Raw genomic sequence first — 144,179 nt, forward strand, 5'->3', positions numbered from 1 at the left:
TTATTTACAGAAGAATTGAAAAACTGGTAGAGGACGACTATGGGGAAGATTGGCTTGAATTCCGGAGCAATATGGGAACACGTGAAGCAATGCTCACTGTACGAGTTATCTTAAAACAAAGGTTGAAGAAAGGAAAACCTACGATTGTAGCATTTGACAACGTGGACTTGAAAAATTTGAAGGTAGCAGGGTGGCAGCACATTCACACCTCGCCTGCACGTGCTCCTGGGATCTGCAGTGGTAGTGTGGGATAGTAGTGTTGCGTGTGCGTTGCAGCTGTTAGTTGTATTACTGTCTAGTTCTTATGTTAGCTGAGTGTAGAGAGAATGCTTGAATTTCAGAGAGAGTGTGGTTTTAGTGGAAGAGGATTCCCGTGCAGGAGGAAGCCTTACGGAGCACGTGAGGCGGCAATTTAGTTTGCGCTTTTTACTGCTACGAGACGTCTCATCGTGACGCTGCAAGTGACTTGCAACTTGTACTGAAACCAGACTACAGTAATAGGAGTCGAAGGACATGAAAAGCAGACGATAGTTGAGAAGGGAGTGAGACAGGATTGTAGCATATCCCATATGTTATTCAGTTTGTACACTAAGCATCCTGTGAGGGAAACCAAGGAGAAATTTCGAAAAGAATTAAAGCTCACGGAAAAGAAATAAAAACTCTACGGTTGGCCGACAACATTGTAATTCTCTCAGAAAAGGCCAAAGACTAATAAGAGCAGTTAAACGGAATGGATAGTATCTAAAAAAACACCAAGATGACCATGAATAAAAGTAAAACAAGGGTAATAGAACGTAGGCGAATTAAATAGGGCGCAGCCAAGGGAATTAGATTACCAAATGAGACATCAAAAGTGGTAGATGAGTTTTGATATTTGGGGAACAAATAAGTGAAGATGGCCGAAATAGCAAATAAAATACATAGAGGCTGTAGCAAGAAAAGGGTTTCTGAAAGGGAGTAATTTACTAATATCTAATAAATTTAAGTGTCTGGAAGTCTGTTGCGAAGGTATTCGGAGTGTAGGATAGTGCGGAAGTAAGCTTTTCTGAAATTTGATGCTATAGAAGAATGCTAAAGATGAGATAGGTAGATCGGGTGACAAATGAGAAGGTATTGAATCGAATTGGGGAAAACGAAATTTATGGTACAACTTGAATAAATGAGGAGATGGGTTGACAGGGCACTCTCTGAGGCATCAACTAATTGTAAATTTGATAATGAAAGCAAGTGTGTTGTAATAAATTAGTCTTGTCAGTGAATGAAGCACTATTATCGAGAAAATGTATATCTTTGACCTATGTATCCTAAAATCGACTGAAACATTTCGATCGTCATTCATTATAAAAGAAAGGAGGCGTACGTTGTGTCCTTCTCTGCACCCACTTTTTTCGTTGTCACCCTATGTTACTTTAGAATAATAATGATCATATTTAAGTCTGAAAATGTTGTTGTCTCAGTGTGAAAGTACCTTAATAATTACTAAACATTTGTAAAGATCTTTTTCATGTTTTAGAAGCTTAATTGCATTGGGAAGCAATTAGTCTGGTGGTGCGTAGATCACGCGCCATCATTGCGACATTTTATGCCTATCTGCGCATTCTGAAATAAAACCTGCTGTAAAAATGTCTTCAAATACAAAGTCCGATTATTCTTGCTGTCCATTGCATGTCATTCGTGGCATTGTCTCACGTATTATCACGGTCGGACGTCACCAAGCGTACCTGCTCTCCCGCGAAGACATCTGCACCTAACTGAGCCGTAAAACACATTATTAAGGTAAAAGAGCAGATACTGGTCCAGTGAAGAGTTTTACTTAAACGAAACCTAAATATCGTTTCTCACATGACAGGTTTCTACTCCCACTAAGGCCTTTGTGATGTACCCTACCTCAAGAAAAATTAGTTTTCGGAGGCACAACGTAAGAGCATTCTCTTTTCGAATACAGTTTGATATATATATATATATATATCAGATTTATAACCTCGAATTCCATCTTCTTTCCAGCTCTATAATACTCCTGTTATCATCCTGTGAAATACTATGTGGCGTCTTTGTTCTTGTTGTGATCTTCAGTCCGAATCTCCGACTCTAATGACATCGATATCGACAGTACATTAAAACGCATTCTTTCTACCTTCCGTCCCTCAGTTCAAAGACTGGTTCCATCCAGCTCACCATGCTAGTCTATCACTTGGAAGCCTCTTCGCCTGTGCATAACTACCGCAGTTACATCTGTTTCAACCTGCTTAACGTGTGTGTGTGTGTGTGTGTAGGGAGGGAGTGGGAGATTGGGTGATAAAAGTTGTAGAGGAGCCAGGATTAGCACGTTAAGCAGGTTGAAACAGATGTAACTGCGGTAGTTATGCACAGGCGAAGAGGCTTCCAAGTGATAGACTAGCATGGTGAGCTGGATGGAACCAGTCTTTGAACTGAGGGACGGAAGGTAGAAAGAATGCGTTTTAATGTACTGTCGATATCGATGTCATTAGAGTCGGAGATTCGGACTGAAGATCACAACAAGAACAAAGACGCCACATAGTATTTCACAGGATGATAACAGGAGTATTATAGAGCTGGAAAGAAGATGGAATTCGAGGTTATAAATCTGAGATGACCTAATGGTAAATCACTGTACTCGCATGCAGGATAACGCTGGTTGAAATCCCAGTCAGGCTCCAAGAGTTAAATGTCCCACGGTTTCATCAAACCCCGGTTTGTTTCCTACGTAAATGACACGACGGACTACGTTCCTCATCCTTCCACCATACAAGCTTCTGCTTCGTCTCTTATGACCTCATCGTCGACGGGGACTTAAAACCTACTCATTCAGTAGCAGAATAATATTATCAGTATTGGGCAAAGGCTATGTATCAGGTTGGTGTATAACTTAGGAGCGTTTTTGTTTTGCTTGTTAATATGTTGGTTGCTATGGGTTTATTTATTAATTGCCACTTTTTATTTGTATTTCACTGTTGCTATTTGAGTTTACATATTGTCAATTTGTCACTTTAAGGTAGTGAGTGGAGCTGTGGACCCTAGAAAGTGGAGTGCCAAGTGGAGAAATTGGAACGTTTCCGAAATATTCTTCTTTTGAGTTTAATAAAGGGTTTACAGCAGCAAAGGCAGACCGAAACAATTGCGCTTTATATGGGGATAATACCACTGGACAAAATGGTTTTCTCGTTTTTCGGAGGATCATTTTGACATTAGTGACTCTCCGCTTTAAGAGAGACATTCGGGGTTTGATGAAGGTCGTTTAAACGCATTAATCCATTATAATCAAAGTCAAAGTACTCGAGAAATAGCAGATGTGTGAACTGTGATCATTCCAGCATCGATCGACTTTTTCATGCAATGGGAAAGGTTAAAAAATCGGGGTACCGCATGCTGTAAGACAAAATCTCATAAACCAGCGGGTGGCCATATGTACATCTCTGATTGCTCGCCATCAATTGTTTCGTGAACAATACCGAGCATTCCTATCCAGTATCGTTACTGGTAACGAGAAACGGTGTCTTTATGCTACTATAAGGAAAAGGATGAACTGATTGAGTTTAAACAAACCAGTAAGTCCCTGTACAAAGACCTGTGCTCGCCCACAAAAGATAATGTTATGCGCCTGGTGGAACAGCGACGGTGTGGTGTAGTACGAACTGCTTCCTCGAGGTGTAACCATCATTACTGACATTTAGTGACAATAACTGAGGCGTCTTGCAACGCCGTCGAGGAACAAGACCAGGAAGACTGCGTGAAGTGATGCAACTGCTCGATAACACTTGCCCACATTCTTCTAGAAGGACAGACGAGTTGGATTGGGAAGTCACCGCACCCATTATATTTACCTCATATTGTGCTCTCAAATTTTCGCCTTTTCCGCTCCCTATCGAACAGCCCTGTAGGAACTTCTTTTCCGGATGGGCAATACACTCAGAACCTGGCTCGACGAATTCTTCGCCTCAAAACCACACGATTTCTACGGTCACTGGATAGTAAAGTTAGCCCATCGTTGGCAGAATGTTGTAAATAGTGAAGGGGAATATATTAATAATGCCTACAGCATCAGTTGTGTTTATTAAACTTACAGAAAAACTCTACGAACTTATGCACCAGCCCAGTATGTGAATGTACACTACTGGCCATTAAAATTGCTACACCACGAAGATTACGTGCTACGGACGAGAAATTTAACCGACAGGAAGAAGATACTGTGATATGCAAATGATTAGCTTTTCAGAGCATTCACACAAGGTTGGCGTCGATGGCGACACCTACAACGTGCTGACATGAGGAAAGTTTCCAACCGATTTCTCATACACAAACACCAGTTGACAGGAGTTGCCTGGTGAAACGTTGTTGTGATGCCCCGTGTAAAGAGGAGAAATGCGTACCATCACGTTTTCGACTTTCATAAAGGTCAGATTGTAGCCTATAGCAATTACGGTTTATCGTCTCGCGACATTGCCGCTCGCTTTGGTCGCTATCCAATGACTGTTAGCAGAATATGGTATGGGTGGGTTCAGGAGGGTAATACGGAACGCCGTTTCTGGATCCCAACGGCCTCGTATCACTAGCAGTCGAGATGACACTCATATTATCCGCATAGCTGTAACGGATCCTGCAGCCACGTCTCGATCCCTGAGTCACCAGATGGGGACTTTTGGAAGACGACAACCATCTACACGAACAGTTCGACGACGTTTGCAGCAGCATGGACTATCAGCTCGGAGACTATGGCTACGTTTACCCTTGACTCTGCATCGCAGACAGTACCGCCTACGATGGTGTACACAACGACTAACCTGGGTGCACGAATGGCATAGCCTCATTTTTTCGGATGAATCCAGGTTCTGTTTACAGCATCACGTTGGTCGCGTCCGTGTATGGCGACATTGCGGTGAACGCACATTGGAAGCGTGTATTCATCATCGCCATACTGGCGTATCTCCCGGCGTGATGGTATGGGGTGCCATTGGTTACACTTCTCGTTCACCGCACTGACCGCACTTTGAACAGTTGACGTTACATTTCAGATGTGTTACGACCCCTGGCTCTACCGTTCATTGGATCCCTGCAAAACCCTACATTTCAGCAGGATAATGCACGACCGCATGTTGCAGGTCCTGTACGGGCCTTTTTGGATACAGAATATGTTGGACTGCTGCCCTGGCCAGCACATTCACCAGATCTCTCACCAATTGAAAACGTCTCGTCAATGGTTGGCCGAGCAACTGGCTTGTCACAATACGCCAGTCACTACTCTTGATGAACTGTGGTATCGTGTTGAAGCTGCATGGGCAGCTGTACCTGTACACGCCATCCGAGCTATGTTTGACTCAATGCCCAGGCGTATCAAGGCCGTTATTACGGTCAGAGGTGTTTGTTCTGGGTACTGATTTCTCAGGATCTATGCACCCAAATTGCGTGAAATTGTAATCACATGTCAGGTCTAGTATAATATATCTGTCCAATGAATACCCGTTTATCATCTGCATATCTTCTTTGTGTAGCAATTTTAATGGCCAGTAGTGTATCAGTCAGTGAAGTGCTACTGGCGTGATGGCGTAATCTGAGATTAGCTGGTGGTGAAAAGGTCTGCGTAAAATCCACAAACATAACAACGTAAAAGTCCTCGAACCGGTTCACAACGCCGAGCGGGTGATTACCTTAATTTATTCCGCCGCGCCAACACGAAGCGCGCCTACAACCTGTGCGGACACTGTTTCCGCTAGCCGCTGTGAAGGTTAAGGTGGCAAGGTTTGCGCAAGGCTGCCGCGAGGCGCCTGACGTCGCACAGCGGCCAGGGGGTTTCCGGCGGACGGGATGGAGTCGCGTAGTGCGGGTCGCGGGACGGATGCAGGAGGAGCAGCCGCGCGCCTCCGCTCTTGTGTAACTGGCTCACCGAGCTGCACGGGCCGGCCGGCGTCACTCCATCTGATAGCTCGAGCGTGGCCGCCAGATTTGGAAGCGGGAGATAAGAGCCCGCGTTCTCGCGGCTATAACAATAGCCGACCGGCACCCGTGGACATCAGTGCTCGTCTGTCCAGCTGACGGATCTCACCTCTCCCGTACAGAGGTCGACATGAAGCTCCTCGCGACTGTCATCTTTATCATAATCAGCTTCTACACCTCTTCCCATGTGAGTAAAAACGTTGTTTCTACATAACACAAAAACATATGCTCACTGCATCTCTTTATTGTGCTACACAATTTCGATCAACTAGACCATCATCAGGTAACAAAATCTTAGCATCACGATTCCAACAATGACCATTCTTCCCTAAGTTTTGTACATGTATGGCCAAGTCCGCTTCTAAATTGTTGTACGTCAAACGTCAGATTAAACGCATTGCAAGAGTTTCAACTGTAATTATGTTGACATCTGAAATTCGAAAGACACTAATTGAAAACATCGGCTGTAAACAATGGCAAGGGACAAGTTAAGTTTCAGCAAAATATCATAAATAAGCTATTTCGATTACGTGCAATGTGATTTTCTTATTCGATTATCACATCGTTTTCAACACAATATTTACAGTAACACCGAATTTTAAAATGCTGAATTCCACACAAAAATTTATTATTAACTATTCGTCATTGGGTACATAACATTGTTTGCTTGCAAACTGGGTGTACTTGGCATGGGTTAGCGTCGAATTACTTGCTGGGCGAAGAGCGAAACATTGCTGCGAAACTTCCCAAAATTACACGTATAAAAGGTCCGGATTGTTTCAGTTTTCGATACAATCTGTGCTTTAATGAAGAATGTTGTTGCTGTTGTAATCTTCAATCCTGAGACTGGTTTTATGCAGCTCTCCATGCTGCTCTTTACTTCAAATGGTTCAAATGGCTCTGAGCACTATGGGACTCAACTGCTGTGGTTATCAGTCCCCTAGAACTTAGAACTACTTAAACCTAACTAACCTAAGGACATCACACACATCCATGCCCGAGGCAGGATTCGAACCTGCGACCGTAGCAGTCGCACGGTTCCGGACTGCGCGCCTAGAACCGCGAGACCACCGCGGCCGGCTGCTCTTTACTGTGCAAGCTTCTTCACCTCCGAGTAACTAATGGAACCTACATCCGTCTGAATCTGCTTGCTGTATTTATCTCTTAGTCTCCCTCTACGACTTCCCCTATGCTTCCCTCTAGTATTGAACTGGTAAACCCTTGATGTCTTAGGATGTGTCCTACCAACTTATCTCTCCTTCTCGTCAGGTTATGCCACAAATTTCTTTTCACCCCAATTCTATTCAGTGTCTCCTAGTTACGTGATCTACCCATCTAATCTTCAGCATTCTTCTGCAGCAGCACATTTCGAAAGCTTCTATTCTCTTCTCTAAAATTTTTATCGTCCATGTTTCACTTCCATGCATGGCTACACTCCATACAAACACTTTCAGGAAAAACTTCCTTACACTTAAGTCCATATTCGATGTCAACAAATTTCTCTTTTTCAGAAACGCTTTCCTTGCCCTTGCCAGTCTGCATCGACTATCGTGAGTCATGTTGCTGCCGAAATAGCAAAACTCATCTACTGCTTTAAGTGTCTCATTCCCTTATCTAATTCCCTCAACATAGTCTCATTTAATTCGATTGCTTTCGATTATCAGAGTTTTGCTTTTGTTGATGTTCAAGTTATGTCGTCCTTTCAGGACACTGTCCATTCCGTTCAACTGATCTTCGAAGTCCTTTGTTGTATGTGAGAGAATTAAAAATTCCATCGGCAAACCTCAAAGTTTTTATTACTTCTCCCTAGTTTTTAATTCCTACTCCTAATTTTTCTTTTGTTTCGTTTACTGCTTGTTCAATGCACTAACTGATTTACATCGGGACACTCTCTTCTCAACCACCGCTTTCCAATCAAACCTCTCGACTAGTATAACTATCGCCTGGTTTCTGTAGAAATTGTAAATAGCTTCTCGCTCCCTGTATTTTATCCCTGACACGTTTAGAATTTGAAAGAGAGTATTCCAGTCAACGTTATCAAAAGCTTTCTATGTGTCTGCAAAGGCTGTTAATGCAGGTTTGCCTTCCCTTAACCTATCTTCTACGAGGAACCCTAGGGTCAGTATTCCCTAACGTGTTCCTATATTTCTCCGCAATACAAACTGATCTTCCCCAAGAACAGCTTCTACCAGTTTTTCTATTCTTCTGTAATGAATTCGTTTTAGTATATTGCAACTGTGACTCATTAAGCTGATAGTTCGGTAATTTTCACACCTGTCAGCACCTGCTTTCTTTGGAATTGGAATTATTATATTCTTCTTAAAGTCTGAGGGTACTTTGCCACTCTCATACGTCTTCGTCACGACGGAAGAGTTTTCTCATAGCTGGCTCTCCCAAGGCTGTCAGTAGTTCAGACGGAATGTTGTCTACTCCAGAGCCCTTTTTCGGCAGAAATCTTTCAGTGCTCTGTCAATTTCTTCACGTAGTATCGTATCTTCCATTTGCTCTTCATCTACGTCCTCTCCCATGTCCATAGTATTGCCCGCTAGTACATCTCCCCTGTATAGGTCCTCTACACACTCCCTTCACCTTTCGTTTTCCCTTCTTTCCTTAGGACTGATTTCCCATCTGAGCTCTTGATATTCATATAGGTGGTTCCTTTTTCACCAAGGCCTCTTTAATTTTCCTGTAGGCGGCATCTATCTTTGACCTAGTGATGTATGCTTCTAAATCCTTAAACTGGATCTCTACCCATTCTTTATTAGCCATTTTGCACTTCTTGTCAATATCGTTCTTCAGACGTTTTTATTCCCTTTCGCCTGCTTCATTCACTGTCTTTTTATATTTTTTCCCCTTCATCAATTAAATTCAATATCTCTTGTCTTACACAAGGATTTCTACTAGCCTTCGTCTTTTCACCTACATGATCCTCTGCTGCCTTCACTATTTCATCTCTCAAAGCTACCCATTCTTCTTCCCCTCTATTACTTTCCCTTATTCTTGTCAATCGATCCCTAATACTCCCTCTCAAATTCTCTGCAACCTCTGGTTCTTTCAGTTTATCCAGGTCCCATCTCCTTAAATTTCTACCGTTTTGCAGTTTCTTCAGCTTTAATCTACAGGCCGGCCGTTTGTGGCCTAGCGATTCTACTACTACGGTCGCAGGTTCGAATCCTGCCTCGGGCATGGATGTGTGTGATGTCCTTAGGTTAATTAGATTTAAGTAGTTCTAAGTCTAAGGGACTGATGACCTCAGATGTTAAATCCCACAGTGCTTAGAGCCATTTTTTTAATCTACGGTTCATAACGGATAAACTGTGATCAGAGCCCACATCTGCCGCAGGAAACGTCTTATAATTTAAAATTTTGTTCCGAAATCTCTGTCTTACCACTATATAATCAATCTGAAACCTTCCTGTGCCTCCAGGTCTATCCCACGTATACAGCTTTCTTGCATGATTCTTAAACCAAGCGTTAGCTATGATTAAATTATGTTCTGTGTAAAATTGTACCAAACGGGTTCCTCCTTCATTCGTTCCCCCCAGTCCATATCCACCTATTATGAGGTATAACAATCACAAAAGTGAAAAAGCGAGCATGGTCCAGCACAACAGAAAATTAAGTTTAACAAAAAATTTACTACAGCGTATAAAAAAAAAATTCACGTAAGCTGTGGTAGGGACAAAAGTTAACCTTGTTTACTTTCTTAAATGAATATTCACATTGATCTGAATAGCCGACCGCGGTCGCCACGCGGTTCTAGACGCTGCAGGCCGGAACCGCGTGACTGCTACGGTCGCAGGTTCGAATCCTGCCTCGGGCATGGATGTGTGTGATGTCCTTAGGTTAGTTATGTTTAAGTAGTTCTAAGTTCTAGGGGACTGATGACCTCAGATGTTAAGTCCCATAGTACTCAGAGTCACTTGAACCATTTATCTGAAAAGCAGCAACTTTTCAAGAGCATTTTCAGTCAGATTTTTACCCGAGTCTTAGTTTTCCACAGCGTCCTCAGATTGGTACAAATCTTCCCTGGAAACCATTTTCTGGTACGAACATCGTCGATTACCGAGATACACGTTTTATTCAGTTACCTCTGTTTATGTGCAGACATCACGACGAAGTTGACGTTAGCGAGAAACTGAAATGAGAGAGAGAGAGAGAACCTCTGTCTTTCGATTTATCGGGGAACCATCAACTAATGTGAAAAGGCCCATCACTTACCACTTTTTACATGCAGTAACTCTGTTTCTCATCGACTATCCCTTACCACTTTTACAGCGAAGATCTTCAATATGAAACCATATCTAACTTTACTCATGGTAAATATTAGGCAGAACAGTCATTGTAGAAGTGATTATGCATTATACATATACCAGTAAACACCTATTCCTTAAATAATCGAGAGTACGAAATTGAACACGTTGGATTTTTTATTTGTCTTTCCCTATAGTTTTTAACCTGTACGGCCGCTTCTAGTACATGGGGGTTATTCCCTGACGTCTTAACACATGTCTTATCACAAAGTTCCTTCTTCTAGTGAGTGTTTTATGTTCCTTTCTCCGTCGATTCTACGGAGGGCGTCCTTATTCTTTAGTTTACCAGTCCACCTAACTTTCAATTTTCTTCTGTAGCACCACATTCTCTTCTGTTCCGGTTTTCCCCTTGCCCATGATTCACTACCGTACAGGGTAAAGATCAATAAAACGAACAAACTGCAGGGACGGGTTCCTGAAACGAAATGGAGGAGAAAAGCTGCTACGAACTTGCGTCTGGAAATGGACGGTGGGCGTGTAACGACAACAAATCGTCTCGGAGCACAGGTACAGAGCTGCATCGCATCCACGTCACAAAAGATTTTCAAAGTGGCCTTCATGGGATTTAGATGATAGGGATAGTATCGTTTGTCATGCAGGATACACATAATCGTACTTGTTGGTGGGCCACTTGCCTGGAGCTTGTACTAGGATTCGTCTCAGTATCCTGTAGAAACCGGTCCTTCAATACTGGTGTACGCACAGTTCGACTCCTCCCTGCACGATCGTCTGTGTGAAAGGATCCATGATCACACAAACGCCCAGAAACGGCTTGAAGTGTTGTGTGATGTGGGTGGTGTCTGTGAGGGTACTTGTTTTGGTGTAGCCGTTCTTCCTCTCGATCGTTTCCATGTGCTTGGACGTATACAAACACCATCTCGGCTTGTTCCAAGTATGAATACCGGACCATTCTGCTGCTTGTAGCACGCTGCGTCAATCAGACAGCCTGCAACATACATATGGCGCGAGGTCAGAGGAACTTTCATTCGTCATAGACATTTTCCGCGGCAACGATGCATTTCCGGATAGAAGGTCACAGTACATTTTTTTTGCTCCATTTCCAATCAGGAATCTGTTGTTGAAGTTTTTCGGTTTTATTAATGTTCGCCCTGTACAATACTGCGCACCAAACGTAAATTTTATGAAAATTCTTCCTCACATTAAGGCCTATGTTTGATACTAGTACACTTGTTCTGGCCAGAAATGCCCTCTTCGTTTGTGGTAGTCTGCTTTTAATACCTTTACTACTCTCATTTCTGCTATTGCTGGTTACTTTCCTCTTTCTTCCGTTTACTCTTAGTCCGTATTATGTGCTCATTATATTGTTAATTCCATTCAACAGATCCTGTAATTCTTCTTCACCCTCAGTGAGGAAAACAATGTCATCAGCGAATCTTAACATTGAATTGCTTTCACCCTGTATTTCTTTTATTTTCGTCATTGCTTCCTATGCATAGATTGAACAGTAAGGACGAAAGGCTGCAGCCCTGTCGTATACCATTTTTAATCCGTTCACTTCGTTCATTTTCTTCCATTCTTACTGTCTGCTCTTGTTTCTTGTACGTCCTGTACATTACCCGACTTTCCGTATAACTTACTCTTATTTTTCTCAGAATTCGAACATCTGGTACCGTTTTACGCTGTCCAACTTTTTTTCTAGGTCGATAAATCGTATGAGCACTTGTTGATTTTTCTTCACTTTGCTTCAATTACCAGGCACAACGTCAGGAATACCTCTCTAGTACCTTTACTCGATTGACATGGTTTATCTAACACTGCACGCTGTGGGAAGCAACAATAAATGCAGCTGATAAGAGCGTCACAAGTGCCTGTTGAGGCTGTGGCTGATACGTGGCGGATGTCCAAATGAGTATCGCTTACAGATAAGTCGTATGATGTTACATCATTCGTAAGGAATAGACAGGTCTATTGCATTGTACCATTGTTAAATCACTGAATGTGTCGTGGGGCGGCCGACAAGGGTGGCCGAGCGGTTCTAGGCGCTTCAGTCTGGAACCGCGCGACCACTACGGTCGCAGGTTCGAATCCTGCCTCGGGCATGGATGTGTGTGATGTCCTTAGGTTAGTTAGGTTTAAGTAGTTCTAAGTTCTGATGATGACCTCAGCAGTTGAGTCCCATAGTGCTCAGAGCCATTTGACCCATTTTTTGTCGTGGGGCAGAGGGACACTGCACTAATCAAGATTTACCAAACGAAAATCTGGAACTTTATAAAGCAGTCAGAACTAGAGTCGATTTTTGAAACAAGGAGATCGTAGTTTTAGGCTTGCCTACTTCCAGGTCAGCTGGACAAGGATGAACAAATGCATCGCCGGTGGCCTTCTTATGCGAACCATTCCGAGATTCACCGCATGTGAGCAACATACATCAGCACGGGCAGACAGAGAATAGAACCTTGATTCTTGCCTAAGAGCCATGCTTCCAAAAGTGAGAGCTTACATATCAGACCAAAACCAGTAATCACTGTGACATATATCATGTGGAAAGTAGCTTCCTGTTTTATCTGAGTGCCGAGGTGGGGCGAAACAAATCAGCGTAAACATACTTCAGTCACTGATAGAATGGGGAATACATTGCTGGCCGTGAATATAGCAACAACATGTAGGTGACATGTCACAAACGTCAAATGGGATTTGCTGGGATATGCAAATGATTAGTGTACCCCTATAGAGTAAGTATAGATAAATATCTAAAGAAGACTGTGCGACCATTATGCTGCTACTCACGTGTATGCTGCCTAAGGATAGTGAGAATGAAATAAGCGACATTACGGCCTTTATAGATGTACTGAGACAGTCAGTTTTCCACTGATTGATAGGCGAATAGAGTACTAAAGAAATGGATCACACCGGCACCATGTACTCTTAGCCGTGTAATTTACAGTGGCTTGCGGAGTACTCTTTTTGATCCAGGGTATCAAGACAACCCTACGTAATGCGGAATACCACTAGATTCACGATATGCGCACTCGCCAATGTAAAATAAAGGGAAGAGTACTGTGTTGTCAGTAGAGAAACAGCAGAATTGGTAGGTTAAAAGATCTGAGTACTTACTTCGAACGTGAGCTAGTCATTAAATCCAGGAGCGAAATTTCAGCCTTTCAAAAGTTACCCAAGTAGAGTGTTCGTTAACTGACCGTGAACTGGAAAAATGAATGAAAATCCACGAACTGAGATCAAGATGACGTCATGTACCAGTGGATAGGGACCGCCGACAATTTCGGACGGTGGCTACAAAAGAAGCATGAAATCAGCGTAAGAAATCACTACTGAGTTCCACAGGGCTTTGGAGTGATGAATCACGTTGTACCCTGTGGCAGTCTGCTGGAAGGGTTTGGGTCTGACGAATGGCTGGAGAACATTACCTGCCCCCATGTGGAGTGCGAACAGTGAAGTAGGTGATGTTACGTTTTGGGTGAGATTACAATGTGGTTATCCAACTGCACTTAAGAAAACACAGAATGTGAAATAATATGAAAGTGGATTGGCCTGCCCAGAGTCTCGGTGTGGACCCAATGGAGGGCATTTTGACTGAGTCAGAACGTCGACTCGGCTCCATACCCCAAAGTCCAACATCATTGCTTTGTCTGGTTTCGGCTCTTGAGGAAGAATGGGATGACACTCCTCCGCAGAGATTCAGACACCTCGTTGGAAGTGTCTCCAGCAGGTTTCAAGCCTTTATAATCGACGAGGCTGGTCACAGCCGACATTAATGCACACCAATAGGCGTTCGGTTACTTTTGATCAGGTAGTGCAAGCGTGTTACGGCCCGGCATTTGGGACGAGCACCTCGGAAACGGCGAATTTGGCCAGCTGTTTTTGTGCTTCTGTGTAATCATGTACAGAAAGTGGTTGAAGACGTTGAAACCACCAGTTGGTGAGAAGGTGTCGGACGTCCACGTGTCATCACAGAACGTGTAGGTTGAAAGCTTCCCTGTTCTGTAAAGCAGGGTAGGTGGCGAACGATGGCACCTCTGACGACAGAATACGGTGCTGGTGCAGACACAGTTGTCCTGGATCACGCCGTTCAGCGTCTATTGTTGAACACCGAGTTCCATAGCAGACGGCGGCTATGTTTTTCCACATTGAACGAACGACATTGCCCATAACGACTGCTGTGTGCAGTGGATCATTGAGATTGAACCGCTTATCGATGGAAACGTGTTACCTGATTGAATGAATCCGTTTCTTGTTACGCAAAGCATCGTGCTCTTATACTCCGTCATCCAAGTGAACGGTTGCTCGAAACATACACCGTGCATCGTACGGATGACGGGGGGGGGGGGGGGGGGGGGGGGGCACTATGAAGCTATATTTGACATTCACCTGGATGTTCACGGTTTTTGTTGTAGTAATCCAAGACACCATGATAGTTTGGGATTCCGTGAAGATTATTTCGAATCACCTGCAACCCTTCATGTCTGATGTTTACCTGGGACGGCAATGGCACCTTCCAACAAGATAAATGCCTCCACCACGGGGCGAGAAACATCCTACAGCGCTTTCAAGAGCATAATAGTTAACTCACATTGTCTGTTGGTCACTTGATTCGGATTTGCTGATCAGAACCCGATGTTACAGATCTAAGACAGTACTGGGTACCCGTTCCGCTCTCTGAAACCACTGATCTGTAAATTACGGGAACTGCGTTATATGTTCGTTGACATCTGGTGCTATGTACCACCGAAGGCCTATCAGCTACTTGTTGAACCCATGCCGGGGAACAACGCTTTCACATTGCTTTCCAAAGGCGGGCCAACACGCCCTTAAGCACGTGGTCATGATGTTTTGACCTACCAGTGTACGATGTAGTAGCGGTCCGAAGACTGCTTTGATGCAGCTCTCCACGCTAACCTATACGGTGCAAGTCTCATCTCAGAATAGCTACTGCAGCCCACATCCATTTGAACCTGCTTATTGAACTCGTCTTGGTCTGCCTCCTCAAGTCTCAACCTCCCCCCCCCCCCCCCCCCCTCCGACAAACACACAAAAACACACATCTCCCTCCATTACTAAACTGACGATTTGACGATTCCTTGACGCCTCACGACGTATCCCATCAGCAGAGACATTCTTTTGATCAACTTATGCCACAAATTTTTCTCCCCGATTCTGTTTAGTACCTCCTTATTAGTTGTACGATCCACCTATCTAATCTTCAGCACTCTTCTGCAACATCACATTTAAAAGCTTCTGTTCTCTTCTTGTCGGAACCGCTTATTATCCGTCTTTCACTTCCATCTAAGGCTACATTCCATACAAATGCCTACAGATAAAACTTCTAAGGCTTAAACATATATTTGAAGTTAACAGAGTTCTCTTCTTGAGAAACACTTTTCTTCTTGTAGCCAATCTACATTTTCTATCCTCTCTCCTTCGGCCATCATCAGTTATTTTACTGCCGGAGTACTAAAACTAATCTACTACTTCTAGTGTCTCATTTCCGAATCTAATTCCCTCAGTATCGCCTGATTTAATTCGACTACATTCAATTATCCTTGTTTTGCTTTTGTTAATATTCATTTTATATCTTTCGTTCAAGACATTTCCCATTCCGTTGAACTACACTTCCAAGTACTTTGCTGTCTCTGACAGAATTTCAATGTCACTGGCCAGCCACTAAAATTTTACTTCTTCTTTCTGAACTTCAATACCTTTCCAAATTTTTCTTTATCTTCCTTTACTGCTTGCTCAATGTACATGATGTATAGCTTCGGAGATAGTCTACATGCTTGTCTCATTCTCCTATCAACGGCTGCTTCCTTGTCAGGTCCTTCGACTCTTATATTAGCTGACTGGTTTCTGTACAAGTTGTATACAATCTTTCTCTCGCTGTGTTTTACCCCTTCTGTCTTCAAATTTTCAAAGAGTGTGTTCCGCTCAACTTTGACAAAACCTTTCACTAACTCTACAAAAGCGATGAAGTAGGTTTGCCTTTCTTTAAGCTACATTATCAACCGTAGGGTGTGTATTGCCTCGCGTGTTGCAACATTTCTCCGGAACCCAAACTGATCTTCCCTGTGTTCAGCTACTACGAGTTTTTGCATTCTTCTGTAAATAATGATGCCGTGAATTATTAAACTGATACTCCGATAATACTCATACCTACCAGAACCTACTTTCTTTGGAAATGGATTTATTCTATTCTTGTTAAAGTCTGAGGGTATTTCTCTTGTATGACATACCTTGCACACCAGGTGGATTAGTTTTGTCATGGCTGGCTCTCACAAAGATATCAACAAGTCTGAGGGAATCATGAGTTCTCCAGGGGTCTTGTTTCGTCTTAGGTCTTACAGTGTTACGTAAAATTGTTCTCGCAGTGTCATACCTACCTGTGATTTTCATCTATTTCCTCTCCCCTTTCTGTAATATTACTTTCTAGTTACTTCCCTTCTATGGGCCCCCTATATACAATATCTTCCACCTTTCAACTTTCCCTTCTCTGCTTAGTACAGGGTTTCCATCTGAGTTTTTGATATTCATTCAGCTGCCTCTCTTTTCTCCTGAGACCTGCTTAATTCTCCTGCAGGCGGGCAACTGTCTTCCCCCTGGTGTACATGCTTCTGCAATCTTAAATTTGTTCTCTGGTAATACCAGATTAGCCGTTTTGCACATACTCTGTCTCACTTTTTAGACGGTTGTATTTGTTTTCGGCTGCTGCATTTGCTGCTAATATTTTCTTTTAATAATTAAATTTATTATCTCCTGCGATACCCAAGAATTTCCACTAGGCCTTGTCTTTTTAACCGTTTGATCCTTTATTGCTACCCCTTCATCATCTACTACACTCATGCTCATAAATTAAGGATAATTGCAGAATGTGGTGCCACACAACGTGGTACTACACACAACTGGCTCTAATAGCATATAGGCACATAGGGAACACACACGACACAGATCTGTAAGTCCACGGTATTGGTGTTACGTTGAGAAAACCGTCTCGAAACACATGTGCTACAAAACGCTACTGCTTCCTGCGCATGTATCCCGAAATAAATATGGTATACGTTCACCATGCACACGTACACAGGACGCACAACGGGTCGGCATACTCTGTATCAGGTGGTCGAGCAGCTGTCGGGTATAGCTTCCCATTCTTGCACCAGTGCCTTTCGGAGCTCATGAAGTGTCCTTGGGGTTTGAAGACGTGCAGCGATACGTCGACCGAGAGCATCCCAGACGTGCTCGATGGGGTTTAGGTCTGGAGAACAGGCAGGCCACTTTATTCGCATGATATCTTCTGTTGTGCAAAATGACGTCCCGATACACCTGACCTGTTACACCTCCTCTGTCAAAGACATGCAAGGCTCTACGTGTATCAATCATAGTCCCACCCCATACCGTCAAACCACGACCTCCATACAGGTCCCTTTCAAGGACATTAAGGAGTTGGTATCTGGTTCCTGGTTAACGCCAGATGAAAACTCGCCGAGAATCACTGTTAAGAGTAAACAAGGACTCGTCCGTGAACGTAACCTGGGACCACTGTTCCAATGACCATGTACTGTGTTCTTGACACCAGGATTTACGGGCTCTCCTGTGACCAGGTGCCAGTGGAGCGCACCTTGCAGGTCTCTGGGCGAATAAACCATGTCTGTTCCGTCGTCTGTAGACTGTGTGTCTGGAGACAACTGTTCCAGTGGCTGCGGTAAGTCCCGAGCAAAGCTACCTGCAGTACTCCGTGGCCGTCTGCGGGCGCTGATGGTGAGAGCTCGGTCGTCTTGTGGTGTTGTACACTGTGGACGTGTCGTACTGTAACACCTAGATACGTTTCCTGTCTTCTGGAATCGTTGCCATAATCTTGAGATCACACTTCCTGGCATATGGAGTGCCTGTGCTACGACTTGCTGTGTTTGACTAGCCTTCAGTCGACATAGTATTCTACCCATATTAACGTCATCAATATGTGTTCTTTGAGCCATTTTTAACACACAGTTACCATTAGCACATCTGAAAACGTCTGCACACTTACTCGCTGCAACGTACTCTGGTATGCACCAACACACCTCTGCGCATGTGGGCTGCTGTCAGCGTCACCGTGCGACGACAGCAGGTCAAATGCACCAAATGGTCATATCCTGAGGTGATTTAAACCAGCAAACCGCCCACCAGAGCGTTGTTTCACCGTGTATCAGCATTATCTCTAATTTATGAGCATCAGTGTATGTTCCTTTCGCCTGTTGCAGTCAGTCGTTGCCTAATGCTCCCTCTAATGCTCTTAACAAGTTATGGTTCTTTCAACTTACCCATATCCCATCAACTTAATTTCCTACCTTTTTGGAATTTCTTCAGTTTTAATTTACATTTCACGATCAAGAAATTGTGTTCAGAGTCCATATCTGCTACTGAAGAAGTCTTGTAGTTTAAAATCTGGTTCTGAAATAACAGTCTCCCCATTATACAATCAGTCTGAAACCGTCAAGGGTCTCAATACCTCTTCGACCTATACTACGTTCTTTCACGACGTTAAACTATGTGTTAATTGTGCTCTGTACAAAATTTTACCAGATGGCACCGTCTTTCATTTTCTCCCCCTTTCCATATTCTCCCACTGTTTTTCCTTTTCTTCCTCTAATTAGTACCGAATTCCTATCATTCATCACAACTGAGTTTTCGTCTTCCTTAACTATCTGAAGAATTTCTCTTGCCTCATCACACATCCTTTCAATATCTTCATCATCTAAGGAGCTAGGGCGACACAAACTTGTACTACTCTGGTTAGTGTTGGGTTTGCCTCTATCTTGGCTTCGAAGATATGTTCACTGTCTTGCTCATAGCACCTTACGTGCATTCCTATTTTATTGTTCATTATTAGCATCTACTCTTGTATTGCCTCTGTTTGATTTTGTATTTATAATCATGTACATGTTGTTGTTGTCTTCAGTCCTGAGACTGGTTTGATGCAGCTCTCCATGCTACTCTATCCTGTGCAAGCTGCTTCATCTCCCAGTACCTACTGCAACCTACATCCTTCTGAATCTGCTTAGTGTACTCATCTCTCGGTCTCCCTCTACGATTTTTACCCTCCACGCTGCCCTCCAATGCTAAATTTGTGATCCCTTGATGCCTCAAAACATGTCCTACCAACCGATCCCTTCTTCTAGTCAAGTTGTGCCACAAACTTCTCTTCTCCCCAATCCTATTCAATACCTCCTCATTAGTTACGTGATCTATCCACCTTATCTTCAGTATTCTTCTGTAGCACCACATTTCGAAAGCTTCTATTCTCTTCTTGTCCAAACTAGTTATCGTCCATGTTTCACTTCCATACATGGCTACACTCCAAACAAATACTTTCAGAAACGACTTCCTGATACATAAATCTATATTCGATGTTAACAAATTTCTCTTCTTCAGAAACGCTTTCCTTGCCATTGCCAGTCTACATTTTATATCCTCTCTACTTCGACCATCATCAGTTATTTTACTTCCTAAATAGCAAAACTCCTTTACTACTTTAAGTGTCTCATTTCCTAATCTAATTCCCTCAGCATCACCCGATTTAATTTGACTACATTCCATTATCCTCGTTTTGCTTTTGTTAATGTTCATCTTATATCCTCCTTTCAAGACACTGTCCATTCCGTTCAACTGCTCTTCCAAGTCCTTTGCCGTCTCTGACAGAATTACAATGTCATCGGCGAACCTCAAAGTTTTTACTTCGTCTCCATGAATTTTAATACCTACTCCAAATTTTTCTTTTATTTCCTTTACTGCTTGCTCAATATACAGATTGAATAACATCGGGGAGTGGCTACAACCCTGTCTCACTCCTTTCCCAACCACTGCTTCCCTTTCATGCCCCTCGACTCTTATTACTGCCATCTGGTTTCTGTACAAATTATAAATAGCCTTTCGCTCCCTGTATTTTACCCCTGCCACCTTTAGAATTTGAAAAAGAGTATTCCAGTCAACATTGTCAAAAGCTTTCTCTAAGTCTACAAATGCTAGAAACGTAGGTTTGCCTTTTCTTAATCTTTCTTCTAAGATAAGTCGTAAGGTCAGTATTGCCTCACGTGTTCCAACATTTCGACGGAATCCAAACTGATCCTCCCCGAGGTCTGCATCTACCAGTTTTTCCATTCGTCTGTAAAGAATTCGCGTTAGTATTTTGCAGCCGTGGCTTATTAAACTGATAGTTCGAATCATGTACATGTACATACCTGACCAAAAGTCCTTTTCATCTTGCCACTGAGCATCGCTACTATATCTAACTTCAACCTATTCATTTCTATTTTTAGATTTTCTAACCTACTTACGAAATTAAGGGATCTAACGTTCCACTCTCTGACCCGTAGAATGCCTGTTTAATTTTCTTAATGGACATCATCATTCTGAGTAGTTCTCGCCTGTAGATTCGAATGGGGGGACTATTTTACCTCCGAATATTTTACCCAATAGGATGCCACAATCATTTAACCACACAGTAGAGATGCATGTCAAAAACGCTTCAAATGGCTCTAAACACTATGCGACTTAACATCTGAGGCCATCAGTCCCCTAGACTTAGAACTACTTCAACCTGACTAACCTAAGGACATCAGTCACATCCATGCCCGAGGCAGGATTCGCACTTGCAACCCTACCAGCCGCGTGGTGCTGGACTGAAGCGCCTAGAACCGCTCGACCACAGCGGCCGGCAGCTGCATGTCCTCGAGAAAAGTACTGGCTGTAGTTTCCCCTTGATTTCAGCCGTTCGCTGTACCAGCACAGCATGTTGGCTGGTGTTGCAAGGACAAACTGTCAAACTGATGCTCCTGCAACTACTGAAAAGGCTGTTGCCCCTCCACAGGAAACGCTCGTTTGTCTTGCTTCTCCAGAGATCCCCCTCGGTTGCAGCTGAGGCACTTAAGCCGCGTCCGTTAGCCATCTCAGTGACACACGAGGCAGCATCAGTGTATAAAGAACGAAATAATGTGGTCCTAATGAGAATAATCCCCTTAAATGGGTAGGACTTGTCATCATGCTGAATTCTCAAGTTTCCTCCCTTTGAAGGTATTCCTTTTCTTGATACATAGGCGTAGACCACACGGAAGGCAAGAAGAAAACGGAGTGACATTCGAGAAATCTGAGACATACATGAGAGCTGACTGATGCTAAAAAGCAGCTGACAGGAACCAATAAAGGAGCAATGTTCGGTATCTTTGGTCTGGTAGCAAAATGATGGTAATGATGGTAGTTCGCCAAGAAAATATTAATTTTTTTTTACCTCCAAAAGATAATGACAGAACTGTCATGCAATATTCTAAAACTGACTGTCCGAAGGAATGAAGATCGTCATTTAGCGTTATTATTATACGTTTAATGGTGTTCACAGTCCTGCAGTATTTTGAAAGTTGCAATACGTTTTACCTGGAGTTTTATTAAATCTATGTATTTACTATTAGGATTGTTGTGCTGTTTTCAAGTAGTAACTACTATGACGTCAATGCATACATGGAAGATGTAAACACTGTTGACACGAAGATGATATCCTCTTAACAGTAATGCAGTTGCACTGATGCACTTCGAAGTGTGCTATTACTTTAGTGCTATTACTTACAGAAATTGGGATTGTAAATAACGCTGACATTTTTAAAATTTTGCGGTATGACAACAATGGTCCAATTAAGCTGTACAAGTATGAGGCTCATTCAAGGGAATATGCGTTACATTCACCTGGAGTGGTTTAGCGGTAGATAAAGAATTGAACACCGCTTCTCCGAAGATAGATATAGTCTTTACTATTGCACCTCTTTAGTTGGTACCAATGTATTGTGACATATTTTCAGTGCTTTGAGCGAAACGTTTCGAAAAATACGGGGGCTATTCGGAAAGTAAGGTTCGATGGGGTGCGAAATGGAAATCACAGGAAAAACCCTGTGAAGCTTTGCACAGATGTGCTTGGAAGTGTCTCTAATATGCCTATCGATCATGTCATGTCGCTCTTTTCAGTTCTGAGCACACATTGAGCACGTAAATATACCTAGAACAGTAGTGTCTCCCGCCAAGTATGGAGGACTGGTTTGAGAATTCCTCTGATGTCATGCAGCCCACATAAAATAGCTGTCATGCGTTTCCTTCTTCATGACAATTCTCGGCCGCACTCTGAAGGGACAATGGAGATGCTCCTGCAGCGTTTTCGATGTTTGTAATTGACTCTCCCTGAGTTTCATAGCTGTCCACATGAACCGCGAACTATAAAGACAACGTTCTGGCATAGACAACGAGTTGTAGACCGGCGTAGAGAATTGGCAGGAACACAAGAGGCCTGCTTCTATAACGAGGGTATTGGGAAATTGGTACAATGCTACGACAAATGTCTAATTCGGAGCGGTGAGTATGTAGAGAGGTAATTGGGAGATGTAGCTAACTGTTGCAAATATACCATGCTGGTTTCCATTTTGCGACTGATCGGACATTACTTTCCGAATAGGCCTCGTGTAACTGGAAATATCCTGTACGTGTCGACAAAAGTTGTCATCGGGTGTAGCCGATCTTCTCCTAACTTGCTACGTGAGTATCACAAAATAGGGCTGAAAGTGAACGTTGCTCCAGATTTCAGACTCAACCGCATGTTAAACTTTGCAGGGATATCTATTTGTGCTTTCCTCTGCTAACATTAATCACAGTTGCATTTATTCTAGTCCTCATTTCAGGAATGAAAGTACCTTTAGTAAATACGTTTTTTCTCTTGCAAAAGGTACAAATGCTTTAGTGTTTTTGTGTATATTGCAAAATTCTCTGCCTTTTGTGTAGTTTGAGTCACGGAAAACATGGTTTCGGCATCTTGCAGAGTTTATGAAATATCAGAGATGCCCATTTTACCCGGAACACATTATCCTTCGCGGTAGAGAAGATAAGGGATATAAATCAAATGTTTTATCTCGTCGATTTTCATTAATAGTAAACGCGTGTTATCAGATTGCATTTGTGAAGCAATATATGCCCTGTAATCATTACCTAGTAGTTCCTTGTGTCACAGCACGTTTCATACAATTGTATCGTTGTAGTCCTCTTCTTTGTCTACTTTTTTATCATACCTATCTGCCTTCGTACGAGATGTATTGTAGCGTAACATGTCTAACGTGATTGATAAAGTTATTTCGAAAATGAAGAATATACAGGAGTCGAATATGGTTGAAACGGTTCAAATAGCTCTGAGCACTATGGGACTTAACATCTGAGGTCATCAGTCCCCTAGAATTTAGAACTACTTAAACCTAACTAACTTAAGAACATCACACACATCCATGCCCGAGGCAGGATTCGAATCTGCGACAGTAGCAGTCGCGCTGTTCCGGCCTGAAGCGCTTAGAACCGCTCGGAAACCGCGGCCGACTACGAAAAACTTTCATATAAGTAGGACGACATTAATCCTTGCCAACTGGAGCGACAAATTTTAATACAGATAATTTTAATTTTAATCAGTGCAAAAGTTATTGAAGGTTGTATACATCAAAATGAAATACCTATTTGCTTTTCGGGATGCGTTTAGTGTTCCTGAAAATATTTTCTTTTCAGTGCTTCTTTCTTGCAATCGGGGTACCGTCTACGATATTCTTGAACACTACGGAATACAAATTCCTTTTGCTCTTCGTCTACAGTCGACAATCGGTAAAATTTTTGCATTAATTTAACACACATTTCAGCAGGGTCATCAACAGTCTTTAACTCCTTAACTGTCCGTTTAGTGTGTAAATATAAAGTGTTGTGCGTTCAGCTCCCATGAGAGCATTCTTGAATAAAGCTAACGTCCATAATCTTCAAGGAGGAGAACAGAAGCCTACTCTTTCTTGATATGGAACATGCTTGAGTAAGGATATATAACTTTAAGAATGAAAACCAATAACAAATGGTAATCAGAATAATATTAAGCTGTAACATCTAGTCGTCCATCCAGTTCTCCACAGAAAGAAACATATCTATTTTCAAGTTGTGGATTCTCCCTGTCCAAATTTACTGCCTTTTTGATGTTGATGTGCACGTCTGGTTTTATCATTAAAGAGTAATAAGGAGAGAACAAATCTGATGAATATGACAAATGATAACTAAATTTCTTTACAGACGGCTTTGATATCATAGAACCAGTCCTTTCATACGATTTCAGCTCTTCTAATAAACAAAGATTCGGACGTGGAACTTTTACAGCTCAATTGCACTGCAGTCACGATTTGACATAAGCACTCACGATGAAATGTATTTTTATTTTTAGCGGATAGTTCAAGCTACGATATTAGCAGAAACGTATTAAGCAATAAATTGCTTTTAACATGCATCTTTCTTGACGTATTGCTCCAGCAGAGTATATTTTCAGTTTTTCTAAAGTCTGCTTCCAAAATTTTTACACGGAGATCTGAGAGTTCACGGTAATCACCTCTCACTTTTGGAGTCTCCAATTCACTTTCATAGAAGCCTAACATCTCCTTAATTTCTTACTCATTAAGAAACAAATCCACAATCTTCTTTCCAGAATCAAAATTACTGACACTGGTTTTTTCTCAACAGTTTGGTAATTGGTATGTCACGATTGCTTGTTTCTCGGTGTCCTTCACAAAATAAGTTCACGAAAGTGATGACGGTATAGTAGATACAACAACTCCCTGTCCATTTTGCGTTCGAGTACGATGTATGCCTCACTGGGGCGGCCATCGCTTAAGGCAATTGTGCCGCAGCAGAGACGGTTTGTACGTTGCCCTCAGCACCGGAAAGCCAAAGAGTTGTTCATTGTCCCCAAACTTAACAGTGGTGATGGCTACAGTTTACCTTCCCAATGAATGGTAAGAACTGTAGAAATATCCTTCTACAAACCTGGCTTTATTGTTTCAGACTGTTCCCATCTCTTCTCCTGCCCGTCCCTATAAAGAGGTGATTTATTAATACAGAACTCTAAATTATGGTGACCAAGTCCCTCTGCTGTTGCCGAATTTATTCAGATGACATCTATCGAAAGAAACCGCTAATTTTTCAGCAGTGTTCGGTTCCTTGACTTGCACCATTCTCCAACAAACTGTCAGTACGTTCTAATAACGCACCATCAGGAACGTTAATTTCACCTTAACTTGAAAATGTCATATTTGATTCTGTAGATGATGAAGAAGGAAGTAAAGCAGAAAATGTAGACGTAGATGGAGTACACTTTTGTTTTGTTTGCGTTTTGTTATTCCAATTTTCTTTGCACTCACCCCTACTTTTGAATCACTGTCTACTACTGAAAATCAAGCTTTACGACCTGGCACTCACTGTCGAAGTAAAAACATTATGTATTTTTTCCAGCTCGATTGTTTGTAGAGCATTGAAAAGTGCGATATCAAATAAATTGTCCAAATTGTTCATAAATTTGACGGAGTTTGAATACATCTTGACATCTTTTCGCGCTTTTTGCTAGTTTCTCCACTCCGAAAGCCGATTAATAGCTCTTGTCAGAATTCTTGCTTTGTCCAAAAATATAATGCGACGCGAATGGCAACAAATAAACAACTGACTGCACTGCACGTGCACGTACTGTTAAGCTGACAGTGACATCTATGAGCAATGTGGAAGATCATGTTCCTTATGCGAGTTCGCGCTGAAGTGGGCAAGGGGTTATAGTGCTTCGGCCACCACAGAATTTTGTACAGAGATGTTTCAGAGTCATCCAAACAATACTGAGGGGCGAGCGTTCAAAAACACTGAAGTCAGAAAATAAAGGACATCCTAGCGACGTGTACTGCGCGCGACCAAGGCGGCTGGAACGCCTCGATGGCCCAAGTGAAAACTGAGAAAGCAACGGCACTCAATGGGTGGCTACGACTCGACTCATTGTCTGAAGTCCAGAACCATCAGTGCCAGATGGCGGCTCAAAGACTAGCGACATCACATAGTTGGTGATGGTGATCTGTGAGACACATTCGGCCGATGACCGGCACGGAGACTGCGCCAATCGAATGCATGGTGCCGATGGAATCTGCTGCTACAAGATGAGCTGGGGGCCTACGTACTCACTCTGGCCGGATGTGACGTGAGGCAGCATCGTCACTTGGTGGCTTGCCGAAACGGAGCGTTGTGCTGTGGCATGTTGCAATCTAGGCCACTGCTGGTGGTATAAAGCCTCGTTACTGCACGCTACGCCAGGCATTAATGCACTGTCTAACTACAAAGTCATGTAGGTGACTGGCCTGCATACCTCTTCACTGGTTCAAAGGCTCGTCTAAGGCCGATACCACCCATGGGTCAATTAGGTCCTAGGAGTTGCAGACTGCTGCTGAACTTGTGAACTACTCAAGCATCATGATATTGCTGTTGCTACAAGTATTCCCTTGCATTCTCTCTCAGACTGCTATTCATACTGTACACATTATCTGTTGTTCTCTGCATCCTCCATCACACAGTGTTCGGCAAGCGGTGTACTCACAACGTTCTTTCACTGTAGCTAAATTTCGAGGCTGATCCATTGGTTTGGCAGATCAAGGACTGGGAGAGCAGATGAGGCGATAACTCTCCGATGATGATTTCTTTTGAATATGGAACATCCTGATAGTATACTTACTAAACGTTGGAATTTCCCCGAAATATCACGTATAAAATCCTTAACTAATTTGAGTAGATTTTTTAGTGTATGAATGACACGTGATTCCGGAAAACTGAGAGTCGGCAAGCAGATTGATGACAATGTTGTTAACAAATCTGATTCGATCTTGTATTAGGAGAAGTCAGAAAATGGAATGAAACGCATCCACACCGGAATTCTGACACCATCGTTCTACACTGAAGAGTCAAACACTCTGGTACACCTGCCTAATAGCGTGTAGAACCACTTCCCACCCCCCTGCCATCCCATCCTCACCCTCCCGAGCACACAGAACTGCCACATCACGACGGGGCACGTACTTTACTAATGTCTGGAGGGAAATGACACCATGATTTCTGCAGAGCTGTCCATAAATCCGTGAGAGTACTAAGGGGTTGAGATCTCTTCTGAAAAGAACGTTGCAAGGCATCGTAGATATGCTCAGTAATGTTCATATCTGCAGAGTTTGGTGGCCAATGGAAATGTTTAAACTGAGAAGGGTGTTCCTGGAGACACTCTCCAGCAGTTATGGATGTGTGGGCTATATCATTGTTCTGCTGGGATTGCCCAAGTTCGTCGGAATGCACAATGGACATGAATGGATCCAGTGATCAGACAGGATGCTTATGTACGTGTCATCTGCCAGAGTCGTATGTAGACTTATCAGGGGTCCCATATCACTCCAACTGCACATGCTCCACACAATTACAGAGCCTGCACTAGCTTGAACAGTCCCCTGATGACATGCAGGGTCCACAGATTCATGAGATTGTCTCCATGCCCGTGCACGTCCATCCGCTCGATAAAATTTGAAACGAGACTCGTTCGACCATAAAACATATTTCCAGTTATCGACAGTCCAAAGTCGATGTTGACGGGCCAGGCGAGTTTTAAGCTTTGTGTTGTGCAGTCATCAAGGGCACACGACTGGGGCTGCGGCTCCTAAAGCCCATATTGATGATGTTTCGTTGAATGGTTAGAACGTTGACATTTGTTGACGGCCCAGCACTGAAATCTTCAGCAATTTGCAGAAGGATTGCACTTCTGTCACGTTGTAAGATTCTCTTCCGTCGTCGTTGGTCTCGTTCTTGCAGGATCTTTTTCCGGCCGCAGCGATGTCGGAGATATGATGTTTTATCGGACTGCTGATATTCAAGGTACACTCTTGAAATGATCGTACGGGAAAATCCCCACTTCAAACTGACTTGTCCACTGGATCTCACGGGATACCAATTCGATTCTACACGAAGTACGCGAAAGAACCTGCCCCCCTTCTAAAAGCCGTGTACCGCAAGTCTCTAGAGGAACGGAAGGTTTCTTTGACACTTCAGTGTACAAGACGATAGCTGCGCTCCAAGCAGACAGTAAGCCACACTATTAATTGAGATATGCTATGAGTGCGAGTATTATCATGTATATTGATTTTTTACATAGCTTTTACGTCAGGGAGAGTGGATAAATAACAAAACGTTTATGTCATTGAATCAGTGAGATTCGCCTCTTTTTGCATTTATTTCATAACCAGCGGTTCCTGGCGCTTCAGTCCGGAACCGCGCTGCTGCTACGGTGGCAGGTTCGAATCCTGCCTCGGGCATGGGCATGGATGTGTGTGATGTCCTTAGGGGACTGATGACCTTAGATGTTAAGTCCCATAGTCCTTGGAGCCATTTGAACCATCTGATAATTTACTGTCGCTTGGACTGCACAACTATAGCAAATATTTTGTAAATTAAATATAAAAGTATTTAAAAACACTAACCTCACGACTGGCATTCTCGCCGTCTGTGGCGCTAGTTTCTTTCCAATTGCCAGAGGTTAGAAATTTTGACAGCAATAATGTCAAGACTGTATACTTATGCTACACTGTGACAGTGCTCTGAAGATATAGTTACGATAGTACTGTCTGCAGACGAGACGCCACTAGCAGTAGTTTTGTGTGTCTGCAGGGCCGGCACTTGCCTCAGGGGCCCCACACTGCCGACTCGCAGCCTGGAATCTCGGCAACGCCTCACCCCTGTGCTGAAGCGACACGACCCGGAGTCCAGGCGTCGCCGCTGGTGGTCGAGGTAAGTCTGCGCTTGCACCTCTGTCGCTTATTGTCCAAGTCATGCTCAAAATACTTAATTTTCAGTGGCACCCGTCGCAGACACCACTCATAGCGTGCATTTACAATAGATGACTGCTCCTTCATTTGTTACATCTCTGGGCACCTCCGTGACTTCCACTCAGATCCGTCCTGAATCAGCTGCTTTATCTCACATACACAGCCGGCCTTTTTAAATCATCCCCTCCCGCGTACCTACGCCAATATGGTGACAGACCGTTTTCTTTTCTGTCCATTCCACGCTACATTCGTCTCAATAACCGCTCCAACTTCACCTCAGTAACATCACATCCTGGTCTAGCCAGTTGTACTTCTCAATCAATCGTGCAAAAACCAAGGAAGTAACTATATATAAACCACCCAAGTTTTCGAGACCTCTACGTAACGGTCTTCCGTCAACCAAATAAGTACTAAAAACTTGAAATTCCTCGAACTAAAAGTTGACAGAAACGTAACTTGGAACCCCCACAGCCAAAAGAAACCACAGTTTAGTATAAGAACTATCAACCGGTATAATACAGGATCTAAACAATTCGATTGTTATACGTACCTACAAGACCCTCCTCGGTCCCATCTCCATCTATGAAATTCTTGCATAGATATCCGCCACTTCCAAGTTTTATCACTTCCTCCAAATACTTGAATTTCACGACTCTGCCTTGCTTTCCATATTCGTTTCCTCTCCCTAATCAGTAGTCTAAACAGTTGACTAACTTCCATCTCCCCAAACATCTGGAACACGTTCACCAGTGTTATGTCTCCCTCAGACTCGAATTCCAACTCCGCATTGTATATATTTATCCTTGAGAACAGTAGCTTTCCGGTGCGGCTCCATCCTCACACCTCATCTTCCTTACATCGCCATAAAATCCGTATCCGTTTCCCGGATGGTTTCGACTGCGTTCCTCTAAGAGACCATGAAATCTTCCTTCAGATCCTTTCATCCTATCAATTATCATTTACCCTAGCTCTTGTACTTCAAACGAAGGGTCCAGTACACATTACATAGCTGAAATCCTACCCATCTGCTTCCTACCACCTAATTTCCTTCTTTCTTTTACCAGTACTCTACCTGAATCCTTTCTCATACCACCTCCTATCCAATCCCATCTTCATCCACGTTCTTCACTTAGGAAATGTTGCTTCAAACTCACAGGGCCATCATCCTCTCCGGTATGGAGACTTCTAATATTATCACATAATCAAGAGTTAGGTCATTGTTTTTATTCCTGTTACGGTATTTTATGGCTTAAATCAAATTCTGAACAGCCACAACATGGCCGCTGACAACCCCCCTCCCCCACCCCCGCCACATGTGCTCATTTAATTACGAAATAAATAAAATCGGAACTCCAAATATCCCAAGAATTAAACAAATGATCCAAAATACAGGAACACCTCACTTGTGCTTTCGCTTAGCCTCTGACACAGGACTCTATTACCATTTCGTTCTAGGCTTACGCCTTTCCGATACTCTTCGTTGTACAGACTTACATATACCCTACAGGTTCTTCTTTATTTCTTCTTTATTCTCCGGTTCTGATTCTCTGTCGTGTGCAGAACAACACTGCTCTTCAGCAATTCACCTATACCTTCTTAGTATTTTCTGCCAAGGAAAATTCATCCAGTTGCTGCACCATGTCTTCTAACTTCTACTCATTTTATCCCCACGTCAGAGCTCCTTCCCAGTCGGCCGCTGTGGCCGAGCGGTTCTAGGCGCTTCAGTCCGGAACCGCGCTGCTGCGACGGTCGCAAGTTCGAATCCTGCCTCGGGCATGTATGTGTGTAATGTCCTTAGGTTAGTTAGGTTTAAGTAGTACAAAGTCTAGGAGACTGATGACCTCAGATGTTAAGTCCGATAGTGCTTAGAGCCATTTGGGCCATTTTTTGAGCTCCTTCCCATTTGAAAACTCTGTGTTTAGGAATCACTGTGCAAGCTGTCCTCCCTCTCTCCCCTCCCCCCTCCAGCCCCTAAAAAGTAGTGGAGCGTGCGCTGTGTTGTCACTTCCTGACAAATTAAATATGTGTAATGAACTGGGACTATAGCCTGCGAATTTTCATTTTGCAAGCAATGGCTTGAACAACTGAGCCGCGCGTAGTGACGCGGCGGTTAGAGATGCCCTTTCACTGACTGCGCGGACCCTCCCGCCGGAGGTTCGAGTCCTCCCTCGGACATGGCTGTGTATGTTGTTCTTAGCATAAGTAGTGTACGAGTCTAGGGATCGATGACCTATGCAGTTTGGTCCCTTAAGAACTCACAAATATTTGAACATTTTTGAACGATTGGGCTATCGAGGTTGTTGCTGTGTGGTCTTCAGTCCTGAGACTGGTCTGAAGCAGCTGTCCATGCTACTCTGTCCTGTGCAAGCTCCTTCATCTCACAGTACCTACTGCAAACTCCATCCTTCTGAATCTGCTTAGTGTGTTCATCTCCAGGTCTCCCTCTACGATTTTTACTCTCCACGCTGCCCTCCAATACTAAACTGGCGATCCCTTGATGCCTCAGAACATGTCCTACCAACCGATCCCTTCTTCTAGTCAAGTAGTTCCACAAACTCCTCTTCTCCCAAATTCTATTCAATACCTTCTCATTAGTTATGTGATCTACCCATCTAATCTTCATCATTCTTCTGTAGCACCACATTTCGAAAGCTTCTATTCTCTTCTTGTCCAAACTATTTATAATCCATGTTTTCACTTCCATACATGGCTACACTCCATACAAATACTTTCAGAAACGACTTCCTGACATTTAAATCTATACTCGATGTTAACAAGTTTCTCTTCTTCAGAAACGCTTTCCTTGCCATTGACAGTCTACATTTTATATTCTATCTACTTCAAGCATCATCAGATATTTTGCTCTCCAAAAAGCAAAACTCCTTTACTACTTTAAGTGTCTCATTTCCTAACCTAATTCCCTCAGCATCACCCAACTTAATTCGACTACATTCCATTATCCTCGTTTTGCTTTTGCTGATGTTCATCTTATATCTTCCTTTGAAGACACTGTCTATTCCGTTCAACCGCTCTTCCAAGTCTTTTTCTGTCTCTGACAGAATTACAATGTCTTCGGCGAACCTCAAAGTTTTTATTTCTTCTCCGTGGATTTTAATACCTACTCCGAATTTTTCCTTTGTTTCCTTTACTGCTAGCTCAGTATACAGATTGAATAACATCAAGGAGAGGCTAAAACCCTGTCTCACTCCCTTCCCAACCACTGCGTCCCTTTCATGTCCCTCGACTCTTATAACTGCCATCTGGTTTACATCTCGCCCTCAAAGCACTGCCAATCAACCTGTTGTGTACATAGTTCCACGTAGTCAGCACGTACACAACTTTCCCACTAGAGCGCGCCCCGCTAAGCACAACAGCGCAGGTGCAGCGCTCGTTCGTCTCCGCATTACGAGATGGTGCTGCCATAGAGACGGACCAACTACTGCTTCCGCCGATCCGCGTATTAATATGTAACGCAGCCAATGAGATTGCTGCTAATGTAGAACCTTTTCTGCTTGTGGTTAACACTCGCGCAGTGATACATGGATGCGCGAGGTCTTATAATGAGTGTACAGACCTCCGATTAGTCAGTCTGCATCTGTCTGCACCAGTCTGTACCAGTCTGCATTGGTCTGTACCAGTCTGTACGAGTTCTACATTTCTCTATACCAGTCTATAGTCAAGTTTCAGTCTGCACCTAATAAGATTATCATATTCCTGTGCATACCCATGAAGATACATGTATAGACACTTTTGTCAAATATCAGAGATATATGTGAGAATAAGATTAACGTACCAGTACCAAATGAACTTCAGATTGTCAATTGTAAATAGCACCCAGAACCAAGATAAGTAATTATTATGCTTGTTACTGTTTTAATAAACGTGTGTGAAAATTAATCAAGTTCTGTTTAAAGTTGGTCACTGTCAATCTGCTACTCTAAGCGTGCAAGTGGCCTTTCTATTGTCTGACCTAACGGCAGAAGACAAACACGCCACGATAAGACCACGAGACATTTTGCTGACACTCGCCTACTTCGTTAGAGCGACAAATCAAATAATCTGATGGTGTGTGTACTGAAGCTCTTACAGTACGCACACCACAGAACCATTGTTCCAGTACACTTTCGGTCTCACGTCGATTCCATGCAACGACGCCTCCCCACATTTGTCAAGGTGAAAAGTGCTGCTATGCGTTGCTACGTATGTGTTTCTAGCTCTTTGGACCATGATTGTGTAAGTTGACACAAGTTCCAGAGAAGTAACACTAAGCCTCTGGTGTCCTCACAGGGAGAAGACGTGTACGCGACGGTGGAGCAGGGCACCCTCAGAGGCGCCGTGGTCACCAGCGAGCTGGGCCAGCAGTACGCCAGCTTCAAAGGAGTGCCGTACGCGGAGCCACCTCTAGGGGAACTGCGTTTCCAGGTGAGCAAGAGCGCAGTGATGTCGGTGCTCGGCAACGCACGCGTGTGTCAAACGCTTGGGAGAACTAATTATAATTTCACGATAAGATACATTGCAAACAAGTACAGGGGGTAAGTCTAATTGTACGCTACTGGTCATTAAAATTGCTACACCAAGAACAAATGCATATATAAACGGGTATTCATTGGACAAATATATTATACTAGAACTGACATGTGATCACATTTTCAAGCAATTTGGTTGCATAGATCCTGAGAAATCATTAAGTAGAACAACCACCTCTGGCCGCAGTAACGGCCTTGATACGACTGGGCATTGAGTCAAACAGAGCTTGGATGGCGTCTACAGGTACAGCTGCCCGTGCAGCTTCAACACGATACCACACTTTATCAAGAGTAGTGACTGGCGTATTGTGACGAGCCAGTTGCTCGGCCACCATTGACCTGACGTTTTCAATTGGCGAGAGAGCTGGAGAATGTGCTGGCCAGGGCAGCAATCGAACATTTTCTGTACCCAGAAAGGCCCGTACAGGACCTGCAACATGTGGTCGTGCATTATCCTGCTGAAATGTAGGGTTTCGCAGGGATCGAATGAAGGGTAGAGCCACGCGTCGTAACACATCTGAAATGTAACGTCCACTGTTCAAAATGCTGTCAAGGCGAACAAGAGGTGACCGAGGCGTGTAACCAATGGCACCCCACACCATCATGCAGGGTGATACGCCAGTATGGCGATGACGAATACACGCTTCCAATGTGCGTTCAGCGCGATGTCGCCAAACACGGATGCGACCATCATGGTGCTTTAAACAGAACCCGGATTCATCCGAAAAAGAGACGTTTTGCCATGCGTGCACCCAGGTTCGTCGTTGCATACATCATCGCAGGCGCTCCTGTCTGTGATGCAGCGTCAAGGGTAACCACAGCCATGGTCTCCGAGCTGACAGTCCATGCTGCTGCAAACGTCGTCGAACAGTTTGACTCAATGCCCAGGAGTATCAAGGCCGTTATTACGGCCAGAGGTGGTTGTTCTGGGTACTGGTTTCTCAGGATCTATGCACCCAAATTGCGTGAAAATGTAATCACATGTAGGTTCTAGTACAATACATTTGTCCAATAAATACCCGTTTACCATCTGCATTTCTTCTTGGTGTAGCTATTTTAATGGCCAGTAGTGTAGAACTACTTAAACCTAACTAACCTAAGGACGTCACACAAATCCATGCCCGAGGCAAGATTAGAATATGCTGTTGTAGCGGTCGCGATTTCCAGACTGAAGCGCCTAGAACTGCCACACTGGCCGGCCTTGAAACTGTATTATTTCCAATGATTGTATTTGATTAGTGGATGTGTATAAATGTTATTGTTGTCATTATTATGTTATGAATGGTGATGAGAGTGATGTTTGCTGTGAGTCTGGGAGAGGCTGTGTCACCGGCGCCTCGCGTCCCCACAGGCGCCGCGGCCGGCCGCCTCCTGGAACGGCACGCGCGACGCGCTGCAGCAGGCGCCCGCCTGTCCGCAGACGTCGGGGCGGGCGTCGTCAGAGGACTGCCTCTACCTGAACGTGTTCGTGCCGCTGGGCGCCGCCGCCGCACCCGTGCTCGCCTGGATACCCGGAGGCGGCTTCAGGGTGGGCACCAGCGAGCATGAGGGACCCGACTTCCTGGTCGCCGAGGGCGTCATACTAGTCGCCTTCAACTACCGACTCGGGTCGCTGGGTGCGTGGTCACGACTTCTATTCCGGTCGAGTCGGCACTGGCTTCAGTCTGGTTCCTCCGAGGCTACATGCCGTCCACTCTTACTGAAATGATTATTTTGATTCGAATCCTGCTGTACCACTATCAGCAAGAGTAGATGATAAAATCCGAGTCGCTAGACCACGTCATTCTCATATCTACCGAGTGATCAAAAAGTCAGTATAAATTTGAAAACTGAATAAATCACGGAATAATATAGATAAAGAGGTACAAATTGACACTCAAGCTTGGAGTCCAATGGGGTTTTATTAGAACCAAAATAATACAAAAGTTCAAAAAATGTCCGACAGATGGAGCTTCATCTGATCAGAATAGCAATAATTAGCATAACAAAGTAAAACAAAGCAAAGATGAAGTTCTTTACAGGAAATGCTCAATATGTCCACCATCATTCCTCAACAATAGCTGTAGTCGAGGAATAACGTTGTGAACAGCACTGTAAAGCATGTCCGGAGCTATGGTGAGGCATTGGAGTCGGATGTTGTCTTTCAGCATCCCTAGAGATGTCGGTCGATTAGGATACACTTGCGACTTCAGGTAACCCCACAGCCAATAATCGCACGGACTGAGGTCTTGGGACCTGGGAGGCCAAGCATGACGAAAGTGGCGGCTGAGCACTTGATCATCACCAAACGACGTGCGCAAGAGATCTTTCACGCGTCTAGCAAATATGGGGTGGAGCGCCATCCTGCATAAAGATCGTACGTTCCAGCAGGTGTTCATCAGCCAGGCTGGGGATGATGCGATTCTGTAACATATCGGCGTACCTCTCACCAGTCACGATAGCAGTTACCTGCTGTCCAGCACCATCTGACGCACATTTTGTGAACTTTTTTTTGTTCTAATAAAACCCCATGTCATTCCAAGCATGTGTGTCAATTTTCACCTCTCTATCTACTTTATTCCGTGGTTTATTAAGTTTTCAAATTTATACTGAGTTTTTGATCACCCGCTACATCTGCATCAACAACTATACTCTTCAAGCCACCTTACGGTGTGTGTCGGAGGATACTTGGTGCATCTACATTTACATCTACATCTACATGAATACTCCGCAATCACATTCAAATGCCCGGAAGAGGGTTCATCGAACCACCTTCACAATTCCCTATTATTCCAATCTCGTATAGCGCGCGGAAAGAATGAACACCAATATCTTTCCGTACTAGCTCTGATTTCCCTTATTTTATCGTGGCGATCGTTCCTCCCTACGTAAATCGGTATCAATAACATATTTTAGCATTCGGAGGAGAAAGCTGATGATTGAAATTTCCTGAGAAGATTCCGTCGCAACGAAAAACGCCTTTCTTTTAATGATGTCCAGTCAAATCCTGTATCATTTCAGTGACACTCTCTCCCATATTTCCCGATAATATAAAACGTGCTGCCTTTCTTTGAACTTTTTCGATGTACTCCGTCAGTCCTATCTGCTAATGATCCCACACCGCACAGTAGTATTCTAAAAGACGACGGACAAGCTTAGCGTAGGCAGTCCTCTTAGCAGGTCTGTTACATTTTCTAAGTGTCCTGCCAATAAAACTCAGTCTTTGGTTAGCCTTCCCCACAACATTTGCAATGTGTTCCTTCCAATTAAGTCGTTCGTAATTGTAATAACTACGTATTTAGTTGAATTTACGGCTTTTAGGTTAGACTGATTTATCGTGTAATCGAAGTGTCACGAGTTCCTTTTAGCACTCATGTGGATGACCTCACACTTTTCGTTATTTAGGGTCAACTGCCATTTTTCGCACCATTCAGATATCTTTTGTAAGTCGTTTTGCACTTTGTTTCGATCTTCTGATGTTTTTACTAGTCGATAAACTACAGCGCCATCAGCAAACAACCGAAGACCGCTGCTGAGATTGTCTCCAAAATCGTTCATATAGGTAACGAACAGCAAAGGGCCTATAACAATACCTTGGAGAACGCCAGAAATCACTTCTGTTGCACTCGATGACTTTCCGTCAGTTACTACGAACTGTGACCCCTCTGACAGGAAATCACAAATCCAGTCAAATAACTGAGACGATATTTCATAAGCACGCAAGTTCTCTACGAGCCGCTTCTGAGGTACAGTGTCCAAAGCCTTCCGGAAATCCAGAATTACGGAACGATCTGAAATCCCTTGTCAATAGCACTCAACATGCATGTGAATAAAGAGCTAGCTGTGTTTCACAAGAACGATATTTCCTAAACCCATATTGACTGTGTGTCAACAGACCATTTTCTTCTAGGTACTTCATAATGTTCGAACACAATATATGTTTTAAAATCCTGCTGCATATCGACTTTAACGATACGGGCCTGTAATTTAGTGGATTAATCCTACTACATCAGTCTCACTTCCTCCTTTTACTCTTCCGCTCGCGTGTGGTTCACGAGAAGACCGATTGCTGGTAAGCCTCTGTGTGGTCTCGAATCTCTCTAGTTTTATCTTGATAGTCTTTTCGTGAGGTATACGAGTACGTAGGAGGAAGCAACATATTGGGTGACTCTTTTAGGAACGAACCCCAACGGAACTTTAATAGCAAACCACACATCTTACAGTGTGTGCCAATGGAGTTGATGGGATCTCCGTGACGCTTTCGCGCTTGCTCAATGAACCGGTAAGGAAGCGTGCTGCCCTTCTTTGGATCTTCTCTATTTCCTCTATAGGTCCTATCTGGTAAGAATCCCATACTGACGAACAATATTCAGGTATTGGTCAAACTGATCGTTGGGTAAGCTACTTCCTTAATTGAAGGATCACGTTTCCTGAGGATTCTTCCAGTGAATCTCAATCTGGGACTTGCCTAGCGACTAATTTTATGTGGTCGTTTCCCTTCACATCGATTCGTTCCTAGTTATTTTATGGAAGTAACTACTTCCAGTATCCACCTGGCTAGCTGAGTGGTAACATGTTTGCGTCCCATGCACTGGGCTCGGGTTCGATTCCCGACCGGGTCCGAGATTCTCTCCGCTCGGGGACTGGGTATTGTGTTGTCCACATCATCATTTCATCCTCTTTAGCGGCCGAAAGTCATCCAATGTGGCGCCGACAGAAATAATACTTGCGATTGGCGGCGGAACCCGAATGGGACAGCCGGCCCTGTGACCGAGCGGTTCTAGGTGCTTCAGTCCGGAACCGCGCTGCTGCTACGCTCGCAGGTCCGAATCCTGCATGGCGCATAGATGTGTGTGATGTTCTTAGGTTAGTTAGGTTTAATTTGTTCTAACTCTAGGGGACTGATGAAAAATGGTTCAAATGGCTCTGAGCACTATGGGACTTAGCTTCTGAGGTCATCAGTCCCCTCGAACTTAGAACTACTTAAACGCAACTAACCTAAGGACATCACACGCATCCATGCCGAGGCAGCAGCGCGGTTCCGGACTGAAGCGCCTCGAGCCTCTTGGTCACAACGGCCGGCGGGACTGATGACCTCAGATGTTTAGTCCCATAGTGCTGAGAGCCATTTGAACCATTTGAGTGAAAGAGAACACCGACAGTTGAAGAGGGTCATAATGTGTAATAGGCAGACATCTATTCAGACTATCACACAGGAATTCCAAACTGCACCAGGATCCACAGATAGTATCATGACAGGCGGGAGGTGAGAAAACTTGGATTACATATTCTAGCGGCTGCTCATAAGCCACACATCACGCGGTAAATGCCAAATGACGCCTCGCTTGTTGTAAGGAACGTAAACATTGGATGACTGAACAGTGGAAAAACGTTTTGTGGAGTGACAAATCACGGTACACAATGTGGCGATCCGATGGAAGGGTGTGGGTATGGCGAATGCCCGGTGAACGCCACTTGCCAGCGTGTGTAGTGGCACAGTAAAATTAAGAGGCGGTTGTGTTATAGTGTGGTCGTGTTTTTCATAGAGGGGGCTTAACCCCTTGTTGTTTTGCGTTGCACTATCACAGCACAGGCCTACATTGATGTTTTAAGCACCTTCTTGCTTCTAACTGTTGGCGAGCAATGCGGAAATCGCGATTGCATTATTCAACACGATCGAGCACCTGTTCATAATGTACGACCTGTGGTGGAGTGGTTACACAACGACAAAATCCTTGTAATGGAACTGCCTGCACAGTGTCCTGACCGGAATCCTATAGAATACCTTTGGGATGTTTTGGAACGACGACTTCCTGCCAGGCCTCACCGACCGACATCGATACCTCCTCTCAGTGCAGCAATCTGTGAAGAATGGGCTGCCTTCCCCAAGAAACCTTCCAACACCTGAATGAACTTATGCCTGCGAAAGTGCAAGGCTAAGGGTGAGCCAACACCATATTGAATTCCAGCATTACCGATGGAGCGCGCCACGAACTTGTAAGTTATTTTCAGCCAGGTGTCCGAATACTATAACACTCTCCTGGGGCACAACCGGAGCTACTTTTACCTCTGAATAGTGCATTCCATCCAGAATGATATTATGTGTTCTGTTTTCCAGAAACTCTTCAGTCCAATTACACAGTTGGTCTGATATTCCGTACGGTGGCGGTACGTAACTGTTCCGAATGCCTTCCAGACTTCAAAAGAACACGGCATCTACTGCTTCTTGGTTAGCAGCTGCAATCCTTGCATGTATTTCGTTTCTCATATCATTATTCGCAGCTACCAGTGACCCAAGATATTTAAAGCTCTCACAGCGTTCATAGTTTTTCCCTTCAAAGTCATGCCTCTTTCTCCTTCACTATATCTATTCCTAGATGTTAACATATACTTGGTCGTTGACTGATTAATGGTCAGCGCCACCTCCGCAACATATCTTTCTACTTCTTCGAGCTTTTCTTCCAGGTCCTGTTGCTTTCTGGATAAGAAATCAATGTCATCCATACATGCAAGCTCCTGAGTCACTCTATTAAACAGTGTTCCCGCAGGGTTGCTGCCTTGTGTCTTTCGCAATGCACTCTCCAAGGAGACATTGAACAGAATGGTTGAGAGCACAGCACCCTGCCGCAGTTCCTGGTTAACTTCAAATGCCTTTGATAAAGTGCCCTCGATCTTCACTTTGCACACTATTCTTCTCAAAGTCATTTGAACCAATCTTATCAGTTTCTTAGGGACTCCTGCCTCTTGTATTGCCTTCCAAAGTTGACCCCTTTTCATACTATCATAAGCTTGTTTGAAGTCAATATACAGCTGGTGGACATCGATGTTTTACTCATAACATTTTTCAAAGATATTTCTGATAGTGAAAATCTGGTCTGTAGTGGATCTATTAGTTCTGAAACCACACTCGTAGTCTCTTAGATACTCTTTTACATATGTTCTTAACCGCCCAGCCCTGATTTTTCCTAATTCTTTATATACTATACAGAGTAGTGCAATTCCTGTATAATTCCCGCAGTCAGCTTTGTTATGTTTCTTTTGTATAGGGCAGAGTATTGCTGTACTCCACTGTTTTGGCATATTTTCTTTCCGCCATATTTCCAATAATCTCATGCAAAACCCTTACTAGTTTTTCTCCACCATATTTTATCATTTCTGCTGTCTTTTCCAGGAGCTTTATTGTTTTTCAGAGTCTTGATATTAACTTTAACTTCTTCCAGTGTGGGTTCTGTTACTGATCCCTGGTGATCTTCATTTCTGTTTACTTCCTGCTCCACCTCTTCTGCACACCGACATCAGCCTCACCTTCGTTTACCGATTCTGCGTTCAGTAATTCACTAAAATGCTCCACCCACCTGTCTAAAATCTGTTCTTTTCCTCCAATCACATTTCCCTCCTTATCTTTAGATAAAACTGCTCTGCGTTGGAATCCTCTCCTTACATCTTTAACCATCATATAGAATTTCTTTGTTTCTAACTCATCAATCCACCGTTTTTCAAATTCTCTCTTTTTCCTCCTACATTCCTCATCTGCTTCCCTTCTCTTCTCCTGGTATTCTTCTACAGTACCTCTACTTCTCCTCTATAGCATTCTTTTCCTTGCCTCATTTCTTTCTTATTCCTACAGTCATCACCAACCCAGCTCTGGGTTCTCGATTGCCTCTTTCTGCCCAGTAGAGTTTCAACTGTATAATGTATTATTCCTTTAACCCCAGCTTTCTTCAATATCTACTCCTGCCCGCTTTTCGGCTTCATTAAGTCTATTTGTCAAGATAGTTTCATGCTGTTGTACTGTAATTTCTTCATTTTTAAACTTGGTATTATCAAACCTTGGCATGATAGCTTTCTTGGTCTGTCTGTAATTGGCTATCCTCTTTCTGAATTTGATTCTTAGCCCAAATAATGGTCACTATCTGCATCTGCACCACGACAGCTGCCAACCTCTAAAATATCTGAAGCATGTCGTCTATCTATGAGTACGTGATCAATCCGATATTTTGTGATCCCATCTGAGAAGCTCCATGTAAATTTCCTTATATCCTTCCTTTGCATCCATGTGCTTTTAATAATCATGTTATTGCTCATGGCAAGATCAATTAGTCTTATGCCATTATCATTACAAACTTCATGCAGACTCTCCTTACCAGCTGTTTTCCTGTAGGCGATTTCTTTTCCTGCTTGAGCATTGAAGTCCCCCATAATATCATGTTTTGCCACCCATCCTATTTCTTGCTCCAGTTGCCCATAGAATATATCTTTTTCCACCAACTCTGCTGGTGCATATGTTCATATGAAGGATATTTCGAAGAAAGGGGCTTTCATTCGTAATACACAGATTCTTCCGCTAACAGGCTTTAAGTTCAATGTGGCAGCCTTTTGAGCATTATCAGCCAGAAAACCTGTGCCTCCATATCCTCTGCTTCCACAGCTGTAAAACAGTGTGTGTGTCCCAGATGCTAATATTCCACTTTTTGTACTGCCGCCATCGTCACATTATATTTCTTCATTTCCTTTATCAGTTTCTGTAGTCCTCCAGCCTTGTTCAGTGTTCTCACATTCCATGTCGCTAAATACCAATTCTTGTGCCGTTTGCGTTGCCAAGGCCGTTTATCCGTTACATTTATCCGGTTTTCTTTGTCCATTGGTTCCGAAACAAGGTCTTTTTTTTGCAGGGTGATGTTCTTAGCCTCATGCCCAATCCCCACCTTAAAGGACCTGGATTTTTTTTAGGGTTCATTCCCCTAGGCTATAGAGCACCCTCCCACCCTCCCCCCCCCCGCCCCCGACCTGTGTTGCAGGAAACACTTCGCCTGTCTCCTCCGTTGAGACCAATCCGGCTTGGGTGACCCTGCCAGTAGCTACGCTACCGCCGGCACAGCTCTCGGCTTCATCGGAGCACGCAGACCCTCCCACCCGGCACTGAAGGTGCCTACGATAAGGCGGTGTCCCCTGGGAGGGAAATGAAGTAGTACGAAGAAGAATATAAAGCGTCCTAATGACTCAGGTTTTACCGTCAATGACAATGGCCAAGAAAGCCTGCACACTTAGATAATTTCATAGTTTTGTAAGATACATCGGAAGTATCACATAGTGTTACGGAAAATAGTTACCTTTAAGTACTGGGATAATGAAGCTTTAAATGTATACAATATCTACGCTGTACACAGGAAACACAAACGGAGTAGTAAAAATTACACACTACACAGAGTAAATAACCAGCAAACCACATTCCACCAACATATACCAGTTTATCAAGCACGAGAGGCGTCCAGAAAATAAGTTCCGATCGATCGTGAAATGAAAAGCACAGTAAAAATCCGATGAAGCTATTCATAGATATTACTAAGAAGGACGTCGATCGTGTCGCGTCGCTCTTTGCATTTCCGAGCGCACAATGAGTGCTAATGATGTCTAGGAAATGGTGTCTTCCGCCAAGTCTGGGTGCCTAACGAGAGATTTCACCTGATTTCATGTACCCCACATAACGTAACTGTCACTCATTTCTTTCTTCGTGACAGTTCTCGGCTGCACACTGGAGGCGCAATAAGGACGCTCCTGCAACGTTTTTGATGGGCAGTGTTCGATCACTCACCATACAGCCCGGAAGTGGCTCACTTGAACCATCGGTTATGAAGACAATATTCTGGCACAAAAACAGAGCAGCAGACCAGCGTAGAGAGTTGGCGGGAAAGAGGCAGACGGCTGTCTTCTATGACGAGGGAACTGGAAATTTGGCACAACGCGACGACAAACGTCTAAGTCGGAGTGGCGACCATATACAAAAGTTGATGGAGGCTTAGCTAACTGTCGGAGTTAAAACATTTATAATTTTCGGTGTGGTCTCCATTTCGCGACCGATCGGAAGCTACTTTCTGAATAACACTCGAACATACACACTACCTTGAAAATGTGTTTATTGTTATTATATGCGACATGGTTCGCCGCGCGTAATTAGCCGAGCGGTCTCAGGCGCTGCAGTCATGGACTGTGCGGCTGGTCCCGGCGAAGGTTCGAGTCCTCCCTCAGGCATGGGTGTGTGTGTGTTTGCCCTTTGGATAATTTAGGTTATGTAGTGTGTAATCTTAGGGACTGATGACCTTAGCAGTTAAGTCCCGTAAGATTTCACACACATTTGAACATTTTTCGATATGGTTCATGTCCTATCGTCCTATCTGTTCCTCTAGAGAGTGTATTCCAAATATTCCTTCCCTCGCCGGTTCTGTGGATAGTCTTCCTCATTTCCTATCAACCTACTTAATTTTCAGTATCCTTCTTTAACACCACATCTCATACATCTCGATCCCTTCCTTTTCAGCTTCTCGCATAGTCCATGATTCTCTTCATAGTGCAGATGTACATTCTCAGAAACTTCTTCCACAAATTAAGGCCGTTGTTTGATGTTAGTAGATTTATTTTCGTGATGAATGTTTCTTTTGTCTGTGCTAGACCCTTCCTTATGCCCTTCTTGCTTCATCATGGGTTATTTTGCTTCCAAGGTAGCAGAATTCCGACTACAACGTGTTCTTCTATTTTAATGTTCACTTTGCTGCTAGTCACGTTTCTGCTGATCCTCGTTACTCTCATCCTCCTTCGTTTACTCGCAATCCATAATTTGTGTTCAATTTCTGTATTCTTTTGACTGTTCAGTCTTATCAATAGGTCCTGTAAATTATTCATCACTTTCTTTGAGGACAGCTATGCCACCAGCTGAAAAATTCTCATGTGATGTTACTGCCAACACATTCACACAAATCGAATAGGAACTGTGCTAGAGCCTACTGTCACTTGTAATGGGTACGATATTAATGAGATCCCGGAAAGCAATCAAAGTCTAGAAACTTATTATCTGACAGCAATCTCTGTTGAGATAATTCTTGTCCCACACTTATTGAGTCTCATTTTCACCGAAGAAGATAGTGTAGCTCCATTTGTTCTGTACTAAAACCATCTTTATCTGATATAATCATACATATTCCACTCTAGATCATGTCATATTTCAAGTGTGAGAAGCTTTTGTGTCCCACTGCAGATAAAAGAAAATGAGAGTTGCGTAACCCTGTCTAGAAACTCATGTTTAATTCTTGTTGGATCACTGAAATGTAAATTTTTTTCATTGCAAACGTGATTTTACAAGAATTAGAAACAGTTGTCGGACTGAATGTTTCCCTAGTCTTCCCGCAGTTGAGAGCAACTGTGCGTTTACCCTCGGGTTCATGGGCTCGGTGAATATGACGTAATCACGTTACGAGGATGAGATTCTTGAGAGAAAGAAATATGTGAAAACATCATTCACAAGAGGACAGTACATCAGTACGTCACTGAACAATAAAAAGTCACAGATTTTGCCACAAATCAGAACACTTCTTGTGAGTTTTCCAGTTCACTTTAAATTTACAGTAGAAACAACACAAAGTTATTCATAACCATCTCTGGAGTTTTCGAAGACTACTGTGCGAAAACTACAGGCCATACAGAAAGTAGACACATATCAGTGGACAGAAAATCTCTGTAGCTTTTTATTCACGTTGCAGGTATTCAGTATAGCCACTCTTTGTCACGCGGCAGTCGTTGATATCGATGGACGAACTAGTGCATGCAATTCATCGCTGCCCTGGGAACTACAACGATATCAACTCGCTTTGTAAATTACACTACTGGCCATTAAAATTGGTACACGGCGAATATGACGTGCTACAGACGCGAAATTTAACCGACAGAAAGAAGATGCTGTGTTATGCAAATGATTAGGTTTTCAGATAATTCACACAAGGTTGGCGCCGGTGGCGACACCTACAACGTGCTGACATGAGGAATGTTTCCAACCGATTTCGCATACGCAGACAACAGTTGACCGGCGCTGTCTGGTGAAAAGTTATTGTGTTGCCTCGTGTAACGAGGAGAAATGCGTACCAAAACGTTTCCGAGACAACAACCATCTGCACGAACAGTTCGACTACGTTTGCAGCAGCATAGACTATCAGCTCGGTTACCCTAAACGCTGCATCACAGACAGGAGCTCCTGCGATGGTGTACTCAACGACGAACCTGGGTGCACGAATGGCAAAATGTCATTTTTTTTTCGGATGAATCCAGGTTCTGTTTACAACATTATGATGGGCGCATCCGTGTTTGGCGATATCGCGGTGAACACACATTGGAAGCGTGTATTCGTCATCGCTATACAGGCCTATCACCCGGCGTGATGGTACGGGGTGCCATTGGTTACACGTCTCGGTCACCTCTTGTTCGCACTGACGGCTCTTTGAACAGTGGACGTTATATTTCAGGTGTGTTACGACCTGTGGCTCTACCCTTCATACGATCCCTGCGAAACCCTACATTTCAGTAGGATAATGCACGACTACATGTTGCATGTCCTGTACGGACCTTCCTGGATACAGAAAATGTTCGACTGCTGCCCTGGCCAGCACATTCTCGAGATCTCTCACCAATTGAATACGTCTGGTCAATGGTGGCCGAGCAACTGAGTCGTCACAATACGTCAGTCGCTACTCTTGATGAACTGTGGTATCGTATGGAAGCTGCATGGGCAGCTGTACCTATACACGCCATCCAAGCTCTGTTTGCCTCAATGCCCAGGAGTATCAAGGTAAGATGTTCATTATATTACAGCCAGAGGTGGTTGTTCTGGGTACTGATTTCCCAGGGTCTATGCACCCAAACTGCGTGAAAATGTAATCACATGTCAGTTCTAGTATACTATATTTGTCCAATGAATATCCGTTTATCATCTGCATTTATTCTTGGTGTAGCAATTTCAATGGCAAGTAGTGTATATTCACTGGGTTTCCTATCTGCAGACACGAACTCATTATAGAGTGGATGGTATGTCTACATGTTCTGAAATACCTGCCCCCTAGTTGTGTACTCTGCAACTACGTCACAGCGCGTATTAGGAATCGAAAGTAGGCGAGAAGATATATCCGCTGATACAAGAGGTGTAGAAAGGGTGGAAACAGTACGCATTCCACACCTAAAACGGAGTAAGAAGACAGAAGGTATTTAACTAGGATTGGATAAATACAAGAACTGTATGGAGAATGAGATTTCCATCTACAGTGTTGTGTGCGCTGATATGAAACTTCCTGGCAAATTGAAACTGTATGCCAAACCGAGACTCGAACTCGGGACCTTTGCCTTTTGCGGGCAAGTGCTCTACCATCTGAGCTACCCAAGCACGACTCACGCCCCGTCCTCAAAACCTTAGTTCCACCAGTACCTCGTCTCCTACCTTCCAAACTTCACAGAAGCTCTTGTCCGCGAAACGCAAAGGTCCCGAAATGGCTCTGAGCACTATGGAACTCAACTGTTGTGGTCATCAGTCCCCTAGAACTTAGAACTACTTAAACCTAACTGATCTAAGGACATCACACACATCCATGCCCGAGGCAGGATTCGAACCTGCGACCATAGCGGTCGCGCGGTTCCAGAGTGTAGCGCCTAGAATCGCTCGGCCGCTCCGGCCGGCACAAAGGTCCCAAGTTCGAGTCTCGGTCCGGCACACAGTTTCAATCTGCCAGGTAGTTTCAAGAACTGTATGGTTTTCCAGGGAATCTTATACAATTCTTTCTGTACAATAGTGGCAAATTCAGGTAACGATGATGGGGGTGGATGGCGATCACGCATCCCTCTCTCCAACGTAGACGGCAAAGGCTCAGTAACACTGATACACTCCTGGAAATGGAAAAAAGAACACATTGACACCGGTGTGTCAGACCCACCATACTTGCTCCGGACACTGCGAGAGGGCTGTATAAGCCATGATCACACGCACGACACAGCGGACACACCAGGAACCGCGGTGTTGGCCGTCGAATGGCTCTAGCTGCGCAGCATTTGTGCACCGCCGCCGTCAGTGTCAGCCAGTTTGCCGTGGCATACGGAGCTCCATCGCAGTCTTTAACACTGGTAGCATGCCGCGACAGCGTGGACGAGAACCGTATGTACAGTTGACGGACTTTGAGCGAGGGCGTATAGTGGGCATGCGGGAGGCCGGGTGGACGTACCGCCGAATTGCTCAACACGTGGGGCGTAAGGTCTCCACAGTACGTCGATGTTGTCGCCAGTGGTCGGCGGAAGGTGCACGTGCCCGTCGATCTGGGACCGGACCGCAGCGACGCACGGATGCACGCCAAGACCGTAGGATCCTACGCAGTGCCGTAGGGGACCGCACCGCCACTTCCCAGCAAATTAGGGACACTGTTGCTCCTGGGGTATCGGCGAGGACCATTCGCAACCGTCTCCATGAAGCTGGGCTACGGTCCCGCACACCGTTAGGCCGTCTTCCGCTCACGCCCCAACATCGTGCAGCCCGCCTCCAGTGGTGTCGCGACAGGCGTGAATGGAGGGACGAATGGAGACGTGTCGTCTTCAGCGATGAGAGTCGCTTCTGCCTTGGTGCCAATGATGGTCGTATGCGTGTTTGGCGCCGTGCAGGTGAGCGCCACAATCAGGACTGCATACGACCGAGGCACACAGGGCCAACACCCGACATCATGGTGTGGGGAGCGATCTCCTACACTGGCCGTACACCTCTGGTGATCGTCGAGGGGACACTGAATAGTGCACGGTACATCCAAACCGTCATCGAACCCATCGTTCTACCATTCCTAGACCGGCAAGGGAACTTGCTGTTCCAACAGGACAATGCACGTCCGCATGTATCCCGTGCCACCCAACGTGCTCTAGAAGGTGTAAGTCAACTACCCTGGCCAGCAAGATCTCCGGATCTGTCCCCCATTGAGCATGTTTGGGACTGGATGAAGCGTCGTCTCACGCGGTCTGCACGTCCAGCACGAACGCTGGTCCAACTGAGGCGCCAGGTGGAAATGGCATGGCAAGCCGTTCCACAGGACTACATCCAGCATCTCTACGATCGTCTCCATGGGAGAATAGCAGTCTGCATTGCTGCGAAAGGTGGATATACACTGTACTAGTGCCGACATTGTGCATGCTCTGTTGCCTGTGTCTATGTGCCTGTGGTTCTGTCAGTGTGATCATGTGATGTATCTGACCCCAGGAATGTGTCAATAAAGTTTCCCCTTCCTGGGACAATGAATTCACGGTGTTCTTATTTCAATTTCCAGGAGTGTATTTGGTGACGGTGGTGGACAGGGGAAATGCGACACATCATCCTCGTGCACAGGAAACCATTCCTCGACGATACGAGCTGTGTGGGCAGAAGGCCTGTTGTCTAGGAACAAAGCGTCACCTAGGGCACAAACAATTTACCTTGGGATGAAGCAGATCAGCCAAAATGGTCATATAATTCTTGGCAGTAATGCGACCCTGCAAAAGCAATCGTGGGACCTATAACCACAATACTGTGGCTCAGGTCATCACCGAAACACGAACACGTTTCACTCATGGAGCGTAAACCTGACCAGAAGCAGGGAACAATGCAAAACAAGAGTCATCCGGTGAAATGGCATCCTTCAAAAATGGTTCAGATGGCTCTGAGCACTATGGGACTTAACTTCTGAGGTCATCATTCCCCCAGAACTTAGAACTACTTAAACCTAACTAACCTAAGGATATCACACACATCCATGCCCGAAGCAGGATTCGAACCTGCGACCGTAGCGGTCGCACGGTTCCAGACTCTAGCGCCTAGAACCGCTCGGCCACTCCATTGTTTCATAGTCCAGATATTATTCATTCAGCATCACAGTTTCGTATTAAGGCAACTTGTTTCACTGATGAGTTGTTTGGGATTTCCAGCAAGCCCCGCAATTCCCTCCGTGTTAGTTTGGTGCATACATGGTTCACGATTGCGACATTCAGTTCCGCAGTGACTTTTGCAGCTGTCGGTCTCTTATATTTCGTCACGAAACTTTCCACAGATCGTCCGTGACGAGCACTCAACGCACATTTTCGAACACATTGTGACATGAAATGATAAATTAAGACCCTAAACTGTCGACAGGCGTTGAAATACGTCAACGGGGACAGCTGAAAATGTGTGCCCCGATCGGGACTCGAACTCGGGATGTCCTGCTTACATGTCAGACGCTTTATCCATCTTTTCTTTTCGTTTAGTTGATTTCATTTTGTTCTATATTGTTCGTTGAATTTGATCGTGGCGGACGTCCGATGACACCCGTTCAGGTTCTTCATTGATCTGTTTACTCAGTTTTTTTACTACAAAGGGTAGCCAACTCTCTGACCGAACATGCAGAGCTACCGTGCCGGCCACATTTTTTCCACCGAGGGCACAGAGGATGGTGTGACTGCAGGAATTTATCCCTTGCACGCTCCCCATGAGACCCACATTCCCAATTTAATGTCCACACACTACATTCTTAGTGTCCCTGCCCATTACGCTCATTACTCGCGGCAGACAATCTTACTGAGTCCCGTAAGAGTTCGGCCAATCCGTGTGCATCTAGCACAGAAGAAGGCCAATGGCCGGTTAGCGTTAACTGTGTGAAAATGGTATATGTTCTTTCGGACGTGTCCGAAACAACAGATACCATCTTCATACCATCTTCACATAGTGACAGCGGATGACATTCTGCTTTGCCTGTATGCGGTACAAATCTTCAACACAGTGCATCTTTAAACATCAGACTCTTCGGCTCCGTTGGTTACGGAACCACCGATCATTCGAGCACCAACAGTTTCTCACGTTCGAATTCACTTAGCTTCGACATAACGAAATTCCAGGTAAGAAGGAGACTGTTCTGACCACAACTGACAGTTCCAAAGCATTGAGGACATGGTACAGGTAGCATTTGTGGCCACAAACAACAGCGCAACCTGCACGTTTAGCTAGCATCTGCATTTATGTTCAAGCATGTATCTCTTGCGATGTTTCCAAATTTTTGCTCATCCGGTGTATGTGTTATTTTTCCGTGTATATTGTAGTTTCCGCGCAGTCGTCTTCAGTCTTCCCGGAGGTAGCTACGAATAATCCTGTACCTATAGAGTACATGAAATGATTGCATTTGCAGATCAAAAGCTTAGGCAGATCTGAATACCAGCTTCCAACACTCCATACTCGTATGATAGTCGTGGTATCGCGACTAACGGGAGTAGCAATATCAAAAAGCGGTAAAACACATTGTCAATAGACCATGATCTTTCTGCTGTCGAGTCCCAATACGCTGGTGGATGTTCCTCTTTCTTAGACGAGATGTAAAACGATATTCTCACATACAACCAAGATTCACACGCCAGATCTGAATTAAAACTCATATCATAATGTCTCCAGATACACTCCTAACCGCTATGTACGGTTGTGCCGAAACGTTAATCATTTGCATATGCAAGCACATGGCGTATTTTGTACCACTTTGGCTTTTGCTGCACGTTTCCTTCATGGGGATGGAATTTTAATGCACAACAATGTACATTGTGCACATTTATTTCTATGGGTCTGCGGTGATCAGTTTCACACCATCTGCGTTACACTTTGGATTTATTAATGATTTTTTTGGGGCAGGCTGCCATACTACTGCTCTTAAGCTGAATGTCGTTAGACATGTTTACAACCTTTAATACGGTTGAGATATTAAAAATAAGTTTAAAGTAGAATAAAAATGATTGTGTGTGGTACTTTACTGCAAAATAGAGAGGGCGATGTTGTAGTCAGTGTTAAGGCGATGACTGCTGTCATGACAATGGTAAATCCGTCACGTCTTTTGAAGTGATCTCCCAACAGATGATGCGTGCATTGTAAGGATGGGAGGATAGAGGAATGGCAAGAGTAGGACACTGCAGATAAATAGGAGTAGGATGTAATACTGGGCCGGGAACAGATACGTATAAACAACTGTAGCCGGAGCAAGCAGGAGCGAGATTGCGTCAGGATGCTCAGAAAGGTGTTGGAGCCTTGATCTACGGAGACGTTATGGGGATGAGAGCAGATTTTCGGATCAGGGAGATGGAGCCTGTTGAACTTGCTTTGCAATAAAATGTGGTGTTGAGGACCCACCCTGATAGCCGAGCGCTATGACGCTGACTCAGGGATTCGGGGAGACGAGCCAGACCTGGATCAAGTCTATCTCGCGTATTAACAACGAAGGCTGGCGAGCCGACCAGCCTAGAGGAAGCTTTTAGGCCGTTTCCCAGATCCTGCTAGGTAAATGCCGGGCTGTTACCCAAGTCCCTCCTCAGATACACCCTACGCAAATATGTAGCAAAACTTTCTCACATTTGAACGTAAAACTTTACATGCAGACAGATGGGGTAGACTCAATCGGTACCTGTTAGTGTTGGCTGTAGGAACGGCGTCATTGCTAAAACCCATATAACAGTGCCGATCCCGTGGAGATACGGCCATCCATAACGCCGATTTTCGCACCAGATATGCCCCAACCTCTCCTTCCAATACATCTCCTGCAGTATGCCGATGACACCGTCTTCCTTGCCCTCGCTCCTACCCTTCAACGGTTCCAACACCTTATCCAGAATCACCTTGACCTTTCTGCCTCATGGTGTAACCAGTGGCTCCTAAAAATCAGTCCTTCCAAGACCCAGGCAATCATCATAGGTCGTACCACTCACTCCTTCTAGCTCCTTGAATTTTCTCTTACCATCTGCTCCCATCCTGTCTACCTCTCCCCCACCCTCACCTACTTTGGACTCACCATTGACCATTACCTCACCTGGATCTCCCATATTCACTCTATCCATTCCAAAGCCCACAACTGCCTCTGAGTCCTTAAACTCCTCCTTGGCTGGATGTGGGGGTTGAACTCCTCTACCATCCCCCACACCTACAAATCCTTAATCGGTCCCATCCTTTGTTATGCCGGTCTTGCCTGGATATCTGCCCCTCCCCCCCTCCAAATTCTATAAGTCCCTCCAGGTCCTCGAGCACCATGCACTACACCTCACCTTCTGTATATGCCACCTGTCTCCCATGCAGATCCTCTATAACCTGATTCCTTTCCCTCATCTGTTCCTTTTCCTAGAACATATCCCTATCCTCTACACCTCCTGCCACCTTGATCCCCCTCATCCCCTGGTTGTTCCTCTCCTCTCCCATCCCTGCCCGCTGCCTCGCTGCCTCGCTGCCCCTCTAGCCTCCACCTTTACACCCTTTGTCTCATTTCCCTAGGTGGCTTCCACCAACTCCCCCCCCCCCCCCTATCAACTCTGATCCTCACCTCACCTCCCTCCCTCTGTCCTTTTCCTGAGCTCCCTATTCCCCCTCCCCTTCCATCCTGTTCTTCCCTGCCTATCCTCTCTTTGACTCCCTTCTCTCCTCCAAGTCCTCTTGCTTTCCCCTCCACTGCCTTCCCCACTCCTTCTCACAGCCGCTCTGCCGCCCATTTTTCTATGTTTCTTCCTCCATCGGCTCCCCCTTTTTTCTTTTCCACTCCTTCCCTCTCATCGGTCCAGGTCCTCCCCCTGTCTCACCTGCCGCGATGTCGCTTATAGTGCTGTTTCCAGTGAATGTTCAGTGCTGTGCGTCTCCTGTCAGTGTTGCGAACAGCCACCATACTATCGCTTGCTGTGCTTTTTATCTTGTGCGAGCAGACACCAGACTGTCCCGGTGTGTCTTCATCTACATTGTCAACGCCGAGTTTTTATATTTTAAATCCTGCTACTTTCCACCATTTTAGTGTTATTAACGAAGTCACCATTATATCACCTTTTTATATTGTTTGTTACCTTACCATTGTTAGTTTAACTCTTCTCTCTGCTGTAGAGCAGCGTATTAAGCTGCTGCCAGCCAACCCCTCCCCCTCTGGGTTCGGGGGGGGGGGGGGGGGGAAGATCGAAAATCAACAAAGGAAAAAAAAGTGGAGATACGGGGAAGGGCGAAGAAGAAGAAGAAGAAAGGCTATGATGTGGAGGTCAATTGCTGCTCCATTTCCCTGCGCTTTCTGTGTCTCACACTTGCTGATAAAGCGTTTCTGTTCACATGGTTTGCGTCGGACGCCATCTACTGGTGAATGTTTGAACTCGTTGCTCCAGTATGTCGATATCTGTGCCGCAGTTGTTGTCATCTTCCGGATTAAGAGCTGGTGGCCTTTGTCTCTGTTAACGCCGTGCTAGTTCAAGAGATTGTTACCTTCCTTGTATTGCATGGGCGCTTCATGGTTGTCTTCAAGTGCTTGGGTTTCTTGTGCCTTTATGGACTACGTTATAGGCTAAGCGTCTCAAATGTGGTATTGCACAGGGGTGCTGAAAATTAAGTGGACTGTTAAACACTGAGATCTGGTGTAGAATCAGGGAGAAAAGGAATATAAGGAAAAGCGTCACTAGAATACGGGACAGGATGATAGGACCTGTGTTAAGAGATCAAAGAATAACCTTAAAGTTACTAGAAGAATTACTTTTGAATACATTATGGGAGTGAACAGTGATCAAGGTGTTACAAATATTTACTATCAAAAACAGTCTTGATCACAATTTATTTATTACAGTACCGGTTTCGACCACTACTGTGGTCATCTTCAGACCTATAAGTCGTAAAAAAGTTTTAATTAGAGGGCTACATACATTGGAAAAATACATAAAGTTATAAAGCTATAAAACGATGAATTACCCATGAGTAAGAGCCTGCTTCTGTGGTAAATCACTACTGGAGAAACCAGTGCACGTCTTACTATATATAATGGAGGCTCTGTCCACTTCTGACGGAATGATGTCATTAGTAACCAATGGGTTACAGGTCGAATAACAATGTAAAATTTCTTAGTTAAAAGAACATTGTCAAGAAAAGAAAATAAACATACGCTTGTTCAACAGCTATTGTCAATCAAGAAGTGTTAAAAATATTTAAACATGAAGGATAAATCAAATTAGTTTTGACAGTACATGGGTTGCCCTCTCAAGGCCTGGTAGTGAAGACTGTTTTTGATAGTAAATATTACTAGAAGAAGTCGTAGGGGTCAAAACGTGTAGGGGAAGGCAGTGGTTACAAAACTTACAACAAATTATGCAGACTTTGGTTGTAATTGCCACTCTGAGCTGAGACTGCCGTAGAAGAGGAAATCGTGGTGGGTGATATGAAATCAGTAAAAAGTTTACCCATAATCAAAATGGGATTGCGCTAGCGCCGATATGTTACGCTGCCATGATCCAACACTGCGCTCGTGCTTTGTTACACGGGGGCTAACAGGCCTCCCAGTTCCCCCGACGTAGGTGGTACCGTACACAAAATATAATTCGTAAAGTCTCGTTATGTCCATTTTTCCAGAGATGGCTGCGCGACTCGGCTGTTAGATACAGGATTTCAAATGAAACACCTTTCAGCCGTCTAGTTTCCAAACTTATCCTATTTGGCCATCGGTTTCGGTGATTTATTACGCCATTTAGGCCTCTACTTGTACCAGAACCGAGGTGAAATCCTCCAACACATCGGTCAGGGGCCTGAAGATGGTGTTGTAAACTGCCGAAACTGGTACCTAAATAAAATAAGCTTCGAAAGTAGACGGATGAAAGGTGTTTGATTGGACACCATATAATTCGTAAATACTAGACCCTGCGGCCGTTACGGAAAATTTACTTGATTCTTCCTCAAGGTGGGATTGTGGCCTATTCGTCGACGCCCTTCACCCACTGCAATGATGAAACAAAACATTATGACCATCTGCTTAATGAGATGCTGGTTCACCACTGAGCTCGCATTTCACTTATCATAGGTTAGACAAGTCCTTGGCGGATTTCCGGAGGTATGTGGCACGAAATGTCTACTCACAGGTCACACAGTTTGCGTAAATTACGGACTGGTAGTTTGTGGACGCGGCGCTCCCGATTGATAAGAGTACCTCATGCGCTGCAGCAGTGTGCGCTGAACGATGCGCTCCGAAGCACTTGTGCATGCACCAGCACTGCAGCCTGTCATCCGATCTGCCGTATATCGCCATTTATCCCGTTTACAGAACGGGGAACCCTCTGACCTCCACGTTCTGAGACGGGGCGTGAACGTCTAACATCTTGTCGCCTAGTCGTGGGTTCACCGTCCTTCAAGCACTTTCCATAGATGCTCAAAAAACGTAGCACGCAAACAGTGGAACAGCTTTCCAGTTTTCTAAATGTTCCTTCACAGGAGTCGGGCCATAACTATCCGTCAAAATCGCTAACGCCTTGGGATTTCCGGCTCGTATCGTGAATGGCATGGTTTCCCATTCATCTCTGCTAAGCTAAAACGTTTTGCTTACAGCGTTACATGCCTTCAAGGCATCTTTGTCTCGTGACGCGGAGTAGCCACAAATTTATGACTCAACTGTGTATAAAGTTGAAAGCGGCTGATAGGTTCTAACATTAACCTAAGAGTACACAACATATTATGTCTCTGATTCTAATGTCTACATCTACATCTACATCCATACTCCGCAAGCCACCTGACGGTGTGTAGCGAAGGGTACTTTGAGTACCTGTATCGGTTCTCCCTTCTATTCCAGTCTCTTATTGTTCATGGAAAGAAAGATTATCAGTATGCCTCCGTGTGGGCTCTAATCTCTCTTATTTTATCCTCATGGTCTCTTCGCGAGATATACGTAGGGCGGAGCAATATACTGTTTGACTCCTCGGTAAAGGTATGCTCTCGAAACTTCAACAAAAGCCCGTACCGAGCTACTGAGCGTCTCTCCTGCAAAGTCTTCCACTGGAGTTTATCTACCATCTCCGTAACGCTTTCGCGATTACTAAAGGATCCTCTAACGAAGCACGCTGCTCTCCGTTGGATCTTCTCTATCTCTGCTATCAACCCTATCTGGTACGGATCCCACACTGCTGAGCAATATTGAAGCAATGGGCGAACAAGTGTACTGTAACCTACTTCCTTTGTTTTCTAATTGCATTTCCTCAGGATTCTTCCAATGAATCTCAGTCTGGAATATGCTTTACCGACGATCAACTTTGTATGTTTATTCCATTTTAAATCACTCCTAAAGCCTACTCCAAGATAATTTATGGAATTAACTGCTTCCAGTAGCTGGCCTGCTATATTGTAGCTAAATGATAAAGGATCTTTCTTTCTATGTTTTCGCAGCACATTACACTTGTGTACATTGAGATTCAATTGCCATTTCCTGCGCCATGCGTCAATTCGTTGCAGATCCACCTGCACTTCAGTACAATTTTCCATTGTTACAACCTCTCGAAATACTGCAGCATCATCCGCAAAAAGCCTCAGTGAACTTCCGATGTTATCCACAAGGTCAGTTATGTATATTGTGAATAGCAACGATCCTACGACACTCCCCTGCGGCACACCTGAAATCACTCTTACTTCGGAAGACTTCTCTCCACTTAGAATGACATGCTGCGTTCTATTACCTAGGAACTCTTCAATCTAATCACACAATTGGTCTGATAGTCCATAAGCTCTTACTTTGTTCATTAAACGACTGTGGGGAAGTGTATCGAACGCCTTGCGGAAGTCAAGAAACGCGGCATCTACCTGGGAACCCGTGTCTATGGCTGTCTGAGTCTCGTGGACGAATAGCGTGAGCTGGGTTTCACACGATCGTCCTTTTCGAAACCCATGCCGATTCCTACAGAATAGATTTCTAGTCTCCAGAAAAGACATTATACTCGAACATAATACGTGTTCCAAAATTCTACAACTGATCGACGTTAGAGATATAGGTCTATAGTTCTGCGCATCTGTTCGACGTCCCTTCTTGAAAACGGGGATGACCTGAGCCCTTTTCCAATCCTTTGGATCGCTACGCTCTTCTAGAGACCTGTGGTACCCCGCTGCACGAGGCGGGGGGGGGGGGGGGGGGGCAAGTTCCTTCACGTACTGTGTGTGTGTAAAATCGAACTGGGATCCCATCAGGTCCAGCGGCCTTTCCTCTTTTGAGCGATTTTAACTGTACTGGAAACATACCCCTTTATATGAAATTTGACCTATAAATGAGCAATAATGCAATCTGAATGCTACTAGTGAAGCACGCGGAAGTGAACCAACCAACACAACGAAATAATAAAGAGGCAGTTAATGTTAAATCAGCATAAACTACATCCTAAATGTTCGACTGTTCTGCTACAACCCGCCACTGTTAATGTATCACTACTTGTAGAAGTGATACGTGCCATGAAGATGTAACTGCACACAGTATTTTATAGTACCTAACGAACGGAAAATGACTCATTTTAAAGCAAAGTCTAGAAGAATTCTTTGCTGTAGCACGTGTCTTGAAGATCATTAGAACTCGCCTATGCTGAAGACACTTTAGGAACTATTTCAAATACGTTGTACGTAAGTGTGGTGCTTTCATCTACAAAACCTGAATGAGCACATGCGTGGACGAGCATCAAATATCGGAGGAGTAAAAATGACTTCGTGAAGTAAAGGATTCCGAGATGGCTGAATTTAAATTCAGATATTATTGACAAAATAGACACAGAAGCTCATGAATAATACACACGAATGTTTTCCAACGGGACACGTGGTTGTACAGAGACACGCACTTACAAAAAAGAGAAAAATAGACCCATATTCATACCAACACCCGTAATATTATTTAATGGATGAGAATGTAGTGTGATAAGCCGCTGATATGCTCGGATTCTAATAAAGACGCAAATCGAGCGAAGAAATAACCTTTCTCACGTGGACCCCAACTGCAAAGCATGTCACATGAATAAATATTAAAAAGCACGAACATATAAATACGTCATTGCAGTGCAAGTAGGAGGCAACTATCTCACCAGTAATACTGGACGATATAGCTTAAAAATGTCCGTTCAAGTACCACAGTACAGATGTCTATACTTCACAAGTCAGCAACAGGCAGAAGATGTTTACAGGTGCAAGCGAAGAAGAATGTTGCTTACACTAGGGTACTCAAGTATTGACACCAAGCAATATGACTGGCTGGCGCACCCCAACGTCAAAGAGCTTAGTAGGGACTAGCTTTCCACCCCACAACTGAAGACTAAACTATTTTTAGTAAACAGGATTTTGACTATAGTATTTTTGAGTCACAAAATTGCATAGCCACTCGCATACATGATAATGGTTTATATCGCTTTCAAGGTAACAGAGCTAGTGATAAATATTCGTATTTTTCATTTGTCTTTTTTCTTACTAGATTTTGTAGCTATCGTCTGGGTTTCAACATGACACCCATCCTAGAAGGATTTTAATGAATAATCATCGTATGGTGTTGCAGTTCTTCTTCTTATGTCCGTGCTCACTACGAAAATAGGAACGAGTAAAGCCGCCTCCATAGAAATGTTGGAACACGTGAGGTAATACTGACCTTACGACTTATCTTAGAAGAAACATTAAGGAAAAGCAAACCTACGTTTCTAGCATTTGTAGACTTAGAGAAAGCTTTTGACAATGTTGACTGGAATACTCTCTTTCAAATTCTGAAGGTGGCAGGGGTAAAATACAGGGAGCGAAAGGGTATTTACAATTTGTACAGAAAACAGATGGCAGTTATAAGAGTCGAGGGACATGAAAGGGAAGCTGTGGTTGGGAAGGGAGTGAGACAGGGTTGTAGCCTCTGCCCGATGTTATTCAATCTGTATATTTAGCAATCAGTGAAGGAAACAAAAGAAAAATTCGGAGTAGGTATTAAAATCCATAGAGAAGAAATAAAAACTTTGAGGTTCGCCGATGACATTGTAATTCTATCAGGGACAGTAAAGTACTCGGAAGAGTAGTTGAACAGAATGGACAGTGTCTCGAAAGGAGGATATAAGATGCACATCAACAAAAGCAAAACGAGGATAATGGAATGTAGTCAAATTAAGTCGGGTGATGCTCAGGGAATTAGATTAGGAAATGAGACACTTAAAGTAGTAAAGGAGTTTTGCTATTTGGGGAGCAAAAGAACTGATGATGGTCGAAGTAGGGAGGATATAAAATGTAAACTGGCAATGGCAAGAAAAGAGTTTCTGTGGAAGACAAATTTGTTAACATCGAGTATAGATTTAAGTGTCAGAAAGTCTTTTCTGAAAGCATTTGTATGGAGTGTAGCCATGTATGGAAGTGAAACATGGACGATAATTAGTTAGGACAAGAAGAGAATAGAAGCTTTCGAAATGTGGTGCTACAGAGGAATGCTGAAGATTAGATTGGTAGATCACATAACTAATGACGAGATATTGAATAGAATTTGGGAGGAGTTCGTGGCACAACTTGATAAGAAGGAGGGACCAATTGGTATGACACGTTCTGAGGCATCAAGGGATTACAAATTTAGCATTGGAGGGCAGCGTGGAGGGTAAAAATCGTAGAGGATGACCAAGAGATGAATACACTAAACAGATTCAGAAGGATGTAGGTTGCAGTAAGTACTGGGAGATGAAGAAGCTTGCCAAGGGTAGGGTAGCATGGAGAGCTGAATCAAACCAGTCTCAGGACTGAAGACCACAACAACAACAACAAATCCGCCTTATGCAGGACACCAACAAAACAAAAAAGAAAAATAGGTGCCTTGCATAAGGTGGAATTACTCGTTCCGATTTTAATGAAATTTACCCCGGTTGGCGGCCGAAAGACTTCCGGCATAAGAAGTCAGCCTCATTCTGCCAACGGCCTTGTCAAAGAGGGCGGAGGAGCGGATAGAGGTTCAGGGCACTCTCTTGTCCTAGGGGTGGGAAATTGCCCCTAAAGGCGGAAGAATCAGCAATGATCAACGACATGAGGATGCAGAAGGCAATGGAAACCACTGTATTAAAGACACGTAACGTGTATCCACAGGACATGTGGCATGTAGTTGAAGAAGTGTCATGATGATCTCTCCATTGGCAAAAGATTCCGGAATAGTCCCCCATTCGGATCTCCGGGAGAGGACTGCCAAGGGGGAGGTTACCATGAGAAAAAGATTGAATAATCAACGAAAGGATAATGTTCTACGAGTCGGGGCGTGGAATGTCAGAAGCTTAAACGTGGTAGGGAAACTAGAAAATCTGAAAAGGGAAATGGAAAGGCTCAATCTAGATATAGTAGGGGTCAGTGAAGTGAAGTGGAAGGAAGACAAGGATTTCTGGTCAGATGAGCATCGGGTAATATCAACAGCAGCAGAAAATGGTATAACAGGTGTAGGATTCGTTATGAATAGGAAGGTAGGGCAGAGGGTGTGTTACTGTGAACAGTTCAGTGACCGGGTTGTTCTAATCGGAACCTACAGCAGACCAACACCGACAACGACAGTTCACGTATACATGCCGACGTCGCAAGCTGAAGATGAACAGATAGAGAAAGTGTATGAGGATATTGAAAGGGTAATGCAGTATGTAAAGGGGGACGAAAATCTAATAGTCATGGGCGACTGGAATGCAGTTGTAGGGGATGGAGTAGAAGAAAAGGTTACAGAAGAATATGGGCTTGGCACAAGGAATGAAAGAGGAGAAAGACTAATTCAGTTCTGTAACAAGTTTCTGCTAGTAATAGCGAATACCCTGTTCGAGAATCACAAGAGGAGGAGGTATACTTGGAAAAGGCCGGGAGATACGGGAAGATTTCAATTAGATTACAAAATGGTCAGACAGAGATTCCGAAATCAGATACTGGGTTGTAAGGCGTACCCAGGAGCAGATATAGACTCAGATCACAATATAGTAGTGATGAAGAGTAGGCTGAAGTGCAAGACATTCGTCAGGAAGAATCAATACGCAAAGAAGTGGTATATGGAAATTCTAAGGAATGACGAGATACGTTTGAAGTTCTCTAACGCGATAGATACAGCAATAAGGAATAGCGCAGTAGGCAGCACAGTTGAAGAGGAATGGACATCTCTAAAAAGGGCCATCACAGAAGTTGGGAAGGAAAACATAGGTACAAAGAAGGTAGCTGCTAAGAAACCATGGGTAACAGAAGAAATACTTCAGTTGATTGATGAAAGGAGGAAGCACAAACATGTTCCGGGAAAATCAGGAATACAGAAATACAAGTCGCTGAGGAATGAAATAAATAGGAAGTGCAGGGAAGCTAAGACGAAATGGCTGCAGGAAAAATGTGAATACATCGAAAAAGATATGATTGTCGGAAGGACAGACACAGCCTACAGGAAAGTCAAAACAACCTTTGGTGACATTAAAAGCAACGGTGGTAACATTAAGAGTGCAACGGGAATTCCACTGTTAAATGCAGAGGAGAGAGCAGATATGTGGAAAGAATACATTGAAAGCCTCTATGAGTGTGAAGATTTGTCTGATGTGATAGAAGAAGAAACAGGAGTCGATTTAGAAGAGATAGGGGATCCAGTATTAGAATCGGAATTTAAAAGAGCTTTGGAGGACTTACGGTCAAATAAGGCAGAAGGGATAGATAACATTCCATCAGAATTTCTAAAATCATTAGGGGAGGTGGCAACAAAACGACTATTCACGTTGGTGTGTAGAATATATGAGTCTGGCGACATACCATCTGACTTTCGGAAAAGCAACATCCACACAATTCCGAAGACGGCAAGAGCTGACAAGTGCGAGAATTATCGCACAATCAGCTTAACAGCTCATGCATCGAAGCTGCTTACAAGAATTATATACAGAAGAATGGAAAAGAAAATTGTGAATGCGCTATGTGACGATCAGTTTGGCTTTAGGAAAAGTAAAGGCACGAGAGAGGCAATTCTGACGTTACGGCTAATAATGGAAGCAATGCTAAAGAAAAATCAAGACACGTTCATAGGATTTGTCGGCCTGGAAAAAGCGTTCGACAATATAAAATGGTGCAAGCTGTTCGAGATACAGAAAAAAGTAGGGGTAAGCTATAGGGAGAGACGGGTCATATACAATATGTACAACAACCAAGAGGGAATAATAAGAGTGGACGATCAAGAACGAAGTGCTCGTATTAAGAAGGGTGTAAGAAAAGACTGTAGCCTTTCGCCCCTACTCTTCAATCTGTACATCGAGGAAGCAATGATGGAAATAAAAGAAAGGTTCAGGAGTGGAATTAAAATACAAGGTGAAAGGATATCAATGATACGGAATGAACAGTCTAACGAGTACATAGTATGGTTTGAGAGTAAATCGGAGAAAGACGAAGGTAATGAGAAGTAGTAGAAATGAGAACAGCGAGAAACTTAACATCGGGATTGATGATCACGAAGTCAATGAACTTAAGGAATTCTGCTACCTAGGCAGCAAAATAACCAATGACGGACGGAGCAAGGAGGACATCAAAAGCAGACTCGCTATGGCAAAAAAGGCATTTCTGGCCAAGAGAAGTCTACTAATATCAAATACCGGCCTTAATTTGAGGAAGAAATTTCTTAGGATGTACGTCTGGAGTACAGCATTGTATGGTAGTGAACCATGGACTGTGGGAAAACCGGAACAGAAGAAAATCGAAGCATTTGAGATGTGGTGCTACAGACGAATGTTGAAAATTAGGTGGACTGATAAGGTAAGGAATGAGGAGGCTCTACGCAGAATCGGAGAGGAAAGGAATATGTGGAAAATACTGATAAGGAGAAGGGACAGGGTGATAGGACATCTGCTAAGACATGAGGGAATGACTTCCATAGTACTAGAGGGAAATGTAGAGGGCAAAAACTGTAGAGGAAAACAGAGATTGGAATACGTGAAGCAAATAATTGAGGACGTAGGTTGCAAGTGCTACTCTGAGATGAAGAGGTTCGCACAGGAAAGGAATTCGTGGCGGGCCGCATCAAACCAGTCAGTAGACTGATGACTAAAAATAAAAAAAAAATGAACCTTACGTAAGTGTATCTCTTATTGTCTTCTCGGAGCTTAAACAACCGAGGGAGGTAGCACAGTGGTACGACATTATCCCCGCACTTGGGAGGTCTGAGCATCAAATACTCGTCCGGCCACACAAATTTAGATTTCCTGTATTTTCCATACATCATTCAAGGTTCGCTGAAAGAAGAAGCTTGTGCTCCATGTCTAATGATGTAGTCGTTGATGGCACATTAAATCTCAATATTCCATTTTTCTTCACTTAAAAACTTGGGTGAGCGTCCACGGTTTGGCCCACTGCCGTGGAAATTCGTTTCCTGTAAGTGGCTTTTGGACGGTCATCAGCCTGTAGTCCTTAGAACCATGAGCTGCGTACGATGTGCTACAAGCTACAACGAACATGAGTATCTCTAACTCCTTCGGTAATTACATGAATGACTTGTCGTAGAGGCTGGGCAAAAGTCTGCGGTTGTTTGCTGATGATGCTGTGGTGTACAGTAAGGTGTCGCATTTTCGTGACTGTAGGAAGATAGAAGACGACTTAGACAAAATTCCCTGTTGGTGTGATGAATGGCAGCTAGACTCTATATGTGTAAAAATTTCAATTAATACGGATGTGTAGGAAGATCAAAAGTGCAATATTCGGATACAGTATTTCTAGCGTCCAGCTTGAAACAGTCAAGTCGTTTAAATATCTGGGCGTAGCGTTGCAAAGAGATATGGGGTGGAACGAGCATATGATAACTGTGGTAGGGAAGGCAAATGGTTGACCTCGGTTTACTGGGAGAATTTTAGTGAAGAAGTGGCCCACCTGTAAAGGAGACCGGATATAGGTCGCTGTCACTGCTCGAGTGTTTGGGACCTGTAGTATGTTGGACTGAAGAAAGTCATAGAAGCAAATCAGAGGCGCTCTGTTAGATTTATTAGCGGTAGCTTCGAGCAACAGCAAGTATTATGGATATTCTTCGGGAACTCGAATGGGAATCCCTGGAGGGAAGGCGACGTTCTTTTCGACAAACACTGTTGAGAACATTTAGAGAACCGGCATTTGAAGCTGACTGCTGAAAGATTCTGCTGCCGCCAACATACATCGCGCGACGACCACGAAGATCAGACACGAGAAAGTAGGGCTCATGCGCAGGCGTACAGACAGGCGTTTTTCCATCGCTCTGTTTGCAAGTCGAACAGAAGGGGAATTAATAACTAGAGGTACAGGGTATCCTCCGCCACGCACCGTACGATGGCTTGCGGAGTATCTATGTAGATGTTGATGTACACTACTGGCCATTAAAACTGCTACAGCTAGCAGAAATGCAAATGATAAAAGGGTATTCATTAGACAAATATATTGTACTAGAACTGACATGTGAATACATTTTCCGCAATTTGAATGCATAGATCCTGAGAAATCAGTACCCAGAATAACGGCCTTGATGCACTTTGTCATTGAGTGAAACAGAGCTTGGATGGCGTGTACAGGTACAGCTGCCCATGCAGCTTCAGCACGATACCACAGTTCATCAAGAGTAGAGACTGGCGTATTGTGATGAGCCAGTGGTCGGCCACCATTGACCAGACTTTTCAATTGGTGAAACAGCTGGAGAATGTGCTGGGCAGGGCCCAGTATCCAGAAAGGCCCGTACAGGACCTGCAACATGCGGTCCTGCATTATCCTGCTGAAATGTAGTGATTCGCAGGGATCGAATGAAGGGTAGAGCAACAGGTCGTAACACATTTGAAATGTAACGTCCACTGTTCAAAGTGCCGTCAATGCGAATAAGAGGTGACCGAGACGTGTAACCAATGGCACCCCATACCATCACGCCAGGTGATACGCTAGTATGGCGATGACGAAAACACGCTTTCAATGTGCGTTCACCGCGATGTCGCCATCATGATGCTGCAAACTGAACCTGGATTCATCCAAAAAAGTGACATTTTGCCATTCGTACACCCAAGTTCGCTGTCGAGTACACCATCGCAGGCGCTCCTGTCTGTGACGCAGCGTCAAGGGTAACCCCAGCCATGGTCTCCGAGCTGGTAGTCCATGTTGCTGCAAACCTCGTCAAACTGCTCGTGCATATGGTTGTCTTGCAAACGTCCATATCTGTTGACTCAGGGATCGAGACGTGGCTGCACGATCTGTTATAGCCATGCGGATAATATGCCAATCATCTCGACTGCTAGTGATTTGAGGCCGTTGAGATCCAGCACGGCGTTCCGTATTACCCTCCTGTACCCACCGATTCCATATTCTGCTAACAGTCATTGGATCTCGACCTACGCGAGCAGCAATGTCGCGATACGATAAACCGCAATCGCGATATGCTACAATGCGACCTTTATCAAAGTCGGGAACGTGATAGTACGCATTTATCTTCCTTACACGAGGCATCACAATAACTTTTCACCAGGCAACGTCGGTCAACTGCTGTTTGTGTATGAGAAATCGGTGGGAAACTTTCATCATGTCAGCACGTTGTAGGTGTCGCCACCGGCGCCATCCTTGTGTGAATGCTCTGAAAAGCTAATCATTAGCATATCACAGCATCTTCTTCCTGCCGGTTAAATTTCGCGTCTGTAGCACATCATCTTCGTGGTGTAGCAATTTTAATGGCCAGTAGTGTAGTTGTTGAATTACAGTCTGTAAGCAGGGAAGTGCCTGCATCGAGATCACAATCCGTTCTATGGCGGTAGAGATTTGGTACAAATGTTTACACGTTCGTCCTAAAACTGATTTCCCTTGACGCAGGCTTCCTGAGCACCGGGGACGAGGCGGCTCCCGGCAACGCGGGCCTGCGGGACCAGATGCTGGCGCTGAGCTGGGTGCAGCGCAACATCGCGGCGTTCGGTGGCGACCCTGCCAGGGTGACGGTCGGCGGCGAGAGCGCGGGCGGCTGCTCCGTGGGAGACCTCATCATCTCGCCAGCAGCTGCAGGTAGTCTGCCACCCGCTCACCTCACGATCACCACAACTCGTCTGAGAGTATTCGGACAATTATTCATTTACATCCTTTTTCCCTTTTATTTAGGCAGACGATAATCACATCTCTTAGTCATACCACAGCCGATTTCTAATATAAGCTCCAATCAACTTCAGATCTACCACTGCTGGCCATTAAAAACACACGGAAGGATAGCAGATAACGGGATATTAAAGGTTTCCACAAATGACTGCCAATTGTACTAATCGTACGCGCACCAAATAAAGTATATCTGACAGTGACAATGGCTCTAACATGGATGGGTATCACGCCGAATTGTGACTGGTAGACAGATACGTGTTACATGCTGCTTCACCTCAAACATAGTGTTCAGCGTGGTAGTATATTGGCAATCTGTGACTAGGTGTCAGGCTCAATACGTCACACATATAAAGGCTGTTGTCTAAATTAACGGCTATATGAACCAGAGGTGGTTGTGTGGTGTGTACAATATTATCCCACACCATCACGCCACACGTTTGGTCCACATCACGGTGACGAATGCAGTCTAGTATCGTTCACTCTCTTCGGAACCAGCCGCGCTGGATTAGCCGAGCGGTCTTAGGCGCTGCAGTCATGGACTGTGCGGCTGATCCCGAAGGAGGTTCGAGTCCTCTTTCGGGAGTGTGTGTGTGTGTTTGTCCTTAGGATAATTTCGGTTAAGTAGTGTGTAAGCTTAGGGACTGATGATTTTAGCAGTTAAGTCCCATAAGATTTCACACACATTTGAACATTTAGAACATCTTTGGAGCCTCGACAGACGGGTATGTCCAGCGAATTAGTGTACACATAAGTAGCACTCGACTCAAAAGACGACTTCACCCCATTCTTGTGTCCCGCGCGTCGTTGCTGAACACACCGACGTCGGCGCGATTCTCTGTGCTGCCGCGTCAAAGACAAACACTACAATGATCGCCGAGACGACAGTCCGTGGTGATCCATATGCCGGCACACTGTCACTGACTTGCGGCCCCATACCGTCAACGTGGTGTCTACGACTACAAATACTTTAGCCTTGACATTCTAGACTGTTGAAGGAAGCCGCACCATTGAGGGAGGCATTGCTCAAAAGTAGCACATTGGAAAACTGGCTAATGGGATGTGCCACAGTATCTGCAGCACCTGCACAAGGGCCGGAAACGCCACTTTAGGAAAGTCAACAGAGCCCCACAATTCGTGAGCATACTTTTGTTGCTGCAAACCTGCCAGTAGAAGTAACACCACTGGTCAGAATGACGTCAAATTACAGCGAAATATTATCGGAGAAGGGGAAAAGTGTATGACAGAAGAAAAATAAATAGCTACAAAATGAAGCAATAGATGCCGCGCCGCACGTAATTAGCCGAGCGGTCTAGGGTGCGCTGCAGTCATGGACTGTGCGGCTGGTCCCGACAGAGGTTCGTGACTACCCTCGGACATGGATGTGTGTGTTTGTCCTTAGGATAATTTAGGTTAAGTAGCGTGTAAGCTTAGGGACTGATGACCTTAGCAGTTAAGTGCCATAAGATTTCACACACACAAATAGCTGGCCCAGTAAGCGTCATAATTTAATAATGATCGACCAAATATGACAAATGAATCATACAACAATGCCTGAGGTGTACGTTTGGCGATAAAGAAACTGTATTGCTCAGTATGCATGGGTATACAAATGTGATACTGTTAGTTACGTAAGCCCATCCACCATGGCAAGGTCGTATCACATCGGATGGAAAAAACCGGTTTTGATTGTCCTGAGGCAAAAAAATTGCCCAAAAAGCACCACCCATACGGGATTTTAATTGGTCTGAGACCAAAACCCGCATATAAAGCACCAATCACATCGGTTTTTAACTGTCCCGAGGCCAAAAACAGCATAAAAAAGCATATGCTGTCCACCGTTTTCTGCAACAAGCTGACATCGAGAAACAGCATGTTCCACAACCGCTCTAAGTGTTACCGGGGTCACGTTCAGATTGTGCTGCGCAGTGTGTGCCTTCAATGCAGCTAAGTTTGCAGTCGCAATACTGAACAAACATCTTTCAGATAGCCCCACGGCCAGAAGCCACACGGATTAAGATCAGGTGATCGGGACGGCCAGGCTGTAGGGAAATGGGCGCTGATAATTCTAGCAAATCCGAAATGGCGCTTCAGCAGCTGCTTAACTGGATTTGAATGTGCGGAGTTGCGCCATTTTGCGTAAAAATGATTCCATCCACGAAAAATGGTTCAAATGGCTCTGAGCACTATGGGACTTAACATCAGAGGTCATCAGTCCCCTAGAACTTAGAACTACTTAAACCTAACTAACCTAAGGACATCACACACACCCATGCGCGAGGCAGGATTCGAATCTACGGCCGTAGCAGTCGTGCGGTTCCAGACTGAAGCGCCTAGAACCACTCGGCCATAACAGTCGGCTTCCATCCACACTTGATGTGGTTGGGACCGGAAGCACCTGTATCTTCGAGAAAATATGGCGCTATGATAAATGATGCCGTAAACCCCTTTTCAGGATGAAGTGGTACTGGTTGCTTTGCATGTGTGTTTTCCGTTGCCCATATTTCACAATTCTGTGTATTGACAAATCCTGTGAGATGGAAGTGGGCTTCGTCTGCCACGGCGTCATTGTCCACTTCAATGCGAGCAGGAAATTCTAAATCAAAGTCTCTCTTGCTGGCATGTCAGTAGGAAGCAACTCATGCACATGGGTAATTTTGAATGGATTGCAAATAAAGGTGTTTCGTAGGATGTTAAGCACCGTGCTCACGAGTATCCAATGTTCGGGCAATTCTCCGTGCACTACACGTTTGTACACCACCACTCGCCTTCTCCTGCATTGCTGTGACCACTGCTTCCACTGACGTGGAATCAGTTCGTTTCCTCACTCTACCAGGTTGCACACCAAAAGAACGCGTCTTTTCGAATTTTCGAATCATCTTCTCCAGACGACAGTCATCGGACCAACGCCTTTTTTCAAACCCTTCCGGAACTTCTGCTAAGCGACGTGTGCACAGTCATCAGTGTTGCAATACAGCTTTACAAGCAAAACGCTAACCTGCATTCACACAGTCAAGGCGAACGTCGCAGACGCGAAAGGAAGACAAACCGTGTACCCGGCGTGTTTATACCAACTTCTAAGGATCGTGCGCATGACAGGTGTTTTTATGTACGTATTCTGACACATACAGCGCCATCTATTAATAAATGTTCACGCTATTTTTTTTCTTCTGCCATACGTTTTCCTGGTTCTCCGATTATATTTCGTTGGAATTTGACGTCATTGGTGACCAGTGGTGTTATTTCTACAGCGTTTTGTAAGTTTGACTTTAATTATAATCACCCCGTATTTTGATTCATGGTGCTTGACATCGCTGTAAGATCCAAAATGTCTGAGGGCGCAATACACCTGTCCTCTCGCCGCAGTTGAATTCCTGAAATGCGTTGTGTATAATCCTCCCGAATCTATCGATTCTATATTCGAAAGACAAAAGTGGGATCCATCCAATGCGAGCTGCAATATCGCAGAACGATAAACGGTCTCGGTAGGCCACGATTGTGCCGCTACTAAATTCCGGTACGTCCATACAGAAGCGATAATACCAAAATCTCTCAAACAACCCACATTCCAACTGCAGTTTCTGAATAAGAACGTAGCGTAATCTTTTCCTATACAAAGAATGTACACAGCGATACTGGTACGTAGTTCGTGCAGTTGCATAGAAATGATGATCACTTGCATGTTAAGGCATACAGCGCTTTGACAAACATATGAAAACATCACGAGCAATGCATGCTTGAACATAAATGCAGATGTTGGCCAAGCCTGCAGGCAGTGCTGTTCTGTCTGACCACGATCAACGCCTGAGCGATACCTTCAATATGTTCCAAGTGTCAGTCGTGGCCAGAACTGTGTCCTGTGTAGATGTGAGTGCATGATGGCGGAGCTTAATGAAGTCCAACGTGGGAAATGATTAGTGCTCGTATAGTGGGGTGCTTCGGTAATTAAGATAGCAGAACCGTTTCATGTTTCGACAGGCAGTATATCGAAGATTTAAACCACGTAAAGGGAAAGAGGAAAACCTCATCCGCTAAGTCACGACGCCGATGAAAGTGGGTGTTGAATGACTGAGACGGACGGTAACTGAAGAGGTTTTGACGAAAGACAAGAGGACGGCTGCTGCAAAAGTCGCTGCAGTACTGAAGTCGCACCCGCCAACCCAGTCAACACCAAAAGCATCGCGACCTAACCTTCATAAGAAGGGAAACGCAGTGCGAGCTGAAATTACAAAACCACTCACCAGGGATGCAAATGTCCGTAATAGAAAAACATGGCGCCGAAACCATAAAACTTGGTCTATGGAAAGCTGAGGAAAGTAATTTGGTCGCATTAGTCTTGTGACAGAAGCTGCACAAATATTCAGTCAGATCTTGATGAGATTTCAATGTGGTCATCCTTCCCGCGCTGCTTCTACGTAATGGAGCAAGAAAAAACCCTAATAACTGATACCCGCACGCCACTCTAAGCATCTGATGCAAACTGCTTGTTGCCAATAGTGAATTAGCCTGCCATACTCTGATATCCCATAGACCGCATGGTTACTCTGCAAGGTCGTATTACTGCCAACGAATGTGTGACTATTTTGACTGGCCATCTAGCAGGCCAACCATAGCGCCATCTACTTTCCCCCTTCAAGCTGGACAAGTTTTGTTCTTTGTAGATTTTTCGTTTGACGCTTATTTCGTGAGATATTTGGCCCGGTGACAATCAATGGACCACCCTGCATACCTTGTAATCTGACTTGTTCCACATAATATCGATAAAATAATTGGAAAAATGATGTACCAAACAAGACATAACTAATACTAAAACTAAAACTAGGAGTCACTGCTCAGCGGGCTACACGTTCTTGCAGGGCTGTTCCAACAAGCGACTATCATCAGTGGCGAGGCGGTGAGCCCGTGGGGCATCGTGGCGGACCCACGGCAGAGGGCGTTCGCTCTGGGCGAGGCTCTGGGGCTCAGAACCAACGACTCGCAGCAGCTGGTCGACTTCCTGAGGACTCAGGACGCGGCCGACCTCATCACACACGACGGTGACGTCATTCCTCCAGAGGTGACGCAGTGTCTTCTACTCGCACTCTAAGACGTCTACTTAGTTTTCTCATCCCACACGACCGATAATTCATTACTTTTTGACAATTTATTTTCTATTTGTCTATCAATATGATCCTTCCATTTCATTCAATTCCGTTCTACCTTGTAATTATCTGAAAAGATTTTTAAATCTGATGCTATTGTTTAGTTCCTTATTTTATCTATTTCATTATAAACCCTTACTTATCTGATGAACTTCATCTCTGCTGCCTGTATACGTGATTTTTTCGATCTTACTGTCCATAATTCGAAGTTACATGAAAGAGTAAGTACAACCATAACTTTGCAAAATTTCATTTGTGTTTCCGTTCTTGTCCTTCTTCCCAAAGCTCTTCCAATCGTTTCTAGAAAATACATTTTAATCATCAGCTGGGTTACTTAAACTACATATCATCTAAGTAAAACAGCTGATGATTAATATGTATTTTCTAAAGTACTTAACGGCTGTTGGTTTTCACCTGATGAAAACATTAAATTTCTTCAAATATTACGCTGATAGTTTGAAATGTACTAACCTTTCTCAATGTCTTTGGTATAGTTGAAACTAACCTCACATTCTAGGTAACTGAAGTAGGATAATTCTTCAAAATTTTCTCATTTTTTATTATTTTTGGTATGACTGCTTTCCTCTCTTTGTAGACCATGATCTGTGTCTTACTTACAGATGTAGTTAAATAGTAGTATATTGCATTTTGGCTCAATCTATGCACAGGTCATTGTCAATTATCTTCTAGTTCCTGTATCTCTATCAGCATATAACAGAAGGTGCAACACCTTCACTAAAATGTACGTCTACTTACACACCTGTGCACCGAATGACATCCTAATGTAGGTTTTACAGATTAGTCACTGTACCAGTCACTCGCCCCCCCCCCCCCTCCCCACGGGGGGAGGTTCAAATGGTTGAAATGGCTCTGAGCACTACGGGACTTACTTTCTGAGGTCATCAGTTCCGTAGACTCAGAACTACTTAAACCTAACTAACCTAAGGACATCACATACATCCACGCCCGAGGCAGGATTCGAATCTGCAACCGTAGCAGCAGCGCGGTTCCGTACTGAAGCGCCTAGAACCGCTCGGTCACAGCGGCCGGCCCTTGGGGGAGAAAGATTCTTAGTGCCACTCCCCATGATTCCGAATTTCTCTAAATTTACCGTCATGGTCATTACACGACATATATTTCGAATGAACTAGTATGATTTTTGACTCTTTTTGGAACAAGGAGTCGCGCGCGATTAGCCGGGCGGTCTAGGGCGCTGCAGTCATGGACTGTGCAGCTGGTCCCGGCAGAGGTTCGACTCCTCCCTCGGGCATGGGTGTGTGTGTTTGTCCTTAGGATACTTTAGGTTAAGTAGTGTGTAAACTTGGGGACTGATGACCTTAGCAGTTAACTAGCATAAGATTTCACGCACATTTGAACATTTTTTTGGAACAAGGGCTCTAATAATTTTGTGAGCAAGACTGTCCGCGATTCACAAAATCTTCTTGTGACATCTGGCGCTCCAGTTCGTTGGGCATGTCTGCGATAATTTCGGGCAGAGTGAACAAAACAGAGACAAAGCGTGAGGCTGTTCTTTGAATCTTTTCTGTCTCTTCCGGTAATCCAACCTGGTAACGATCCAGACCAACGGACAATAATGAAGAATTTGTCGAACGAGGTTTTTACTAGGCAACCGGTTTTTGCTAAGCGACTTCTTTCGTGGATGAACTACATTCCGAATAAATCGTTGGCCGTTTTCTGCTTTCACAACGGCTAGATTATGTGGTCGTTCCATCTTAAAGCGCTACAGACATAGACTCTCATTGGATACTTGAAGAATGAGACTGACTTCACTTGCATAGTCAAACGACATCGGATCTCTTGGTGTATTTACGCACATTACGTTTGGTTTACTTACGTATAGGGTCAGCTACCAATGTTCTTCGGCCAGTGCGCTTCAAGTTGCGCTGTCCGAGCAGGGATGATGCTGCGAACCATCGATTCTGCCTGCGTCTACATTTCGTCTGAATCAGTTCACCAGTTGAGCTCGGGAAGATCGTATTGTGGCACTCTGCATGGATCATTGTCCAAGTCCTAATTCGGTACTCAACCTTATAACAAATGTTTATAAATTGCAAATATCCCGCGTTAAAAAAGAAACAAATCTTTTTAGCCACCGACTGCTTTATTGCCATACTTTGGTTGCAGCTGGAATGTAAACAGAATGACAACATAAAATAGTTGCATCCAGCGACGCTTCGATCATCGCGAGGACTAACGGTTTCTTGGATAGCGTAATAAAACAAACTACAGAGATCAAAATATCTAATAACACCCTCAATAGAGACGGTGACTTGCGGCTTGCTGCATTGTGGTACCCATTCATCGCGGAGTTGAAGTGGGCGCGACAGACACGACCATGAGAACGTTGCTTATGTTGCACGGACTGAGCACCAGTGACGTCATAGCCGTTACTAGGGCTGTATAGTGGCGAGATCTGAAGTCACATGGGAGTTAGCTACCATCTGACAACGGTCGAGAAGGGTTCTTCCGGAATGGCAGTATTTACGGGAGTGATTCAGTGGAGACTAATGTCAGCAAAAAAATACCACTAAGCTAAAGAGCAAGCATAAGTAATGCCCCGAAAGTTTTGTTATGCTTAATGTTTTGAAATTAAGTCTTGTTTCTCACAGGAATTCATCCGCCTTGTTGCCATGGCCTGGGGTCCTGTGATCGACGGTACCGTAATTCAGGAGTATCCCATCAGCAGCCTGAAGGCCGGCCGCTTCAGCAGGATGCCCATCCTCGTGGGCTACACGTCAGGCGACGGCATGATTGGAGCGCAAGGTGAGTGTTCGTCAACTTGTGCCGATGGTGGTCTGGTCATCAGCATCTGTTTCATCCTCGCTGCGCGGACTGTCGGCGTCACTTGTCAGCTGGTGTTGTTGACCGTCGACGACCACGAGACAAATTTTCAACGTTTTGTTTGTCACGATAGCGGCTGAGTGTTCTAATAACGTCGTCTGTCCTGCACACACATTCGGCAGACATGTTCATGTGCATACGTTATAGTGGAAGTATCAAGGAAAGTATACCATCACTGGTGATATTGCAACTTCATTGGTGCATTTAGTGAAAGTGGATTACTGATTGCAGTTCTGTCAAAGGATACATATTGACTAGGGATAGTGCACTATCACTAGCGAATGTCTACCTTCACTGCCAAGAGGGTGAACCATGGCTGTAATAACAAAACAGTCGTTCATCGAAAGTTGCATTTATTACCTCTACTTTGAAAAAATAGTCATATTATGTAAAATTCATTTCTACATCTACGTCTACGTGATTACTCTGCTGTTCACAATAAAATGCCAGGCAGAGGGTTCAATGAACCAGCTTCAAGGTGTCTCTCTGCCGTTCCACTCTCGAACGGCACACTGGAAAAACCAGCACTTAAATTTTTCTGTGCGAGCCCTGATTGCTCTTATTTTATCGTGATGATCATTTCTCCCTATGTAGGTGGGCGCCAATAGAATTTTTTCGCAATCGGAGGAGAAAACTGGTGACTGAAATTTCATGACAAGATCCCGTCGCAACGAAAATCACCTTTGTTTCAATGACTGCCACTCCAATTCACGTGTCACGTATGTGACACTAGCTCCCCTAGTCCGCGATAATACAAAACGATCAGCCTTTCTTTGTACTTTTTCAATATCATCCGTCAGTCCCACCTGATGAGGATCCCACACCGCACAGCAATACTCCAGAATAGGGAGGACAAGCATGGTGTAAGCAGTCTCTTTAGTAGACCTGTTGCACCTTCTACGTGTTCTGCCAATCAATCGCAGTCTTTGGTTTGCTCTACCCACAATATTTTCCATGTGATCGTTCCAATTTAGGTTATTTGTAATTGTAATCCCTAAGTATTCGGTTGAATTTACAGCCTTCAGATTTGTGTGACTTATCGCGTAACCGAAATTTAGCTGATTTATTTTAGTATTCATGTGAATAACTTCACACTTTTTCTTATTCAGGGTCAACTGTCACTTTTAGTATCATACTGATACCTTATCTAAATCATTTTGCAAGTAGTTTTGGTCATCTGATAATTTTACAAGACGATAAATGACAGCATCATCTGCAAACAATCTAAGACGGCTACTCAGATTGTCTCCTATGTCGTTAAAATAGATCAGGAACAATAGAGGGCCTATAACACTTCCTTGGAGTCCCTGGCCGCTTCCCACCGACTGAGACGTCGCATCTGTCCTCAGGGCTACAGTTTTCTCTGGTGGAACTTACTCCTCTGAGATTATTCTTAGAGGGGAATGTACTGAACTGGGACCTGAAACAAATATTGAAGTTGTAGACGCAGTGGCGTATCGTACCGTCCCTTCCTTAATTATTTAAGAACAAACATATTATTACCGTGTGTATAGTTGGCTCAGCACACCATCTCTCTTCCCGGTTTAGCCTGTTCACCGAGCGAGGTGGCGCAGTGGTTAGCACACTGGACTCGCATTCGGGAGGACGACGATTCAAACCCGCGTCCGGCCATCCTGATTTATGTTTTCCGTGATTTCCCTAAATCGCTCCAGGCAAATGCCGGGATGGTTCCTTAGAAAGGGCACGGCCGACTTCCTTCCCCGTCCTTCCTTAAGGCGATGGGACCGATGACCTCGCTGTTTGGTCTCTTCCCCCAAACAATCCAATTCAATCTCGGTTCAGCCGGCCGGTGTGGCCTAGCGGTTGTAGGCTCTTCAGTCTGGAACTGCGCGACCGCTACGGCCGCAGGTTCGAATCCTGCCTCGGGCGTCGATGTGTGTGATGTCCTTAGGTTAGTTAGGTTTAATTACTTCTACGTTCTAGGGGACTGATGACCTCAGATGTTAAGCCTGATAGTGCTCAGAGCCATTTGAACCATTTTTTCCCGGTTCGTCAGAAGCCACCGGCCGTTGTCTCGAGAACGACACCCAAGATCGGCCCAGCATCTCATCTTCCTCTATCGAAGTCGGGAATAGGAACTCTCACAATTCAGCTCTTTTCCACTGTTGGAAAGCAGCGATCTGAACACCGCCTGCTCTTCTAGGCACTCGTACACTTCAGTTCCGTGTTTCTTAATAGCATGAGTTGACTCGTCTAAATGGCTCTGGCAGTAGTCACTATTGTCAGGAATACTTTCTTTCTCTCTGTTCTCAACCCCTTTTCCTGTTGGTATGTTGTCCTCTTGCAATGGCGATTTTCCTTCTTTTGTGGATGCGCAATCTCAACAGGTGAAGGTGGAATTTTTGAGAAGGTGTATGAGAGGAGTGCTTGCACTGTGTGTGCAGGGAAGGGCTACCTGAGCAACGAGGCGGCCGTGCAGCAGCTGAACGAGCACTTCGTGGAGGCGGCGGCGCCGCTGGTGCGCCTGCCGACGGCCGAGCAGCGGCAGGAAGCAGCGCTGCGCATCCGAGACTTCTACTTCGGCAATGCCACCATCACTCTGGAGGAGGCGCAGGCCATCGTTGACGTGAGTTCGCGGCGGACTCTCCCTCCCTCAAACTTCCTTTAGAGTTTAAAATCAGACCCTTTCTAGGGTTTAAAATTGCACTACTGGGCTATAAAATTGCTACACCAAGGAGAAATGCAGTTGATAAACGGGTATTTATTGGACAAATATATTATACTAGAACTGACATGTGATTACATTTTCACAGAGAAATCAGTACCCAGAACAACCACCTCTGGCCGTAATAACGGCCTTCATACGCCTGGGAATCGAGTCAAACAGAGCTTGGATGGCGTGTAGAGGTACAGCTGCCCATGCAGCTTCAACACGATACCACAGTTCATCAAGAGTAGTGACTGGCGTATTGTGACGAGCCAGTTGCTCGGCCACCATTGACCAGACGTTTTCATTTGGTGAGAGATCTGGAGAATGTGCTGGCCAGGGCAGCAATCGAACATTTTCTGTATCCAGAAAGGCCCGTAGAGGACCTGCAACGTGTGGTCGTGCATTATCCTGCTGACATGTAGGGTTTCGCAGGGACCGAATGAAAGGTAGAGCCACGGGTCGTAACACAACTGAAATGTAACGTAAACAGAACCTGGATTCATCCGAAAAAATAACGTGCACCCAGGTTCGTCGTTGAGTACACCATCGCAGGCGATCCTGTAGGTGATACAGCGTTAAGGGTAACCGCAGCCATGGCCTCCGAGCTGATAGTCCATGCTGCTGCAAACGTCGTCGAACTGATGGTGATCATGGTTGTTGTCTTTCAAAACGTCCCCACCTGTTGACTCAGGGATCGAGACGTGCCTGCACGCTCCGTTACAGCCATGCGGAAAAGATGCCTGTCATCTCGACTGCTAGTGATACGAGGCCGTTGGGATCCAGCATGGCGTTCCGTGTTACCCTCCTGAACCCACCGATTCCATATTCTCCTATCAGTCATTGGATCTCGACCGACGTGAGCAGCAATGTCGCTATACGATGAACCGCAATCGCGATAGGCTACAATCCGACGTTTATCAAAGTCTGAAACGTGATGGTACGCATATCTCCTCCTTACACGAGACATTACAACACCGTTTCACGAGCCAACGCCGGTCAACTGCTGTTTGTGTGTGAGAAATCGGTTGGGAACTTTCCCCATGTCAGGTCGCCAACGGCGCTAACCTTGCGTGATTATTCTGAAGAGCTAAACATTTACATATCATAGCATCTTCTTCCTGCCGGTTAAATTTCGCGTCTGTAGCACTTTATCTTCATGGTGTAGCAATTTTAATGGCCAGAAGTGTAATTAATAGATATTGCACCTGTTTCCTGTACAGGGCAAGAGATTTCTAAAAGAGTACCCTCTCCCGAATAATGTATGACACTTATATTGATACACACAGGTGGTTTACACTGACGTTCTCTGAGAAAAAAGTGTATATAACGCGGGATTAACAGTCAATTCGTGTTGTTTGAATGCTTTCGTCATCTGTTATTTCAGATCCTTCTGGTTACAATCAGACGTTTCCGTCATTGTTGTTATTTTAGGGTTATTCTACAACTAACACGCTCTTTTAAACATTAGTACTTGCTACAATTTACATCATAGAAAGTTGAACCAAGTATACAGTTAATAGATTCCACAACATTGTAGTGTTATACAAATTAGGCATAATATCTGATCAAAAAACCAGGAAACCTATTAGTGTACATTAATAGGTTTCCAGAATGGGATTTTCACTGTGCAGCAGAGATTAAGTTGGTAGAGCACTTGCTCGCGAAAGCCAAAGGTCCCTAGTTCGAGTCTCGGTACGGCACACAGTTTTAACCTGCCAAGAAGTTTCATATCAGCGCACACTCCGCTGCAGAGTGAAAATCTCATTCTGTAAACATCCCTCAGGCTGTGGCTAAGCCATGTCTCCGCAATATCCTTTCTTCCAGGCGTGCATGTTCTGCATGCTTCGAAGGAGAAGTGAAGTTTGGAAGGTAGGGGACGCGACATTGACAGAAGTAAGGTTGTGAGGACGGGGCGTGAGTCATACTTGAATAGCTCATATGGTAGAGCACTTGCCCGCGAAAGTCAAAGGTCCCGAGTTCGAGTTTCGTCCGGCACACAGTTTTAATGTGCCAGGTTTCAATATAGGATGTCTCCACTCTTCGCCATTATGACGCCTAGACCTTTCCTTGAAAGTATGTGGAGGAATGGCAGTCCATATTTCCTCAAGAGCCGAAAAAAGTGAAGGTGGTGATGTACTCTGAGGTCTTGGGCGAGGTCTACGTTCCAACTCAACCCAAAACTTTTCCATTGGGTTCAGCTCAGGACTCCGGGCAGGACAGTCCATTTCAGGAATATTACTATTCAGAAATCATTTGATCACAGATTTTGCTTTATGACAGGGTGCATTGTAATGCTGATACAGTCATCGTCTCCGAAATTTTTGTTCGCTGTTCTCGGTACATAATGTTCTAAAATGTGGTTACACCCGTCCACATTGTGGACCACACCCTAGCCACGAAAAACACCCCCCTACCGTTACATAATACTTCACTGTTGGTTCTACAGGGTGTTACAAAAAGGTACGGACAAACTTTCAGGAAACATTCCTCACACACAAAGAAAGAAAATATGTTATGTGGACATGTGTCCAGAAACGCTTACTTTCCATATTAGAGCTCATTTTATTACTTCTCTTCAAATCACATTAATCATGGAGTGGAAACAAACAGCAACAGAAGGTACCAGCGTGACTTCAAACACTATGTTACAGGAAATGTTCAAAATGTCCTCCGTTAGCGAGGATACATGCGTCCACCCTCCGTCGCATGGAATCCCTGGTGCGCTGATGCAGCCCTGGAGAATGGCGTATTGTATCACAGCCGTCCACAATATGGGCACGAAGAGTCTCTACATTTGATACCGGTGTTGTGTAGACAAGAGCTTTCAAATGCCCACATAAATGAAAGTCAAGAGGAGTTGAGGTCAGGAGAGCGTGGAGGCCATGGAATTGGTCCGCCTCTACCAATCCATCGGTCACCGAATCTGTTGTTGAGAAGCGTACGAACACTTCGACTGAAATGTGCAGGAGCTCCATCGTGCATGAACCACATGTTGTGTCGTACTTGTAAAGGCACATGTTCTAGCAGCACAGGTAGAGTATCCCGTATGAAATCATGATAACGTGCTCCATTGAGCGTAGGTGGAAGTACATGGGGACCAATCAAGACATCAACAATGCCTGCCCAAACGTACACAGAAAATTTGTTTTGACGACGTGATTGCACAATTGCGTGCGGATTCTCGTCAGCCCACACATGTTGATTGTGAAAATTTAAAATTTGATCACGTTGGAATGAAGCCTCATCCGTAAAGAGAACATTTGCACTGAAATGAGGATTGACACATTGTTGGATGAACCATTCGCAGAAGTGTACCCGTGGAGGCCAATCAGCTGCTGATGGTGCCTGCACACGCTGTGCATAATACGGAAACAACTGGTTCTCCCGTAGCACTCTCCATACAGTGACGTGGTCAACGGTACCTTGTACAGCAGCAACTTCTCTGACGCTGACATTAGGGTTGTCGTCAACTGCACGAAGAATTGCCTCGTCCATTGCAGGTGTCCTCGTCGTTCTAGGTCTTCCCCAGTCGCGAGTCATAGGCTGGAATGTTCCGTGCTCCCTAAGACGCCGATCAATTGCTTCCAACATCTTCCTGTCGGGACACCTTCGTTCTGGAAATCTGTCTCAATACAAACGTACAGCGTCACAGCTATTGCCCCGTGCTAATCCATACATCAAATGTGCATCTGCCAACTCCGCATTTGTAAACATTGCACTGACTGCAAAACCACGTTCGTGATGAACACTAACCTGTTGATGCTACGTACTGATGTCCTTGATGCTAGTACTGTAGAGCAATGAGTCGCATGCCAACACAAGCACCGAAGTCAACATTACCTTCCTTCTAGTGGGCCAACTGGCTGTGAATCTAGGAAGTACAGTACGTAGTGACGAAACTAATTGAGCTCTAGCATGGAAATTAAGCGTTTCCGGACACATGTCCAAATAACATCTTTTCTTTATTTGTGTGTGAGGAATGTTTCCTGAAAGTTTAGCCATACCTTTTTGTAACACCCTGTATACTGTGAAATTAAGCTGCCCCTATCGGTGTAGTTTTATGCAACTCGCAATGCTATGTCTGGCCTTCAAAAACCAAGCATCAGATTTTCTTGTTCTCTCGCTCGCTAGACGCAAATTATTAGCACTACAGAAAAAAATGTACAGGGTCTTTTGTAAGAAATTTAGTGTAGTTAAATATGGACGTGGAGTACTTTTCGACTTATTCAACGGAAATGTACAGAAGTGGTCTTCAGACGCAGCTCCACCCCCACACTCACCCCTCACCAGTCAGGACTTCTAGGATGTTGTTCGTGGCAGTCCCTTCTACCACTGTTCAAAAATTTCTGACTACGTAAACTATTCCCGATTTCGACCTTTCTCAGTCTGTATTGATTGGCCTGTTGAAGGCCTAACCGAATACAACGATGTAATTGTTTATATTTTGCTAGTAACATTCACAAAACTTTAGGTTAAGTTAACACAAACGTCAGTTTTAAAATTTGTAAGTGCTAGGCAAAGCCGTTACCGTAATAAGGCCAATCAATAAAGACCAAAAAAGGTCGAATGTGGGAAATAATTCGTGCAATAGCATATTTTTGAGCAGTGGTAGAAGGGAGTGCCATTAACAACGTATTAGAAATCTTGATGGGTGAGGTCTGAGTGTGGGTGGATTGTAAGGTCAGTTTTGTACGTTATTCTTGAATAAGACGAAAATGTATCCCAGTGCAATATTTAACGTTATTAAATTTCGTACAGATAAGTCCTGTTCATTTTTTCAGATGGACAAACACACTCATATGTGGTGCCACACAACGTGGCACTACACACAACTGGCGCTAATAGCATAGGCATATAGGGAACAAACACGACACTGATCTGTAAATCCACGGTTTTGGTGGTAAGTTGAGAAAACTGTCCCGTAACGCATGTACTACAAAACGCCACTGCCTCCTGCGCATGTACACCGAGATCAATAATGGATATGACCACTATGCACACGTACACAGGCCGCACAACGGGTTGGCGTACTCTGGATCAGGTGGTCGAGCAGCTGCAGGAGTATAGCCACCCATTCTTACACCATTGCCTTTCGGAGCTCCTGAAGTGTCCTAGGGCTATGAAGACGTGCACCGATACGTCGACCGAGAGCATTCCAGATGTATTCGATGGGGTTTTGGTCTGGAGAACAGGCAGGGCACTCCATTCGCCTGATATCTTCTTACTAGGTTCTCCTCGATGACGGCAGCTCGGTGAGGCCGTGCGTTATCATCTATCAGGAGGAAAATGGGACCCACTGCACCCCTGAAAAGGTGGACATACTGCTGCAAAATGACGTCCCGATATACCTGACCTGTTACAGTTCTTCTGTCAAATACCTGCAGGGGTGTACGTGCATCAATCTTATTTCCAATCAACACCATCAACCCACTATCTCTATATAAGTCCCTATCAAGGACATTAAGGGGTTGGTATCTGGTTCCTGGTTCACGCCAGATGAAAATCCGGCGAGAATCACTGTTCGCCGGCCGTTGTGGCCGAGCAGTTCTAGGCGCTTCAGTTTGGACTCGCGCGACCGCTAAGGTAGCAGGTTTGAATCCTGCCTCGGGCATGGATGTGTGTGATGTCCTTAGGTAGGTTAGGTTTAAGTAGTTCTAAGTTCTAGGGGACTGATGACCTCAGATGTTAAGTCCCATAGTGCTCAGAGCCAATCACTGTTCAGACTATACCTGAACTCGTCCGTGAACATAACCTGGGACCACTGTTCCAATGACCACGTACTGTGTTCTTGACACCAGGATTTACGGGCTCTCCTGTGTCCAGGGGTCAGTGGAATGCACCTTGCAGGTCTCCGGGCGAATAAACCATGTCTGTTCAGTCGTCTGTAGACTGTGTGTCTGGAGACAACTGTTCCAGTGGCTGCGGTAATGTCCCAAGCAAGGCTACCTGCAGTACTCCGTGGCTGTCTGCGGACACCGATGGTGAGATATCTGTTTTTGTGGCGCTGTACACTGTGAATGTCCCGTAGTGTAGCACCTGGATACGTTGCCTGTCTGTCGGTATCGTTGCCATAATGTTGAGATCACACTTTGTGGCACACCGAGGGCCCGTGCTACGACCTGATGTGTTTTACCGGCCTCCTGTCGCCCTAGTATTCTATCCTTCATAACGTCATCAATAAGTGTTCTTTGAGCCATTTCCAACACGTAGTCACCATTAGCACGTCTGAAAACGTCTGCACACCTACTCGCTGCACCGTACTCTGACATGCACCAACACACCTCTGCGTATGTGGACTGCTGCCAGGCCACCGTGCGACGACCGCAGGTCAAATGCACCGCATGGTCATACCCCGACGTGGTTTAAACCCCCCAAACGGCCCACCAGAGCGTTGTTCCACCATGTATCAGCATTATCCTTAATTTATGAGCATGAGTGTTGTTTGGGTGTAGCGAGCGAGTGAATATGAAAATCTCTCACGTGGCTTATCAAGGCCATATATAACATAGCGGGTTGCATAAAACGACATTGGTAGGGGCAACTAAATCACCCTGAACGTGACTGCACGTAACGTTTCCCAAGCATTCGCCAGATCCAATCTGTTCCATCGGATTGTCACAGGGTATAGCGTGATTCGTCACTCCAGATCACATGTTTCCACTCGTCCACTGTAGAGTGTAGTTCCCTACACAACTCACGGTGCTAGGTGAACTGTTGATAGCACTTTGGAACTCGAGAGTGATTCCTCCCGATAATTTTATGCGATTTTGTAAAACGACCTTCCGCAATACTCCACGATCCCTGTCCCTCAGTACAGTAGACCTGGCAGGTATAGGTTTAGCTGCTGTTGTTCCTTCGCGTTTCCACTTCACATCACCAGCAGTCGCCTTGTGCAGCTTTGGAAGGTTTAGAGTGTCTCTGATGGATTTGTTACTCACGTCACATGTGCTGACCAGTCACGTTCGAAGTCACTGAGCTCTTCCGAATGACCCACTCTTTTGTTAGTGCTTCTCTACTGACAGCACGGTATTCGTCGCCTCCTTTTATGCTGGTGAATCCGTCTCTCGTCTCATCTGCTGGTCAATTCTGCATTCCATAGATGTGTCCGGATACTTCTGATCAGATAGTGTACATTGCATGTCGTAGTCCACATCAACAACATAATATTCATTGTAAAACTCTGGTACTCTTTTGAAACGTAATGTACATGAAGCTAAAAGGTCACTCACTCTTTCACAACAAGTGTAAACTGACTCCTTATTTTCAGGAAATCGTACACGTCGTTTCTTGGCATAGATGTTTATGTTTACAGATGCTGACGGACTTCGGCTTCGTGGAGCCATCAGACACCTCAGTGAGGATCATGGCTAACCAGTCTGACGCCGCTCCCATCTTCTACCACCTGTTTGACTATCGCGGGCCTTCCATAGGGAACTCCACCTACGGTATGAAGTCACACTTATCAGCAGACCACAGGCAATAGCTCTGAGTGCGATTCTTCCATTAGACTCCTTTTCTTTCTAGTGGAGCTTACATTTATGTCTTCAAATCATAATGTTGTAAATTCAGAGCAGAAATAATGTTAATGTTACGTATTTTCAATTTCGCACTCGAGACGGGTGTGACATACTTAAAATGTCGCATTAATGAGGGAGACTTTTGAGCAGCACGGAAAAAATTGAGATGTATATGGGCACTACCTGAAACTCCAGTGAATCAAGAAAGTATGTACGTTATCAGAATAATAGTAACAGTCATAGTTCTCAGTTATAACGCACAGGTTCCCACAGTTAAAAATTAAGCTGACTGTACTCTTCCAGCTGTTGTGTACGAGCTAAAGAAAGAAATCGGTATACAATTAAGTCAAGTGAAACACAAACACTTTTATTAATTAAGGAAGAACATATCTCTTATGGATCTCGCCAACTGTGGCAGTTTGTGGTAGTGCGTGGTTGTTTGATACTTGGTGGCCGAACTATTTCAAGAATGAAACACGCAAACAGCAACTGTGCTGAAAGGTAACAGTGGTCTGAAAAGTCCACTCCGATGCTGCAGATGAATAGGTACGTTGTTCGGAATGAGTAAACATTGAAGACAGTACTATAACGTACAGCAGTACAGTGAATACTGCTAAGACCCGATGCTTGGTGCACAACAAGATCCGTTCCACTCATCAGCCTGACAACAGTACTCTGAACTAGCTCTACGATGGTAACAAACTAATACCGCTCGAGGCACACTTCAGTGTATGCTACACTAACGCAGCGCGACCACTACCGGTACATTAGACTGCTCGTCTGCAGCGGCCGTCTTCATAGCGATGATTTATAACGGCTCCGAGGGCTGTGGCCCGAGGCTCGCTCGATTGACCCTGCCATTGATGCTGTGCTGGCTTTCAGCTTGTTTTCGACTGTCGGCCATTTGCTTGAGTTTCGACAGTCGACTGCACCGCACACCTACCCCCAAACCCTCGGTGCCGCCGTCGTATACAAAAGTTGAGAACGCTGGCGCGGAGAAGGATGGAACACCGACGCAGTTGCGGGGGTAGGAACCGACGCCGAAGCCGGCGATATGCTCCTACCAGCAGGAATTCACCCTCCACATGGCCGCAAACTCCAACTGGAAAGACGGCCACAGGGAGCACGTCGGGGTCCGCATTGGCGCTGAAACAGAGTCGGATATGGCGACGGGAAAGCGACGGGAAACTCCCAAGCGCCCGGCCAAGTGAATGGACTCAACTTCGCCACTGGCTGCAGCGCGGGCTGCCCGACCAGCTGCGACACTGAAGGCACTTCCACGTCGATGTCCGAAGGGTCTCCGACAGGGGAAATGACCACGCTGCAGGTGAAGGCAACTGAGACGGTGAAGGCGGCTGCTGCAGACACTGCCGACGAATTGGGACCGCGAACACAAGTCGGTGTGGAGGAACTGGGAAAACACTTCAGTTACTACGCAGCAAACTGCGACACTTGCGGAACACTCGAAAGTAAACAGCTTGCTGAAGCTGAAACTTGCAAGTGTGCAGCAGACTGTGAACCTGCTGGGGCAGACACATGGTGCAACAATGTTCGATGACGGTGCCCATGGAGATGCTATACCAGCCATTTGCCATCTCTTGGCTAAGAGCGATACACAGAAAAGATTTCCTTAAGGGTTTGGTTCCTTGAGTCTGTAGAGCGTAACCTGTCCATCAGTGATATGAAGATCCGAACAAATCGTTCTGCCTCATTATTTGACTGTGAGTGGAAGCGTGCGTAAGAATATGTGGAATACCATTGTCACTACAAAACCGTCGTAACTGTTGAAAGGTAAATTATGGCGCGCAATCTGAATCTATCGCTTCAGGCAACCCTTCAATGCAGAATATTGAAGTAAGTGCCGACAATGTGCTTGCTGATGTGCTGGAGTTCATTGGCACAAGTGGTAATTTGCTAAAAACATCTACGGCTAACAACCATCTGGAGTTCCGGAATGGATCAACAAAGTCGAGATGCAATCTCTGCCTTAGTCCTGAGGGTCGCGGCCTGATGCTTTGAATAAGCTGTACACTGTGAAGTCATCTGTTCGATATAATAGTTCATACCTGGCCTCGTACAACTGTTTAGTACGGAAAATGCCCCAATGATCTCGATGTAAATTTCAACACTACCAACTGTAGGAACTGTGCGACTGTAACATGGGCATCCTCATTTCCCGTACGGATAAGTGGCATTCACTTCTGCACTGAAATTCCAAGACGAAGCAAATAGAAGTCGCGTACCATGGTATGACTGATCTCTGTAATACTGTCAGGCCACGCCCTCCATGAAATGCATTCCAAAATGACCCTCAGGGCCCTCTCAGATGAAATTTCCCTAGCTACCGGAGGAAAGATCAAAAGGAAAGTCCTCCAAGACGTTCCGATCCCGGGAATCCACTTAAATGCAGGAGCATTCAGAGGAGTCAGACATCGCAATGGAAGCACTGGCAGCTGCAGTAGAAGATCAGCATCTGAATGCTTAGCAGTGGGCCGATACATTAGTCCATAATGGTAATACGAAAGCAGAAAGGCCCATCACTCCAGCTTCTGGGCTTTCTGAGGAGCCACCGGCTTTGATTGATTAAACAGGGACTTGCTTGATAAAACAGTAACGTCTCCAAGAGAAATATTGGTGAAATTTGGTAATCCCTCACCCACATCCCCCATAGTTGACGGGGACGGTCGCCTCCTTTGACTGACTGTAATCGCATTGTGCCTTACACAGAGTTTCGGACGAGAAATAATTGGCCTGTCTGTGGATCCTATTCAGTGTGACAACACAGCGTCGGTATCATAAGATGAGACACCCACAGCAAGATCGACTGGTTTATTAGTGTCGAGGTGGATAAGACAACCATCTCTCAATAGGACATCCTTCAGTGGCTGAAAAGTGCCCTGACAGTCTTTAGATCATGCAAAAGAATCCCGTTTTCGATGCAAGCGATTCAAAGAGCAGTGATCTCTGGTGTATGAGGAATAAAAAGAATTAAATACCATAATTTGTCTATCATTGCCTACAGTTCTTTGACATTCTTGGGTGCAGGCAAACCCCTCATAGAACTCAAGTGAGACTGTAAAGGATGAATGGGTTGTGCATTAACAAAGCGTCCAATTGTACTCCATTTCAGTATTGAAAAAAGAACAATTTGGCATATTGCACTTTACACCTATTTCTGATAACACATTGAACTACGAATCTAAATTCTGCATGTGTTCAGCTGGTGTCTGTCCAGAAGTTACTGTATCATCTAAGTAATAAGCACAATAAGCATCTTCCGACGTAAGATGCTCTAAAAGCCTCTGAGAGATCGTGTGCACCCAGGCCCTGCCGAAATGCAATCTTTGAAACTGGAATAGACCCTTATATATATATTAATAATAAGCTTCGTGGATGTATCGTCCAATGGCGCTTGCAAGTATCCGTCTTGCAAGACAATTTTTGGTTCAAAAATGGTTCAAATGGTTCTGAGCACTATGGAACATAACATCTGAGGTCATCAGTCCCCTAGACTTAGAATTACTTAAACGTAACTAACCTAAGGACATCACACACATCCATGCACGACGCGGGATTTGAATCTGCGACCGTAGCAACAGCGCTGTTCCGGACTGAAGCGCCTAGAACCGCTCGGCCACAACAGTCGGCAGAATTTTTGGAAAAAATGTGACTGTGTTCCACTTTATTCATGAGCTCGTCTGGGCGGGGCAACGGGAACGAATTACTGACAGTTTGTGGACTCACAGTAGTCTTAAAATCTGCACGTAGCCTTAATCCATCCGACGGCTTCGTAATAAAGACCTAGAGGGCGCCCACCGGCTAGCTGACACAGGTTTTATCACATCGCAATCTCGCCATCGCTGTAACTTTTTAGAAACCTGGTTCTAAAAAGCATAAGGGACAGGCCGTGGGCAGTGCGTTGTCTTTGAGAGTGATATGAGCCTCAGAGTCTGATTCCTAGCCAAACCTCCGTCAAACAACTGGCTGTGCTTAGGGCACAATGTACCAATGGTGGCATGAGGCACAGCCGCATTCACTTGTAGGGCATTGCCTTGTATAGACAAACCAAATAAATCGCATTTTCCCATACCGAAAGTGGAGAACATGTCACACTTGACCGTCCTGTTTTTGTAGTATTGCGAAGAGTGAAAGGTAGACTACACACTCTCAGTACAGGGATACCCTCATCATCAAGAGGTGACATTGTGGCGAGGAGTTGTTGTAGCCGAGGATTACGTACTCATTGATACGATGCGTGGTTAAACACTGTAACAGTTGCACTAGTACCTAACTGTAATTTCACATCGCGATTAGTCACACGCACATGAACAAATAACATAATGGCCTTTCGTTTGACACCTTGAGATCGATTCTATATTGAAACATACTTGTCGTAAAGAAGTGTGACTATTATATTAGTCTTTATTTGGCACTACAATAGTGAAACCATAGTCTCTGTAGATAAAATTTTTCTTTAAAAAAAGGCGTTACATTACCGGTCTCAACGAACGACGTCGTCATTTTCAAATGTAAAACATGTTATCTATACATTATACACGGTCGTCCATTGATCGTGACTGTGCCAAATATCTCATGAAAAAAGCGTCAAACGAAAAAACTACAAAGAACGAAACTTGTCTAGCTTAAGGGGGATACCAGATAGCGCTATGGTTGGCCCTCTAGATGGCGCTGTCATAGATCAAACGGATATCAACTGCGTTTTTTTTTGAAATAGGAACCCCCATTTTTATTATATATTCGTGTAGTACGTAAGGAAATATGAATGTTTTAGTTGGAGTACCTATTTCGCTTTGTGATAGATGGCACTGTAATAGTCACAAACGTATAAGTACGTGGTATAACGTATTATTCCGCCAGTGCGGACGGTATTTGCTTCGTGATACATTACCCGTGTTAAAATGGACCGTTTACCAATTGCGAAAAGGTCGATATCGTGTTGATGTATGGCTATTGTGATCAAAATGCCCAACGGGCGTGTGCTATGTATGCTGCTCGGTATCCTGGACGACATCATCCAAGTGTCCGGACTGTTCGCCGGATAATTACGTTTTTAAAGAAACAAGAAGTGTTCAGCCACATGTGAAATGTCAACCACGACCCGCAACAAATGATGATGCCCAAGTAGGTATTTTAGCTGCTGTCGCGGCTAATCCGCACATCACTAGCAGACAAATTGCGCGAGAATCGGGAATCTCAAAACCGTTGGTGTTGAGAATGGTACATAACATCGATTGCACCCGTATCATATTTCCATGCACCAAGAACTGTATGTCGACAACTTTTAACCTCGTGTACAGTTCTGCCACTGGGCACAAGAGAAATTACGGGACGATGACAGATATTTTGCACGCGTTATATTTAGCGACAAAGCGTCCTTCACCAACAGCGATAACGTAAACCGGCATAATACACACATTGCGCAACGGAAAATCCACGATGGCTGCGACAAGTGGAACATCAGCGGGTTAATGTATGGTGCGGCATTATGGGAGGAAGGATAATTGTCCCCCATTTTATCGATGGCAATCTGAGTGGTACAATGTATGCTGATTTCCTACGTAATGTTCTACCGATGTTACTACAAGATGTTTCACTGCCTGACAGACTGGTGATGTACTTCCAACATGATGGATGATCGGCACATAGCTCGCGTGCGGTTGAAGCGGTATTGAATAGCATATTTCTTGACAGGTGGATTGGTCATCGAAGCACGATACCATGGCCCGCACGTTCACCGGATCTGACGTTCCCGGATTTCTTTCTGTGGGGAAAGTTGAAGGATATCTGTTATCGTGATCCACGGACAACGCCTGACAACATGCGTCAGCGCATTGTCAATGCATGTACGAACATTACGGAAGGCGAACTACGCTGTTGAGAGTAATGTCGTTACACGTATTGCCAAATGCATGAGGTTGACGCACATCATTTTGAGCATTTATGGCATTAATGTGGTATTTACAGGTAATCACGCTGTAACAGCATGCGTTCTCAGAAATGACGAGTTCACGAAGGTACATGTACCACATTGGAAGGACCGAAATAAAATGTTCAAACCCACCTACGTTCTGTATTTTAATTTAAAAAACCTACCAGCTACCAACTGTTCGTCTAAAATTGTGAGCCATATGTTTGTGAGAGGCCGAGCGGTTCTAGGCGCTCCAGTCTGGAACCGCGCGACCGCTGCGGTCGCAGGTTCGAATCCTGCCTCGGTCATGGATGTGTGTGATGTCCTTAGGTTAGTTAGGTTTAAGTAGTTCTACCTTCCTGGGAACTGATGACCTTAGAAGTTAAATCCCATAGTGCTCAAAGCCATTTGTTTGTGACAATTACAGCGCCATCTATCACAAAGTAAAAAAAATGTGGTCCAAATAAAACATTCATATTCATTTACGTACTACACGAATATGTAATAAAAAATGGGGGTTACTATTTTAAAAATGCAGTTGATATCCATTTGACCTATAACAGTGCCATCTAGAGGGCCAACCCTAGCGCAATCTGGTTTCCCCCTTCAAGTTAGACAAGTTCCGTTCTTCGTAGTTTTTTCGTTTGACGTTTATTTCGTGAGATATTTGGCCTGGTCACGATCAATGGATCACCCTGTGTATGCTCCAACTGATGTTTTAAATTTGAAAATGATGACGTAGTTCGTTGAAGCCGGTAATGTAACCCCTTTTTTATTAAAGAAGAATGTTATGTACTGTGACAATAGTTTCACTATTCACGTGTCAAATAAACATTTAACCTTGAGATCGTGTGCATTGACAAACAGGTTGAGCCGCTGAGGGTCACTGTGCATAGGCGTGGCAATAACATCATTCACTTTGGAGGACACAAAGTTTGAATTCGACCTTGAAAATTACCTGGCCCGGGGTTTTTAAGACACGTACTTTGAATACGGCGTTGCTTGCCGCATCAAGAACACTTTGCTTCTAGACACAAATATTGTTGCCGATCATGCGCTCGGAAACATCATAGGCAAGACTTCTTTGTGTGGTTCGAAATATATTCGCTGACTGCGGATTTCTTGGCATCATCTTTATTAGGTATAGATAAACTACTCATTAGTGACACACGAAAATTCGTGCCCTTAAGGCCTTGAATTCGGATTTCCCGCTTATCATGAACCATCACTTTCATGTCTTCTGGCGTTGCTACTTTGTTACAGGCAATCGTTCATCTGCGAACAGTCTTAAAGAGTATCCGACGCTTTCTACTAGATCATTTGTATACACTGTAAACAATAACCGTCCTGTCACACTTGCTAGGGATGCTGCGGAAATTACCTTTACATCTGCCGATTTTGTTCCCTTACGAGCGATGTGTTGAGTTCTGTCTGCAAGGAAGTTTCGAATCCAGTCGCAAATCTGGTCAAATACTCGATAATTAAGTACTTTTCTTCACTAAACGGCAGTGCGGGACGCTGTCAAACGCCTTCCTGAAGCCAAGGGACACGGTGCCAACCTGAGCACCGTTGTCTACAGTGCTATGGATCTCATGGAGGAGTTTCGCAAGATCTCTGTTCTCAGAATCCATGGAGGAGATTTTCGTTCTTCATGAACGTCAAAATACTTATGGATAAAAGATGTTTCGTAATGCTACAACCGATGGAGGTCTACGATATAGGTCTATAATTGTGTGCATCTGTTCTACGGCAATGACGAACGCTTTTTCCCAGTCGCTGGTACCCTTCGTTGCTCAAGCGATCTGCGATAATCTGCTGCTATAAAGGAAGCAACTTCTTTCTTATAATCTTTGTAGAGTCTCATAGATATCTCATCTGCTCCTTTCCACCAATAAGCGACTGTAGCTGCTTTTCTGTTCTGCGATCGGTTATCTCAAAATCTACCATTTTGACGTCCGTACCTAAGATTGAAAGAAAGGACTGCATTACTATCTTCCGCGGTAGAACAACTTCGGGAGTATTTCGGGCTTCTCTCTGTTGTGTTCTGTTTCAGTGCCAGTACAGTCTCTGAGTGAATGATTAGATGATTTCCAAGCCCTTACTGTTTTTGCATAAGACCAGAACCTCCTAGAGATCTTATTCAGATCAGTAAACAAAATTTTAATGTCACGGTCATTGAGATTTTCTCTGATTGCTCTTCTTACACTCATTCTAGCATCATTCAGCTTTTGTTTGTCGGCTATGTTTTGACTTTTCTTCAATCTGAGACGAAGTTCTTTTCGTTTACGCAGCAGTTTCCTAGCAGGGCTATTACACCACGGTGGGTCATTCCGATCCCTTAAGACCTTGCTCGGAATATACTTGTTTAAGACATATTGAACGATACTTTTGAATTTTTTCCATTTGCTCTCCACATCTTCATCCTTATCACTGAATATTTGATTCTGACTACTCAAATACTTTGCAATTTGCTTCTGTCACTCTTGCTAAGCAAAGAAATCTTCCTACCTTTCTTAACATTGTGTAAAACCCGTAGTCGTAGCCTCTCTCAAACCTGATGCTCACTGATACTTTCCTGTACTTACACTCATACGTTCAGGCCTGTTGGTTCCTAGGAGGTCGAAGATGTTATTTTCACAAATTGGTTTTCTATCTGTTCAAAGCGAGTTTCAGAGAAGACATCCAGAATAATGTCACACGAATATCTGTCTATGGCACCAATTTTGATGGCATGAATCTTCCAAACTATAGCTGGCAGGCTGACGTCACCCCCATTACAACAGCATGATCAGGAAAATCATTAACCATATTCTATGAGTTCTCTCTGAAGAGCTATACTACTATAGCTCCTGACACAAGTGGTCTATGAAAGCATCTGATTACCATATTTGACCAGCCTCTGACTCTTGTCTTCACCTAGGTTAAGTTAATTTCGGGATTCTTGGTAACCTCGCTAGCTATTTTCCAGTTCTTTACTGCGCAAAATACGCCAAAAGCATTGGCGATTAACCTATCCTTACGACAAATATTCCAATCTGAACTTAAGGTTTCACCGCTATAACTTCCAGTATCAATCAACTTTCTGTTCCTAATACTATCTGGGCCTTATGACCTTCAATAATCGATACTTTTCCTTGTTGCTCCTGCAGTTTACAAATATCATATTAAACTTTTCTGCACCCGATCTATGAGGACGACCGTCCTCTGAGAGTATTATGGCTGATGTAACTTCAATTTTGAAAGGCAATTCGGCTTTCATCCGAAAAGGGTGGGGGGTTTCTCTCACATAAAAAAGCGTGTGCACGCCACACGTACTCCGATATACTAGTATCAGCTTCCTCCAACCAATAGCGGAGTTCGAGAAATTCGCATCCCATAGAGTCGCAGAGTCGTATGAGCTCTTATTTAGACCTTCCACTCTGCTCCAAACCATCGGCCATCTGCACGATACTACAAACAGACGGCTTAGCGAGCACCACGCCTGCGATGCTAATTGACTTCACCAAATCAGCCTTCTGGGGAAAGGAGCCAAGGATGGTCTTCAGAACCCAAGCGGCAAGCGTCATACGTGCCGAAATGTGTCTCTAAACTAAGAAATATATCAAGATGTGTATCGTCAGTGTTCTCGAACTGATTGTAGAACTTCATTAATGTCTTGGAGGTGAGTCGTATACTGTTACATGTATGCCCTAATAACAGCACCAGCTGTCTAAAATAGGTTTCGTCGGGCAAGAATCAGATAAACCGATTAAAATGATAACAGGATTAATAAGTTAAAGAAAGTATGCAGTAATTTGGTCTGAACAAATAAATAAATGTAGTTGGCACAATGACGAAGTTAAGTCTGAATTCTATATTCATCTTGCGGTTGAAGATCATATTTTGTCTGTTTTTGCTTCCTGATATACAGTGTAGTCATGGAAATACGTTTGTGCCTAGAGAAAATACGAGATATTCTTCATTAACACCCAAACATATTTCGTTGAAGTTTCAAGTTTCACGTATTTTCCGTCAATCAAAATGTAAAAAAAAAGTGTGATAAGATATAATGTTTTGATTATTAGGTTATGGCACTTACATTTATAATTTTACTATCGAAAAATATATACCTTACATTACATACTGATTTTATGTGGCTGTATGACATTTGAAATACCAGTCGTAGTGCAAACTGCCGTTCGGCCATTCCGGTTTAGATTTTTCGCGCTCTCATCAGTCACTCCAGATAAATGCTGGAATAACTCCTCTACAAGACAACCCCCAATGTCCTACCAGAGCTTTGTCCATCTCAGTTAACATTCCATCCAATTACTTCATTGTCTGTGCGTCGCCAGTCTCTAATTATCTTCTTTCTTTCCTAAAATAATATGATACAAAAGGTCACCGTTACGAATGTAGTTAGCTGAACACGTGCAAAGCCCCCCTAAATGGACCAGTACGGGAAGAAAGAAAACAAAACATTGACCATAGACACGATATTAAACAAAGACCAGAATACATGATACAGTTCCAATAAATATGCTGATATTAGTTATAGTTTGATTTTGATTAGTAGTCTGTGATAAGTGTTAAATGTAGTTTTCCCCTCCTTGAGTAAGTTTAATGGTCACTGATATTTACTGAAAGCTCGTCGTTTCATAGACCAAATACAACGATAGAATGCAATGAAGATTGAGTACAATTTTACTACAAGATATTGTGTAACACACACTTTCTTTGTCAGAGATGAGTTACACTAGAATTTTATGTAAGAACACGTAAAATTGGAAACATAAACGTATGCTACGCTATTTGTCTGGAATGCCGCACAGTGCAAAACTGAGTGAAAGCTGAAGTTAACTATTGGTGAAGACCATAGTGTCTTCCAAAATAAAGTTCTCATCAGTGGCAATATAGGTTTGTGGAGGCCCTATCTTAATCACTATGCTGCAAACATTTTGAACAGTGTCATAATCCATTGTTTTATAGGTCATACTACTTTGGAGTTTCATTTCCAAAAGACAGCTGTTTAGCTACTGAGCGTATTGCATCCTGTGGCGTAATTAGATATTCTTTTCACTTTAGCGTATTAATTGGTTTGATTTTTTTTATTCATATGTAAAGGTGATAGTTAATATCTATGAGGTAACGACTTAAGTATTGTACTACTTAATTATTGTAGTATTACGCATACCGATCGTCGGAACACTCTGGACTAGTGTCTATTTGATATTCTCCAACACGCTTAATGCGTGTATGAGAATGTGCTTGCTAAGTTTCTTCTTTTCTCACAGGAACTCCTCATGGATCACAACGGTCGGTGCTCTTTTCAGGACTAGTCACGAACCCTGACGAAGAATTCATCCAGCTAAGGACAAACATGGTTAGATTGTGGGCCAACTTCGTAAAATACGGGTAAGCATAGCATGAGCCAAGAACCTCGTTTCTTACAACATAACTGATTTTTTTCGTTGTTGTTAATGTAGTCTTCAGCAAAAGACTGGCTTGATAGAGCTCTCCAGGTCAGTAAACCCTATACAAACTCCTTCATCTCTGCGTAGCTACTGCATCTTACATTTGTTTTCCTGTGATTACCTAGCCACACCTTGGTTTCCTTTTATTATTCTAACCTTTCATACTTCCTTTCATTACCAAACAGACATTGTATCCCGTCAACAGCCGCTTTAGTGAAGTTCCGTCATATTTTTCTCTCTCGAAGTTGATTCAGTATATCTTTAATAATAATCCGATGTACTTATTTGATCTTCAGCTTTCTTCCGTAGCACCACATTTCAAAAGCTACTATTCTGTTCTTCTTTGAACAGCGTATGGTCCACATTTCACTTCCATACAAAACTATACTCCAGGTAAATGACTTCGGAAAAGACAATTGTTAACAAATTTCTCTTTTTAGGAAAGTTTTCTGGGTCTTGTCAGTCTGTATTTTATAATCTTTCTACTGAAGCCATTTTTCTGTCAAAATATCAACACTCATCGACTAGTTTTAGTGCCTCAATTCCTAATCTAATTCCCTCGGCATCGTCTGATTTCAATAGAGTGAGTTCCATTACTTTTGTTTCCCTTGGTGGATGCTCCTCTTGTAACCCCATTTCATCACACTTTCCATTCTCTTCAATTGATGTTACAAATCTTTTAGGGTCTTTGAAAGTTTGAATAACTGTGGGGGAGGGTACAATCGTGTCTCACTCCTCTCTCAACTACTGCTTCTCTTTTATGTCCATCGGCTCTTATAACTGGATTCTGGTTTCTATATAAATCGAAGATTACATTTCGCCCTCTGTATTTTAATGCTGCTACCTTCCTAATAAGAATTAATGTAGTGTTTTACCTCCTACATAATGGTCTACTAAAGCAAATTAAAAGTAATTTATACTGACTAAGAAAATAACAAAGTAAAATAAAAAATTTTCCCTGCTCATCAGCGTGCTGTTTAAGTGTGGAATATATCTAACAACTCAGTCGTTCCTAGGGAAACTCTTAGAATTAGTCTCTATTGTTGATCTGATAGAGCCAAATATTTCTGTATAATTTACCTTAAAAAATGTTCAAATGTGTTTGAAATCTTATGAGACTTAACTGCTAAGGTCATCAGTCCCTACGCTTACACACTACTTAACCTAAATTATCCTAAGGACAAACACACACACCCATGTCCGAGGGAGGAGTCGAACCTCCGCCGGGACCAGCCGCACAGTCCATGACTGCAGCGCCTTACACCGCTCGGCTAATCCGGCGTTGCATTTACCTTAAGCTAGGGCAATTCAGCTGGGGTGACCAGGAGCACGGAACAGTCGGACGTGTAGCGTAGCATCTGGGTAGAGTTGGGTTGGGAATGAGTGTTTTGCAGGAGTGGCCTTATTATAAAAAACATATTTACTAAACACAAATAAATTCTCCAACAATTCACAAAAATTTAAAATTAGCAAGAGTATACTCAAGTATCTTGCCCGCTACAGTTCTTTAGAAATTCGGCTACAAACAACTGTAAATAAATTAAAATTTCTTCCAATACAGTAGCAAGCGAATATGATATTAAATACCTTCCCAGCAAAATTCAGGGTCAGTAACAAAACGAAATACATCTCACAATACTACAGCTAAACAGGGGCAATAAAAAAACAATGTACATCTCATAATACTCGGGCTCTTGGTCCTTAAAACATAGTAAAGCAGAAAATAACGATCGTCACTCTGTGAGAAAATAATGACAACCACTCACAATAAAATCCTCTTCTCCCTACACCAGATACTTATTCCAGCTAATCCTATTAACTTTTGTTGTTGTTTTGAAATAATACCCAGCTGTATACGACCTTTAATTGAATATTTGTTTTGATGTAAATGATGAAAAAGAAGATTTATAAGCAAAAAGACACACAGCAAGAAAACATTTTCTAAATCTTACAGTACGAGATGTTAAGATATGAGTTGTGTAGCATGCGCCATAAAACAAAATATGTTCTAAAATAAAAAAGGTTTTTTGTGGTTCACGAATAAATAAATCTATTTATATATCAGAAATACGAGATAGTAAAAGAACAGTTCGTTGGAAAACATTTCAACTTTGTGATCGGTTGAATCTGACTCAATATATTATGTTTGTGAACTGAAGTTTTCTACAACACAGTTTCCAGTGCTTCTTCATTAAGTTTTGACAAAAAGTTTTAGGTGTAAGTTTCTCTTTTCTGTTAAATCTGAGAGTCAGTTTTAAACTTTCTGGCAAATCGTAAGCCAACTTCTGAGACTCAATCTTAGCGCGCGGCGTTGATATGGAATCAAATTTTCTCGAACGTGCTACATGGATTTCTTCGTAGTTTACTACAAAAGTTGATTCGAAAAAAACCATATGAGGTGTCACAAATATCTGATGATTCTCCTTTTACGATTATTAAAACAACGGACAAAAACCATTTCAATTTCGCCTTCCTCTTGTTTCAGGACATTCTGGCACCACACCCCTCTACCTCACCAATACGCTCCTTCTTCAGCCTGAAAAACAAAATAAAAAATTACGTAGCTATATGTTGATTACCAGCCGACTGTGGTATGGCCTATACTACCTAATGTTGAACATTAAAACATGGTGGAAACAGAAAATGACTTGAGTAGGCAGAATTTCATTATCGCTTTACAATATACAACAGAATACTTAATTATTGTTAATCCTAGTGAGATAAAATACTTCTTACTTTGGAAAGTGTAAACACCGTTTACCAGCTACGATGCTCGGAAGTAAATAAAATTCGCTTGTAACACAAAATCAATAACTGCATCACACATGTTCCACAAAATTCTAGAGTGATGTCTGCACTTTATTCCAAACGCTGCAGGCGTCCGCTGTTATGCGGTAAACTCGAGAACTACGAAGCGATTCATATTACCCGGCGCCCATACTAACTGCCGTTCCCCTACATGTAGTGTTAATCAAGCTCGCAGCGTAATGATCACAGAGCGATCCACACGAGAGGTATAAACGCGTACTCTCTGCGCGCAAGAAAGTGCATCAAACTAAACACACAATACTGTGTTTATGGTCCTGTCATGCGAAATACAACTTCCAACATCCGTTAACTTGTACTAAGTTTCCATCAGACGTAATTTGTCCAGCTGACCAAAATGGCTGCCAGCCACTAAAGCGATCACCGGAGCCCTCGTCTGTACCTCTCCTGTAGCCGCCATCCTCTCGCCACGGAGTAACAACTCTTAGTATCTTCCTAGCTCATTGTGTCCATACCACACGGGTGCACCCTGCATTGACCTATAAATGTTTCAGATATACAGGCACTACAGCACACCAGCTCAGAGACGATTCTTTTAGAGTTCACTCTGGGGGGGGGGGGGGGGGGGGCACGACGCCACTCCTCGACTCACCTGCTGCTGGCCCCAATAGCGTCTGGTGGAGGCTCTCTTAGATGTAGCCTCTACTCCCGCTCCATTGTCCACATCTCCTAGCTCATCCCACTTCCACCAACCTCGACAACAGCCCCCAACTCGGCCAAGCCCCATGTTGATCGTTGGGAAGCCGCAGGATTGCCAACCACGCCACGGCTATCACGGCGTTGCCTTCTGGGAGACGTTCCTCCTTTCCAGTGGGGCAGCTGCATGACGTCCATCGCCTCCCACCGCCCCAGCTCACTTCAGCGCGTTGCTAGCTGCAGTACAAACTCCGCTGATCGTGCCCTTTGGCTAAAGTCAAGCGCCAGAATAGTGCAACCACACTTGGCTGGGCGGGAACGTCCCGCGAATTAGAAATACACGGCTCAGACGTAAGCACAGACACTCTTATGAACAAAAGTTAGTGCTCTGCCAAAAGGTAGACGAAGCGTATTTCTCTAATAGCAGACCTTCAACGCCAACTGTTTCCAGTAGCCCAAGGGAGGATCTGCATCTTACTTCCGGTGGTGGTAGTTATGCAAAATGTTTAATATACCATAAAATTTGCGATGACCTCGACACGAAGAGATGAAATACTCTCTTTCTCTGGGAAAGGCGAATGGAGGCTAGAAATCTCACATACTTTCCAATATTGTCTGCAGCGTGCAACGTTGCCACTGGTATAAAGTTTGGAGAGCATTTAAGCCTTCTAAGACAGTTGCGTAACGAATTTGGGACAAGGTTCTGACGACACATATCAGGAATTTTTGCCACGAAGTACACTGTTGACGACGAGTCTGCAAAACCACGGACTACAAATGTAGATCGTTGAAATCCAGTCATATGGAATTAAAAGACAGATATCAGACCAGAAAGATTCAAAGTGACCTCTATAAACATTTATCCCGAAATTTCATACCTCTGCAGCAAGCATGACTAGTTTGTTCGAACGAGGAATGACTCAGACCAGTTCTTTTCCCTCATGAAACTATGGATACTGTGTCTGAGGTGTTCCATATCACAGAATAACTTGAAATATGTTTTGAGACTGTGCTCATTCAGTCGTTCCAAAAACTGAGGATTTTGTACAAGGAACGGCAAAGAAATCGAAGAGGAAATAATAAAATACTAGTACGTACTAATTTTTCACGGTTTTAATGCGTTTTGGTTTCGCTATGTTGTCTTGGAGTCAGCTAACTGTGGATGAAGAGATCAGTGATTAGCTTACTCATTTAATTCGTTCTTACATTTATTTTATATCATATTTTTACTTTCAGCTGTTTCCTTTACATTGTAACCTATTAGTAATTATGTTCATTGTAATTATCTACTGCCTTAAATGCTGAATATGTTTATCAACATATCTCATATTGCTGAACAGAACATTTACTTGTTTATTACAACTCAAACTGCAATTGTTGTCTTTAATTTAAGATACCATTATCTAAAATTGCTTGATCTTCGTCCCACTGCGCGCCGTATGCTTCTTCCGGCAATACACCTGACACGTCTTGTACCGGCGAGCCCTCGCGCTCCCAGGACCCATGCCAAATCTTGCTACTCTATAGAGAGGGCTATAGTGAAAGGGAGTGTCTTAAGTGGTTTAGGAAATCACGGTAAACCTAAATGTTAATGACTACACGGGTTTTTGAAGCACCGTCCAGTGTCTTATCATTGCGACATTGTGTCCTAGTAAGAAAGCGAGAGTTGCAAGAGGAATGTGCGCTTCAGGTTGTATAATCCTGTAACATTGTGACTCTGATGTAGTACAGTACTCTTTTCCTTTTTGTTCCAGCACACCGTCCCCCGAGGGTGAATCAATCGAATGGACGGCGTTCAACAACAACGACCAGAATTACATGCACATCACTAACACCTTCGAAATGAAACAGAACGTGTACCAGCAGCGAATGGATTTCTGGCATGAAATAATGCCTGTCTAATGCACAGAGAAATCTCCTACAATGACACGCAGCCCTCAAAAGTGACTGTTGAACATCTGTGTTAAAAAGGATAGAACCTGATAACCATAACGATGCCAGTATTAAAATGTATTTATTACTCGCACTTACGTAATAGTATGCTGTTGTGTTAAGTAATATTTCTCCGCACTATAGCCGTCAACGTCAACACGTGTGACACAGAAAGGAAAATGGAAATTCCTAATGTATGCATGTCTTTCAGAGAATATCGATTTCCACCATCTTGGATCATATTTAACTTTTTATATTCTGTACATGTTTGGAGATGCAAGTACACCAATTCTGACATTTATCCTCCCCAATAGCTCACATTTAGCAACAAATGTGCTTATCTGTGACTGGATATACTAAGCAACTGATGCTTATCGGTACTAGATCAACTGTACCAATAGTATGGAAGCCTCTAATTGTCTACTTATTGTGAAAAATTGACTTTTATCTTTCAGTAGACGACTTACAATGTATACCTTCATTGTATTAGCTTTAAGAGACTCATTAGTGACAACACTAACTTTTTTGCTTAAAACGAAGATGTGAGTAGCTTTAAATTCTGTTGTTCTGTTGTGATGCCAATAACTAATTTTTCAACAAAGCATATATTTGCTCTCTTATTGTTGATTTGAGGAATTACATTAGCAATTAAATATATCTACAAAAGAAAACACACAGAAAACAAAATGGATAAAAAATATTTGTTGTAGTATTGTTTTTCCTTCCACTCTCATTGCATGTCATGGCTTTCGTTCTATTTAAATTAAGACAATAATAAAATACTTCCAAAACCTGGATTTTTAAAATCTGAAACTTTTCCGAATAAAAGAACTTCTCCATCAAATGCGATATTATAGTATGGATACTGTTTTTTATTGTGCTATATGATTAAATTGCGACGACGGTTTAAAAAACAAACAATAAACTGTAATTGAAGTATGAAATCTTACAAAATTAAAAAAATTATGCTTACTCCATATGTACATAAGTTCTACGAAAGACTGCAGAAATATTGTCCTAACCAGGTGATATTGTTATCTAATAGTTACTCTTTATGAGTAGCTTATTTATCAGAAGACTGACGCTACTGTATTAATTAAGTTCATTATTGTAAGTATTTTCATAATAAAAATGGTTCCATTCTTGGTTTCCATACTTCCAGGGTCTACAGTCTGGCCTTTTTATATTAGTCAACCTGGTCTTGCTGTGCGGGTATTGTGAACAGTTGATAACAAGGGACAACTACAGCCGTTATTTTTCTTCCCTACAGCGTGCAACTCGACAGTATGGTTATATGTTGATGGTATGTTCCTGGGTAAAATTTTTCCCAGATAAAATAGTCCACCATTCGGATTTCCGGGTCGAGACGGCTCAGAAGGATGTCGTCATCAGAAAAACCAAAACCTGCCATTTTACGGTCAGAGTGGAATATTAGATACCCTGATTGGGCAAGTAGTCTCGAGAATTAAAAAAAAATAAGGGGTGGATTGAAGTTAGATATAGTCAGAATTAGTGAATTGCAGTTGCTGAATAACAGGATTTCTGGTCAGAGCAGCACAGGGTATCGACACAAAATCAAATAGAGGTAACGTAGTAGCAGACCAAATAAAGAATGAGAAAATAGGAATGTATGTGATCTATAATGAACAGCGTAGCGATAGCATTATCGTAGCCGAATTAGACACGAAACCAACAGACACCATAGTAGTACAGGTCTGCTTCTGCAGACGATGATGAGATAGCAAAAATGTATGATGAGACATAGGAAATTATTCTGACAGTTAAAGGAGACGAAAACTTAATTCTATTTGGTGACTAGAATCCGACACTGGGAAAAGGAAGATAAGGGAAAGGAACAGAAGAACGTGGACTGCAGGAAAGGAAGCCATCTAGTAGACTTTTGTGCAGAGCTTAATTTAATCATCGCTAACACTTCGTCTAAGAATCATGAAAAAAGGCTTTACACGCGGAAGGGACCTGACGATTCTCGAAAAATTCAGAATTGTTATACAGTGGCAAGACAGAGATTCCGAAACCAGACTTTAAACTGTAAGACATTTCCAGGGGCAATGCGGACTCTGACCATAAATTATTGGTTATGAAATGCAGATTAAAGCTGAAGAAATTGGAGTAAGGTAGGAGATGAGACATAGATAAATGGAAACGACCAGAGGTTGTTTATAGTAGGAACAAACAAACTGTCTGTTCTGAAGAAGATCGCTGACGTCAGCACATTTCTTTTGCATCCGGTGTCAGATTGCAGCTGAGGTAATTGTTCTTGTTCTATTCAAATCCTCCCCACCACTTCTTCTCACTCCCGTCCCCTCCTCCTCCTCCCCTCCTCCTCCCAATTGCTTTACGTCAATGTGGTCATGGTCAAGGCTAGTCGCAGGGAGGGGGGGGGGGGGAGGGTGGGGAGAGGCAATTTGATCTCCATTCCAGGTTTCTGCTCTGAAGTGGGAGCATCGTAAATATTTTGACGACAGACCTGGAAACTGGTAAAACAGGAAAATTTGCCGTGAAATTGGTGAGGCATTGGCAAATTAGTAGCAAATTATGAGGAGCCAAATATAAAAATTGGTAAAACTGACAAATTTGCAGGCCAGGCTGTGGTTAAGCCGTGTCTCCGTTTTTTCTAGAAGTGTTACCTCTGCAAGGTTCGCATAAGAGCTTCTGTGAAGTTTGGAAGGCAGGAGACAAGGCATCAGCAGAATTGAAGCTGTGGGGATGGGTTGTGAGACATGTTTGGATAGCTCAGATGGTGGAGCACTTGCCCGCAAAAGGCAAAGTTCTCGAGTTCGAGTCTCGGCACAGGACGCAGTTTTAATCTGCATGGAAGTTTTATATCAGGGCACACTCTGCTGCAGAGTGAAAATCTCTTTCTAGACGCAGTGGGTGTTTGCGTGACCAGTTCTCTGGCACTTCGTCATTTAAAAATTTCAAGTCCTTTTGAAACGCTCCTGTTGATAGGCTAAAACGCAGAAACTCTTCTTCTCCCACTATATTAGCCCGAGTGGTTTTCAGACGCCTACCCCGCCCTTCGCATCCCATCGGTCACAATGACTTTGCCGAAGGGATTGTTAGACAAAGTCGGACGTGTCCCATCCATTGGTGCCTTGCCTCATCGACGCTAGTGAGTCAAATACTTGAAAAGAGTCAGACCACCTATAAGACTACAAAGTTTTTGTGTGTGGGCATCCCCGTAGTATGGACTCAGTTCTTGCGTTGTTCCTGTCTATAGAAAGCTCTTTCAACTTGGTGGAGAGCCGTCTCGGTTGACATACTGTATTCTCCCTCCATAGGGGTTGAGGACAGCCATGATTGGAAGCCGTAAGGATAAAATTACCTTTAACATTCTTGCTCTCTTATAAACAGTGATCATAATTGCCCATGATTTGCCTGTACTATAAGGTGCGTTTAAAATGGGAAGCTGGGATAACTGAGGTACTATTCACAGATCTTCTAAAAATAATTATTGCTATCTGTTATCATAGTGGTTACTCCTTTTCAATTATAGGGGGACAGAAATTAAATATTAAGCAGAGGTGGGTATGGATGTTAAACATCTGAGCTTCTGGGAATTGGCTGGACCATTGTATCACCTCCTGCACCAGATTAGAAAGTGTGTCAGTGGATGCCTCGCTGAAAGTGTTACACTGTGACGTACATGAACAGTTTTTCATCTCCACTGTATACTTCGTTGCTGAATGGGACAGGCTGAACCTGCCACCTCTTCAGGTTTGGGGTAAGGATGAAGGAGTGTGGAGCCTTGTTAGTTTTTATTTATTGTTTATTTCTAAATATTCTTTGATTCACTCCATTCATTGCTTATAGTTCAGGTACTTGAGGTTAGTTTATACATACATATATACAAGCGCCAGAATCAAATCTCATTCACACATTCACTGACTCTTACTATGATGTGGGCATCATTAGAGCCAAAATACTGCGTCCTTGCCGAGGACAAACGTATTCACTCTTTCAATTTTCCAGTTATCCATTTGTTAATATCAGCAATGCCATCCACTAATCCACATGTTAACTATGAAAACTTCCCCTCAACGTTCCAATTATAGATTATATACATACAGAACATATATACAAAAAGTGACATGTCCATTACAAGAAACACAAAAGTCATAAACTATATGACGACGAATCACATTACTGATCGAACTCATTCAAAAATTTACAAAACTTCATACGGCACAAATGTTACTATCTACAAGAGGACTTTTTTTAAAGGTAATTGTTTGATTATGAAAACATGCCGCACAAAAAGATGAAAAATAGGAGAAGGAGTGACTGCCTTTTGAAAGTATGGCTCGTACGTATCTTGCACTGTATAAAAATACATAATTACTGTTCTGTAGTTAACAATGTCTGTTACAAAATTGTGTACGTTTCACCTAAGTAATCAGAGTTAGTACTAAGGATGTTCCTGTAGTAAATTACAAAAAAATAGACTAATCGTAGCACAAGACTCGTAATTATTAGTTTGCTACATAGTTTGGCAATCAGATTTTTTTCTTTCACTGTGTCATTAGTAACCTTCGCCATGTCTTTCCCTCTCTCTGTTAATCACATCACAACTACACAGTAGTATGTGCACAACAGAAAGTTGCGTTATAAAATTCTATTCAGGCTGTACACACAGACACACACACATATATATATATAAAGGTGGCGTATCAATTTCCTGCAGTTTGGTTTGCAGCAAAAGAAAATGCAGGTACAGGTAAGTAGAAAGCCGATGTTAATGATCCAATAAAAGTCCATCGCGGAGCCCGAAGGCCTTGCGTAGAGATATGGGTACTGTGCAGAACGCCTTCATTGTTTCGTCTGTCCGTTCACTCTCTTGGGATCACGGAACCGGAAAGAGAAAGGAACAACTAGTTTATTGGGCCGACCCAAGGCGTCACAGCTGTCTCTGTTTATTCAGCCTGCGATACACGCGGTTGGCTTTCGCGGGTTGAAAGAGGCTTCCCCATGGTGACGATTCTCTCAGACATAATGGTGCTGGCCGAGGACTGGCTTCTTGTAGCGAGCATCTACATCTACATTTATACTCCGCAAGCCACCCAACGGTGTGTGGCTGAGGGCACTTTACGTGCCACTGTCATTACCTCCCTTTTCTATTCCAGTCGCGTGTGGTACGCGGGAAGAACGACTGTCTGAAAGCCTCCGTGCGCGCTCGAATCTCTCTAATTTTACATTCGTTATCTCCTCGGGAGGTATAAGTAGGAGGAAGCAATATATTCGATACCTCATCCAGAAGTGCACCCTCTCGAACCCAGGCGAGCAAGCTACACCGCGATGCAGAGCGCCTCTCTTGCAGAGTCTGATACTTCAGTTGGCTAAACATCTCCGTAACGCTATCACGGTTACCAAATAACCCTGTGACGAAACGCGCCGCTCTTCTTTGGATCTTCTCTATCTCCTCCGTCAACCCGATCTGGTACGGATCCCACACTGATGAGCAATACTCAAGTATAGGTCAAATGAATCTCAACCTGGTACCCGCCTTACCAACAACTAATTTTATATGATCATTCCACTTCAAATCGTTCCGCACGCACACTCTCAGATATTTTACAGAAGTAACTGCTACCAGTGTTTGTTCCGCTATCATATAATCATATAATAAAGAATCCTTCTTTCTATGTATTCGCAATACATTACATTTGTCTATGTTAAACGTCAGTTACCACTCCCTGCACCAAGTGCCTATCCTCTGCAGATCTTCCTGCATTTCGCTACAATTTTCTAATGCTGCAACTTCTCTGTATACTACAGCATCATCCGCGAAAAGCCGCTTGGAAGTTCCGACACTATCTACTAGGTCATTTATATGTATTGTGAAAAGCAATAGTCCCATAACACTCCCCTGTGGCACGCCAGAGGTTACTTTAACGTCTGTAGTCGTGTCTCCATTGAGAACAACATGCTGTGTTCTGTTTGTTAAAAAGTCTTCAATCCAGCCACACAGCTGGCCTGATTATCCCCCAGGCTCTTACTTTGTTTATCGGGCGACAGTGCGGAACTGTATCGAACGCCTTCCGGAAGTCAAGGAAAATAGCATTTACCTGGGAGCCTGTATCTAATATTTTCTGGGTCTCATGAACAAATAAAGCGAGTTGGGTCTCACACGATCGCTGTTTTCGGTATTCATGTTGATTCCTACAGAGTAGATTCTGGGTTTCCAAAAACGACATGATACGCGAGCAAAAAATATGTTATAAAATTCTACAACAGATCGACCTCAGAGGTATAGGTCTATAGTTTTGCGCATCTGTTCGACGACCCTTCTTGGATACTGGGACTACCTGTACCCTTTTCCAATCATTTGGAACCTTCCGTTCCTCTAGAGACTTGCGGTACACGGCTGTTAGAAGGAGGGCAAGTTCTTTCGTGTACTCTGTGTAGAATCGAATTGGTACCCCGTCAGGTCCAGTGGACTTTCCTCTGTTGAGTGATTCCAGTTTCTTTTCTATTCCTTGGACACTTATTTCGATGTCAGCCGTTTTTTCGTTTGTGTGAGGATTTAGAGAAGAAACTGCAGTGCAGTCTTCTTCTGTGAAACAGCTTTGGAAAAGGTGTTTAGTATTTCAGCTTTACGAGTGCCATCCTGTGCTTCAATGCCATCATCATCCTGGAGAGTCTGGATATGCTGTTTCGAGCCACTTACTGATTTAACGTAAGACCAGAACTTCCTAGGATTTTCTGTCAAGTCAGTACACAGAATTTTACTTTCGAATTCACTGAACGCTTCACGCATAGCCCTCCTTACGCTAACTTTGACATCGTTTAGCTTCTGTTGGTCTGAGAGGTTTCGGCTGCGTTTAAACTTGGAGTGAAGCTCTCTTACCTTTCGCAGTAGTTTCCTGACTTTGTTGTTGAACCACGGTGGGTTTTTCCCGTCCCTCACAGTTTTACTAGGCACGTACCTGTCTAAAACGCATTTTACGATTGCCTTGAACTTTTTCCATAAACACTCAACATTGTCAGTGTCGGAACAGAAATTTTCGTTTTGATCTGTTAGGTAGTCTGAAATCTGCCTTCTATTACTCTTGCTAAACAGATAAAGCTTCCTCCCTTTTTTTATATTCCTATTAACTTCCATATTCAGGGATGCTGCAACGGCTTTATGATAACTGATTCATTGTCCTGAACTTATAGAGTCAAAAAGTTCGTGTCTGTTTGTTATCAGTAGGTCCAAGATGTTATCTCCACGAGTCGGTTCTCTGTCTAATTGCTCGAGGTAATTTTCGGATAGTGAACTCAGTATAATGTCACTTGATGTTCTGTCCCTACCACCCATACTAAACATCTGAGTGTCCCAGTCTATATCTCGTAAATTGAAATCTCCACCTAAGACTATAACGTGCTGAGAAAATTTATGGGAATGTATTCTAAATTTTCTCTCTGTTGTTCTGCCACTAATGCTGCTGAGTCGGGTGGTCGGTAAAAGGAGCCTACTATTAACCTAGTTTGGTTGTTGAGTGTAACCTCCACCCATAATAATTCACAGGAACTATCCACTTCTACTTAACTACAGGATAAACTACTACTGACAGCGACAAACACGCCACCACCGGTTACATGCAATCTATCCTTTCTAAACACCGTCTGTGCCTTTGTAAAAATTTCGGCAGAATTTATCTCTGGCTTCAGCCAGCTTTCTGTACCTATAACGATTTCAGCTTCGGTGCTTTCTATCAGCGCTTGAAGTTCCGGTACTTCACCAATGCAGCTTCGACAGTTTACAATTACAATACCGATTGCTGCTTGGTCCCCGCATGTTCTGACTTTGCCCAGCACCCTTTGCAGCTGTTGCCCTTTCTGTACTTGCCCGAGGCAGTCTAACCTAAGAAAACCGCCCAGTCCACGCCACACAACCCCTGCTACCGCTTGCTGCGTGTAGTGGACTCCTGACCTATCCAGTGGAACCCGAAAACCCACCACCCTATGGCGCAAATCGACGAATCAGCAGCGCACACGATCGCAGAACCGTCTCAGCCTCTCATTCAGACCCTCAACTCGGCCCTGTACCAAAGGTCCCCAATCAGTCCTGTCGATGATGCTGCAGATGGTGAGCGAGACTGGCAGTCTCCACCAAATCAGATAGCCGCCGGAAGCCAGAGAGAATTTACTCCTACCCATAGCGACACACATCATTGGTGCAAACATGAGCGACCACCTGCAGATGGGTGCACCTTGTACCCTTCATGGCTTCCGGAAGGACCCTTTCCACATCTGGAATGACTCCCCCCGGTATGCACACGGAGTGCACATTGGTTTTCTTCCCTTCTCTTGCTGCCATATCCCTAAGGGGCCCCATTACGCGCCTGACGTTGGAGCTCCCAACTACCAATAAACCCACCATCTGCGACCGCCCGGATCTTGCAGACAGTGGGGCAACCTCTGGAACAGGACAAGCAGCCATGTCCGGCCGAAGATCAGTATCAGCCGGAGACAGAGCCTGAAACCAGTTCGTCTGACGAACTGGAGAGGCCTTCCGTTCAGCCCTCCGGAATGTCTTTCGCCCCCTGCCACACCTCGAGACGACCTCCCACTCTACCACAGGTGAGGCATCAGCCTCAATGTGGCCAGTATCCCGGGCATCCACAGTCGTAGTCCGATCGGGGGATGCGTGGGACGAGCTGGCCGTCCCCGACAAACCCCCATCCGGACCCCCACAGTGGTGCCCATTGGCAACAGCCTCAAGCTGTGTGACCGAAGCCGACACTGCCTGAAGCTGGGAGCGAAGGGATGCCAACTCAGCCTGAGTCCGAACACAGCAGTTGCAGTCCCTATCCATGGTAAAAGCTGTTCTGCAAAGAACGTCTGAACTAATCTACAGAGAGCACAAACAATTCGACACAAAATTTAAACGGTTATTAAAATACAAGATTGCCTAGTAAATGCAGTAATGCTGCTACTTGCGCACTGCTCGGCGGCGAAAGGAGACTATGCGATTTTACACTATTCAGGTACTAAATCGCGATGCTACACTCTCAAATACTATAATACGCCATTAAACAATGGAAGTACCAAAAACACGCAAAGAAATTAAGAATTAAACTATGTAACAAATAAGTGAGCTAAGAGTATACGACTTGCTGCTGCAGCTGCCTATCCAACGGCGGCAGAGACATACCAGCGTCTTACATTGGCGGGGGAAGGTCGGCACACCGACATGCACACTCGTGCTCATAAAGGCAGAATGTGGTGCCAGACAACGTAGCGCTACACACAACTGGCGCAAATAGCATAGGCACGTAGGGGTCACACACGACACAGATCCGGAAGTCCACGGTATTGGTGATAAGATGAGAAAACCGTCCTGAAACACATGTGCTCCAAAACGCCACTCTTTCCTGCGCATATACCCCCACATCAATATGGGATATGATCACCATGCACATGTACACAGGCCGCACAACGGGTTGGCATACTCTGGATCAGGTGGTCGAGCAGCTGATGGGTTATAGCCTCCCATTCTTGCACCAATGCCTGTCGAAGATCCTGAAGTGTCCTAGGGGTTTAAAGACGTGCAGCGATACGTCGACCGATGTGCTCGATGACGTTATGTTCTAGGGAACAGGCAGGCCACTCCATTCGCCTGATATCTTCTGTTTCAAGATGGCAAGACGATAGCTCGGTGGGGCCGTACGTTATCATCCATCAGGAGGATGGTGGGATCCACAGCACCCCTGAAAGGGCGGACGTACTGGTGCAAAATGACGTCCCGATACACCTGACCTATTGCTACAGCTCCTCTGTCAAAGACATGCACGGGTGTACGTGCACCAATCATGATCCCACCCCACACCATAAAACCACGACCTCCATACAGGTCCCTTTCAAGGACATTAAGGGGTTGGTAACTGGTTCCTGGTTCACGCCAGATGAAAACCCGGCGAGAATCACTGTTCAGACTATACCTGGACTCGTCCGTGAACGTAACCTGGGACCACTGTTCCAATGACCATGTACTGTGTTCTTCACACCAGGCTTTACGGTCCCTCCTGTGACCAGGGGTCAGTGGAATGCACCTTGCTAGTCTCTGGGCGAATAAACAATGTCCGTTCAGTCGTCTGTAGACTGTGTGTCTGGAGACAACTGTTACAGTGCCTGCGGTAAGGTCCCGAGCAAGGCAACCTGCAGTACTCCGTGGTCGTCTGTGGACAATGATGGTGAGATATTGGTCTTCTCGTGAAGCTGTACACTGTGGACGTCCCGTACTGTAGCGCCTGGACACGTTACCTGTCTGCTGGAATCGTTGCCATAATCTTGAGATCACACTTTGTGGCACACAGAGGGCCCGTGCTACGACTACAGTGTTTGAACAGCCTCCAGTCGTCCTTGTATTCTACCCCTCACAACGTCATCAATGTGTGTTCTTTGAGCCATTTTCAACACACAGTCACCATTAGCACGTCTGGAAACGTCTGCACACTTACTCGCTGCACCGTACTCTGACATGCACCAACACATCTCTGCGTATGTGAACTGCTGCCAGCCCCACCGTGCAGCGACCGCAGGTCAAATGCACCGAATGGTCATACCCCGAGGTGATTTAAACTCACAAACCGCCCACTAGAGCATTGTTTCCCCATGTATCAGCATTATCCTTAATTTATGATCCCGAGTGTAGTTCTCCGGTAGCAGTCGCACATTTCTTCCCACAGGTGACAGCATCTCCATCGGAATGGATTCGTTCAGCCCACGACATGGTGGTCGGTGGCGGCAGTCTATATGTTCCCCACTGTTAGGGAAGAACAATTTTTTAGCCGATCTGTTCCCGGATATTAATCATGGGTGAAGTTGCGCGGTCTCTTCACCTCTTTGTCCGCATCTACCGCCAATAATACTCGCGCTTCTGTTCATACAGGGTCGACATAACCAAACTTTCGCTACTTGACAGGGCCCCCATGAAGGATGAGTGTTCGTCGGACACTGAAACTTTGTGAAAACACTTGTAAGGACATGCGGAAGAGAAATAACGAATAAACCATTTGCAAGAAACACGTTTTAAATTTACACATGAATGTGAAATATTTGTTAATTGAGTACCATGTTTACGTTCCATGTTACAAACGTTGCTCACACCCGAACCTCCAGATGTCAGATACTCAGATCGCTATCATAGGTCGTGTGTTGATAGCGTATCAACGAAAGCACCGATTTAGTTCGTGTTGTGTGCTGTCGACTAGTAGAACGTGCGCAAAAGGTAATGAAAAGTAACACCAGTACTACGGAGCGCAGAAAATGCTGTCTGTGAGTGATTGCTTTGTCCATCTCGTCTGGGTGAGTTAGCAGAGCGTAGGGTCGTCTTGCCAATGGTCCCGTGTTTTAATCTCACTGATGACAATTTATTTTTACTTTTACGCATGAAACTGTTACATGTGAGTACACTTTCCGGAGTTTGTGGCAATGTTCTTCTTGCAGTCTGCTTTCGCTTCGTTAGTTAAAAGTAGCAAACCTATAGAGTATATTTGTACAGGGTGTTACAAAAAGGTAGGGCCAAACTTTCAGGAAACATTCCTCACACAAATAAAGAAAAGATGTTATGTGGACATGTGTCCGGAAACACTTAATTTCCATGTTAGAGCTCATTTTAGTTTGCTCTTCCACCTACGCTCAATGGAGCACGTTATCATGATTTCATACGGGATACTCTACCTGTGCTGCTAGAACATGTGCCTTTACAAGTACGACACAACATGTGGTTCATGCACGATAGAGCTCCTGCACATTTCAGTCGAAGTATTTGTACGCTTCTCAACAACAGATTCGGTGACCGATGGATTGGTAGAGGCGGACCAATTCCATGGCCTCCACGCCCTCCTGACCTCAGCCCTCTTGACTTGCATTTATGGGGGCATTTGAAAGCTCTTTTCTACGTAACCCCGATACCGAATGTAGAGACTCTTCGTGCTCGTATTGTGGACGGCCGTGATACAATACGCCATTCTCCAGGGCTGCATCAGCGCATCAGGGATTCCATGCGACGGAGGGTGGACGCATGTATCCTCGCTAACGGAGGACATTTTAAACATTTCCTGTAACAAAGTGTTTGAAGTGACGCTGGTACGTTCTGTTGCTGTGTATTTCCATTCCATGATTAATGTCGTTTGAAGAGAAGTAATAAAATGAGCTCTAACATGGAAAGTAAGCGTTTCCGGACGCAAGTCCACATAACATATTTTCTTTCTTTGTGTGTGAGGAATGTTTCCTGAAAGTTTGTCCGTACCTTTTTGTAACACCCTGTATAGACAGGTGTGGTGTTCTTTCGGACATGTGCGACAGAACAGACACCACTTGTGATGAAGCAGCAAGTGCATTTATAGTTTCACAGAATAAACATAAGCAATCGTAACACTAGAATAAAGAAAACTCTGATCACACGTGCGGATGTACTAGTAGTCACACGTAACACTTTCACGCATAATACAGGGTGTATCGCCGACCGAGGTGGCCGAGCGGTTCTAGGCGCTACAGTCTGGAACCGCGCGACCGCAACGGACGCAGGTTCGAATCCTGCCTCGGACATGGATGTGTGTGATGTCCTTACCTTAGTTAGGTTTAAGTAGTGCTAAGTTCTAGGGACTGATGGCTCAGATGTTAAGTCCCATAGCGCTCAGAGCCATTTGAACCATTTTTGAACAGAGTGTATCAAAAAGAATCATCCGACATTAAAAAATTATAACTATTTTGTTATTTGAGATGTGTGCGTGACCAACGTACTGCTCGAAAGAGCAAACTATCGAGTTTTACCTGGTTCTTACTTTTCTTTCTTCTTCTTTTTTTGTTAATCTCATTTTGTTCGTTAATGTTCGTTGTATTTGTCTGGGGTGGACTCCCATGACATCTATTAAAGTTCATCCTCTTACAGCACAGAGCATTAGACAATGGCATGAACAATTCCGAGAAACAGGTTGTTTGTGCAAAGGCAAATCGCTGGGCCGTCCCCGAGTGTCTGGCACAGACGTGGAACCCATCCGCCACAGTTCAACAAGGAGTTCGCAGAAATCCGTTCGCCGCTCAGCTCGACGTCTCAACATGCCCCCGATGTCTGTCTGGCGTGTCTTGCGTCACCGTTTACACATGAATCCATACAGAATTCAGCGACTGCAAGCTCTTCGTGAAGGTGGCAAGCAACAACGTGTGGAGTTCTGTAATTTCGTTCTTGACAAGATGGCGGATGACAGTTTTTTTCCACACTTACTGCTTAGTTATGAGGCCACATATCATTTACATGGAAAGGTGAACCGTCGTAATGTGAGAATTTTGGATGCGAAACAACCATATGAAGATGTTCAGCATGAGAGGGACTCTCAAAATTTAATGTCATGAGCAGTGTTTCGGGAAAAGGCGTATTGTCCATTTTTCTTTGCCGGGAACACTGTTACAGGTAACACATATCTCGATACGCTTGAGAACTTTCTTTTCCCAGGAAACACATATCTCGACATGCTTGAGAACATTCTTTTCCCATAGTTGGAGACTGATTCGAACGACTTCATTTACTAACAGGATGGGGCATAGCCACACTGCCATCTGGAAGTGCGGGAATTTTTAAATCAAAGGGTTTCTGAACGATGGCTCGGTGGCACTGGATCAAATTATTCAGCCTTACATTACTGGCATCCAAGGTCACCAGACCTAACTATGTGTGATTATTTCTTGATTGGTTTATAAAAGACTCTGTTTATATGCCTCCGTGACCAACAACAGTCAATGAATTGAGACACCACATAACAGCAGCTGTTAAAGCTGTAACTCAAGACATGCTCGCTGCAGTGTGGGAACAGTTTGAATACCTCATTGACATACGCCGTGCATGTCAAGGGGGGTATATTGAACGCCTATGAAAATGTATAAAAGAAAACTTTTTGAGTTTCTCGTCCATCAAAAAACCAAAATTCATTGTACGAGGGTAATCCCAAAAGTAAGGTCTCCTATTTTTTTATAAGTACAGAACTCTGATTGTGTGGCAGTTCGTCACACTGTTATGAAGAGTGCTTCACGCGTTGTGTGTAAACATGGGCACGCCGCGCTGAGGCGTTCAGTCTTGGCTAGGCAGCCGTTGAGAATGGAGCACCCGTTGGATGTTACCGCCAAGTGCGAGTTATTCTGTTTCTGAACGTATAAGGGCAATGCGCCGATTGAAATCCATCGCCAATTGACGGAAGTGTATGGTGAGTCGTGCATGGATGTCCGGGAGACCGTTAATTTCTAAGGAGCCATTGTTGAAGGTTGAGCAAAGCGTGCGTGAAGATCGGCGGATCACCCTGGATGATGTCTCCACGTTGGATCCTTAGGTTTCCCGAAGCACCGCTCACAGAATTTTAACGGAAACATTGAACTACTGGAAGGTGTGCGCAAGATGGGTGCCACATATGCTGACTGAGGACCACATGCGGCAACGAGTTGATGCATCCGGAGCATTTCTTCACCGCTTTGCAGCCGAACAGGAGAACTTTCTGGACTCATTTGTCACCGGTGACGGAACCTGGGCATACCACGTGACACCTAAGACCAAGCAACAATCACGCCAGTGGCGGCATCCTTCTTCGCCAAAGCCGCGGAACTCAAAGAAACACACTCTACCGGTAAAATCATGACAACCGTTTTTTGGGATCGTAAAGGGGTATTGTCGGTCGACTTTATGCCCACTGGGACAATTAACGCTGACAGGAACAGTGAAACTCTGAAAAAACTCGAAAGGGCAATTCAGAACATGAGAAGAGGAATGTAGAGCAAAGGCGTACACATTCTCCATGACAACGTTCGCCCACACATCGTTCAGCAAACCGTTGCTCTCCTGCAACAGTTTCAGTAGAACATAATCACCCACCCACCCTATAGTCCTGACTTTGCGCGCAGTGACTATCACCTGTTGCCTAAGTTAAAAGAACATTTGGCCAGAAAGCGATTCAGCTCCGACGACGAAGTGAAAGAATAGGTTCAAAACTTTCTGAACAACATGGCGGTGAGCTGGTATGATATGGGCATACAAAAGCTGCCACAGCGTCTACAAAAATGCATCGACAGAAATGGTGATTATGTCGAAAAATAGCTAAATGTTTAAGCTGTAAACTGATGTAAGCCATAAACAGGTTTATGTACTTATAAAAAATAGGAGACCTTACTTTTGGGATTATCCTCGTATATGTTTATTAGTTTCAGAATTATAGAAGTGCCAAATAGGATGATTCTTTCTGATACACACTGTATACTAAAACAAAAACAGTCATCAATGTGGTGTGAATGAAGGAGCCTTGGTACCACAATCTAAGGCTCTATCAGTTTTCCCACAGAAGCTATAGACTTCAGTTACGCACAGTTATGCTTCTCCTGTGGTCCGTAGCTCTGGTGTTACTTTTACCTAACGTTTACACCCGTTGTGCTGGACGATAGCACATATCACGGACAAAATTGGAGTTTTGGTTGATCCTCTATCGACATACAATCTTCTGAGTGCCTAATATCTGCAGGTTTTGTTGTCGGTGTGACGACCAGCTGCATCCATCTCAGCCTGGAACTGCACCTCAGACACTATTTCTCAATATTGTTCGCGGCACTTTTCGAACGCTGGACCATGGAATGTTTAGTTGTAGTGACGCAGCTCGTGTATTGCTTGAACGGCGCACATTGTGTCCAGCATTTCCAACCATGGCAACCGTAACTTCTTCAGTAATCTGTGGTGTAAATAGCCGTTGGCCTCTCCCAGGAGCAACTCGCCAGTTAATTCGAATTTCCGTATCATGTTCTTCAGTCCCGGTACGACGTTACTTGTGAAGAGCAGCAGCACTATTTGCTGCTGTTTTGATAAAACAGCTTTACGAGTAAAGCTCTGCTTATCTTTTCCAGATACATGTTTACTGTCTGCAACTGTAATGTACACTGATGTTTGTGTTTCAATCCTACTTCACCGTGCCAGTACCGACGCCTGACGGAAAATCATGAGACTAAAGCTACAAGCAACGCAAATCCTGCAGTACACAGTCTGGATATCACTCCTATAAAATTGGCCACCCATACTGTAAGTAGTTTTCCGTCTGTACTGTAACGTGCTGGTAACTTCAGCATACATAGAAGAAACAAAACTCTGAATTTACATTGAAAGTGAGAAAACAGTTATCGCCCGATTGGCGTCTGAACTCTACATCTCATCGATTAGACTAAATAGCTTTTCTAGAACATCAGTCTTAAAACCCTTTTCATTCTGGGACACAAGGAGTTATGATATCATTTTTACTTAGAGATAGGGTGTAACTAAACACAATCATTTTAAAAATGGTAACTTCTTTCTTCAGTCTTTGGAGAAAGGCAAAAACTGACGTGCATACTACTGGACATCAGAAATTATTGATACTAGAAATAATAGATTTATTGTAACATCTTAAGATGTCGCATTATTTTTCGGGCGTACTACTGTCCCAACTTTTCACGGCTAATTTCTAATTGGTTGCCTCCTCCTGCTATCGTAACCCGTCAATCTGCCGATGCAACATGCTGTAAATAAATAGAAAAAAAAAACCACCAACAATCTACTGAATTATAGACCATTACTATGCTACTGTATCTGTTCGGGATCTCTCTTTCTATATACGATAAGGCAGAAGTTAGATGACTGAGTGGTTTCGGTGACTCCTTGTGTCAGTACCATGCTGTATTGCCTCCAAGTCGCATCATCAGATAGACAACTCAACGCTGCGTGAGTGATTCTGGCCACTATCCAATTTTGGAATGTATGAAACAGGATAAAGAAGATCGTTATATACACAAAATCATGACATCAAAAACAAAAACCCTTTAAATGAAACAAAAAGTTCACTGTTACCAGTCCCCGTTTTATTTATTTCCACGACGCGTTTCGAAGGTTTAAACCTCCATCATCGGGTGGATTTACATTAGTAAGTATTACATTTGTGTGTGTGGTGTGTTACGATTTTTGGAGGAACTTGTGACACTGCCTGGTGGGGAAAACAAGACACTATTTCAGAATATGGTTTAGGATTACTTTTGACAACAACAAAAAACTGGTATCTAATGGTAAACATTAAATAAGTAAACTACAGTACCTTCAGTGGTCACAGGTTCCTTTTGCTGTCGTAATACATCACATGTATACTGCCACATTTGCAAACAAATATGGCGTCAGAAATCAGCTGGGTGTAAGGATCGTATAGCAGAAGAGAAGACATAATCGCAAAGTGAAAACAGTATACATAGTAACAACATTATTACAGAATAATTGCTTTAAGCATTTGGCGGTGTTTGTTTTGAGGTGTCAAATATATGTGTGTGTACTTCAGGTGGTATATAAATCCAATTATGACAAGTTAAAACCGCTAAACATTCATACTCGTTATACAATCAGGTAAAATGTTAAAATGGCTTTAACTTCATACTTGTTGATACCAATTAGGTGAAATGTTACAGACTTAAATTACAATGATCATATTGGCTACAACAGTAAAGTCATACATACATTACACTCTTTGATTGGGATTAATAAACAGATGTGGAGTGAGGGGCTGGAGGCAGAAGGAGAGGTAGAGAGAGAGAGAGAGAGAGAGAGAGAGAGAGAGAGAGAGAGAGAGAGGGAGGGAGAGAGAGAGAGACAGAGAGAGAGAGGAGAGAGTGATTATGAGAGCAAACATTTACATGGCAAGGAGTCTTAAGATTGCATGTTGCGTATATTAACTGCCTAAAGGTTGGGGAAATACATCGCTTAATGTTATAAAATATGCAGGAAGATATACACTTGTGCCAGTAGTTGATGTACACACAGTTTTAAGCTGACAAGGGGTACAAGCTGTTGGTGTGTTGAATTATCCGTGAATAGGGTCAATCTCTTGTACTCTTGGTAGCTGTCAATATTTATGGTAAATATTAGGTGTGTGTGTGTGTATGTGTGTGTGTGTGTGTGTGCATTTATAAGAGTGTAGGCAGTTGCTGAAAACAGAGATGATACTATTGTAAATACTGTCATTTTTGTCATTTAAGATGGATTCTGGTTGTTTCATTTGATGTTTGTATATTTGGAGTGTTTCAAGGATGTCTAGTTTTCTGCCTTTTTGTTGGATGTGTAGGATGCTAATACTTGTGTTGTTAACATGGTGTTTTGTTTCATGCAGGTGGGTAGCTATTGCTGATGTGTGATATTTTTTGTTTTTTAGTGCTGCCATGTGTTCCTTGAACCTAATTTCAAATGATCTGCCTGTCTGGCCTATATATAAGCAGTCACAGTCCAAACATGCAATTTTGTACACACCTGTGTGATGAAGTGGGTTTCATGTGCCGATGTTGTGGGGTAACTTCTGTCCAATCTTGTTGTCTGTTGTAAAGGATATGCTTATGCCTTTCCGTTTGAAGACATTGGCAATCTGGTATGAAATGTTACCCAGAAAGGGGATTGTATGGAAGATGTTATTTTCTTTTTGTTTTTTGTGTTGTGATTCCTTTGCCATTATTGAGTGTTTTAGGGTGTCTACTATGGAGCTGTTATAACCATTTTCAATAGCTGTTTGTTTTATTATTTCAAATTCTTGATCACATTTATCTTCTGAGAGTGGTAGTTGGATAGCTCTATTAATCATGTACCGGAATGCTGCCATTTTGTGTGCTGTGGGGTGGCAAGAGGAGTTGTGGATTGTGGTATGTGTTGTTGTAGGCTTCCTATAAATTTCAAACTGATGTCTGTTGTTCTTTATTCTAATGGTAAGGTCTAGGAAATTTATACTATCATCTTTTTGGTGTTCAACTGTGAATTTTATGTTTTCATGGGTGTTGTTGAAGAACTGATTCAAATCAGTGATGTCATCTTTAGTGCCTTTGATTAAAATGATGGTATCATCTACGTATCTGTAGTAGTAGATGATATTTTTGAGGAGGTGGTGATTGGAATTCAGAATTTTGTCTTCTAGGTTACTTATAAAGATTTCTGCTAGCAATCCGGAAAGATTTGAGCCCATTGCCAGACCATCTGTTTATTTGTAGATTTTATTGTTAAATTTAAAATAGTTGTGTGAAAGTGTGAATTCAAGCAGGTCCATTAGTCCATTAATGTGAGTTGAAGGGATTTTTTTGTGTTTATGTAGGTTGGCATTAATTATCTGTAGTGTGGGATGTATTGGCACAGAGGAATATAGGTTTTGTATGTCACATGAGGCAAGTGAGGCTCCATCGGGTACTTGTATGTTTTTGATATATTGTGTAAATTCTGTTGTGTTTTTAAGTGTTCTCTCATTATTGAATGTGTATGCTTGTTTGAGAATTCTGAAGAGTATTTTATTGAGCTTGAATGTTGGGCTGTTCCTACAGTTCACTATGGGCCTGATGGAACTCCCGTTTTTGTGGATCTATGGTTGTGATCTAAGGTAAGGTGCTTGTGGGCTCATCGTTACAATGTTTCTTGCTTCTTGGATGGTGAGTAAAAAGTTAATGTTGTTTGAAATGTGTTTAATCTCCTTTTGTATTCTGGCTGTTGGATCTTTATGTATTTCAGTTATGTTGCTGGTTTGGAAGAAGTATAAAGTTTTTTCTAAGTATGTTGTTCTGTTCATTACAACAGTTGTGTTGCCCTTGTAAACTTTTACAATTATTGCATTATTCACGTTTACTTTAGTCTTAATGGTACGTGTAAGGGCTTCTTCTCTTTTCTTGTATGCTGGGAATGGTTTTGCAATTTCCTTTTCAATGATTTCATTAATTTTGTAGCTGGCTGATATTCTGTCAGTTTGCTTCTTAAAGGCGATAGTCGAGATCTGTGTTGCACAAGTGATGAGCGTTTCTTGGTTCTTTTGATCCAGCGGAGCTTGAACATTGTGTTTTAAACCTTTGAAGAGTAGTGCCTCTTCTTCTGCAGTGAATGTTATGTTTGTGTTGTTGAGGAAAAGTGTGTAGAGTGAGTGTTTCTTTTGGCTGTTTTGGTTCGGTTTGGGAGGTAATTGTTGCTTTATAAGATTGGCTAGTTTTTTTCTTCTGTGTAGTTTTCGTTTTCTGTACGATAAACTCGGTGTACTCTTTGACTTTTTTGGTTATGGAATCATATTCTAAACTATGAAGCAACTTTCCCAACTGTAATTCTGCATTATAAAGCTGTCTATTGAACATTTGTTTTTTAATATAAAGTTCTTTCAGTTCATTTTTCACCCAGAGTTTTCGTGCGACTTCCAGTGTTTTCTTCGCAGTTATTGTGTTTGTTTTGATGTCAATCTTGACATAATTTGGGATGATGTTATTCTTGAGACAGTTCCTATTGAAGTGTATGTGTTGTGTCGTCATTGCGACCTTTTCTGCACTGTTTTTGTACTCGAAAGTAGCCTTGATTGCCTGACTAGGCAGATTAACTTAAAATGTGAAAATTTTTAGGTAGGCATAACCGTGACTGTTACTGACATTAAATGAAACAAAAAGTTCACTGTTACCAGTCACCGTTTTGTTTATTTCCACGACGCGTTTCGAACGTAAATCCACCGGATGATGGAGATTTAAACGTTCGAAACGCGTCGTGGAAATAAATAAAACGGTGACTATAACAGTGAACTCTTTGTTTCATTTAATGTCAGTAACAGTCACGGTAAAGCCTAACCTAAAAATGTTCAGATTTAAAAAAAACCTTTACCTGATTTTCGCGAATTAGATGTTCACAGGCTGTTACAGTCTAGTGACAGAAAAAATCTCTCTTCCTTGACGACAGGTTTCTCATCTTCTAGAGTGACCGCCCTTCCAGAATTGACGCAACGGTACCCAGTTGTCTCTTTCTTGTCCTTTCATAGTGTTCGTTTCAGGTTTTCTAAAACTATTTCTTATGCAGCATACTACGATACTTCTACCTGCCATATTGTCCAGATCGGGCGTACTAGCTTTCGGTCTAGTAGCCTTCCTATCAACAAAATCAACAGTATTCCTCTTTCATGGTTCTTCCAATACCTCCTCTACCTGTACTCACTGATAATAGCAACATTAATACTAATTTTACAAAAGACATTCGCAACATATCCCCTACCAGATAGCTCGAGTTCAGCATTCGTAAAGATCGAAACTGAAGACAGCAATGGAAAAGGAAACATACTGGACCTCATTTTATAAAGTTCGTTTACACAGGAACATCCAAGAGTACGGCCCCACCACTGGAAAGTTGAGTGGTACAAATATTAGAGTGGGTGGCGCCTGGAAACACCTAAAATTCGCTAAACGTAAACAAGGTCCCAGAAACTGATGAAATCATCGTCAAATCTTATACATAATTTACAGACGATTTATTCCCCCTCCAAACTATGATGAACCGTACTTCTCTTGTACAAAACCTGTACGCACTGACTGGAAGGCAACACAAGTCACACCCGCCAATGGAAAGAGTAACAGGAGTGATTCAGAAGCTACCGTGCGGTATCAGTTACCTATTTGTGCTTTAGAAACTTAAAATATATTCTGAACTCAAATGTAATGAGCTTTGTTAAGCAAAATAACCTCCTCCATGCCAAACAGCATTGATTCCGAAAAAGAAACCTTCATCTGAAACCCACCTCGCGCTTCTCTCACATGATACCCTGAAAGACATGACCAAAGCAATGGTCAGACGATTCCAAGAGTAGGTCAGTATCTATCAGATCCTGTTTTTCAGCGTAATCAGCTATACGTGGCTTTTTAACGACTTCGGATTTTCAGCGATATTTATGTTTGTGCAAAATACGCTTAAAGCCAAAAAGCAATAGGTGATCACACTGTAACTACAAACATAGAAACTTCCTGGCAGATTAAAACTGTGTGCCGGACCGAGACTCGAACTCGGGACCTTTGCCTTTCGCGGGAAAGTGCTCTAAGCCATGTCTCCGCAATATCCTTTCTTTCAGGAGTGCTAGTTCTGCAAGTTTCGCAGGAGAGCTTCTGTAAAGTTTGGAAGCTAGGAGACGAGGTACTGGCTGAAGTAAAGCTGTGTGGACTGGCTATGAGTCGTGCTTGGGTAGCTCAGTTGGATACCGGCACGATAGCTCAGCGTGTTCGGTCAGAGGGTTAGCAGCCCTTTGTATTTAAAAAAACTGAGCTAATCGATCAACAACGAACTCAAACGGATGTCTTACGACGTCCGCCCCGAGCATATGCAACGAACAACAGGGAACAAAATGAGATTAAAAAAAAAAGAAAAAAATAGATGGTAGAGGACTTGACTGCACAAGGCAAAGGTCACGTGTTACAAAAAAATAAATAAATAAATAAATAAAGTGTTGGTACAGCACTTTCCCGCGAAAGGCGAAGGTCCCGAGTTCGAGTCTCGGTCCGGCACACAGTTTTAATCTGCCAGGAAGTTTCATATCAGCCCACACTCCGCTGCAGAGTGAAAATCTCATTCTGGAAACTAAAAACATTATTTTCGAAATTGTTTAATAAGTGTACGAGCGCAGGTCCAATCTCTCTTTGAGAGTCGATGTGTTTACCATTTTTTGACACGTTAATGCTAGTATGTTCTGTGCTATGAACCTTAGCTACAATACTGACATGGCCGTGACTGTCAAGTAATGTTTCAGTATTCCTCGTTACTTCAGCTACGAGGCCTGAAAATAAAGATTTACGTCTAGTTAGGTTCAGTTGAAGACGGAATTCTCTGCTGAGTCGGTCTTGTTTAACGTGATCTATTTCATTGCATATGTCCCATGTAGGTTATGTGAGTTTGATAGTGCCCAATACTCAATACAGACGGGATCGCTGTTTTAACTTCCATTTTGATAGAGCTGATGCCATTAGGAACGGGGAAGGATACAGTGCCCCCAGACCTCATTCCAAATTGCACGAAATTTTCGCTCAGTCTTCTATTTGAGTTTTATAACTTCATTACGAACTTCCATGAGGATGTTAAAGACACGCACATTTGTAAAACTGTCTTCGACTGGACTAATGGTGAAGTTTGCGACAGAGCCAGTTGCTAACGTTAACTCAAAGTGATCAGTACATTCACAGATTACTCGCCCGTGCACTAAGCCAAAGCGAATTTCCAAGTAGTAGAGTGACTCGTTCGTGTTCAATTGTACACTGTCTACGTGATCTGATGTTAGTTTCAGATAGGTAGTTACCCATTCTGACTTTCGGGAGCTGCTGGCCTCTTGTTGTCCTTGCCGAATTTCAGTTTCACATTATTCTCCCGGGGGGAAGGTTTCCACTGATGTTTACACTTTATGCTTTGTCACACACTTAGTAAAGTGTAAAGATTATCACTTTCTCGTAACGCAGCCGTGTAGTACACGCTACGTGAAAGGGTACCGATCGCTTTCAACTTGTAAACACTGGCTGCGACGCAGACAAGTAAACACCGCTTAGACGACATCTACGACAGCCGTAGCGGAAATGCTAGACTACCAGATCCGACATATACGTTTATATAGGTTGTGATGAGTGACTTTGGTAGTGTCAAAACATGTAACAAATCTGGCCGTATCTTTTGATTGCATTCACTTAGGAGCTTAAATTTTTCACTCTGCTAACGGACCATTTACTGTAGAATGTGGCATAAATTTTAACTTGGTAACTCACGCGTTTCTGAGAAAAAGGGTCTTAACAGACAGACAGACAGACAAACAGACGGGCGGACAACGAAATAATCTAATAAGGGTTCTGTTTCTACCGAGCGGTACTGAATCCAGTCTTGAGGTCTAAGAGTAAAGGTGGCTTTACTGTTGTTGACAACAGGTACCACGAGTGAATGGAACAAGTGTTTCCGAGCAAGATATACATTTGCACTATTATGTGGCTATTTTCAATGCAGTACAGATACAAAGATAAAGAAAAGCAAGAAATCAAACGAAATGCTAATACTGTGAAACAAATCACCGGAGAGCACAGGTTCTCACACGAAAATACTTAACAAATATCCCTGCACAATTTTTGAAATTTTGTCGCTGGAGTTATGGTTCACTCTGTATAATGAATAACTAAGAAAGATTTGCACAGATATCCAGTCAGCAACTTGACTTTAATGTTCAAAAATATAAAATTACCAATTATACAAAACATGGTAGCCTATGCTAACAGTGTAAGTGAATCACATCTGGTATCAGTTAACTCATACAAATACCTAAGTGTAAAAATTGGTGGGGGATTCACGATGGAATGAGCACGAAGCCCCAGCCGTAGGTGAAGTAGCTGTTAGGATATTGAGAAAAGTGCGATCTGTCTACAAAGCAGAGTGTTTATAAAGCACTCGAGCGGCGCGTAATAGAATACCGGTCAGGTGCTCGGGAACCATACAACAGGAATAGCAGAAAATACCTGCTATACAAATAAGGGCAGTACGAATGGCCACAGGCTTGTCTGGACTACAGGAGAGCGTAACGCATATGCTGAAACAACTGAACTGACAACTTCTCGAAGACAGGCGTCAATATGCCACGAAAGCTTACTTACAAAATTTCGAGAACCAGTAGCAAGTGGGAATATAGAAATATACAAGGTGGTTTTAATTAAACTTTGGCTACCTGAGAGGGGTCCCGATGAAAAATGATCTGTCGTAGGGAAACGAAACTTTGTGAAAAGATTTTTAATTACATGCAGAAGACAAATGACGAATAAGTTAATGAAGGAAACAAATTTTAATTTCGATGACAGTGTAGTATTTGTTTATTGCGTACCAAGTTTATTTTCCACATCACAAAAGTTGCTCAATGAGACGACCATCTGCATCCATGCCAGCCTGTAACCGCACTAGCTCTACTGCTGCCGGAACGTCTCAGGTAGACCATAGAGTCTTCAGCTGTCGTGTTATAGATCTTGCACTGCTTGAAGATCGCACATTGCGTCCAACATTCTCAGCCATGGAAACAGTAACTTCTTCAACAATTTGTAGCGTAATTGACCGTCGGCTTATTCCAGAAGCGGTTCCCAAATCGTAATTTGATTCGGACTTCCGAAACATGTCCTTCAACCCTGAGCGGAAAGTTGACATTTCTGAATTCCTTTTAGTGCGTCGATATTTATGAAGAGCAGCAGCACTATGACTGCTGCTGTTTTGACAAAACAGCTGTAAGAGTAAGACACTGCTCATGTTGTCCTGGCCCAAGTTGACTGTCTGCAACGGTAATGAACACTGATGCTTACGTTTCAGTCCTACGTCGCCACACCAGTACCGCCAAGTCATGACTCCACTAACAACGCAAATCCTATAGCGCAATTGTGAACATCATTCCTATAAAGTTGGGAACGCATAAAGAAAAAAAAAATTCTGTCTAAACTGGCTAAAGTAACGAATTTTAATTATAACCACGCTGTACTGTATCCCCTTACTTATCTCTCCTGTAGGAACCTTATGGAAACTAATTGTATTTCGTACAAAGACATTTAAGCTGTAACTCATCTCTTGGTGGTTTGGGCAGAAACGCTCACATGGCGCATGTTAAGTACCCTCTGCCATGCACTTCACAGTGGTTTTCAGACTGTGAATGTACCTAGGTTTTAGTCCAGCTGTATTACTTCTTTCCTTCACACTCACACTCACACACACACACACACACACACACACACACACACACACACACACACTCGCGAGAGCGGGCGGCAACACACACGGGTAACACAATGTTTTTGAACATCGACTTAAAAAGTAAAATTCAAGTGTATTACATTAAAAAATGAGCCACACTTCTATTAAAAATGAAAGTAAAAATGCGGTATATTCGAAAGAAACGATGGCCATTTAGGAAACAAAAGAAGTTCGACAGAAGTAGTTTGTTGATAAAAGTCGTGGACGTTTCCATGGTAATTGACGGGAAGAGACAAATGCAGCAGAGAATGCTGATATACTCGCCTCATCGATCTATCTACTTTAGTTTTGCAGTACGTTTGTTTTATCTTTTCTTTGGTAACTGATGGTGACACTTAGAAGGAAGGGCACTGATTATTTGTTCGGAATTCATTTCGCAGCTGTGGCAACGCTAGTACGTGGTTGTGGTATGTGGTCCTTATCGTGACGACATTCGCCGGGAGCCTGAGGGTATACAGCATGGAACCGCCTTGTCCCACAAGGTAAGTGGTTCCTCTCCACAGTACCAGAGATACTGACAATTCTGTGCTGGGAACTGGTCGACTTCACTGCCGTGGCATAGCGTAGGGGTTTGTGTGTACGTGGCTTGTGTGTGTGCGTGAATGCGTGTCTGTGTGTGTATGTATCTAAATGTCAAAACAGCTCAAACGTATCACCAATTTCCAGGTATCGAAACGTAGTTTTAGCCTGATGACAGCCCGCAAGTGACAATTTAATTTTGTTAAGCAGTTAATACTCTCAACATTTTTATCAACCGAGACTGACAAAAGAGTAGTTTTTGCTTTCTCAAAAAATGGAACCATATGTTTTTAACGATATTTGAGCGTTTATAATTTGACGAATATAATGATTCAAAAAGATCGTTCTGTATCTAAATCAATAAATTGCACATCACCGTGAAGTGCATGGCAGTGGGTACTTCCAATTGTAACACCTATTAGTGCTACTTCAAATTCCATTCACGTATGGAGCGAGGAAAGAATGGCTACTTAAGCGCTTCTGTGGGTGCTCTAATTAATCTAATATTTTCTGCATGGTTACTACGGTTTCGATACGGTGGGGCTGTAGTACAGTCTAGGATTTCTCACTTCTCGATATTTAGTAAGTAGGTTTTACCAGGATTCTGGATGTTTATCTCCAGGCCAGTTCGGGTTTTACAGCATTTTCTCTACCCCTGCGAATGAAATAAACTTTGAGTCGATTAACTTCTCATTGCTAGGGTTCGCAGTCATGTAAAATTAAAAAAAATTATATTCGTCATTGACTACAGAAAGTTTTTATTTTCATAATACAATTTCGATCTTTAAGATCAAATGGTGTACTGCTGCATGCAGATTCCAGTAAGCCACGTTTTCAGTGGGTGTATTTCATTTTCAGACAAAAGAACAGGGGCTATTTTACCAACTGATCTGTTTTCTGTTTTAGAGGAGAATTAGGAGAAAATGTCTCTGTAGGCCTTCTAAGTGTGTTTGAAACGCCTGACTTACAACATACGGTGTATTATTAGTGAGAAGGTTTTAATCCGTTCCAGTGTGGTTAGCTCGTGTTTATTGCAAGACACCAACCAGATAGAGGTATGTCAGTGAGTTATTTTCAGCTTTCAGGATATTGTTGATTTAGGGTATTAGAAGTGCACTTAATACTGACATAGTTGACATTTTCTTTCAGTGCAACTGTGCATGGCTTGGTAGACGAATCGGAATGAAAAGGGGATGTAGTTATTGCAATTTTGAATGAGTTTGTAAGTTGTGCTTTTCTAATTGTACACGTATTAACTACATTCATCTCAAACTAGTTTAGCAACGGCGTGACTAACGTGCATTACGGCACCCTGGAACATACAAACACATACGCGTCTTGTTGCCAGGCAGATAGGTCAATAGTGTTGAACTACTCTAATGCGTTTCGTATTGTTTCTAGCAAAATATTTCGGTAAAATTTTCATTCAGTGTTTTAAATTAGTTAGTGTGTCAGTGGCCGTTTGAATGTTTTGGTCTTAGCAAATAATTTTGTGAAGTTTTGTTGGTATTGGTAATATCTGTGGTGTAGTAGTATTAATACAAGTAGTTGCTTTCTTAGAAGGCGGAGAATTTCGAGACCATTATTGTCAGTTCTATAAATAGTTCTACTGGTGTAACCGAACATTGGTAACGTAGACGTATAATTTTTCTCAGTAACTGTAAAATGTTACCACGAGTGAGAATTGTGGGCTCTGTTGTAGGTTTGTTAGTAGTGGGTTGCGGTGTGGGATTTGTTCAAAGTATTTTTCATTGAGAGGAATGCAGTGGGGAAGCCAGTGGTCAATTTAGTGAGATCCTCCCCTGGGAATGCAGAATCTGTAGTACAAATAAGTTGATAGAGGAGCAGCAGCGTAAGATCCGTGCCCTTCAGGTGCAGTTACAACGCGCCAATGTGGTACTAGATTGGATGACGAGGGTGAAGGGTGGTGAGGAATGGGAACTGGCAGTTGGTAAGAAGGCAGCTAGGAAGAGAAGGTATTCAGACAGTTTTACTTTGCGTATATGCAATAGATTTCACCAACTGTCAGAGTTGAGTGGAGAGGAGCCTCGTGTAGCTGCAGATGAAGGGAAAATGCAGCAGTCCTCAGCAATTAAGAGGCCTAGGTTAGCTGCAAAGTCTAGCAGAAAGAAGAAGGTTCTGCTGCTAGGTAGTTCCCACGGTAGAGGTGTGGGCCAGCAGTTGCAGGAAGTGTTGGGGAGTGAGTACCAAGTCACCAGCATTGTGAAGTCTAGTGCAGGGTTGGCTCAGGTGACTCAAAGAATAGAGGAGTTATGTAGGAATTTTACGAAGGAGGATCATGTAGTGATAGTGGGCGGAGCAGGGAACAGTCTTGAAAGGGACGGGGAATATGATGTAGTTGGTGACCTGGCAAAGATAGCTACTCAAACTGGTAGCACTAATGTGCATTTTGTGTAACTGTTTCAGCTTCCTGATCGGCCTCACCTTAACGCGGCTGTTAGGTGCGTTAACATGGGAGTGGGGAGGGCGCTGATGGCAGAAGGTAAGGGTCACATCTCAGTGATGCCAGTTCGGTTTATCAGTAGATCGGGTTTCACTAGGCATGGCCTGCACCTCAATAGGAATGGGAAGGGGAGGCTGACAAAACATATAGGTGACATTGTAGTGGGTGGTGGTGGGGGGGGGGTCACTCATGGAAAAATTCCTGTAGTAGTTGGTGTTAGAACTGCACCCTTTTTAGATTGAAGTCAGCTGATATGTACACCTGTTTAAAGGAAGTCCCTCTAACTAAGGGCTCACCTTCTGAGGATGTAATGTTTCCAAGAGGTTAGCATATTTCATCAAAATATAAGAGGTATTAGAGGTACAGTTAGTGAACTGCTTATAGATATTGACTCTGAAATTATTGGTATATCAGAGCATAACTTAAATAATTCGACAATTCAGAGGCTTCCTTTACCAGGATAAAAATTAGCTGGCTGTTCCTCAAGGAGTTCCTTGTGGGGTGGGGGAGTGCCTATGTATGTAAAAACATATTCCATTTAGGCCCATAGATTTATCACGACACTACACTGAGCAGATATTGGAATGTTGTGCAGGGGCAGTTGAATTTAGTGAAACTAACTCCGACTTTAGAGCATTTCTCCTCAAGCTAGAGAGGGTTCATGATTCCCTTCCGAACAAGTAAAAGAAATTAGTTATATGTGGTGACTTCAATACTAATTTTGTATATAATGGTGCAAGAAAACGGATGTTGGTAGATCTCCTAAATTCATTAGATTTGATGCAGGTTGTGTTTTTTTCCAACTAGAGTGGAGGGGAACAGTAGCACAGCCATAGACAATACTTTCATTAAAAGGAAGGTCAGCGTTGGTCGTAATATTGATGGTTTATTGATAGCAAAATCGATTTTCAATTACATAGTGATCATCTTCAGTGTTGAAAGTTAAAATTTCTCATAGCAATTAGTGAATAAAAAACAAAAACCTCGAATACACCTGAGTACAAACCAACTGTTGGAAAGAACATACCTGTGGTGTACAAATTAAACTCATAGGCACTGGTATCAAGTTATTATCAGTAACCAAAACCGAGAACCGATCACAGTAACTCAATCCGCTGTTTACATTCACCTATACAGCAGATCTCGGTGTGACAGGGTATTGGAACACCCTCTATGTGGCGTGTGTCACGTGAAGACTTAACAGTACATTATTTGGCAAGAGATTACCACAAAATACCAAAGTGCACTTCCAAATCATTTTAAAATTGTACATTAAAAACGCATAGCAAAAAAGAAAGGGGGAAATGCACATCTTGCCAACATACACTGGCGTGTTATTTTCAAACAACTTAAAAAACATGTAAGAATAAAAATCAACAGGTAAAATTATATGGTGTCTGATTATAGGACTGTGTTATAACACAGTAAGAGCTATCTGGCGTAGGGGGTCAGACATGTAAAGTTCTTAATTTACGTAAAATATTACATTGAAACCAAAAAGTCAAATACAAGTGGTAATTATACAATGTATGTCACAAGATAGGAGGTCTAAATACCATGAAACACATTATGTGTTTTTTTTTGGGTGCAGACTAACAATTTTTTATCGTATTTAACGACGTGATGATACACTCATTCGTCCCGTTGGGACATGTGAAGTCATTATACAAAGAAAAAAAATCATTGTAATTATGAAAGCAGAATGTTTTAAAAGCACATTGTGGATGCAGAGATCATTTAATTGCAACGAATTAATAATTTGCAAGTGTACTTTGTTAATTTGTGGTAATCTCTTGCCAAATAAAGTATTGTTAAGTCTTCACGTGACACACGCCACATAGAGGGCGTTCCAAGACCCTGTCACGCTGAAGTCTGCTGTTTAGGTGAATGTAAACCGCGGCTTCAGTTATTGTGATCGTTTCTCAGTTTTGGTTACTGATAATAACTTGATACCAGTGCCTATGAGTTTAATTTGTACACCACAATTATATTCTTTCCAACAGTTCGTTTATACTCAGGTGTATTTGTGGTTTTTGTTTTTTATTCATTGATCGCTATGTGAAATTTTAACTTCCAGCACTGAAGATGATCACTATGTGATTGAAAATCGATTTTGCTGTCAGTAAAGCATCAATATTACCGCCAACGCTGACCTTCCTTTTAATTTAACATAAATGGTCGTTGTGCACACAGCACTGCATTGAGTCGCAAATCAATATTTTTATTCATTCTTCATTACTACTTGGACATTCTGTTAGTAAAACCGTGAATGGCTTTTTAGAACATGATGCACAAATTTTAACACTAAAAGGCTTCTGTACTCAAATGAATGTTATATTTAATTACAAACTATGTAGGAAAATTAACCCAACAACAGAGAGTTATTTAAATCTTGTCGATGAACAAGAGTGGCAGGATGTTTATAGTTCCAATAACATAGATGATGAATACAATGCTTTCCTTAATACATTTATCATGCTCTTTGGGAACTGCTTTCCATTAGAACGTATTAACGGGGTTCTAGCAGTAATAGGCAGCCTGGGAAGCTGACTAGTGGGATAAGGATATCTTGTAGAACAAAGCGGGATTATATAAAAATGTTAAAAGTAGTCACAATCAAGCTACAGTAGCCCATTACAAACAGTATTGTAAGGCACTTAAAATGTTATTAGGAAGGCAAAGAGTATGTGGTATGCAAACAGAGTAGCTAATTTAGAGGATAAAACTAAAACCATGTTGTCAGTTGCGAAGGAAGTATCTGGTCAGCAGCATAAGGTCAGCGATATAAAGTCAGTCTGTAGTAAAAATATTCCTGTTACTGGTAAATCAGATATATGTATAGTATTTAACAATCATTTTCTGAGCATTTCTGGTGAATTAAATAAAAATTTAGTTTGTACAGGGAATTATAAAACTCTCTTTGAAAACGCATTTCCGAGTTTGCTGTCTGAAATACTACTCTGTGATACAGACAAGAGGCAGATTGAGTCAATAATTAAGTCACTGAAGATTAAAGATTCTCATGGTTATGATGGAGTGTCTAGTAGAATATTAAAGTACTGTGCTGTGCATGTTAGCCTAGTATTTAACCCTATTTGTAATTTTTCCTTTAGGAATGGTCAGTTTCCTGAGCGATTAAAGTACTCAGTAGTAAAGCTGCTTTATAAAAAAGGAGAAAGGGATAATGTAGACAATTTTAGGCCTATTTCTATGCCATCAGTGTTCGCAAAACTTATTGAAAAGGATGTGTTTGTAAGGATGATTGATCATTTCATATCACACGATTTGCTATCAAATGTACAGTTCGGCTGTCGAAGTCACTTAACAACTGAAAATGCTATATTCTCTTTTCCGTGTGAGGTACTGGATGGGCTAAACAAAAGGTTTCGAACGCTTGGCATATTTTTTGATTTAACTAAGGCATTTGATTTTGTTGATCACAAAATATTGTTCCAGAAGTTGAATCATTACAGAATACAGGGAGTAGCTCACAATTGGTTCATCTCTTACTTTAGCAACAGGCAGCAAATGGTCATTATTCACAATGTTGGTAACGGGTGTAATGTGTGGTCTGAGTGGGGTACTGTCAAGTGGGGGGTGCCCCAGGGTTGAGTGTTGGGGCCACTCCTGTTCCTCATTTATATAAATGATATGCCTTCTAGTATAGTGGGTAGCTCTAAAAATTTTCTGTTTACTGATGACATTAGCTTGGTAGTAAAGAATGTTATGTGCAACATTGGCTCGGTTTCATATAGTGCAGCACATGACCTAAGTTCATGGCTTGTAGAAAATAATGCAACGCTAAATCACAGTAAGATCAGTTCTTACCGTTTCTAACATACAATTCAACAAAACCTGACATTTTAATTTCACAGAATGGGCATAGGATCAGTGAAATTGAACAGTTCAAATTTCTAGGTGTTCAGGTAGATGGTAAGATGTCGTGAAAAGCCGACATTCAGGATCTTATTCAAAGACTTAATACTGCCATTTTTACTATTCGAACGGTATCAGAAGTGAGTGACTGTTCCACACGAAAATTCGTCTACTTTGCTTATTTTCGTTCACTTCTGTCGTATAGTAGTAAATTTTGGGGTAAATCTTCCCATTCTAAAAGGATATTTTTTGCTCAGAAACGGGTGGTTCGGGCAATAAGTGGTGTTAAGTTCATGAATCTCTTGTCGACCCCTGTTAACGAGTATTGGTATTTTGACATTGGCCTCTCAGTATATATAATCCTTACTGTCATTTCTTGTTAACAATATTCGCTTATTCCCAGGAATAAGGAACTTTCACTCGGTTAATTCTCGGCACACATGAAACCTGCATTTGGATCGGATTTCCTTACCTCTTGTGCAAAAATGTGTGCCATATACTGCTGCATCCATTTTCAATAAGCTACCACTCGAATTCAAAAATCTTAGCAGTAATCCACGCGCTTTCAAATTGAAACTGAAGAGTTTCCTCATGGGCACACCTTCTATTCTGTGGAGGAGTTCCTTGAAGAATTAAGCCGATTCTTAATGTATTCTTCATTGCGTTATCTTAAACTTATGGACTTACTCTTTTCGGGTTGATGAACATTTATTTTTATCTGTTATTACTTTTATGTTGTAATTTCACATACTGACACTTTTTATAATCTTCGAGATGTGCTCTTCCATTTGGTCCTACGGAACTTGACGTGTAAATAAATAAAATAAATCCCTGAACGGGCCGATTCTGCTAAGGACCCTGTCATTGCTTACTTTGTCAGTCTGTCTAATTTCCAGTATTGTTCTGTCACATCATATCTCAAATGCTACGATTCTCTTCTTCTCAGCTTCTCCTACAGCTCATGAATCACTTCCATACAGTGCTCTGCTTGAAACGTACATTCTTAGAAATTTCTACGTCAATTGGAGGCCAATGTCTGACACTAGGAGACTTATTTTGGCCAGAAATAGCATCTTTTCCTGTGCTAGTGTGCTTTCTATATCCTCCTTGGTTTGTCCGTCATACATAATTTTGTTTCCAAGCTAGCAGAAGTCCTTCACTTCGTCTATTTCGTGGGACATGCAACGTGTTTTTCCTTTGTATTGAGACAAGTCATTGTTTCAAACATACGACCTATTTTTAGAATGATAAATTATACTCAAAATTTTATTCTTAAAAATTCTTCATTAGTTGTTTGATAATATTTATTTGCCAATTGAGTGTATGTAACCTAGGTTAGCATTGACGTACCCCTCTTTACTCGCTGGGTGCAATAATGAAGCTCTACTGCGCAACGTCTCAGAAGTACATATTTAAAAGACATGAATTCTTTCAGTTTTTAATACTATGATTCACATTAACATTTTTCAATAATAAAGTATTATAACCTCAAAGATTAATGTATGATTCAGGGCGACATAAAATATATTTCAACAATCTCTTTACTACAGCACATAAATAATATTAAGGATTGCCCTTAACATCTCTATCATCACCCTACCACGTAAATTCACGTAAAGTGTAGCAAAGGACATAACTTTGTTTACTTGCTTAGTTAAATATTTATATTTACCTGACTAGCAACAACTTCCGGAGCCTATTTTTGTGTTTGGGATCATCTTCATCTACATCTACATGACTACTCTGCAATTCACATTTAAGTCCTTGGCAGAGGGTTCATCGGACCACAATCATACTATCTCTCTACCATTCCACTCCCGAACAGCGCGCAGGAAAAACGAACACCTAAACCTTTCTGTTCGAGCTCTGCTTTCTCTTATTTTATTTTGATGATTATTCCTACCTATGTAGGTTGGACTCAACAAAATATTTTCGCATTCGAAACAGAAAGTTGGTGACTGAAATTTCGTAAATAGATCTCGCCGCGACGAAAAACGTCTTTGCTGTAATGACTTCCATCCCAATTCACGTATCATATCTGCCACACTCTCTCCCCTATTACGTGATAATACAAAACGAGCTTCCCTTTTTTGCACCCTTTAGATGTCCTCCTCCGTCAATCCCACCTGGTATGGATCCTACACCTCGCAGCAATATTCTAACAGAGGACGAACTAGTGTAGTGTAAGCTGTCTCTTTAGTGGACTTGTTGCATCTTCTAAGTGTCCTGCCAATGAAACGCAACCTTTGGCTCGCCTTCCCCACAATATTATCTATGTGGTCTTTCCAATTGAAGTTGTTCGTAATTTTAACACCCAGGTACTTAGTTGAATTGACAGCCTTGAGAATTGTACTATTTATCGAGTAATCGAATTCCAACGGATTTCTTTTGGAACTCATGTGGATCACCTCACACTTTTCGTTATTTAGCGTCAACTGCCACCTGACACACCATACAGCAATCTTTTCTAAATCGCTTTGCAACTGATACTGGTCTTCGGATGACCTTACTAGACGGTAAATTACTGCATCATCTGCGAACAACCTAAGAGAACTGCTCAGACTGTCACCCAGGTCATTTATACAGATCAGGAACAGCAGAGGTCCCAGGACGCTTCCCTGGGGAACACCTGATATCACTTCTGTTTTACTCGATGACTTGCCGTCTGTTACCACGAACTGCGACCTTCCTGACAGAAAATCACGAATCCAGTCGCACATCTGAGACGATACCCCATAGGCCCGCAGCTTGATTAGAAGTCGCGAGTGAGGAATGGTGTCAAAAGCTTTCCGGAAATCTAGAAATACGGAATCAACTTGAGATCCCCTGTCGATAGCGGCCATTACTTCGTGCGAATAAAGAGCTAGCTGCGTTGCACAAGAACAATGTTTTCTGAAACCATGCTGATTACGTATCAACAGATCGTTCCCTTCGAGGTGATTCATAATGTTTGAATACAGTATATGCTCCAAAACCCTACTGCAAACCGATGTCAATGATATAGGCTTGTAGTTCGATGGATTACTCCTACTACCCTTCTTAAACACTGGTGCGACCTGCGCAATTTTCCAATCTGTAGGTACAGACCTATCGGTGAGCGAGCGATTGTATATGATTGCTAAGTAGGGAGCTATAGTATCAGCGTAATCTGAAAGGAACCTAATCGGTATACAAATCTGGACCTGAAGACTTGCCCATATCAAGCGATTTGAGTTGCTTCCCAACCCCTAAGGTATCTACTTCTAAGAAACTCATGCTAGCAGCTGCTCCTGTTCCAAATTTTGGAATATTCTATTCGTCTTCCCTGGTGAAGGAATTTCAGAAAACTGCGTTCAATAACTCCGCTTTAGCGGCACAGTCGTCGGTAACAGTACCATCGGTATTGCGCAGCGAAGGTATTGACTGCGTCTTGCCGCTTGTGTACTTTACATACGACCAGAATTTCTTCGGATTTTCTACCAGATTTCGAGACAATGTTTCGTTGAGGAACCTATTAAAGGCATCTCGCATTGAAGTCCGTGCCAAATTTCCCGCGTCTGTAAATTTTAGCCAATCTTCGGGATTTCGCGTTCTTCTGAACTTCGCATGCTTTGTCCGTTGCCTCTGCAACAGCGTTCGGACCTGTTTTGTGTACCACGGGGTATCAGTTCCATCTCTTACCAATTTATGAGGTATGAATCTCAATTGCTGTTGCTACTATATCTTTGAATTTGACCCACATCTCGTCTATATTTGCATAGTCAGTTCGGAAGGAATGGAGATTGTCTCTTAGCAAGGCTTCTACATCTACATGACTACTCTGCAATTCACATTTAAGTGCTTGGCAGAGGGTTTATCGAACCACAATCATACTATCTCTCTACTATTCTACTCCCGAACAGCGAGCGGGAAAAACGAACACCTAAACCTTTCTGTTCGAGCTCTGATTTCTCTTATTTTATTTCGATGATCATTCCTACCTATGTAGGTTGGGCTCAACAAAATATTTTCGCATTCGGAAGATAAAGTTGGTGACTGAAATTTCGTAAAAAGGTCTCGCTGCGACGAAAAACGTCTATGCTGTAATGACTTCCATCCCAACTCGTGTATCATATCTGCCACACTCTCTCCCCTATAACGTGATAATACAAAACGAGCTGCCCTTTTTTGCACCCTTTCGATGTCCTCCGTCAATCCCACCTGGTAAGAATCCCACACCACGCAGCAATATTCTAACAGAGGACGAACGAGTGTAGTGTAAGCTGTCTCTTTAGTGGACTTGTTGCATCTTCTAAGTGTCCTGCCAATGAAGCGCAACCTTTGGCTCGCCTTCCCGACAATATTATCTATGTGGTCCTTCCAACTGAAGTTGCTCGTGATTTTAACACCCAGGTACTTAGTTGAATTGACAGTGACACTTTATCCGCTTTTTCAAATAAAATTATTTTGCGTTTGTTTCTGGTGGATTTGGAAGAAACGGTATTGAGCCCAGCTACAACGACCTTGTGATCACTAATCCCTGTATCAGTCATGATGCTCTCTATCAGCTCTGGATTGTTTGTGGCTAAGACGTCAAGCGTGTTTTCGCAACCATTTACAATTCGCGTGGGTTCGTGGACTAACTGCTCGAAATAATTTAGGACAATCTCGGAAGATGTTTTTTGCCTACCACCTGTTTTGTAGAAGTATTTAAGCGAACATATCGAGCGAAGGTTGAAGTCCCCCCCCCCCCCCCCTAACCGTATGAGTGGGGTATTTATTTGTTACGAGACTCAAACTTTCTCTGAACTGTTCAGCAACTATATCATCGGAGTCTGGGGGTCGGTAGAAGAAGCCAATTATTAACTTAGTTTGGCTGTTAAGTATAACCTCCACCCATACTAATTCGCACGGAGTGTCTATGTCGACTTCACTACAAGATAAACCACTACTGACAGACACAAACACTCCACCACCAATTCTGCCTAATCTATCTTTTCTGAACACCGTCTGAGACTTCGTAAAAATTTTTGCAGAACTTATTTCAGGCTTTAGCCAGCTTTCTGTACCTATAACGATTTCAGCTTCTGTGCTTTCTATTAGCGCTTGAAGCTCAGGGACTTTCCCAGCACAACTACAAGAATTTACAACTACAATTCCGACTGTTCCTTGATCCAAGCACGTCCTGTATCTGCCATGCACCCTTTGAGATTGAAGCCCACCCCGTACTTTCCCGAGGCCTTCTAACCTAAAAAACCGCACAGTCCACGCCACACAGCCTCCGCTACCCGTGTAGCCGCCAGCTGAGTGTAGTGAACTCCTGACCTATTCAGCGGAACCCGAAACCCCACCAACCTATGTTGCAAGTCAAGGAATCTGCAGCCAACACGGTCGCAAAACCGTCTGAGCCTCTGATTCAGACCCTCCGCCCGGCTCTACACCAAAGGTCCGCAGTCGGTTCTGTCAACGATGCTGCAGGTGGTGAGCTCTGCCTTCATCTCGTAAGCAAGACCGACAGCCTCCACCAAATCAGGTATCCGCTGGAATCCAGAGAGAATTTCCTCAGATCCAAAGCGACACAGGTCATTAGTGCCGACATCTACTACCACCTGCAGCTGGCTGCACCCTGTGCTCTTCATGGCATCCGGAAGGACCCTTTCCATATCGGGAATGACTCCACCCGGAATGCACACGGAGTGCACACTGGATTTCTTCCCCTTCTTAGCCGCCATATCCCTAAGGGGCCCCACAGGGCAGGCAGCTGCATCTGACTCAGCCAGAGACAGTGCCTGAAGCCTGTTTGTCAGACACACTGGGGAGGCTTTCTGATCAGCCTCCGGGGACGTCTTTCGCTGCCAGCCACGCCTTGGAACGACCTCCCAATCATATGCCGTATCTTTATCTGTTAGTCATAGAATTCTCAGATTCGTACAAATCGTCCCTGAAAAGCATTTCCCTGGAACGGCTGCCGCATGCGTTAATACTATTGGCAACCATGTTTTTGAAACCTCTGTTTAAGCACATACATTGTGACAAAGTTTCCACTAGCGAGAATCTATAATTAGAGACAGAGCTGCCACTTTTCAGTTTATCGTGCAACTATCAACTAACATGAATAAAGCACATCGATTTCCGTTGCCTACAGCCGAGGTCTTAAATTCTGATAATGGTTATCACACTAATCTCATTTCTGCTACGCTTCGCCACATTCGTTTCTCTTCGGTTTACTCTCAAAATATAATTTGCGACCATTTGTCTGTTCATTCGATTCAGTATGTCCTGTAATTCTTCCGCACTTTCACTGATGATATCAAGGTCATCAGTGAATATCATCGTTTATACTGCTTCATTCCGAACCTTAATCCCGTTCTTGAGCCTCTCTTTGAATTCTGCAATTGCATCTTTAATGTATGGATTGAGTAGTAGGGGAAGATGACTGAATCCCAATCTTTTTCTATTTTTAATCAGAGCACTTCGGTCTCTGTCTTCCATTCTTGTTTTTCCTCTAGATTACTATGCGTAGTGTACATTACCCGCCTTTCATTTGGACTGCTACTATTTATCTGAGAATTTCGAACATTTTCAGCATTTTACATTGTCGAACGCTTTTCATAAGTCGACAATTCCTGTCCGGGTTTTTCTAAAAGTCACACGTCGATTATCAAGCGCAACGTAATGACGCTCCTTCCTGTGCCTTTACGTTTCCCAGGCCCGAACTATTCGTTATCGAACAGGTTGCTCAATTTTATTTTCCACTCCTCTGTTTATTGTTCTTGTCAGCAACGTGGATACATAAGCTGTTAGACTGATTGTGCGATACTGGAGCTTATCTGCCGTGGTGCCCTCGGAATTATGTGAACGATATTTTTCTGAAAGTCTGATTGTACATTTCCTGCCCCAACATATCGAACATGTAAGGGGTCCTCCATTTCGTAGCTGTACAAACAGATGCTATACCCGCAGTGGACGCCGCGCAGCCAATCAAAAGCGCCACAGCTCAGCGCGGACACCTGGCCTGTTTCATTGATATCAGCTCATCTTACACACATTTTTTGACGACGTCCAGACTCCATAGAGATTTCTCCACGATGATTTATATAGATTTTTCTATATTTTTTGAGTCATGAGTATGTCTCACTGGTTTGATAAGACACGACCCGATTTCATTTCTTGTCTACATGGACATATATATAAGATGTTTCAAGAATACTTTTGCGATTTCTGAGAACAAGTTTCTTACCTCAAAACATGGAAAAACTTCGTGTAAACGTATGTCCCAAATACTTCGTTTTCGAGTTATTAATGAAAGTTGACGTTCAACATCTTTCCAGCTTTCCAACTTCACTCACACTCTGGTGACAAAACTCGTGGGATATCTCCTCACATCGTGTCGGACCTCCTTTTGCTCAGCGTAGTGCAGCACTTCGACTTGGCATGGACGCCCAAAGTCATTGGAAGCCCCCTGCAGAAATATTGAGCCATGCTGCCTTTATAGCCTTCCATAACAACGAGAGTATTGCCGGTGCACGAAGTTGTGCACGAACTGACGTCTCGTTTATGTCTCATAAATGTTCGATGGGATTCACGTCGGGAAATTTGGATGGCCAAATCATTTGCTCATATTGTCCAGAACGTTCTTCATTCAAGTTGCGAATAATTGTGGCCCAGTGACGTGACATCGTTGTTTGGGAACATGAAGTCCATAAATGGCTGCAGATGGTCTCCACGATCGGTTTAATTGGACCAGAGGATCCAGTCCATTCGACGTACACTCAGCTCAAATCTTGGTGGAGCAACCCCCAGCTTTCATAGTGCTTTCTTGGCAACTTGTGTCCGTCGCTTCGTTGGGTCTGCGCCACCCTCGAACCCTGCCATCAGCTCTTATCAACTGATATCGGAACTAATCTGACCAGGGTACGGTTTTCCATTCGCCGATGGTCCAGCCAATATGGTTACGAGCCCAAGAGAGAGTCTGCAGGAGATTTCGTGCTGTTAGCAAAGGCTCTCGTGTCGGTCATCTGTTCCCACAGCCCATTTATGCCTAATTTCATTCTGCTGTGCTAAGAGATACGTTCGTTCGTCTTACGTCCCACATTGACTTCTGTGGTTATGTCATGCAGTGTTGCATGTCTGTTAGTGTTGTGGTTGGCAGGAGAGCCAACACTGTGTTACTAAAGGAGGCCAAAATGCACGCGTTTTAGCTCACGCAGGCTGGCGTGAGGTCTGGAACATGACTAGGGAATTAGAATTGAGAACAACGGACGTAGCTGGTGGAATACTTAACTTTAATGCATTAATGACGAACGTCGGTCTTGGCGGTACATGATTCAATATCAATAATAACTGATAATGGCGCCTTGCTATGTCGTAGCAAATAACGTAGCTGAAGGCTATGCTAACTATCAGTCCCCTAGAACTTAGAACTACTTAAACCTAACTAACCTAAGGACATCACACACATCCATGCCCGAGGCAGGATTCGAACCTGCGACCACAGCAGTCTCACAGTTCCGGACTGCACGCCTAGAGCCGCGAGACCACCGCGGCCGGCATGCTAACTATCGTCTCGGCAAATGAAAGCGTATTTTGTCAGTGAACCATCGCTGGCAAAGTCGGCTGTACAACTGGGGCGAGTGCTAGGAAGTCTCTCTAGACCTGCCGTGTGGCGGCGCTCGGTCTGCAATCACTGATAGTGGCGACACGCCAGTCCGACGTATACTAGCGGACCGCGGCCGATTTAAAGGCTACCACCTAGCAAGTGTGGTGTCTGGCGGTGACACCACAGTTAGCATTGACAATTCAACGCAAATGCCATTGCTCTCATGCGTTAAGTGAAGTCCGTCAGCCACTGTGTTGTCCTTGGTGAGAGGTTATGCCTGAAATTTGGAATTCTTGGCACATTCTTGACTCTGTGCATCTTGGAGTATTGAAATCTCTCTAACGATATCCGAATTGGAATGTCCCACGTTGTAAAGTGGCGTGGTCTCCTGACCTTAATTTCTCACATATTTCGGCCTCACCATCGTAATCTGCATATCAAGACATTTCATTCGAGCCCAAACTCGGTAGGGTAGAGTCAATTTTATATATTTCCATTTAATCGATATGCAAATCTAATAAATAAATTTCAAGTGCGCACAGAGATTAAAAAGTCGAAGCTGGAGTACGCAAACGTTGAAGACACAATGGCAGCTGGAGTTTTTGTTCAGCGGAGGCAACCAGCCCACTGGAAAGTCCTTGGAGGATGGGTTAGCACGCAGCTGTGTCGGCCGGCCACCTGCCCATGGACCCAAACAGTTTTTGCCAGAGAAAAGGGATAATGGCCTGAGTGTTCACCTTAAAAACAAAACCCGATATATTGCTTTTTTTTTTTTTTTGATGGACCTAGTGCGCAGTGTCAGAGTTCTCAGAAATGGACAGATGCTATTTATTTAGCCATTCTCACATTTGTAAGAGTAACGCTGATTGGTGGACTATTTCTGACGCAAAGAGCCGGAGGAGTGAGGGAAAGACAGCAGATGGTGTACCCTTTAGCTTTCTGCGTGGAGAGGGGTCTTTCCAGTGACGCTCTTGTAGTGGGAATATGTAGCGGGAGCGAGTGCGCTCGTGTGTGTATCCAGAGAGCGAGGAACAAAGTCTCTACTCAGTGTTGCACTGAGAGAGCACCTCTATTGCTAGCGAATCGGAGTGATACTCTATATTGAGTCACTCGTGATTAAGCGTTTGTTCACTGTGTTTGCGTGTGGTGTGAACACAGAGAGAGCATTAATTAGCCGCTGTGAGTGAACACTGAGTGGCATCGCGGTGGACTGGTCATTTGACCGGTGTACCACGCCAATAGCTAGACTAGGGGCACATAGGAGTCCTTGACTTCATCAAGGCGTAGTGAGAGTTCGATTGACGAAGGTCAATCCAGATAGAAAGACACAGTTTTGTTATTTTTCACCGGCGAATGACGCAGACAGCAGTCGTCGCAGCTCAAAGTATTGTGCGCTACAGCATAGGCGTCCCCCATCGTTCCTCCATTAGAGATAACATACTTTATTCACGTCACTCCATTACATTTCTCACTCGACAGCCTCGACTGTACTTCGAAAAATTCAATCGGATAATTATTCAAATCAAGTAGGCTCGGCTCTCAGACATTCTGCCAAGTGAATAACATTCTTAAAGAAATGGGATAAAAGAACTTTCCCACACTTTGCATATAAATGCCATTAACAGTATTCCTATCCATAAGAGGTAATTTCCTATTCCGAAAAGAACCTGGAAATTTGTGTATCAGTTTATAAATAAAAGCTTCGTTTGATTTTCCTTAAATTTTGCAATAAATAATATTTGCCGTTCCTTTAATGTTTTTCTTACGTATCTAGCAATATTCCAGTACTCAAGTATCCCACTAGTTACGCAAGAAAATGTAATATTTTTCTGTCTTTTCCTTACAGCGGACGACTCCAGAAGATATTTATTGCTGAAAGTGCTTCAGGCATTTCTTTTTGGTACGTCAGGAGCGTCTGTCTGGCTTCTGTAGTAGTGTGTTTGTGTCTTTTCCTTACAGCGGACGACTCCAGAAGATATTTATTGCTGAAAGTGCTTCAGGCATTTCTTTTTGGTACGTTAGGAGCGTCTGTCTTTGCTTCTTGCAAGAGCCAAAGGGTACTTGTCAGATCAATCCGTTGCGCAGCTCGTCAACATAACACCCACACACTGACAATATGTCTAGCTCCAACTACCATTCCGCGTTGGAAATCTGATAATACTGTCGTGCAGCCATAATCACATCGAAAGTCTTTTGATATGAATCACCTGAGTAAA

General features: G+C 43.5%; 1 protein-coding gene across 1 annotated transcript; it reads left to right on the forward strand.

Moving 5' to 3' along the window:
* Positions 1–5,715: 5,715 nt before the first annotated feature.
* Positions 5,716–101,844, forward strand: LOC126281781 (acetylcholinesterase-like). The gene is made up of 11 exons (XM_049980987.1): positions 5,716–6,136; positions 28,755–28,874; positions 33,200–33,334; positions 34,790–35,054; positions 65,762–65,947; positions 70,888–71,087; positions 73,803–73,956; positions 76,440–76,621; positions 84,018–84,150; positions 95,425–95,545; positions 100,821–101,844. Exons 1-11 carry the CDS (start codon positions 6,080–6,082, stop codon positions 100,966–100,968), a joined length of 1,701 nt encoding a protein of 566 aa, XP_049836944.1. The 5' UTR covers positions 5,716–6,079; the 3' UTR covers positions 100,969–101,844.
* The last annotated feature ends 42,335 nt before the right edge of the window (positions 101,845–144,179 follow it).

The sequence above is a fragment of the Schistocerca gregaria genome, chromosome 7 (genome assembly GCF_023897955.1).
Source record: "Schistocerca gregaria isolate iqSchGreg1 chromosome 7, iqSchGreg1.2, whole genome shotgun sequence".
Taxonomy (NCBI): Eukaryota; Metazoa; Arthropoda; class Insecta; order Orthoptera; family Acrididae; genus Schistocerca; species Schistocerca gregaria.

Bases quoted from the DNA above. Each gene is read 5' to 3' on its own strand.
- LOC126281781 (XM_049980987.1), top strand. From the start codon at position 6,080: ATGAAGCTCCTCGCGACTGTCATCTTTATCATAATCAGCTTCTACACC. The intron at 71,088-73,802 runs GTGACGCAGTGT...TGTTTCTCACAG, and splicing joins GTGACGTCATTCCTCCAGAG to GAATTCATCCGCCTTGTTGC. The intron at 95,546-100,820 runs GTAAGCATAGCA...TTTTTGTTCCAG, and splicing joins GCCAACTTCGTAAAATACGG to CACACCGTCCCCCGAGGGTG.